General features: G+C 49.3%; 4 protein-coding genes across 10 annotated transcripts; all 4 read right to left on the bottom strand.

Moving 5' to 3' along the window:
• Positions 19,338-68,643, bottom strand: RACGAP1 (Rac GTPase activating protein 1). 5 transcript variants are annotated; one of them, XM_021091634.1, is made up of 17 exons: positions 68,590-68,643; positions 49,330-49,418; positions 41,336-41,538; positions 39,621-39,757; positions 38,606-38,675; positions 37,025-37,078; positions 36,241-36,321; positions 35,738-35,855; positions 35,299-35,429; positions 34,491-34,655; positions 32,021-32,116; positions 31,735-31,933; positions 22,687-22,792; positions 22,383-22,515; positions 22,119-22,254; positions 21,057-21,165; positions 19,338-20,496 (listed from the first exon to the last, which is right to left on the bottom strand). In XM_021091634.1, the coding sequence occupies exons 2-17, from the start codon at positions 49,412-49,414 to the stop codon at positions 20,421-20,423; spliced, it is 1,899 nt and encodes a 632-aa protein (XP_020947293.1). In that variant the 5' UTR covers positions 49,415-49,418; positions 68,590-68,643; the 3' UTR covers positions 19,338-20,420. The 5 variants fall into 5 exon arrangements, with proteins under 5 accessions (XP_020947293.1, XP_020947294.1, XP_020947292.1 ...); XM_021091635.1 differs by lacking the exon at positions 68,590-68,643 and adding an exon at positions 58,161-58,341; XM_021091633.1 differs by lacking the exon at positions 68,590-68,643 and adding an exon at positions 58,161-58,312 and having other exon boundaries at positions 49,330-49,414.
• Positions 70,844-74,877, bottom strand: AQP6 (aquaporin 6). 2 transcript variants are annotated; one of them, XM_021090894.1, is made up of 4 exons: positions 74,279-74,877; positions 73,336-73,467; positions 72,997-73,077; positions 70,844-72,367 (listed from the first exon to the last, which is right to left on the bottom strand). In XM_021090894.1, exons 1-4 carry the CDS (start codon positions 74,669-74,671, stop codon positions 72,155-72,157), a joined length of 819 nt encoding a protein of 272 aa, XP_020946553.1. In that variant the 5' UTR covers positions 74,672-74,877; the 3' UTR covers positions 70,844-72,154.
• AQP5 (aquaporin 5) lies at positions 83,349-86,430 on the bottom strand. Its single transcript, NM_001110424.1, has 4 exons — positions 86,067-86,430; positions 84,805-84,969; positions 84,399-84,482; positions 83,349-83,612 (listed from the first exon to the last, which is right to left on the bottom strand). Exons 1-4 carry the CDS (start codon positions 86,427-86,429, stop codon positions 83,427-83,429), a joined length of 798 nt encoding a protein of 265 aa, NP_001103894.1. The 5' UTR covers position 86,430; the 3' UTR covers positions 83,349-83,426.
• AQP2 (aquaporin 2) lies at positions 94,392-100,218 on the bottom strand. 2 transcript variants are annotated; one of them, NM_001128476.1, is given in 4 exon segments: positions 94,392-94,604; positions 95,264-95,344; positions 95,648-95,812; positions 99,110-99,471. In NM_001128476.1, coding segments are annotated over 4 exon segments (816 nt in total). In that variant the 5' UTR covers positions 99,470-99,471; the 3' UTR covers positions 94,392-94,394.

The raw sequence follows: 109,869 nt of genomic DNA, 5'->3' as shown, positions 1-109,869 counted from the left end.
CCTCAGCTTCCAGGCTTGGCCCTGCCATTCATTAGCCAGGGCAGGGCTCTTGACCTCTCTGAATTCAGTTTCCTCATCTGTAAGATGGGGATAATATTTATTTCACAGGAATTTCTGAAAATTGCATGAGCTAATGCCTATAAAGTGCTTAGCCCGTTAACTTGTACTTAGTAAGTCCTCAATAAGTAGTAACAATTACTATTAGCATTAGTGTTTGAAGCTAGTGGTAAGACCATCAGTGCAGCCAAATCGGGGCAAAATCTGACAGCGGTTCTCAGCCCAGGCTGCACGTTGGAGTCACCTGGGATGCTTTTTCAACTGCTGCTGCTGTGGCCCCACTATAGACCAATTAACTCAGAATCTCTGGGGGTGGGGCCAGATTTCCCAGCTTCTCAAGACCTTTACTATATAGCAGCCAGTCTTGAAAAAACTTGATCTTCAGAATCCATAGGTGTGGATCCAGGCTTCAGTTATGATTCCTTGTTTGGCAGCCTCCGGCTTAGAAGTTCTTTTTTTTTTTTTTTTTTTTTTTTGTCTTCTTAGGGCTGCATTTGTGGCATATGGAAGTCCCCAGGCTAGGGGTCTAATTGGAGCTGTTGCTGTTGGCCTACGCCAGAGCCACAGCAACACCAGATCCGATCCGCGTCTGTGACCTACACCACAGCTCAGGCAATGCCGGATCCTTCACCCACTGAGCGAGGCCAGGGATTGAACCTGCATCCTCATGGACGCTAGTCAGGTTCGCTCACCACTGAGCCATGGTGGGAACTCCTAGAAGTTCTTTCTTATGCACAACTTGAGTCCCTTATGCTATTATTTCTTCTTCATTAGAGGTGAGATGGACCCCGCACACACACCCGCCCCTGCACATTTCAGCAAACATCCCCTGAGGCTCTTCCTGTGTCCCGCCCCAGGACTGGCCCTGGAGACACGGGCCAAATTTTCTCAGTGTCAAAGGAGAGATGAATGAGTTGACAACTGACTCCAGTGCAAAAACCAAGGCTGAAACTGAGGGGTAGGCCAGCGTCAAGAGGCAGAGGGGCAAGTCATACTGATGGGTTTGTGTTGCAGGAATGAGGAAAAAGGTAAGGTGGCTTTGTAAGGTGACACTTGAGGGAGTTCCTGTTGTGCCTCAGCAGTAACAAACCTGAATAGTATCCATGAGGATGCAGGTTTGATCCCTGGCCCTGCGCAGTGGGTTAAGGATCTGATGTTGCCACGAGTTGAGATATAGGTCACAGATGTGGCTTGCACCCTGCATCGCTGTGGTTGCAGCGTAGGTCAGCAGCTGCGGCTCCGATTGGACCCCTAGCCTGGGAATTTCTGTATGCCATGGGAGCAGCGCTAAAAAGCAAGCAAACAAACAAACAAAAAAGACGCCTGAGCGATCGAGACAGTGATTGGTGTCACGCTGCTCCTTTCAGCTTCTCTGGGCCCACCTGCCTCTTTTCAGGACTTGGTAGATCCTAACTCTGCAGCCCCCACCCCAGATTCTTGTCCATACTTCCCCCCTCCTGGTTCCCCACGCTGTGCCTAGACCTCAGTGTGCCTTCCGCACTGCAGCTGAGAGAGAAATAGGCCTGGAGACATTCCTCCCCTCCCTCCGCTGCGTCAGGCATCAGGCTAGGGCCCACCCAGGGCTTTGGCATCATGCTGACCTGGGTTCAAATCCTACTTCTGTCACACCAGCTCTGTGGAGTCCTGGGGAAGTTACTTAACCTGTCTGAGCCTCACTTTCTCTGCAAACTGTAACATCTGGCTAATGCCCACAGTGTTGAAAAAAAATGCGTGCCTGGTGAACAGTAGGTGTTCCATCAGTAGTGGCAAGTATTATTTTCATCCCTGAAAGGCTGATGGGGCAAATTCCCCATGGACACTTTTCCTGCAGATGCCCCATCTGCTCTAGGTGCAGAAGCACCCTCCAGCCTCTCAGAGACATGGGGGAGAAGGGGGAGGGCAAAGGGGGGGCAAGGCCCCCCGGGACTTCCAGGCAGCTCTTCTCCGCTCCCCTGTGCGTGAAATCACACGCGCCCCAATCTGTCTGCATCCACTTCATCTGCCAGCTCAGCAAATGCAGAGACAATTAAGGAGTTAATTAGCAGGCGGGTGGAGAAGGGGCTGTGGACCTGAGGGGGATGGGCCCCAGCCACACACCCCTCCCCCACCCCTCCCCTTGGGATCCACCTTGCCCCTTGCCCCTCATCTTCTCCCCCTGCGTTCTCTTTTCTGGTCCAGACGTTCCTCTGATCTCCTCCCTCATTTCTCAGCTACCCTTACCCTACACCCCCAACCCTGTCCTGTCCCCTCTACCCTCCCCCCTCTCTCCAATCTCTCCCCTGCCCCATTCAGCTTTCCCTCCCTTCCCCACCCAAATCGTTGCTTTCTCCATCTTTTGGGGGCTCACCCTGTTCTCTTCTTCCCACTCTCCTCTCATTCTGGCCCTTCTTCACTCTCCACCCCTTCTCCCTCTCCCCTCATCACCCCTTCTTCTCCAAGATCAATGTGGGTCTCAGAAAATGTGCCTCATTCACTGGGCACCATTTATCTGCTTTAGGAATCAGGGGGTTCAAAGTTGCCTGCCAGGCTGGGTCCTTATCATTGCAGTCTGGAAGGGATCTCCTCTGGTCCTCACCCTCTCCCAGCACCTCTCACTCCCAGTGCTCTGGGTAGCTCAGTCTCTTTCCTGTACATCTTTGTACATTTGGGGGGACTCTTTCCCTCTACTGCTACTCTGACTTCTCTTGGGGTCTCGGCAGTTGGTCTGCACATCCAGCACCATGCCTGACTCTTCTTTTTCCCCCCTTCCTCCCTGGGGCCAGCCAGATGGCCACGTTTCTCCCATCACACATCCCATTTTGTGTGTCATCATGTCATTTGGGGAGACACGGCTTCAGAAGGGAGGGATGATTAAAGAGAAAACGGAGATTGAGAGACAGAAAAAGGCAGAGAGCAAGAGGAGGAGGGGAGAAACTGGGCCCTAGGCAGAGATTAAAAGGGCAGATGTGGGGAGGGAGGAGGAGGAGAAGGAGGGAGAACTGAGACCAAGAGAAATGGAGACATAGAGACTTGGAGGTAGGGAAGAGACCTCTAAAGTCCCTCACTGCTTTAAAATTCTGGGTCTTTGAGAAGAGCGAACAAAGGAGAATCTAAAGACCCACAGAGGGCCCGGGGTTTTCTTCTTCCTAGAAACTTCCCTGGTTTATCCCTTACCCTACCCTGACCTCTAGTTCCCTCCTGCTCAGCTGCCCCAGACTGTTTTGTGAGCTCTGGCTGCTCTGGGAGCAGGTGTGTCCTCTGTCCTCCTCTGACAACCCCTTCCCAAGGCAGGGTGCTTCCCCCAAGTGGCAGTGTCTATTTTGACCTCCAGAGGAGGGGAGGAGGAAGGGTTGTGGGCAGCGCCTGCTCCCCGCTTCCTGCCCCGCCTGGCCCCTCAGTGGACACTCAGCAGGTGCATTGGGTCTTGGGTACCTTGAAGGCAGGAACTGCATCACCAGCACTGGGATGCCAGGACCTAGCCCAAGTCTGCCCATTACAGCTGCTCAGTGGGGTTTAGTGCGTTGCATAAATGAGGAGCACCCTGGGGGGTCATGGCTGGCTCTGGGAGGCCCCTAGACTGGGGACACTTTCCTTCCTCTGCATCCCCTGCAAAGGATGCTGACCCAGCTGAGCAGAGTCCCTCCTTCTCCCCACTTGTCCCCTACTGGGGACCCCACTACAGCCCACACCTTCCCAGCAGACCTCCCCCCCCACACCTTAACCAGGCCCCTTTGGAAGGCGCAATCTCAGCGCCCAGGGCGGCCTCGGAGCCCGAGGAGGCAGTGCCGGTGAATAATTCATGGGGCTGGGAGGCCCTTATCTCCCAGTCCGGCCCCACCCGGGGCCCCAGCGCTGGGCCGCTGTCCCGCGGCTCCCCGCTTTATCTCGACGCCCAGCTTGTAATGCAGCCCGCCATATCACAGGCAGAAGGGGAGATTAATTTTCTGGTTTTGCATGGGCGGGAGGGGGAGGGGGCGCGGGGAGGTGCCGGGGCGCAGAAGCTGGGATCTTTCCGATTTCAGACTCCAGCGGCTTAATCCTCTCCCAGGCCTGCAGGAAGGGGAGGAAGAGGCTGTTGCAAGCCAAATTTCATCATCAGCGGCAGTCCCAACAGAGGGAGGAGGAGGCGAGGGGCAAACAGACGGCGGCGAAGCGGGCGCTGGCGCAGAGAGGGGAGCTGTTTGGAAACAGGGGAAAGGCGGCCCTCAGCCTGGGCTCACAGACGCTGGGCTTGTCAGGAGCAGGGACTCACGGTTGCGTGGCTGCACACGTGGGCACAGGGATGGGTACACTCGGGACCCCGGGGCCCATGGCCCTACCTCTTTGGGAAGTGGCTACAATCTTGGTGTTTGGCACACCTCACACAGGGCCTGGCACAGAGGAGTCTAAAAATGTGAACGGACTCCGGGGCTGACTGTGTCTGGGACAATGCTGATGAGCTGAGCAGACACAGCTCTGCATGTTCCTGGAATCTGGCTCTGCCATCTTTCCATCTGCCCCATGGGTCCTGGCACACCAAGACTGCTGGCTCCCTCCCTCTCCTGTGTCCCCATGGTTCACCTAGGCCAGTGAGGGTGGGGACATGGGCCTGGGGAACCTGCGGGTCCCTGCTGCTTCTGCTTAGATGACACAACTACTCAGAACTAGAGGAATGACCACCTGTTGGCCAAGCACCTATTACCCATCAGGACCTGGGCAGGACAGCCGTGTGATCCCCAAGATCAATCGGGAGTGAGTTGTGCCTTCAAGGAGCTGATGGCCCAACTGAGAAGACCAGATATGTAGGTAACTGACTCTGGTGCAATGGGATGTTTGCCAGGAAAGAACTACTAATAAAGTGCTCCAAGGAAAGAGAGAGTTGATGATCACCAGAAAAGCATCCTGGAGGAGGTAGCATTTGAAAGGGTTTTGAAGGATGGGTAGGAGTTTGAATTGGCTGTACCGGCATGGGAGGGAGGCATGGCATTTCAGTACAGAAGAGATGATGACAGGGACCGGGGTGAAGCAGAGATAATGATTTTTTTTTGCTTGTTTTTTCTCCTTGTATTGAGATCTAATTTACTTAATGCTTACTGTTTACAGCATAATGATTTGGCTCACACATACATCATGCATTCATTATCACGATAAGTGTAATGAGCCTCCATCACCTCATATACATACAGCATTAAAGAAATAGAAAACATTTTTCCTCGAGGTAAAAAAATCTTTGGATTTACTCTCTTAAATTCCTGATACATGGCAGTGTTAACTCGATTTATCATGTTGTACATTAAGCCCCTGGTACTTATCTTATGGTTTGATGTTTGTACTGCAAAGAGATAATGACTGTGTCTGTCTGGTGATGGGGGCGAATGGTGAGGGCCAAGGCTGGAAAGCAGGTAGAAGTAAGGACTTAGAGGTTCCTGACATCGTGTGGAGGAGCCTGCATTTGTCTGGGGTGACTGGGGAGCAATGAAGGGGTTTTGAGCAGGAGCTGGGATGATCCAAGTGGTGCTGGGGGGTGATCAAGACAGCCAACACTGGAGTTTCCCATTGTGGCTCAGCGGTAACAAAGCCGACTGGTATCCACGAGGATGCGGGTTTGATCTCTGGCCTCATTCAGTGGGTTAAGGATCTGGCGTTGCTGTGAGCTGTGGTACAGGTCACAGACGTGGCTTGGATCTGGCGTTACTGTGGCTGTGGCGTAGGTGAGTGGCTACAGCTCTGATTCAGCCCTAGCCTGGGAACCTCCATATGCTGCAGGTGTGGCCCTAAAAAGACAACCACAAAACAAAAGAGCCAACGTTATTGAGTGTTTGTGTGCTGGGCGTTGTTCTAAGTGCTGTGCAAAGAGTTCTCTCCTCATCCTCTTTGTAGGTAATAATATCATCCCATTGTACGGATGAGGAAATGAGGTCCCTGAGGTGTTGGCAATAGAATGGGAATTAATTGAAGATGGCAGAAATCACAGACGGAAAGTTCAGGATGATAAATTCTTTAACGTCTCAGGCATTTGGGGGCATGGAGAGGAATACTCACTATTTTTTCTACTTTGATGTCCAATTTACTAGTCTTTATATTCAATTTTTTTTTTAATGGTCACACCTACAGCATATAGAGGTTCTCAGGCTTGGGGCTGAACGGGAGCTGGAGCTGCAGCTGCTGGCCTACACCACAGCAAACACCAGATTTGAGCTGCATCTTCGACCCACGCTGCAGCTTGAGGCAACGCCAGATCCTGAACTCACTGAGCCAGGCCAGGTATTGAACCCACATCCTCACAGAGACAACGTCAGGTTCTTAACCCACCGAGCCACAATGGAAACTCCTAATCTTTATTCAATTATTAACATTCTCCTAAATGTTCTCACACTACTTATACAACCAATATGTCAAAAACTTATGAAGTTCACAGATTACATTTCCCCAGATATTGAAACATTGATTGCAAACGAAATCAATGAAACTCTTTATAAATCAGGTTTTCTAAAAGCTTTAAACATCTTTCGAAGCAGACAACACAAACAGTTTGACACCGATTGTCCCGAAAAGCCTATTACAAAAACGTGATCATGCATTTATACTTCTTTGTTCCATATTTGTAAGATTACTTGTCTTTATTCTCATGCCTTCGCCTTCCCGAGGTAGGATTTTCCCAGCTAAAACTAGAGACGCAAGTCTCTGGGCTGAGGCTGCAGATCGGGTTGACTGGAGACGATGTGGGACTGGGCACCAAGATTCTCCGAGACTCCCTTGGTCTTCTCCATCAGGAGCTCTCCTCTCTGCTCCAGGACCAATCACCGATTCGGAATTTGTGTGTGTGACCCTAATCTCTGCCCCCAAGTGCTTCTGGTTCTGACTGCCTTATCTTTCCGGTGCAGCCCACTGTGTTCTGAGTGGGGCCCGGTCTGGTTCAGTTAAGTCTAAAGCCCTTGGTCAATTGGTTCATTGGAACGGCATCCTTTCCTTCTCTCCGGCTGCTAAGACCTTTGCTATTGTCAGCTGGGCGCTGAAGCAAGGGTCTAAGACGGGGCATGAATGGCTTGAATTAGGGCAGTGGCAGTGAAAATAAAAAAGAAAGGACAGTTTTCTCCGAGACTCTATGAAGGCAAAACTGACTTCTATTAAATGGGAGAGAAAGATTTATCTCGGAATCAAATGAAAATACATGTGAAGGCCCTTTTGTACAGAATAGGCACCATTAAATCCCACTTGTTTTTGCTTTTGTTATTGTGTTACTGTTATGAGATGGCCAAGGACAGAGCCTTAGGGAGTTCGCCTGAGTTTAAGGGGTGAACAGGAGGAGGGGAGGCAGGGAAGGAGGCTGAAAGAGAACGGGAGTGGAGAAAGGTTGGTCAAAGAGAGGAACCAGGAGAGAGAAGTGTCACAGAGACCAAGAAATAGCAGGTAGGGAGTTCCCCCTGTGGTGCAGTGAATGAATCTGACCAGCATCCATTAGGATGTGGGGTCAGTCTCTGGCCTCCCTCAGTGGGTCGGGGATCCAGCGTTGCCATGACCTGTCGTGTAGGTTGCAGACATGACTTGGATCCTGCTGTGGCTGTCATGTAGGCCAGCAGCATGATTGGACCCCTAGCTTGGGAACCTCCATGTGCCACAGGTGTGGCCCTAAAAAGCAAAAAGAAATAGCAGGTAGTCAGAAGTAGCGTGAGATTGGAGGCAGAAGATGGAGGTGGGGGACTTGGGAAGATGGACTCCCCTGGGGGACCGAGAGCTGGAGACCAAGGACATGAGGGCTCCGGGTAGGATGGGATGGCGTGGATGCCTCTATCCAACTCGAAAGAACCACAGCCCAGCCCCCAAACCGGCAGCATATAGAGGTTCTCAGGCTTGGGGCTGAACGGGAGCTGGCCTGTCTCCCCAGGGCCCCTGACCACTCTCTTTTCCCTCCTCCCTTTGGATTGGTGGTAATTGCTCTCCATTTGGCGATTACTTAGCTCATTAATTGCCTAAAGGAGAGCATCAGCCTAGGGCGGGGGTGATTGGCAAAGAGACTAACGGGGAAGGAGGACCCTAGGGGAATAGACATGGGCCTGGACCTTGAATGGGACTGCAGTGGGTGGAGAAGAGTGGATCCTGTAGAACTGGCTCTAGTCAGCTGGGCTCTTCTGCTCAGATCTAGTTTGGAGGAACAAGTTTTCAACTCTATACAGGTAACAACACTCTCACGCTCACATATCCTGCCACCCCTGATCCAGTCGCATCCCCATCATCACTGCCACCACTCTCCAAGTCTGCTCCTCCACTATCACCCCCATAGCCATCATGGGAGGCAGCCTCTAAGGTGACTCCTAGTGACCCCAGCCTCCTCGTGTGTTCAGGCCCTGGTATAATCCTAAGCCCTCCGGTGTGGGCTACATTTGATGACTCACTTCTAGTGAATAGGACTCAGTGAAGGTGATGGGGTGCTATCTCAAGATGAGGCTCCAAGGAGTTCCTGTTGTGGCTCAGCAGTCACCAACCCAACTAGCAACCATGAGGATGTGGGTTCGATCCCTGGCCTTGCTCAGTGGGTTGGGGATCCAGTGTTGCCATGAGCTGTGGTGCAGGTCGCAGATGCAGCTCAGATCCCGCATTGCTATGGCTGTGGTGTAGGCTGGCAGCTGTAGCTCCAATTCGACCCCTAGCCTGGGAACTTCCATATGCCCAGGGGTGACCCTAAAAAGGCAAAAGCAAAAAGAAAAAAACAAGATTGGGCTCCAAAAACAGTGTGGCTTCCATCTTGGATATTTTCTCACTTGCACTGAGGAAAGCCAGCTGCCCTGTGGAGACGACCACGTGGCAAGGAACTAGGGAGGCCTCAGGCCAACAGCCGGCAAAATCCAAGAGCCCAAGAGGAACCGAAGCCTGCCAACAACCACGTGAGTGAGCTTGGAAGCAGATCCTCCTCTGGCGGAGATTACAGATGAGACTGCAACTCGTGCTGACACCTTGGTTATAGCCTCATGAGAGACTTTGAGCCAGAGGTACCCAGCTAAGCCATGCCCAGATTCCTGACCTGCAGAAACCATGAGATAATAAATGTGTGTCGTTTGAACGGTTAAGTTTTGAGGGTAATTTGTGATGCAGCAACACAATTAAAACAGCCACCATCACCGCTGTTATTGCCGTCACGGCATTATCTTCAAACTCACACCTCAATATCACCACCCCTGCTACCACCACCACCATGCTCTCAAACTCATCCCCATGACTGCCAGGACAGTTGACACCCCTCTCACCTTCTTCCCCACCTCTACCTTAAACTCAAATGTGAATTCTGTCGCAAGTGTTATCACTACAAGCATTACCTTCAGCTCTAATTTTTTTTTTTTTTGTCTTTTTAGGGTGGTACCTGCGACATATGGAGGTTCCCAGGCTAGGGGTCCAATCAGAGTTGTAGCCGCTGGCCTATACCACAGCCACAGCAACACCAGATCATGAGCCGCATCTTTGACCTATGTCACAGTTCACGGCAACACCGGATCCTTAACCCACTGAGCGAGCGAGACTAGGGATCGAACCTACATCCTCATAGATGCTAGTCACATTCGTTTCTGCCGAGCCATAACAGGAACTCCCAGACGTCTTTCTAACACCAATATGTACCAGGCTCTAGGCAACCCCAAGAGGACAAAGAGATATAGGAGGCAGATTCTTGGTGTCCTCAGAGAATCAGTTGGTAACTCTCTTGGAGAATCAGGATATAGTCACAAAAAGTGACTAGAAAGTCAAGGAAGTCTACACTTACTGCTACTTTGGGTGGTAGGAGAGTCTTCATGGAGGAGGAGGCCCCTAATCTAGGCTGCAAAGGATTGTGAGATCTGGGTAGGCGGGGAGCGGGGGGAGAGGCAGGAATCAACTTGATGGGTCAGGTGGAAAGTGAAGTCAGGAGATCTGGCCAGAGGGGAGGACCGTGCAGAGGATGTGGGGGGGTGGAAAGTGAGGTTGGAACCAGAAAAGAAGCCCGTGGAGGCGTTTGTGCAGGGCTGTATGCTTTCCAAAGCTCTCCCTGTGCTAAGTTGGTTAAGCAGAGCCATCCTCTTAAAAAAATCTGCCCAGTTTCCCAGCTCAGCCATGGGGAGCCAGGCCTGAGGCTGAAGTCTTTGAGCCTTCTGCTCCAGTGGGGGGCTGTGTAGGGTGATGGGATTCAGCCGACCTGAGTCACAACTCCTTCTAGCAGATAATAACAGGCAAGTTATTCAACCTCCGAGTTAATTATACCTGCCTCTGAGGTTGTTGTCTAGACCAGATAGCATGTAAAAAACTACCAACTCCAAACTCCCTGGAAATCAACTATATTCTAATAAAAAATTAAAATTAAAAAAACCATCTGCATGTGTTTCCAGGCAGCCTAGAAATAAAAGTTAAGGAGTTCTCGTCGTGGCTCAGCAGTTATCAAACCTGACTAGCCTCGCTCCGTGGGTTAAGGATGCGGCATTGCTGTGGCTCTGGCGTAGGCTGGCAGCTGCAGCTTCCATTTGACCCCTAGCCTGGGAACCTCCATATGCCACAGTGTGGCCGTAAAAAGACAGACAGACAGAAAGAAAGAAAGAAAGAAATGAAAGAAGGAAGGAAGGAAGGAAGGAAGGAAAGAAGGTTGGTTAGGTCCACCCCTTAGCCTCCCTGCCTCGAATCTTGTTCATTCACCTGGAGGCTGGGCAGCAGGTGTCTCTCCCAACCAGGCAGACCTCACACTGTACAAATCCAGGGAGCACCATTCACATGTGGATGGGCCTGAGGGTAGGAGGAGTTAGGGAAGAGACACTGCTGAAAATCTCCCCTCCAGAATGTTCTTCAGGACGCATTCAGGAGAGCTCAGCTCAGGCCCAAGTGACCCACCTTTCCCAGAGACAACCCTCGCAGGGCTCAGAGCCAGGATCTTAGGGCTGGAAGAAGCCATCTAGAACTTCTGGATGAAGCTCAGGCCCATGCTTTGGCCAGGGAACATGCCATGGATTCCAGGTAAACAAGACAATGCCATTCTCACCACTGTTTACAGCTTTCATATCACCACTGCCCTAGGTCATAGATAGGTCTTGTTATTTGCTTCACCCCAATTTATTTTTTTGCTTTTTAGGGCCACACCCATGGTATATGGAGGTTCCCAAGCTAGAGATCGAATCCGAGCTGCAGCTGCCAGCCTACATGACCGCTCACGGCAATGCCAGATCCTTAATCCACTGAGCGAGACCAGGGAACGAACCCGCGTCCTCATGGATCCTAGTGGGGATTGTTAACCGCTGAGCCATGACAGGAACTCCCCCATTTTATTTATTTTTATTTTTTATTCTTATTTTAAGGGTTGCACCTATAGCATATGGAAGTTCCCAGGCTAGGTATTGAATTGGAGCTGTACCTGCTGGCCTACACCACAGCAATGCCAGATCCGAACTGAGTCTGTGACCTAACCACAGCTCACAGCAACACCAGATCCTTAACGTACTGTGTGAGGCTAGAGATCAAACCTGAAACCTCATGGATGCTAGTTGGGTTCATTACTGCTAAGCCATGATGGGAACTCCAGTCCTATGTAGTATTCTTAACCTGCTGAGCCACAGTGGGAACTCCCCCACCCCCCACTTTATAGATGAATAAATGGGAACTCAGAGACATTAAGTGATGTTGCCCAAGACCAATGCAGCAAGGATGGCTGAGTGATCTCAGGATATCAAATCCTCTTGTTCTCCCTCCCAACCCCACACTGCCGCCAGGCTCAGAGATGCTCAGTGACTCGCATGAAGTCAGACACCGAAGGGGGATTAGAACCCAGACCTCCTCTCCAGCCCCTAGAGCAGTGTTCTTTCTGCTCCATCACTCTGCACCCAAAAGAAAAACTGCTGCAGGGAAACGAGTGTGGCAGTGGAAAGGGAGAGATGACAAGAGGGGAGAGGGGAGGGGGCTGGAACCTGGTGGGTGACTGCGGAGGATGGGGTCGATATGGAGATGGGAGGGTTGGGGCACCGGAGTCCCCGGTTGGCTGGGGCCAGGGCCAGCCCTCCCCATTCCGTCAGGCCTGGGGCTGCAGGCTGCCAGTGCTTCTTCCATCAAGACCCCCGGAGAGCCTGAAATCAAATATTCCTCCTCCCCTGTTCAAGCAGCCTTATTGCCATTGACAGCAAATGTATTGCTCTAATCTTTTCTCATTTCCCCAGGATGGGCTCCATTCTGACCTCCCTCCTAGCCTTGAAGGCTTCATGAGGCAGAAGGGAGGCACAGAGGTGGGAGTGGTGCAGGGGCTGGGCTGGAAGGGGGCAGCTGCGGTGATCCCAGAATTGCTATGCCTGATCCCTACAAGGCTCAAAGAGACTCAAAGATATGGAGATCTCCGCGGGGAACCCATGACTGAAGGTTCCTCCTCCGTGAGAGCAGATGGGAAAGGCTTGGTGGGCAATGAAGAAGCAGGTCCTGGAGTCCCAGGGAAACAGACAGCTGCAGAGCAGACAAGCCTGGGGTGTGTGTGTGTGTGTGTGTGTGTGTGTGTGTGTGTGTGCATTTGTGTGTGCATGCAAGTCTGTGTTGGAGCCAAAATTCTAAGCTCGGGAGATGGTTCTGTTGAGAGGGGGCAAGGCAGGGTGTGCCCACCCTCTCCAGAGTGGCCTGCTGCCCACTCTGCTGTCAGAGAAGCCTTGCCAGTGGAAAGCCCATGCTCCTCTGGCCGCCTCTCCTTCTGGTCTTCCCTGCTTAGATGAGCGCAGGCTGGGCAACCTCAGCAAAGCATCGTGGATGGGGCAGAGATGTAGGAAGGTGGGAGGGGCAGCACTTGAGAGACACTCAGCCTGGGGGGCTGGGCTGGTGCCGAGCCCAGGCAAAGGCCCAGCTGGGGGCCATGAGGAGGGAACAGCCAGTGTGGAGTTCAGCCAGGGGGGAGATATGAGGCAGGGTTCTGGCCCTGGGTCCTTCTTCATTTATAGTCTATCAAAAGCATGCTTGGGAGTTCCCAGTGTGGCTCAGTGGGTTAAGAACCCGACTAGTTCCATGAGGACACGGGTTCGATCCCTGGCCTCGCTGTGGTGTATGTAGGTTGCAGACGTGGCTTGAATCCTGCATGGCTACGGCCGTGGTGAAGGCTGGCAGCTGCGGCTCCAATTCGACCCCTAGCTTGGGAACTTCCATACGTTGTGGGAGCGGCTCTAAAAAGAAAAAAAAAAAAATCGAGCTTGTGTTTGTGTGTGTGTCTGTCCGTCCGTCCCACGGCAGGGTAGATTTCTTCTGTCCCATCACAGTGAGCACCTGCCTCTCCGTGTGCACCTTTCCAGGTGGAGCTGGAAAGTGTTCTGTACCCTGACCCCTGAGTGTGACAGGGCCTCGGCTGCTGGGGCAGGGGGTCTGCACAGCCAAGATCTGTAATCACTTCTCAGGGGGAAGCAGCTACACTGAGGAGCAGTCATATATTTAGCAAAAGCTGCTGAGGGGAGCATGGTTAGTGAAGGGGGTTTATGAGAGTGGGGACCCCAACGGCACTAATTAATAGGCTGCAGTTAATGGGCAGAAAGGGGAGGGATGAGCATTTTTCAGAGCTCTGATTAAGTCAGATAAGGGCCGGTTTTTGCCAGAGCTGGAGGAGGAGGCCAGAGACAAGAGGAACGGACCAACAACCCTCCTACACTCCCATGGACAGATGGAACAAGGCCCAGCCAGGCCAGGCCCAGCCCCAGGTCAGAGGAGAGACCAGGCCAGTGGCCAGGGATGGAGCATCAGCCTGGAGGTGCCTCTCTAGCTGCAGGGCTCCTCCTGAGACCCAGCTTTAGTGTCATCCCCTCTGAGGCTCTCCAAAGCCCCCAGCTCCTTGTCCTGAGCTCCCCCAGCGCTCTGCACCACCTCCATCCTGGCACTGCACACAACACCTCCATTGTTCTTTGAACACCTCTCTCTACCCGAGCAGGGAGAGGTCTTAAACAAAATTATATCTTTAGTCTCATCTCGGCAATCACTTCCTTTACTTGACCATCTATCCCTTATGATGTTGGTGCCCGTACCATGGCCTTTCCGTTTGCAGTGAGGAAAGACCTCTGGGCTTCTGGATTTGGTGAGCAAATTGGACCAAGGACTGTAATAAACATTCCCAACTCCCTGCGCAGGTTCCCTAACCCCTTGAATCTCCGTGTTAAAGCGCCCCCACCATTTCGGTACCGTACTGTGATTTCACAACTTCATCCGGATGCGCTATTATTTTGGTCATAGCCTCGCTGATCCACAATGGCTTCTTTTCTCCTTTCCCCGACCCCACGGGTCACATGGAGTGGTGCTGGGGGTCACGACTGGACCGGGACAGATTCTGAGCCTCTCCTACACGTTGCTATCTGTTTCTTTGTGCTGAGCCTTGCTGTCCCTATGCTGCAGCTTCCCTCAGACCTGGAGAAACTCCCTGTGTTCATCTCTCTCTGCTCACAGCTAAGCAGCACACCCCCTCGCCTCCACATCTGGTCTAGCCAACAGCCTAGCTCCCACCAACAGGTAATATTCCCAACCCAAATAGCATTGATGATAAGATGCACCACACTTTTATGAGCCCCTAAGAAAAACACTGCATTCTATGCCACTGATTATAAGCTATCCCAATTCTCAGAGATGTTAAAATGTATTTTTTCCAATTCTCAGAGATGTTAAAATGTATTTTTAAGTGCATCTCGCAATCAAGGCAATGCTTGTTTCTCCTTCAAATCTTGGCTCTTTCAATCAGATTGTGAAGAAAAGGGGACTGGAAGGCCAAAGTGGGGACCACAGTAGAGGGTCTCAAGTCTTCTCCATTCTCTAACGGGGCCGGACACCGCTGCCCTCGTATGCTCTGACTCCTCTGCACCCTGCATACCCAGGCTGCCCCTCCCATGGAGCACCTCTTCTCCTTCAGCGCCAGGAAAGAGATCGCCTCTTTTTCACAGAGACAAAACACCAACCCTGCCCAAGCTGTGCCCACCATTTTTGAGAAGATAATCACCTAGCACTCCAAAACCATTTATCCAACCTCTTCCCACCCTGCTGGGTTATCTTCCCGGAGCCTCCAGGCCAAGGCCATGGGAAGATGCCGAGATTAGTCATTTCCTCCTAATCGGACTAAGACAGCACCGTTAAGCTGCCGACTGCAGGCAGTTCCCGTTAAAGCCAAGCAGCTAGAAAGGGCTTAGCCCTTTAATGCCAGCAGCTGTATCTCCACAGCGTGGCTGCTCTGCTGAGGGGCTGGACTCTGTCCGGAAGCATCAAGCATTTAGCCCCAGTCAGTGTATATTAACCTAGGAGGAGAGAGCAGCCAGCTCCCTGGGAGGTGAGGAGGGGGTTCACTTAAGCACCCCCACCCCCCAGGCTTTGCTTTCCAATGAGGAAGGAACATTCCAGCCCCTTTGTATTTCTCGCTCTACTAAAACCTGGACAAACTCTATCATCTCACAGGCAGGAGCTTTCTCTGTAGCAGCAACGACTCCATTGTAGAAATTCACCTAAGGACAGATCCACTTGTTAGTTTTGAGAAGAACTTAGGCCACTAACCTCGGACTCATCCTCTTCTGAACTGATTTTTTTCTCTGAGGTCTAAAGTAGTCTTCTGATCCCAGGTGTACACACATGTGGGCACAACAGACGGGCTCCCTCTTCTTGGAGAGCCCTGGGCCGTGAGGTGGATGAGGGAGTTCGCAGCCCTCGGAAAGCCCTGGCACAGAGAGGGCTGCTGTACAGAGATCACTCCAAGACTTCTTACTCGAAGCCAGATGGTGAACATGAGACGGGGTGAGAGCTAATGCCACTCAGAGGGAAAGCCAATAAGCTAATCCGCTGACACGTCTCTAGAAGCGGGCTGATGGCTTTGGCTCAGAGACCTGCCTGTTCTTGGCTCTGAGCTTCAGAGCCCATGAGAGGCACATAGGTGGTCTGAGAACCAGTTTCCTCCAGGAATAAGCTTAAGCTCATCCTCCACCAGCTCATCCTCCTCCTTCCACACAGAGCAGCCCTGGTCCTCCATCCTACCAGACAACAGCCCCACTGTTAAGACCCTCTCCTGGAGTTCCCGTCGTGGTTCAGCGGTAATGAACCTGACTAGGATCCATGAGGATGGGGGTTCAATCCCTGGCCTCGCCAGGGATCTGGCGTTGCCATGAGCTGTGGTGTAGGTCACAGACACGGCTCGGATCCCATGTTGCTGTGGCTGTGGCTGTGGCCAGCAGCTGCAGCTCTGACTCAACCCCTAGCCTGGGAACTTTCATGTGCCGGGGGTGCGGCCCTAAAAAGACCAAAAAAAAAAAAAAAAAAAAGACATTCTCCTATCCCAATGCCTTTCCCAGCAGTCTGGGCCCTCCTGCTCTTTCTGGGCCATCTGTTGAGAACACATAGGCCAATCACATACAGCCCTGCGTAGAATCATTTGCGCACCTACTAATCTATTAACAGGTTCCACGATGCTGAAGAAGTCTAAAGTAGCAAGCACCACAGCTGACTGTCAGGCAGGAGCTGTCATCTCCAAATTCTAATCCCAGCTAAACTATAGTTTATGGGAATGTGAGCCAAATCACCTCTCTGAATTTGCCAGTTGGGATCCCATCCCCTATCCTGCCCATCGCACATGGGTGTGGTTAGATCAAACAAGATGATAAATGAAAGCACCCTCTTGTATATTGTAAATCACCATATTACATTTCCTAGAGGCTTTGTGTGGAATCCGTTCTTGATTCCATCTTCAATGACGACCAGGGAAAATATTAACTGGTGAAGGCCTTATTAGAAGTCTAAATATCTATTTACATGTGTATGAGCTGAACACACAGATGGTGTCCAACTGTGTGAGAGGAGAGAGTAGCGCTGTATAAAAACAGTGCAACTAAATGAAGCCGGGCAAGAGTTCTGGAGGGAGAAGGTAGACAAGAGGGAAAATTCCTGCTTCCAGCTCTGAGTCCCTGAAAAGTGGCCTCCTTTCCCATCCCACATGCCTGCAGAGGACAAGGCTCCCACACGCTGCAAGGTTATTCCTGCTGACGTCAAGCTGTCTTCGGCCTGACTTCGGGAATAGAAACTGTCAACAAACACGGACTCTGAAAACCAGAGTCTAATAAATTACACAAGTTAAGGACCTCCTGGCCTGAGGCCTTCACTTATTTACAAAATATACCAGCTACAGGGAGCAGATTATTTTTTTTTATTTTAATTACTGAATTCTTAGGTGAAGTGGCCACTCTCTAAACCCTGTTGATACTAAAACCACAATGACTAACACGCTCTGGCTCCGCATGCTTAAAAGCTTTTCGCACCAGTGGCTGAAGCTTGAGTCATGACCGAGATTATCATCAAAGCACACTGATGGAGAACCTTGTGTGTGAGCTGTGCCGACTTGAACACTGAACTCTGTGCCTGCCACCCTTGCTTCTCAGATCCGGACTGCCACAGCAGCTCTCACCCTGCTCCTGCTGAGAGCCTAAGAAAGGTGATGCATGATTAAGCAAACCGCTCAGTGATCCAGGCACAGCAGGGGGTCTCGCAACTGCCTTCTAATAGGAAGCCACATACACTGCATGTACATGCGTAAGTGCACGCAGCTGTCTATCTGCCTGAGGTGGGCAGAGACCCTACTGAAACAAAACAAAACCAGCAAGCCTGGGATCTCTGCTTCTTGTATGAATGCAGCACTCCTTGTCCCTTTGTGCTGCCCAATAACTTAAGCATGAATTTAAGAACCCAGGACCCCTTTCAATGCCACAGGGTCAGGTCATGGCCAAAAATGACTTTTTTTTTTGCCATGGTAAATCAATTGAGCACTCTCTAATCCTCTGATTGAAATGGAAGATGCCTTCTTGCCTTCCCAAATAACTCACCTTCTTAAGGATGAAAAATCATTGAATACCCAGTCATGGAGTTCCCGTTGTGGTGCAGTGGGATCGGAGGCATCTCTGAAGCACCAGGACGCAGGTTTAACCCCTGGCCTGGCACAGTGGGTTAAAGGATTCGGTGTTGCTGCAGCAGCGGTGTAGGCTGCAACGGTAGCTTGGATCTGACCCCTGGCTGGGGAACTCCCTATGCCAAAGGGCGGCCAAAAAAGAAAAAAAAAATACTCAGTAATAGACACAAATTGCTGCTGCTAAATCAAACGATGTAATGTTTGCCCAGTTAAATAAACATCAAACTTAGGAGTCTTACATAGATTGATGGAGGTAAATGGATTTAAAGATGTAAATATTCTGGCTATTAGTAAGGGGGATAGTAAAGTTACAATGCATTAAAGACGGAAAAAGAGGCAGCATCAGAAAGGGCTGGGAGTGGGGGGGGGGGTGACAGCCACACCAAAGCCCTGGACCCCCATCCACAGACCTCAGGTCAAAGGAGTGCAATTTAATTAAGAAAATACTAGAAAGTCAAGCTGTTCTACATGAAGTACTGTTAGAGAAGTTGAAGGTTGGTCGTATTTCCCTATGCTAATATCAAAATTATTTTCATGGTTAAGGTCTCTTGGCCTGGCCCAAAAACCGAGCAACTGACTGCCAACATTTGACACACGGGGCTATTTCCTTTTTCGTTAATGGGCCATCAGTTCCTGCATGGGGTCGTCTTGCCTTCACTCACATTATACAATCCATTTACTTCCTCTACATTAGTGACTTAAAACGCACCTTGGGGAAATACTACAGAACAGCAAATGTGGAGCCAGGCCAACACTAGGCTTACAGAGTTTTAAGAGAAGAGACAGCATCTAAGACGAAGGATAAAAAACCCCAAACCTAACAGGCGTGAGTGTATACAGGGGGCTAAGGGGAGACGGGACCCCGTCCTCTGTCAATTTGCTGAGGCAGATGGGTCCTGCTGCGAGAGCTGCCACCTCCTGGGAAAAAAGCCAGTAGGTTGCCTTCTCTCTCCACGGTTACATATTAAGCCTGCAACTGTTTACGTTCAATCTCAGATACATTCTGTTCACCAGCTTCAGAGTTCCAAGTGCAGGTGCCCTCAGTTAATCATCCCAGCTCTCTCCAGAGTCACTTCCAGCAGTGAAGGATGTTCCAGGCTGTCGGCCAGACAGAGTCGTTTGGGTTCCTTGGGATTTTTTCTTTCTTTCTTTTTTATCTGCACCATTCTGATCCCTAAAGACCTGTTAGAAAAGTTTGGGTTTTGTTTGAAGCAGTTTCTTCAAACAAGAGGATAAGAGTTAGGATAGTCTAGGACTTCAGTTTGGACAAAGAAAGAGACTGAATGAGAAATGAAGAAACCAACTCCTGGCGATGGTGAAGGGAGGGGAGAGGTGAGGAGGGGGAGGGAGAAATGGAGATGAATAAGACTCAGACACTTGGAGGAAAAATATTTTCTAAAAAAAAGGCACTGAAAGTCACTTTCCAGGACAAGAAAAACAACCTCACTTTTGTTTTGAAAAAACTATTTACTTTTTTCCAAATGTTATTCCAAACACAGTTTTACAGACAAGGGCCACTATGGGTTAGAAACATTCTATAGGAGAAAGCATTTTGATAGATACTGGAAATAATTTTAATAGAAGAAAAAGCTCATATTTATCTAGATGTGGCTATTCCACAGGAAGATTTCAGTATCCAAAGTGCAAAGGCAAAATGACTGTGGCTTTTCTTGCCACACAGACTATTGACAATCTTCCCTTATAGCCTACTCTTAATTGTTAGTTGGGTGCCAAACAGACAGTATCCTGACCTGGAGAAGTAGGGCTCCAATGGACAAGGGGGTGGGGGTATCAAGCCTCAGAATGAATTCAACTTTAAAGCAAACTGGCTTTGACTCCAACCAAACCCAAAGTTCAGCGTGAGGGCCCGTTGGAAATAAATACGAATTGCAGTATCACTTTTAAAAAGTTGTGCCACTTAATACTATTAAACCTAATCAATCCAAATTAAAGCTAAGCATACTCCCATTACTAGTTTGGTCCTCACTGGATCTCATTTTTAGCAAGGCCCCATGTTTATAGCGCAGTTCATAAAGGGAAAAGGGGAACTTTCAAGTTCTCAAAGGAGCCACCCTAAATGCTCTATTCAAACCCTTCTTCACCCTGCCCTCTCACCTCCCACCCTGAGACAAGGCAGTCTTACCAAAGAGGTAGGGCTTCTACCATTGTCTCATGGAAATTACACCAGAGAAAGGTCATGACTGAGAGCATTTGGCTTTCAGCCAAAGGGACCTGCCCCCAGCCCCCAAAAGAATCACAATGAACTTCATACTCCACTTCTACCTCTGTAGAGATCTTCTGTCTAAAAGCTCCCAACGGTGACAGCACAAGGTGTTGGTATTACATTACTTGAGGAGAAGGAGAAGGAGATATATATAGTTTTCATAAAACCCCCATGCACAATTAAACTTGATTAAAAGCCTGGAGAATGCTAAATGTAGTAATGAGTACAGGAGGCTGCAGAGCAGAGAGTACAGGTGCGTCCTTCCCTGCATTCAGTAAACGCTGGGAAGTAACAGGAGACATGACTTCACTTGAGCATTGGAGAAGCAAAAAAGTTTCCTTGCCGTCCTAGGTTGGTGGCAGACTTGCTTTTGCTCCCAAATCTAAAGAAAAAGAAAATAAACTGGGAAAGTGTTCTATAAAAAATGGTAAATAAACAACTATACCATTACTTGATATACTCAACCAAAGTAGGAAAACTTCGACAACTACTCGGTAAGCTGTAAGCTATTCTGCCACCTAAGATGACGGAGGGGGAACAGTAAAGACCTTCAGACCCTCTTTACAGAGGGGATCCTTATGGCTCCAGGTTTCCTTTTTTTTTTTTTTTTATCTTTTTGCCTCTTTCTTGAGCCGCTTCTGCGGCATATGAGAGCCACAGCAACGCGGGATCCCAGCCGCATCTGCAACCTACATCATAGCTCACGACAACGCCAGATCCTTAACCCACTGAGCAAGGCCAGGGATCGAACCCGCAACCTCATGGTTCCTAGTTGGATTCATTAACCACTGCACCATGACGGGAACTCCGCTCCAGGTTTCTTTTAAAGTCTAGCTGCTAGTTAATATCTACTTCAGTTTTTCTCTCAGTTTTCAGCATGATGGGAAAGACATCTAAGGAAGCAGTCATTTTTTATTTCCTGAGCAGACCAATTCCGCCTACCTGGGAGTGTTCTTGGTGAGGGTGGAGCGGACTCTCTGTGACAGGGAGCTGGATGAAGGAGTCTTGAGGAGCTGATGCTCAGGAGTAGTCACAGGCCCCAGTACACTCACTTCAAGCAAAGGTAAGACAATTTTAAAGGCGGGTTTGAAAAAGAAAGTGCCGTTGTAGGCAGCCAGTGCTAAGCTGAATATCCTATGAAGCACTTAGGAGCTAAGGTTAGAGACCTTGCAAAGCCCCAGATATCATTTTTCTTATCATTTTCTAACACACCAGTATATTTTTTTAACTATACAGTTCAATGAATAGCTGACATTCATTTTCTGATTTAGGCTACTCTCAAACACCACACTTCACAAATCCAACATCTATTTAATTTTTTCCTATGCTAGAAAAAACAATATGCTTTCTTAAAAAGAACCTGCAATAATTAAAGAACAAGTCTCCAAAGCCACTGAAGCTGGATAAAACCAGCCTCATACATTTTTGGTGGCAATATAACTGGCAAAAGCCTTTAAGAAATCAAGTTGGTAAAACATCAAGAAACATAAAAATGTTTAAAACCTTTAATCCAGTGATTCTCACTCCTGGGAATTTGTCATTAGGGAAAAAAAAGGAGTATGTATATATATATATGTATATCATTAACACACACAATGTTAATGACATCACTATATGTTATTACAAAAAATTGAAAAATAACAATACCTAATAGAATATTTAAGTAAATTACAGTTTTACAACCATCTAAAAATGATGAAGATCCTCTAGTAACAAAGAAAGTTCTCTCAATATGCTGAATGAAATAAGAACTAATTATACCTAAATCATTACGTATTTTTAAAATATCCATATGGGTAAAGAAAGACAGAGAATATGGAAAAGTGAAAAAAAATTAGATGATAAAACTGTACAAATTTTTCTTTAATGTTAGAATTCTCAAAATTAATTTAATTTTATTGAAGAATATACATTTCAAAGAGCTCTGATAAAGGCAAGGAGTGGGCACCTTGCCAAAAATCAGAGAGGGAGTCGGGCTCTTACGAAAGCATCACTTAGCCTTACCTTTAACATCTGGTGTCTGAGGTGTTGAAAAGGCATTTGAGTTCTCAATGACATGCATGGGGTCAATGTTCTCTTGTTCCACCATCATGAACTGACTCCAGTATTCCAGCGGTAGTGAAAGCAGGCGCTCTACCACCTAAAAGCCACCACCAAAGATGACCAAATATGTTAGCAAACTTCTAAGCTCAGGGTTCACCTCTCCCTGCTCTCTCCTATTATCATATTACCACGAGTTCGGGTATATATACATACGGGCTCGCCTACCTTGGGTTGACGCTTGATGTCCTGTAACATTATCACTGGATCTGGATTGGGCACAGCGTGGGCAACTATTGTAGGGCCAAAGACTTTAGCCAGATTGGCAACATCCATTTTAGTGTTTGGGCTCTGAGCCACTCTAAATAAGTAAAAGAGCATTAAATTAGAAGATTTGTTACCCTGCTTAAAAGCAGTCCAAAATGTAAGATCTACAGAAAAACAATTCACCCCCCTCCCTAACACTCAACCCCCATTCTCTTTCCCTTGGCAAATTCCCTGACTTCCAGAAACAAATTTCTGCTCCACTCACCTCTGCAAGTGAATCATGAGGAAAGCTAATGTGTCTCTGTTGGCCTGGGGCAGCTCACCAACAGCCTGGTACATAGCAGCTATGCTGTTATCCTCATCTGTGATTTCTGCAAATGAAAAGAAAGCACCAAGAGGCCTAGACTTCCTTCCCTTGACAGCGGGCTTTCAAGTTATCGACCACAAAGTCTCATCTACACTGTAAGCTTCTGAAACTTCTGATTAGGTTCATGACTGCATCAGACTCTAGATTCATTAACAAGCAGGATACTGGCCAGGAGCTCAATATTAGAAATCAGAACTTTTAAAAAACCAGGTTTTGCAGTTAGGGAAAGCAGCTGGAAACTCATGTTTCCTGGAAGGCAGACATACAACTGTAGAACCTACAGTTATCAAGAAGGTATTCGTTCACAAAACATGTTTAAGAACCTATTATGTGCCAGGCACTCAAGTGCTCGGGATGAAGCAGAACTAAACAAAAGAACTTGCCTCGTGATTCTGAGGGAGTCAGTTAAAAAGCAAATACCAGAGCTCCCCACCATGGCGCAGTGGGTTAAGAATCCAACTGCAGCGGCTCAGGTCACCATGGAGGTGCAGGTCCAATCCCCAGCCTGGCACAGTGGGCTAAAAGGATGGGTTAAAGGATCTGGCATTGCCTCAGCTGTGGCTCAGATTCAATCCCTGGCCCAGGAACTTCAAAACTTCCATATGCAGTGGGTGTAGCCATAAAGTTTAAAAAAAAAAAAAAATCAGGTAGTGATACATATAATAAATAATAAGCTAGAAATTAATGGAAGCTGCAGGAGTTCCCCTTGTGGCTCAGTAGGTTAAGAACCCGACTAGTATCCACAAGGATTCAGGTTTGATCCCTGGCCTCACCCAGTGGGTTAAGGATTCAGCATTGCTGTAAGCTGCGGTGTGGGTCACAGATGTAGCTTGGATCCCACATGGCTGTGGTTGTGGCACAGGCAGGTGGCTGTGGCTCCAATTCAGCCCCTAGCCTGGGAACTTCCATATGCTGCAGGTGCAGCTAAAAAGTAATGAAAGCTGTTATTTTAGAAAAGATGGTCAGTAAAGGTGTTTCTGAGGACAAAAAATACAAAAAGAAACTAAAAAAGACATAAAGGAACGAATCATGTAAATAAATATCACTCCAGGCTAAGACAACAAATGTAATGGCCCTGAGTTGGGAGTAAGCTTGATTACGTTCTAAGAACTGCAAGAATTCCAGTGTAACTGGAGAAGGAAAGAAGGGAAGAGTGTTGAAAGAAATGATGTTGTAGACGTATGTGGAGTCGTCTGGCATGTTAAGGAATAAGAATTTTATTCTGAGAGTAACGGGAAGGCACTGGAGGATACTGAGGACAGAAGGAACATTATCTAATTAAATTTTAAAAGGACCACTCTAGCCACTGAGTGAAGATTATACTACAGAGGGCAAGAGTAGAAACAGGAAAATCAGTAGGTTCTTTTATCACTCCACAGTAAGAGATGTTAACCGTGGGAGTTCCCGTCATGGCACAGTGGTTAACGAACACAACTAGGAACCATGAGGTTGCGGTTTCAATCCCTGGCCTCGCTCAGCAGATCAAGGATCCGGCGTTGCTGTGGCTGTGGTGTAGGCTGGCGGCTACAGCTCTGATTAGACCACTAGTCTGGGAACCTCTATATGCTGTGGGTGTGACCCTAAAAAGTCAAAAAAAAAAAAAAGATGTTAGGTGTCGTAGTAATACATAGTGGGTATAGAGGCAACATGTCTTAACATCATGAAAGCTATTTCTGACACAGCCAACAGTGTTTAACCATGAAAAGCTGAAATCTGGAACAAGACAAGGATGCCCACTGTCATCTCTCCTATTCAAAACAGTATTGGAAGTCCTAGCCACAGCAATAAGACAAGAACAAGAAATAAAAGGTATCCAAGATGGGAGAGAAGAGGTAAAATTGTCATTATATGCAGATGATATGATACTATATTTAGAAAACTCTAAGGATTCCACACAAAAACTACTAGAACTAGAGTTCCTGTTATGGCACAGCAGAAACGAATCTGACTAGGAACCACTGAGGTTGCGGGTTCGATCCCTGGCTTCACTCAGTGGGTTAAGGATCTGGTGTTGCCATAAGCTGCGGTGTAGATTGCAGAAGAGGCTTGGATCTTGTGTTGCTGTGGCTGTGGTGTAGGCCGGCAGCTATAGCTCCAATTCGACCCCTAGCCTGGGAATCTCCATGTGTCATGAGTGCGGCCCTAAAAAGCAAAACAAAACAAAAACCTACTAGAACTGGGAAACAATTCAGCAAGGTAACAGGATATAAGAATAACATACAGAAATCTGTTGCATTTTTTACACTAGCTGATGAAATATCAGAAAGGGAAAGTAAAAAACCAATTTCCCCCTTTTTTTGACTGCACCTGCAGCATATGGAAGTTCACAGGCCAGGGATCAAGTCTGAGCCACAGCTGAGACCTACACCACAGCTGCGGCAACACCAGATCTTTAACCCACTGTGCTGGGCTGGGGATCAAAACCACGTCTCCGCAGCAACCCAAGAAGCCACAACCAATCCTTAATCCACTATGCTACAGCGGGAACTCCCACCGGTCCCTTTTAAAATTGCATCCAATGAGTTCCTGTGGTGGATCAGTGATAACAAACCCAACTGATAACCATGAGGACAGAGGTTCCATGCCTGGCCTCACTCAGTGAGTTAAGGATTCAGCATTGCCAAGAGCTAAGGTGTAGGCTGCAGGCACGGCTCAGATCTGGTATTGCTATGGCAGTGGTGTAGGCCAGCAGCTGCAGCTCTGATTTGACCCCTAGCTTAGAAACTTCCATATGCTACAGGTGAGGCCTTAAAAAGACAAAATAAAATAAAATAAAATAAAAATAAATAAAATTGCATTAAAAAAAAACCCTTAGGAATAAACCTGACCAAGGAGGAGAAAGATTTATATGCTGAGAACTATGTAACACTGATTCCTTTATGTAACACTGATTCCTTTATCAGTGAAGATAATTCAAAGAAATGGAAAGATATCACATGCTCTTGGATTGGAGGAATTAGTATTGTTAAAATGGCCATACTACCCAAAGGAATCTACAGATTTAATACAATCCTTATCGTATTACCCGACAATTTTCATACAACTAGGACAAATAATCCTAAAATTTATACAGAACCATAAAAGAGCCCGAATTATCAAAGCAATCCTGAAGAAAAAGAACAAAACAGGAGGCATAACCCTCCCAGACTTCAGACAATACTGCAAAGGTACAGTAATCAAAACAACGTGGTACTAGCACAAAAACTGACATATGAATCAATGGAACAGAATAGAAAGTCCAGAAATAAACACACATACTTACAGTTAATTAATCTTTGACAAAAGAGATAAGAATATAAAATGGAGAAAAGGGGAGTGCCCATTGTGGCACAGCAGTAATGAATCAGACTAGTATCCATGAAGATGTGTGTTTGACCCTTGGCCCTGATCAGTGGGTAGAGGATCTGGCGTTGCTATGAACTATGGTATAGGCTGGCAGCTGTGGCTCCAATTCAAACCCTAGCCTGGGAACTTCTATATGCTGCACATGCGGGCCTAAAAAGCAAAAAATAAATTAAAAAAAAATAATAAAACGGAGAAAAGACAGTCTCTTCAGTAAGTGGTGTTGGGAAAGCTGGACACCCACATGTAAAGCAATGAAATTAGAACACACCCTCACACAATACACAAAAATAAACTAAAAATGGCTTAAAGACTTAAATATAAGACATGACCATAAAACTCCTAGAAGAGAACATAGCAAAACATTCTCTGACATAAATCATACCAACGTTTTCTTAGGTCAGTCTCCCAAGGCAATAGAAATAAAAGTAAAAATAAACAAATGGAACCTAATCGAGCTTACAAGTTTTTGCATAGCAAAGGAAACCATAAACAAAGCAAAAAGACAACCTGTGGGCTGGAAGGAAATATTTGCAAATGATGTGACTGACAAGGGCTTAATTTCTAAAAATATACGAACAACTCAACTCAGTAACATAAAAACAAACAATCCAATCAAAAATAGGCAAAAGATCAAAACTACAATGAAGTACCACCTCACACCTGTCAGAATGGCCACCGTTAAAGTCTACAAATAGCAAGTGCTGGGAAGATTATGGAGAAAAGAGAATTCTCCTGCACTATTGGTAGGAATGTAAATTGGTGCAGCCATATGGAAAAGCGTATGAAAGTTCCTCAAAAATACTAAAAATAGAGTTGCCATATGATTCAATAATCCCACACTTGGGCATTATATCTGGACAAAACTAATTTTGGATACATGAATCCTAATGTTCACAGAAGCACTATTTACAACAGCCAACACATGGAAACAACCTAAATGTCCATCGACAGATGAATGGATAATAAAAATGTGGTACATATATATATACAATGGAATACTATTCAGCCACTAAAAGAATGAAATAATGCCATCTGTAGCTACGTGGATGGACCTAGAGATTATCATACTAAGTGAAGTAAATCAGAGAGAAAAAGACAAATACCACATGATATCACTTATATGTGGAATCTAAAATATGACACAAATGGAAGTGCCCGTCATGGCGCAACAGAAACGAATCTGACTGGGAACCATGAGGTTGTGGATTCCACCTCTGGCCTCTCTCAAGGGGTTAAGGATCTGGCGTTGCCATGAGCTGTGGTGTAGGTCACAGACGTAGCTCAGATCCCAAGTTGCTGTGCCTGTGGCACAGGCCAGCAGTTGTAGCTCTGATTAGACCCCTAGCCTGGGAACCGCCATATGCCGCGAGTGCAGCCCTAAAAAGACCAAAATAAATAAATAAACAAATGTATTAAATATGAAACAAATGAACTTATGCACAAAACAGAAACAGAAAGTTCCTGTTGAGGTCCAGCAGTGACAAACCCAACTAGTAACCATAAGATGCAGGTTCAATCCCTGGCCTTGCTCAGTGGGTTAAGGACCTGGATTGCTGTGAGCTGTGGTGTAGGTCATAGACACGGCTTGGATACTGCATTGCTGTGGCTGTGGCACAGGCTGGCAGCTGCATCTCCAATTTGATCCCTAACCTGGGAACTTCCATATGCTGCACATGCAGCCCTAAAAAGCAAAAAAAAAACAAAACCCCAAAAACAAAAAATAAAACTAGAAACAGACTCACATACACAGAGAACAGACTTGTGGTTGCCAAGGGTGAGAGGGGTTGGGAAAGGGAGGGACAGACTGGGAGCCTGAGATTAGCAAATGCAAACTATTACATATAAAATGGATAGGAGTTCCCGTCGTGGCACAGTGGTTAATGAATCTGACTAGGAACCATGAGGTTGCAGGTTCAATCCCTGGCCTTGCTCAGTGGGTTAAGGATCCAGCGTTGCTGTGAGCTATGGTGTAGGTTGCAAATGCAGCTCGGATCCCACGTTGCTGTGGCTCTGGTGTGGGCCGGTGGCTACAGCTCTGGTTGGACCCCTAGCCTGGGATCCTCCATATGCTGTGGGAGCAGCTCAAGAAAAAGGCAAAAAGACCAAAAAAAAAAAAAAAAAGAAAAAGAAAAAAGAAAAAAAAGGCAAAAAGACAAAAAAAAATAAAATGGATAAACAATAAGGTCCCACACAGGAAACTATATTCAATATCTTGTGGTAAACCGTAATAGAAAATACTAGGATCAAAATGACTATACTACCCAAGGCAATCTACAGAGTCACTGCAATCCCTATCAAATCCCCGAGGACATTTTTCACAGAACTCAAACAAAATATTTTAAAATTTGTTTGGAAGCACAAAAGACCCAGAATAGCCAAAGACATCCTGAAAAAGAAAAACGGAGCTGGAGGAATCAGGCTCCCTGACTTCAGGCTATACTACAAAGCAACAGTCATCAAAACCATATGGTACTGGCACAAAGACAGACATAGATCGGTGGAACAGAATAGAAAGCCCAGAAATTAAACCCACGCACCTACGCTCAACTAATCTATGACAAAGGAGGCAAGAATGTACAATGGAGAAAAGACAGCCCCTTCAATGAGTGGTGATGGGAAAACTGGACAGCCACATAGAAAAGAATGAAATTAGAACACTCCCTAATACCATACACAAAAATAAACTCTAAATGGATTAAAGACCTAGATATAAGACCAGACACTGTAAAACTCTCAGAGGAAAACATATGCCAAACACTCTCTGACATAAACGATAGCAACATCTTCTCAGATCCACCTCTTACAGCAATGATGGTAAAAACAAAAATAAACAAATGGGACCTACTCAAACTTCAAAGTTTCTGCACAGCAAAGGAAACCCTAAACAACACAAAAAGACAACCCACACAATGGGAGAAAAATCTTTGCAAGTGAATCGACTGACATGGGATTGATCTCCAAAATTTACAAACACCTTCTGCAGCTCCATACCAAAAAAAACAACAAGCCTATTAAAAAATGGGCAGAAGATCTAAACAGACAGTTCTCCAAAGAAGACATACAGATGGCCAAGAAACACATGAAAAGATGTTCAACATCACTCATTATTAGAGAGATGCAAATCAAAACCACTCTGACGTCCCACCTTACACCAGCCAGAATGGCCATCATCCAAAAGTCTACAAACAAGAAGTGCTGGAGAGGGTGTGGAGAAAAAGGAACCCAACCCTAGTTGGTGGGATTGTGAATTGGTGCAACCACTGTGGAAAGCAGTATGGAGATTCCTCAGAAAACTAAACATAGAACTACCATTTGATCCAGCAATCCCACTCCTGGGCATCTACCCAGAGAAAACCACGACTCGCAAAGACACATTACTCCGATGTTCATTGCAGCGCTATTTGCAATAGCCAAGACATGGCAACCACCTAAATGTCCATCAACAGAGGAGTGGATCCAGAAGATGTGGTACATATATATATACACAATGGAATATTACTCAGCCATTAAAAGGAATGAAATAACGGCACTTGCAGCAACATGATGGACCTAGAAATTATCACGGTAAGTGAAGTCAGTCAGACAATGAGACATCAACATCAAATGCTTTCACTGACGTGGAATCTGAAAAAAGGACACACTGAACTTCTTTGCAGAACAGATACTGACTCACAGACTTTGAAAAACTTATGGTTTCCAAAGGAGACAGGTTGGGGGGTGGGGGATGTGCTGGGGGTGTGGGACGGAAATGCTATAAAACTGGGTTGTGATGATCATTGTACAACTATAAATGTAATAAATTCATTGAATAAAAAAAGAAAGAAAATAATATGAAAGTGATATATATGTATAACTGAATCACTTTGTTGTAAACCATAAACTAACACAACATTGTAAATCAACTATACTTCATTTAATGGCTGAGTAATATTCCATTGTGTATATATATATGTACCACATCTTCTGGATCCACTCCTCTGTTGATGGACATTTAGGTGGTTGCCATGTCTTGGCTATTGCAAATAGCGCTGCAATGAACATCGGAGTAATGTGTCTTTGCGAGTCGTGGTTTTCTCTGGGTAGATGCCCAGGAGTGGGATTGCTGGATCAAATGGTAGTTCTATGTTTAGTTTTCTGAGGAATCTCCATACTGCTTTCCACAGTGGTTGCACCAATTCACAATCCCACCAACTAGGGTTGGGTTCCTTTTTCTCCACACCCTCTCCAGCACTTCTTGTTTGTAGACTTTTGGATGATGGCCATTCTGGCTGGTGTAAGGTGGGACGTCAGAGTGGTTTTGATTTGCATCTCTCTAATAATGAGTGATGTTGAACATCTTTTCATGTGTTTCTTGGCCATCTGTATGTCTTCTTTGGAGAACTGTCTGTTTAGATCTTCTGCCCATTTTTTAATAGGCTTGTTGTTTTTTTTGGTATGGAGCTGCAGAAGGTGTTTGTAAATTTTGGAGATCAATCCCATGTCAGTCGATTCACTTGCAAAGATTTTTCTCCCATTGTGTGGGTTGTCTTTTTGTGTTGTTTAGGGTTTCCTTTGCTGTGCAGAAACTTTGAAGTTTGAGTAGGTCCCATTTGTTTATTTTTGTTTTTGTTGGCAATACTCTGATAGGTGGATCTGAGAAGACGTTAATCAACTATACTTCAAAAAAAATAAATTAAAAAAAAAAGAGTAGTAGCAATGGGAGCAACAATTTTTTTTTAGGGCCACACCCTCAACATATGGAGGTTCCCAGGCTAGAGGTTGAATTGGAGCTGCAGCTGCTGGCCTATAGCCACAGCAATGCCAGATCCAGCCGTTTCTGCAACCTACACCACAGCTTGCAGCAATGCCAGATCCTTAACCCACTGAGCGAGGCAGAGATTGAACCTGCATCCTCACAGATACTAGTCGGATTCATTTTCTACTGAGCCATGACAGGAACTCCCAAATTTTAAATGTAATAATTTGATATATATTTATAAGACCTTTGCTGACAATATTTGCCAATGGATTAAATATAGGGTTCGGTAACGGAATCAAAAATGTCTTCAAGTTCAAAGGGACAACATAAAACCTAACCAAAAAAAAAAAAAAAAGGCACCACCACCACCACAAAAAACCTGTTAGTACCCTACATAATTTTTTAAAAATTTTTTAATTTTTTGCTTTAACAATTTTTTTTTTCCATATGCACACCCGCACATATGGAAGTTTCCAGGCTAGAGGCTGAATGGGAGCTACAGCTGCTGGCCTATATCCCAGTCACAGCACTGGGGGATCCAAGCTGCATCTGTGACCTACACCACAGCTCATGGCAACACCGATCCCCAACCCACCAAGGGAGGCCAGGGATTGAACCCACATCATCATGGATACTAGTTGGATTCATTCCTACTGTGCCGCAATGGGAACTCGAGTACCCTACACAACTTAGAAAGGAAGAGTAAAGGCACGGGGAACATGGATATAGTTATTCCTCCATCAAAGTATTTGAGCATCTACTCTGTTTCAGGCACTGTACCAAGAAAAGCATAAAACAGGAAACAGAGTCAAAAATTCCTGCCCGCAAGGGACTCACATTTAAGTATGAAGATCTGCCCTTACCTGCTGCTTCCATAAAGGTCTTGTTTAGCCGAAAGGTCAGAAGGGGTTCTTTGAGATTTCGAAGGAAGTCTTTCAGGAGGCTACAGATAGCATGGATGTCATCCACTTTGCTGAGGAGGGGTACAGTTTTTACTCTTAGGAATTTTTCTTTCAGCTCTTTTACTGTCCGGTCACAGCCTGAGATCCGATACAGGCCTGTCTATTATCAAGATGACACTTTCAGTTAAAAACCTCTTAGTTACTGACACAAATAACAAATTCACCCTCTCCAAGGGTGGAGTCTTACCTCATTCAGCCCTCTTTGCTCAATCTCATTCACACAGTGGACAACAATGGCAGGGATCATTGGAGAAGTCTGGGAAACATAATCTGCCAGCATTCCCTGAAAAAGGAGTTTAAAATTATTATGTAAAAATAAAATAGGAAGAGTTCCCATCGTGGCACAGCAGAAATGAATCCAACTAGGAACCATGAGTTTGCAGGTTTAATTCCTGGCCTTGCTCAGTGGGTTAAGGATCTGGCATTGCCGTGAGCTGTGGTCTAGGTCACAGACTCGGCTTGGATCACATGTTGCTGTGGCTGTGGTGTAGGCTGGCAGCTGTAGCTCCGATTCGACACCCAGCCTGGAAACTCCCATATGCCTTGGGTACAGCCCTAAAAAACAAAAAGATAATAAAATAAAATAGAATAATTATTTATACCCCTTAGACTAACAGCAGAAGACCAATGGGTAGAGCCATCCCCAGATTAATACTCAGGCTGAGACCTCATGCTTACTTTTAAATTGCTCTTCCCAAAGCATATATTAGAACAGACTCTCAATTATTTCTCCTACCTCCACACCAGGACTGATTTATGATCACATATACCACACTTTTGCATGAACAAGTAATAAGACCACTAGCTACAACTCCCCCCTACTCCTCTTACAGCCAAGGGCATCAGAAACCAAACAATAATGAGATTATTACAGGTATGGAATTAATATAAACTAATTTATTACTCTTAAAAAGAAAAACTTCTCAGAGTTCCTGTTGTGGCTTAGCCGGTTAAGAACCCGACTAGTATCCACGTACTAGGTTCATTCCCTGGCCTCACTCAGTGGCTTAAGGATCGGGCGATGCCACAAGGTTCACTGCAGGTTGCACATGCAACTCAGATCTGGTGGCTGTGGCATAGGCCAGAGGCTGCAGCTCCAATTTGACCCCTAGCCTGGAAACTTCCATATGCCATAGTTGCAGGCCTAAAAAGAAGGGGGAAAAAAAAGGCAGGAGGGAAACAAACAAAAATTTTTTATACCGTAATTATTCTTAGTAAGAAAAATTATTTAACACAACTCACAACTGATCATAACACAAACCTATCTGTAGGAGAGAACTCCATGGTTCTATATTAGAATACAGAAATTCGTAAAAAATTATAGCATGAATAAGAACACTTAGGATTTAAGAAAAAGCATTTGATATGCTGGAGACTGGGCAGCAGAGTCATTTTGTTTTGATTCTTGCTAAGTTACTTGTAATGATAAATAATTTCTTTTTTTTTTTTTTTTTTTTTGTCTTTTTGTCTTTTTTGTTGTTGTTGTTATTGTTGCTATTTCTTGGGCCGCTCCCGCGGCATATGGAGGTTCCCAGGCTAGGGGTTGAATCGGAGCTGTAGTCACCGGCCTACGCCAGAGCCACAGCAACGCGGGATCCGAGCCGCGTCTGCAACCTACACCACAGCTCACAGCAACGCCGGATCGTTAACCCACTGAGCAAGGGCAGGGATCGAACCCGCAACCTCATGGTTCCTAGTCGGATTCGTTAACCACTGCGCCACGACGGGAACTCCTAAATAATTTCTTAATGACCTGAATCAAATTTTAGAAATAATCAATCTAATCTTAATAGCCTAGTATGGAATATCTCTAATACAAAAGAAAGAATAGTCAAAGATGAAATTATATGATGGCTGAGATTTGCTTCAAAACAACTCACTGAACAGGGTCAGGAGGAGGAGATGGGGGTATTAATAAATCAAGACTGGACATGAATTAGCAATTGTGGAAGTTGAATGATAGGAACCAGGGGGTAGTTATACTAATCTCTCTATTTTTGTATACAGTTGAAATTTTACAGAATTGGATGGGATGGGCAGGAGAATGAAGAGAACAAAAGGAAAGGAAGTGGAGGCAGAGGGCGAGGGAAGGGAGACAAGGAAGAAAAGAAGGAAAAGGAGGGAGAGAGAAAGGAGGAGGGAGGAAGAAAGAAAGAGGAATTTAATTTTAAAAGATTGCTTAACAAGAGTTCCCACATGGTGCAGTGGAAACGAATCCAACTAGGAACCATGAGGTTGCGGGTTTGATCCCTGGCCTCACTCAGTGGGTTAAGGATTTGGTGTTGTTGTTGCTGTGGTATAGGCCAGTGGCTACAGCTCCAATTAGACCCCTAGCCTGGGAACCTCCATATGCTGTGGGTTCGGCTCTAAAAAAGTAAATAAATAAATAAAAATAATAAACAAAATTTCTTTTTTTTTCTTGGCCATGCCCGTATCATCAGAAGTCACTAGGCCAGGGATGAAACCTGTGCCACAGCGGTAACCAGGGCCACGCAGTGACAATGCTGAATTCTTAACCCACTGAGCTATGAGAGAAGTCCCATCGTTTTCTAACTTCTATTCACTATTTGTTGGCATCACTAGCTTTAGAATAAAATGACCTAAATTTTGAAAAGCTAAAGAAGCCATAACACAAGGATGGCTCCCACAGATCATACCTCTCCGATCTTGACAGGTGTCCCTACCAAGGTAGGAATGCAGGGAAGGGGACAGCGGTCCCGACATTCTGGGTGAGAGACCACACGACAGTCTCGACACTTCAGAGACAGCTTGCCAAATTTTATTCGCTTTCCACATGGAACACAAGATTCGGGTTTAATAACCTGAGGATGAAACAGGGAGTGGTATGAATTAGAATCATCAACCTACATGTGCCAAACAACCTTCTAATCCCTTTCCACATATTTATTTGTGCAACTCTCACAATGATCCTAATAAAATACTTTGTTTTCTTTAAGCTAAGTAAATAGAGGCAAAAAGAGGCTAAGTAATTTACATAAGGGCATCCAGCTGGAAGGGATCACTATATAGCAGCAGAAAGAATCTGTTGACAAGGAGTCAGAAAACCCCTATGTTGACTTTGCCACTTACTGTCCTGTGGCTCAAACGAGTCAGTTAACTCCTCTGAGCCTCAGTCAGTTTGCTTGGGTTTTTATGAGGAAATCAAAGGGGACAAAGTAAAAACATGCTGTAGTCAAGCATTAAATGTAAATACTTATCACTAAAAAAGCACAAACAACTGCTTCTGAAAAGTTGCTTTCTTTTAATTTGATATTACTCACAGAGTGGAAAGATACACAACCCCCGTAACCAGTAGTTACCCCTGGAGAGAGAGGGATTGGAAGGAGGAAGGAAAACCCGCACTCGGTTTGTAACACTAACGTACTTAAACTTGTTACTGGTAACTATCACTTCTACAATTAAAAAACTAGATGTGCCCAAGAGTAGCAGCAATCCCCAATTTACCGTCTTGGAGACGAAATCATGCAGGCGCATCCCTCCGTTGCCTTGCGGAGTGCTGGAGCCGTCTGTCTCAGTTTTTGGCTCTGGCTGCCTGCTGCTCAAGGTGGAGTCACTGTTCCAAGGCTGTAAAGTACCTAGAAAACAGGCAACTCCAAACTTTGGGTCCTAAGTACTTTGTTCCTTCTGAATTCTAACCCCAATTTTAATGTAACCGGTAGATCACCAGTAATCTGTAACAACAACCAGAAGTGACTATAATGGCTAGGCCAGGCGAGCAAGCTCAAGGCAGAGCATGACACAACAGTGCTCTGGCCCTCAGTAAGCAGCAGTAAGAAACTACCCAAAACATCCAACTCTGCCTCATGAGGGGTCTAAGAAACCAATTCTCCCCAGGTTTTACTAGTTGTTTTACACAGACAATTCAGTCATAAACCCAGCGGACCTGTTTTCCTCCGGCTCCTGGTCCAATATGGCACGGTCTCAATAGTGGACACAGCTTCGATGGGCCCGCCATCATTGGGAACAGTCACTGTAGTTTTTGCAACTATGGATTCATTTCCCTGAAACAAAGGTAATAATGAGGGAAGAATGAATCTAACTTCCCCTCCACTAAACAGTGTTTGGGAACAGCTGAAAAATTCCTGAGTTTCAGCCAGGACCTTAAGTCCCCAGGTCCAAACACTCTTAAGTTGAAATCTCATACTTTCAAACAGAAATATAGGTCACAGGGGTACACATACAAGCAACTAAGAACCAAACATAAAGTGGACAGTTGTTAACTATTCTGTTCAAATTGGATAATACGGATTCTACGAGACAGAAAAACTTTCACTGAACGTCTCTCTCTAAGTAACACTGCAATACTGACTTGGGATTTTTAGTGCTTGAGGCCACTAATCTTTGACATATTCGAGACCACAATTTTCTTGGCCTCACTAGTCTTACCTGGTCTACTGTGGAGCCAATGGAACGAGTTTTCTTTACAGGTCCAGGGGGACCATCAATGAACTGTCGGCTACTAGAGCGCTAGAGATGGAGTAAAAACCAAGAATTTTAGTGCCAAATAGAAGATCTGAAGCATGAAAGACAAAACTATTCCATTAGACAACTTGGATGCAAGTCCTAGTTACCAAAGCTACAGTAAATAACAAACAATGTGCTCTCTCTCATTGTCTATTTCCATGTACAGCTTAAGTTGTACCAACACAAAAATGCCCTCAGTGCCTCCAGAAGAAGCAAGCAAGCTTTGGAAAAATTTAGATGACAGCACTAGAAAAAGGAGACTGTAATCCCATCTAAGAACATGAAGCCTGAAGAAACATACTGAGTCCCCTAAATAAGCACACACAGATAGATCTCTATATATCCCATTACACACATTTTATAGGAAACTTATATTAGAACACAAAAGTCTTGCATAAAAATTCATGTGACAACTTAAAACAAACTTAAATATATCTTTTTCCTCTCAATGAATGAACTGAAAGCAGCCCAGAGCAGTGAAACAGGACAGGATTCTACCCTGAGTTACTCCTTCAAGGAACATCTATATCACCCGGAAACATGGTTTCATTTCTAACATGTTTAACAATAGCTAGAGCGACATGCCAGGAATACAATACGATGCCAAAGGCACCATTTGGGGGGAAAACTCTTTTACTGCCACTTTGTTCAAACAAACAAACAAAAAAACCACCACTACCCCCAAACTAAACAAAACCATACATACCCTCTTTTCTCTCTTCTTCAGTTTAAAACTCTTTACCAAAGAAGAATCCCAATCCTGTTGACAATTACACTGTATTAATTTCTTTCTTTGGTTAGGCCTCCCCAAAACCCTGTGCAAATAAATTTACAAAGAATTTTAAAGGCCTCTTGAGTCAGAGTACCTAACTCACAATTCAGGGAGCGGGATGGGAGGGTCTCAAATGTTGAGGCTAGAGAGCAATAGTAAGTTAACATGCTTTCTTTCCAAAATTGAAGCTATTATAATAGAATCAGGAATCAATACCACAGAGGCAAGAAAAGGTTAAAGAATCAACTTCTGTCGTGATTATCTCCAGTGCCTGGTCCTTTATTTCTGATTATGTTGGTAATTAGTTTTAGAACTTACAGAATGTTAGACACTATACTGACGGTGTTAGATGTAATCCTTGCTCTTGAGGGATTGCTCTCATCTAATTAGATGTTCTGTACAATACGGCCACTTTAAAAGTTCTAGTTTAGGTTTTATGTCTCTCAATCATCTCTCTTCCTTGGGCCCTAAAAAAGGCATTAACATGGCCACTGAAGAATTATTTGTCTTTCACTGCGGTCTAGTTTCACCTCACTCATTTTAACCATTTGCATTCATTTTTAGTAGCGACCTATGACTGCCTCACTCCTGATAATCCCTGAAAAAAACAAAATCCAGAAACAGTTTTATATACCTTAGCTAAATAAATTTAACCTCTCCAATTCATGGTCAAGTAACTGAACTACTAGTTGTCTGATTTAGATTTGGTTACAATAGATATCATATCATAGGTCTAGCTCTAAAATCAGCTAATCACATATCCAGTTTTTTTACCTATCCCAGACTGTGTAGTTCCTTATTTCAAAAAGGTGATACTTAATATTTATATCATGGCAATTGTTTCCCTAGTCAAACACTGAATTTGGACAGAAAACTCCTAACTCATCGAATAAGTAGTTCTCGCTTGTTTCACTATCATCAGAAAACCAACTACCAATAAAATTCCTGATTTATGGTTTTATTTGCGAGCTCTTAGCCAGCAAACAGGAAAGATATACAAGCCAATAATCTGCCAGTCTCTGGAACATCAAAAATTGAATTATCAGGAGAAGACCTTTTATGCAGAAACACCATCAGTTAAGAGCATAAAAGCAGGGTAGCACTGTTCACCAGGTACCTGGAAACTTCTATCAGTCTTCTGGCTAAAGTTCCAGGGCACTGGTTTCCTTCTAATTGTGAAGTACGACCTTTTTTTTTAGCTAGTTGGGGTTTTAATAAGTCAAGATACAGTAATCAATTAGTACAAATTAGTACAGGCAGCTCACAGGTTAAATAAATTTAACCTCATGCCAAATCCTAAATTCTATATTCTTACTTCCAGAAATAAATATACAAGCCAATCTCTTATAACTTCTGTATATTTATATTTTTTCAATGCTAGCTAGTCAGTATCTATAACACACCAACTAATAAAATAATAATAAAAGAATTCCAGAAGAGAGGACAGGAGAGATATTCCTGAGGTAGCGGGGGTTAAGAAAAATAGGTAATTCTCAGAAACCAAGTGTTCATTACCAGTGATTCATCAGTCTTGTCAAAGCTGATATCTGATAAAATGGAACCAGATTCATCAATGGTTGACAGTCTAGATGAATGAAACAGTAGTATTAGACAAAAGACTGTGGAGAGTAAAATCCACCAACACCAAAACAAGTCGCACTGGTCAGGTAACAATGGCAATTTCACAGCAACGCCTTCCCCTGTGGAGGTAACTCGAAGCTCAAACCTAGCTCTGGTAGGTTGCTTTTTACGGTTTCCGTGGGGGAGTGTGCGCGAGCATGCATGAGTGCACTTGCAGCTCAGCTGCTATTTCAGCAAAGGCCTCATAACTGCAACTGAAAGTTACAGCCAGGGGTATGGGTGCTATTCCCTGCTGAGCCTGTACTACAGGCTACTGAAAATTCACAAGGCAGAAGAGTGAAGTTTAATTTGATACCAAATGTGGTTACTTTCTATAAAACAGTATTACCCAGCGTTAGCTTTTTAAGAAATTAAGCCTGTACAGCTTCTTAGTTATAAAGAGTCCCCATAAAACAACCAGGCAACAAAATAAATAGCTCTAAGAGTGTTGACCTTTCCCTACGTATTACATTAGGGATGTTAAAGTCAAAGCCTGGTTGAGACTCTTTTAAACAGCAATGCAGTGGAACCAAAATTATTGTCTGGTCTTGGCTCACAGAAGACCTTTCTAAACCAGAAGAGCTACAAGAGCTCTCTGGAGAGTAAACACTGGAAGTATTGCTGAACTGCCACTTCCACCTCTAGGTTTCTTAGCAATGTGCAAGATTAGTTATTGATGGGCAGTTTAGCACTAACATCAAATTTTACCCAGGATGAAACATTCTAAGAAAAGCCAAGAGAAAGAGGGAAGCCCCTGAGCCTTTATTTCCCACCCACCCTTCCTCCAAAGTCTTTTTCTTCTTGATTCAGCACACATTCCAGAAGCAGTATGCTTAAGACTTTAGATAACAAGAATTTCTGACAGCTGTGTTGCTTGTGATCAGATAACAACAGATGCAGGTTCCCCCACCTTTTGTTCCCAGCATTGCTGCTGGATGGTTGGCCTCTGTTGAGAAAAGCCAGAGCTGATTTTTGCTCCTCGCTTAGTTGGATGCTGCCAGATGTGTCACACATGAGCATCTCTCGAATCAGCTGAATCTGTCTTTCCTACAGATCAAAGCAGAGTAAAACATTCTAACTAACCAGGGGAGAAAGCTTCACCTCAAATTTATGGGACAGGCAGACCAGAAGACATTAAAATACAGCATTATGCAAATGAGCCTTCAGGAAGACTGCTACACCAATGGCATATTAATTCACATCAAGCCCAGATTGTGTCTCTGATTTCTGACTGGTAACATGAACTCCATCTAGAATAGTGGGGTTTCTGCGACAAGACTTTTGGATCAAACTGCTAATCCAAGAGAAGAGAGTATTGCAAAATCAGAGTCCCAAAATAGATTTCATACAGCAAAAGCACTTCAGTGTCATTTTTATCAGGACAATTATTGGCTTCTTCTACGGATCAAAGCTACCACCCACTTTTCTAAATGATGGAGCAAAATGCATTAGAATGGATACAAAGTTGTGCCACCCTGGAACCAGACAATTCAAGCTGACTGAGGCATCTAACAATGTACCAAGATGAATTCGTCCCTTCTCATAAAGGCTTCCCTGTGTAGCATGACCCACCCTGGTACATCAAAATGATAATGTATGTTCTAGTGTTCACACTGGTTGAATATATCCTTCACCCTAAATTAAGAGCAGTGACAAAGGAAAGACTTAAGAGTTGTCCTGCCTGTATCAATGATAAAGCACTAGCTACTGATAAAAGGTTGACAATGCTCTAGATAGTGCTTATCATCAACGAGAGACAACCAACAGCTTGGGACAGATCAAAAATGCTAAGATTTCCCTGCCTTTCCCCCTAATTTTTTTTTTTTTTTTTTAGGGCCACAGCCGCAGCATATGGAGGTTCCCAGGCTAGGGGTCTAATTTGAGCTGTAGCTGCCAGCCTACGCCAGAGCCACAGCAACGCGGGATCCAAGCTGCGTCTTTGACCTACACCACAGCTCACAGCCACGCCTGATCCTTAACCCATTGATCGAGGCCAGGGATCGAACCTGCAATGTCACAGTTCCTAGTCAAATTCATTACCTCTGTGCCACGACGGGAACTCCTCCCCCTAATTTTTAAATTTAAAAAAAAATAATTTTTTTTTTGTCTTTCTATCTTTTTAGGGCCACACCCACGGCATATGGAGGTTCCCAGGCTAGGGGTCTAATCGGAGCTGTAGCCTCCAGCCTACACCACAGCCACAGCAACGTGGGATCCAAACTGCATCTGAGACCTACACCACAGCTCAAGGCTACGCAGGATCCTTAACCCACTGAGCGAGGCCGGGGAACTACCCCCCCTAATTTTTTTTAAATTGAAGTAGAGTTGATTTACAACTTTGTGTTAGTTTTCCCTATAATTTTGATTCCTCAAATTCTCGTTTGAAATGTGTCTATTAAGTAAAAGTTTCAGATCTAAAGGAAAAAAATTTAAGTTTCAACCTATGAAGAATAGGATTCCTAGGCTATAATTTCAGCTCCAATCATGGACAGCCTATCAATGGACAGGCTGTTTTTAGTTCCTTAATGTAGAAGAAACTGGGTATATCTAGGCAAGTGGAAACTTTACGGCTAATGCTTCCCCCACCCCCCACTGTCACAGTCTGATGTAAAAAACAATACACACCAGCTTTTCGCAGTCAGCCTCAGCTCGCTGTCTCCGTTTGATCTCTACATCCACCTGATTGCGCGCGTGCTTCAGCTTAACATCCAGAGCACTGCGCTCGGTCTCTGCTTTCATCAAAAGATCCTTGTATTTGCCCAGCTCATGGTCTGTTCTCTGCCACTTTTTACGGAAATCTTCAAAGTCCTTTGCCAACTGGATAAATTCTAAGAAAAGGGGGAAACTTTAATAATTCAAGCACCAAACTGAGTATAAATGCTCTAATAAATGAGTCCTCTGGTTAGTTTTATTCCAAATACATAATTAAGGGACCAGCTGAACTATGGGCAAATCTAGCTGAAAATAACCAGGAGCAGATCCTGGATATATGTTCATCACTCTGGATAAGAGCTTTGTGGGGAGCAGTTCCTATTTCAATAGGCCACTAACTTTTGGCTTAGCCAGTGGCATCTGCTATGGAATAAGTAACTCATTAGTCACCTGTCTCCAGATGTAACACTAACAGTGAAAGCTCCTGAACAGAAGGCAATCAAAGGGGGATACCTTTGGGGCAGCTGTCACACACCAGGACAGTTACAGCTATAAAACAAAAAACAGCCTCCTTTAGAGTCACGCATTGCTGTGCCAGAGAGGCGTTAAAGAGCAAATTCAAATGTAACTGCTGTAATATGCTCCAGAAGATATAGATTAATATTATAGATGTCTAGGCCTGCAATTGCATTCAGCTATATAATTATACAAATATTGATTTGAAAGTAAAGAGCCAATTTGCTTTTGCTGTTTAACACAGCCCTGAAGGGCATGTAAACATTCCAGTTGGAAAGACACAGGAAGAGAAGATCATATTAGCTTTGGGTGAGTCACTGATAGCGGAATGTGCACTCTTTTCAAAAGTCTGCAAAGAGAGCATCACTTCCAAGGCAGCACCTCAAAGCATGATAACCCTGGTGGCATCTGTTCTTAGCACTTGCTGTTGGCAAAGACTATTCTACAGTGCCTTACTATTCTAGTTAACCTCAATCTACCTCCAAGCATCATTCTCCACCAGCATCATGGAGGAAGTTTCCAAGGTGTACATCTGCTGCTGGTCAAGCTAACCCAGTTTACGGCTGAAACTAGGTCAAATTCACACAAAGCCAGCAGATTCTTAGGTAATAAGGGCACTTTTTTTATTTGAATTTAACCTGAAAGCATAGAGATAATATAGTGCCTTTTTAAAGTAATTTTAATGATTGACTAAATTTCAAACTTACAAATTAGGACAATTCCAATGTGTAAACTAAGGCTTACACATAAGGATTTTACTAAACAATAGGTTTTTAGCAAAACAGGATATCATGACCTAGTTATCCTAGACAATGCAAATATCAAGGATCTCAAAAAATATACTATTACAATTCAAGTCTTCTTTTTTTTTTTTTTTTTTTTTTGGCTGCACACATGGCAAAGGAAGTTTCTGGGCCAGAGATCAAATCCAAGCCACAGCTGTGACCCACGCTACTGCGGCAACACTGGATCCTTAATTCACTGCACTTGGCAGGGCTGAGGACTGAATCTTCACTGCAGCAGGCAGAGACAACACTGGCCCCGTAACCTGCTTCACCATAGCAGGAACTCCTCAAATAGTTTTAAATGATATATTGGTTTGGTTAACAGTTTGGAACACATTACTAAGGGTTTTTTTCCCCCCCTTAATTTAAACAAAAAGAAAACAAACACATCCCTTTGCAAATTAAACGATTTCAAAACTATAGATTCACAAAGAAAAACATTAAAAACAAGAGCTGATTCTTAGTCATATTTACTCAAACAATTCCTCAAGCAGTGCACTTATTATTTTTGAACTTTTTTTTTTGTCTTTTTGTCTTTTCTAGGGCCGCATATATGGCACATGGAGGTCCCCAGGCTAGGGGTCAAGTCGGAGCTGTAGCCACCGGCCTATGCCAGAGCCACAGCAACCGGGATCCAAGCCATGTCTGCAACCTACACCACAGCTCATGGCAACGCCGGATCCTTAACCCACTGAGTAAGGGCAGGGATCGAACCCACAACTTCACAGTTCCTAGTCGGATTCGTTAACCACAGAACCACGACGGGAACTCCTATTTGTGAACTTTTTTGAGGTATGTAATATTTCTTAAAAAAAATTGATAAATAAAAGGAAACAAACTTTTCAACTACACAGTCTAAAAACTTTCTAGCTCCGCACTGTGGTCAATTAAATGTTTCTAAATATAGTGTTGCTTATACTTGCAAATATTTACAGAGTTAAAAAACAACTTTGAGAATAAAAAGATTTCCATTTGATCTAATTTTGCTGGTTTTATCTTTAGGATATTCCTTCTTGATAAGTCTTATTATATTGGGGTTTTGATTCCCATTCATTGTTAATTAGCATATGTTACAGATATAACTAAATTGGATGACAGAACTGAAACCAAATAAAGTATCAGTTCATTTCAAGGAAGGAGTTCCTGTTTTAATAATACAAATGATTAAATTACTAATTTAGTTTATGTTAGACCAAAACTAGATCATCTGCATATATGACGAAGATATTACTTTTATGTACAATTCTGTTATGAACTAATTGTGCTAGAATGGATCAAAAACCCACTTTAGACCACAGACCAGGAGAAATTTTCATGTTGGAGATCAATAAACACAAATGGCAATTTTTGGTCAGTGTGTGAATCACAATTCAATTTGGTACTGGCCTCTGTCATGTAATATACATTCAAAAGGTTTATTAAAATTGTCTCTTAAACAGTTATATTAAATTACAAAATGCATCTATCAAAAGGAGAAGGGAAATTTCCTTAGAACAAATTGAGAATAACCTCTGATCCATAAAAAAAAAAAAAAAAAAAATCAGGATTTAGTTCATAGTTTAGCAAAGAGATTAAAGCAGCTCCAGGAATCTTGTTTTTTTCAGCTCACTCCTTCTAGGGCCTTTGCATAGGCTCTTCCTTGTCTTTCTCACCACCCTCTAAGCTTAAGAGCAAGGACCCTATGTCTCTCTCACTTTATCCCCAGGTTCTTGCACTTTACCTAGCACACAGTAGGCATTTAAATATTCAATGAATGAATGAATGAAAATGGCTGTTCAGTCCATATTTAAACCCCACGCATCCAGGCCACCTTACCTAATCAACTTCTCATCACTACCTAATACCCTCTTTCTAGCTAAACTGGTTTGTCCTTGCCCCTAGGACAGACCTGTGTCACTTACGATCAGGCTATGCTCTTCAAATGGAATGCCCTACCTACTCTTTTTTTTAATAGCTATACCTGCGGCATATGGAAGTTTCCAGGTTAGGGGTCAAATGGGAGCTGCAGCTGCTGGTCTATGCCACAGCCACAGCCGCGCCAGATCCAAGCTGCGTCTGTGACCTACACCACAGTTCAGGATCCTTTTTTTTTTTTTTTTTTTTTTTGGTCTTTTTGCTATTTCTTTGGGCCGCTCCCTCGGCATATGGAGGTTCCCAGGCTAGGGGTCTCATCGGAGCTGTAGCCATCGGCCTACGCCAGAGCCACAGCAACGCGGGATCCGAGCCGCGTCTGCAACCTACACCACAGCTCACGGCAACGCCAGATCCTTAACCCACTGAGCAAGGGCAGGGACCGAACCCGCAACCTCATGGTTCCTAGTCGGATTCGTTAACCACTGCGCCACGACGGGAACTCCAGTTCAGGATCCTTAACGCAGCAAGCAAGGCCAGAGATTGAACCCACATCCTCATGGATACTAGTTGGACTCTTAACCCACTGAGCCACAAGGGGAACTCTCCTACTCTTCTTTATGTACTCATTTTTCTAGTCCCATTTGATCTATGAATCCTTTCCTTATCTGTTTGCTCCACATTTTTCTATACTTTCCCAAAACATATATTTCGAAACTTGTATTATCTTCTGTTTCACGGGACAGAATCCTGTCTCTGAAACTTAAATACCACAATCTTCTTGAAGACACACCACATACAACTTAGTTATCATCTACTGTACATAGCATAGCACCAACATAACATGGTGTTGGCACATAACAGGCACCTGATAAATATTAAGTAATATTTATTCCTAATTTATACACCAACATCAAAAAAGTTCAGGCAGGAGTTCTCTCATGGTGCAGTGGGTTAAAGATCTGGTGTTGTCACTGCAATAGCTTGGGTCACTGTTGTACTGCTGTGGTGTGGGTTTGATCCCTAGCCCAGGAATTTCCACATGCCGAGGACAAAGCCAAAAAAAGAAAAAAAGGGCAGGAAGCTCATGATAATAATAGAAGATAAAAATCATGTAGACTGGGGAAAACAAAGATAAAATATATAGGCTATTAAAGTCATTTTATTTGAATACAAACCTTCACTCTGATCTTTCTTTCACTAACTTTGGACTTAGCCTTAAAAAAAAAAAAACAACTATAACTATACAGAAAGGAGAAAAGGGAATGAAGTTACGATGATGGAAAAGTAAGAGTAAGGAATCAGGGAATTCCCTAGGCATGGGAGGAATTCCTAGGATCTCAGAAGAGGACAGAGACTGGAGTGGTCACAGAAAGGGGATTCTACAGTCTAGAAAACACTAAGACACTTTAGTTCCTCAAAAGCCAACGTTCCAAATTAGGGATCTGGAGAGGTAACAAAATGTACCTCTATTTTATCACAGAAATCAATGAGGGGATAGAAATTTGCTTATAAAATAAAGGTTCCTGGAGTTCCCGTTGTGGCTCAGCGGTTAACGAATCCGACTGGGAACCATGAGGTTGCGGGTTCAATCCCTGGCCTCACTCAGTGGGTTAAGGATACGGTGTTGCCATGAGCTGTGGTGTAGGTCACAGACGTGGCTCAGATCCTGCGTTGCTGTGGCTCTGGCGTAGGCCGGCGGCTGTAGCTCCGATTAGACCCCCAGCCTGGGAACCTCCATATGCCGTGGGAGCAGCCCTAGAAAAGGCAAAAAGACAAAAAATAAAAATAAAAATAATAAAATAAAATAAAATAAAGGTTCCTATAAAAGTATCTCTTTTTTTGCTATAATTACTTTCTAAGGTATTTTCACAACTAGTGTCTCATTTATCACCAAATTCTCATGGCAAAACTCCTATTTTTACAGATGGAGAAAAAGACACAGAAATAACAGTTAAAAGCCAGCACTAGTTAGTGAAACTCCAAACCTCAGATTCCTCCCTCTGCCCCTACATTCTATCAGCTGCCTCCTCCTAGAGGCACAATCTCTGCTACCCATTTCTCCTTATTTCCATCTTCACAATCACTACTCCAGTTAGGGATCTCATCGCCTCTTTCCTGAACTATGGCAACTATGTCCTTCCTAATCCATCTCCCGGCCCCCACCTCTGCCGGGGTAACCCTCCAAAAGCACAGCTCTGATTAAGTCACTCCCCCTTATTCTTTTTCTCCTCACACCCTGCACACTCTTGCCTTCACTCAGGTTGTTCCCCTGACCCTGAATGCCCTCTTCCATCTCTGTCTGTTGGGATTCTACTCTAAATCTTTTCTAAGGCTCAACTCAAACCCTACTTTTTTTCCATGAAGCCATTTAGTCATTCCTTTCCCTGAACATGTGCAAGAAGCTGTTATTTGCTGAGGGAACCAGAATTTTAAGATCTCTTATTCAAAAAAACCAAAAAAAAAAAAAAAAAAACAACCCAAAAACTCTTCTTCAATACTCTTCCCTACTAGACTCCAAAGCAATCCATCTTCTGAGATGATATGACCTCAAAGAGAAGCCTAATTAGTATTCCATCCTGGTTACTGAGTTGGTACCAGATGATAGGGTCATGCAACAGCTATTAGAGAGAGAAAATAGAATACTGTTTCAAAAGGCCTTTAAGTGCATGAGAGCTATTAAAAACATGAATCAAATTAAAGAAAATATTGAATGGCATAAGCAAGACACCATACTAAGTACTATGGAAATACATTTTAAAGTTTAAGACATAGTACATACATTACTTTTACACCAATGAGACTGAATTAACAGCAACACCTACTAAATTAAGCATTAATGGAAATTTGAAATAGGAAAGAATGGCAAAACCTCGAAGAAAAGCTGGTAAAGAGTAATTCCCTTAGATCACTTAAGTCAGTGCTATCAGCTCTACCTTTCTTTCTTATTAATCTGCTTCCCAGAAGACTATTCTATCACCACCTCCTCTTTTTCCCCAGCTCTCCATCCAACCTCAATCCTTTATTATCAAGCACCAAATATACAAAGTCTGTGAAAGCAGATAAACTGTCCCTCCTTCAAAAAGAAATCATGTCATTTTTCTCCTCTTCAACTGAAAATGTTTTACAGAACCGAAGGAAAACCCAGGCAACTATTACTATAAAGAAAAAAAGCAAAATCTTCTAATGGAAACCCAGTAGATTTTGCCCAATTTGTGAAAAGAAAATGAAATTGGAGGAGTTCCCGTCGTGGTGCAGTGGTTAACGAATCCGATTAGGAACCATGAGGTTGCGGTTCGGTCCCTGCCCTTGCTCAGTGGGTTAATGATCCGGCGTTGCCATGAGCCATGGTGTAGGTTGCAGACGTGGCTCGGATCCCGCGTTGCTGTGGCTCTGGTGTAGGCCAGCGGGTACAGCTCTGATTGGACCCCTAGCCTGGGGACCTCCATATGCTGCTAGAGTGGCCCAGGAAATAGCAAAAAAAAAAAAAAAAGACAAAAAAAAAAGAAAATGAAATTGGAAACTAATGCCAACTACTTAATGAAAAAATAATATTTTTGTGTGTGTGTCTCTTTTTTTAGGGCCACACCCACAGCACATGGAGGTTCCCAGGCTAGGAGTCAAATCGGAACTGTAGCCACTGACCTACACCACCGCCACAGCAATGACGAGATCTCTGAAAAAAGAGTTGATAATGAAAAAAGTCTAGGTAAAACCCACTTAAAAACTACAGGGAGTTCCCTGCTGGCCTAGTGGTTAAGGTTTAAGGGCCTAGAGTTGTCACCACTGTGGCTTAGGTTTGATCCCTGATACAATTCCTTTCACATGCCACGAGTGTAACAAAAAAAATAAACAAACAAAAAAATAAATTAATTAAATAAAAAAAAATTTTTTAAATGAGGAGTTCCCCTGTGGTGCAATGGGATCAGCAGCATCTCTGGAGCACTGGGGTGCAGGTTCAATTCCCCGCTCAGGACAGTGGGTTAAGGATCTGATGTTGTCACAGCTGTGGCATAGGTCACAACTGCAGCTCAGATCTGATCCCTGACCTGGGAACTCCACATGCCACAGGGCAATGTAAAAAAAAAAAAAAGGAGTTCCCTCTGTGGCAAAGTGGCACAGTGGAAATGAATCCCAATAGTATCCATGAGGACACAGGTTCGATCCCTGGCCTTACTCGGTGGGTTAAGGATTTGGTGTTGTTGTGAGCTGTAGTGTGGGTTACAGATACAGCTCGGACCCTGCGTTACTGTGCCTGTGGCGTAGGCTGGCAGCTACAGCACCGATTGGACCCCTAGCCTGGGAACCTCCATATGCTGTGGGTGCAGCCCAAAAGAAAGAAAGAAAGGAAGGAAGGAAGAAAGAAAGAAAATAAATACAGGGAAAAAAAAGTAACCATTTAGGGAGTTCCCGTCATGGCACAGTGGTAAATGAATCCAACTAGGAACCATGAGGTTGTGGGTTTGATCCCCGGCCTCCCTCAGTGGGTTAAGGATCCGGCATTGCCGTGAGCTGTGGGGTAGGTCGCAGTCGCAGCTTGGATCTGGCGTTGCTGTGGCTCAGCATAGGCTGGCAGCTAAGGCCCCAATTAGACCCCTAGCCTGGGAACCTCCATATACCGCAGGTACAGCCCTCAAAAGACAAAAAGACAAAAAAAAAAAAAAAAAGTAACCATTTAGAATAAGTGTCCATTAAGCTTTGACCATCATTTTCTTTTTAGGTAACTCAAATGAAAAACAATTTTAGGCTCTGCAGAAAACCCAAATCTGAAATCTGTTTTTTTCGCTTCACACAGGCCAGCTCAGAATGACTTACGGAGTTCATTTCCTTCACTGAGAATCTCCACCCGGCGTACAAGCTGCTCAAACAGATTCCGCAAATTCAGCATCGTAGTATCCATCTTTCTGCCAAGAAATCAAATATACATTAGGGGTCCTGCCATCTCCCTCAGACAAAAGATTCGGTAGCAATCCAGTACAGCCATCAGTGCCTAACATCTGGACTCTTCCATGTGTCGCTGCCATTGTAAGAATCTCATTATAAGCCAACGATGGATGTCTCGTATAATCCTTATTATAAAAACAAAGTTGGAATGTTAAAGACTCATTTGAAAATTACAAAATCATTTCTGTCCTCCGAATATAACACCCCTTCCTGCCTACTCTTTTCCTCCACACTGCAATCACTATGGAGCTGAGAAGAAAGCAATCAGGGACAAGAATGTCAGTTGATTACTAGGTGACCAACTACTTAGTCAATCCTCTTGACTAATATAACATTTTTGCCACTTTAATCCTTCTGCACTACATCCTTCAATGCAACTTAAAATGTTTATTTTTAATTTCGTTTTTAGTATCCCTGTCGCAAATGCCTTTTGAAACGCAGGACATGGTCAGCACATTTCCTACCAACAGCACAGATGATGTCACACAAGTGATTAAGTGGGGAAATCGCCAGCTCAGCAGCACAAGAATTATTTCTGTAATGCAGGGCTCTCTGCTGGACTGTGTGCAGGGACTATGCCTAATAAATTTATACTAAGTATAGGCAAAGGATTATGTTGTACCACATTCTGGCATCAAGGAGACAATACACCACCTTCACAGTTAGAAGGGCAAAGGAAAAAATCATTTGCTACTGTGTTCTGTATAGTGAATTTCAGGCTTCATATTTTCTTCCCTAAAGACTTGCTGATATTACATTAAAAATGGTGTCCTTACAGGGAGTTCTGGTCCAAATAGACTTTAACTGGCAACACCTTGAGGAACTAAGATCTTCATTTAAGAGTCGAGAAAGAAAGACATCAACAGGATTTATGAAAATTATCAAGGAAATGAAATTAAAAATCAAATTTCCTTTGAAAATTGAATGTCCTCAGAAATACCATTAAAGGATTATCCTTGTGTTCCTCCTAATCACCCCTTCTTCAACATTCTAGTCCAGGCCCTTTTTTCATGCATCTAAATAAAATTTTAAGAACTCTTTTACAAAGGTTTAGTGATTTTACAATGTTTGTAAGATTGTACCATAAGCTATGAGGGCAAGAAAAGAGAGGAAAAGCACAAAGGAATACATAAGCATAAAGGTATTTTCTATTATATGCTACAGAATTATTCATTTGTACTTGTATGATGATTGCTCTAATAGCAAAGAAGCTTTCAATTCCAAGCTTGGATGCAATATATACCTGAATCAGGGCCGGAAACCAAGATTTTCAAATGGCAATGTATCTGTTCCAAGCTACATAATCATAGCAAGCTGCTAAGCAACCAGACCAACAAATTTATTACAAAGCTCTTTCTCTAAACTAAGAACAAAACTGAAAGAATAGCATTAAAACTGGTAGGGAGTTCCCATTGTGGCTCAGTGGTAAAGAACCCAACCAGTATCCATGAGGACACAGGTTCAATCCCTGACCTCGCTCAGTGGGTTAATGATCCGGTGTTGCTGTGAGCTGTGGTGTAGGTGACAGACGCGGCTCGGATTCCGAGTTGCTGTGGCTGTGGCACAGGTCAGCTACAGCTCTGATTAGACCCCTAGCCTGGGAACCTCCCTATGCTGCGGGTGCACCTAGAAAAAAAAAAAAAAAGACAAAAAAAGAAAAAAATTCAGAGGGTTTTTGTGTGTCTTAAATGACAACACAACTTGATCCTTTGTCCCCTTTAAGAGAAAGGCTCCATTTTTTCAAGCTAATCTCTTCTTCTTTCCTATTTTCTTTGTGCATACCACTTCCTGGAGTGAGTGTTGTGGGAAGGTACTCTCTTAAAAACACAACCTGATTCCTGAAAAAACCCAGAGTACCAACCTGAGGACATCTCACCAAAGGGACTGTTATTTCATACAACTACATCAATCCACACGGTTCTCCCAACATGATGCTTAGTACCTAGGAGACAGGTATTTGACTGAACATATCAAACTCTGCCACTTCAGTCATTACACCTTTACAGACAACTCTCCCATTTCTCTCCACCCCTCGCCTCCCTCTCAACTCAATCCTGTAACTCTCAATTTGTTTGGGATGCCCTGGATGTTGAGCCTGATTTTAAGACATTGTCCTGTTCTTCCCTCACATATATCATCAACCACCCTACCCAATAACCTATCCTACTCCCTCTCCTACAGACCCTAGATTTTGATTTCCTTTTTTATCATTCTCCTCACTCAGTGCCAAACCACAGGATCACCTGAAGTTACTCCCTTTCCTACAAGTACAATCTCCAAACTCTGTGGATTCTTCTTACATGCGTTATACCCATCCCATCATCACTTACAGGTCATTTACCACTCACTTCAACTGACCTCCCCGGCCTCAGTCTTTCCACAGCTGCTTTGCTCGGTTGGCACTCATACATACACTCTGTACTCAATTTACCATGTTTCTATCCTAGACTGCAGAACTGAGAGGAGACACCTGACATTTGGCACTACTGTATCACACACACAAACACTCAATATTTTTAAGAAATATTTGATTAATCAGAGAACCCATGAATGACAACGCACACACTCATGGTTCTATTGTCGAAAGAATTTCCAACCTGAACATCCATGTTTAACATAGATGAAAACAAAGAAAACAGTTTTAAAAAGGAGGAGTTCCTGCTGTGGCTCAGCGGGTTATGGGCTGGACTAGTATCTGTGAGGATGCAGGTTGGATCCCTGGCCTCCATCAGTGGGTTAAGCATCCCGCATTGCCGTGAGCTGTGCTGTAGGTCGCAGACACAGCTTGGATGTGGCATTGCTATGGCTATGGCATAGGCTGGCAGCTGCAGCTCCAATTCGACCCCTAGCCTGGGAACTTCCATATCCCACGTGTGGCCCTGAAAAGCAAAAAAAAAAAAAAAAAAGGAAAAGGAGCAGAAGCCCTGGGATAAAGTTTTAGTTCTTCTATTTGCCCCACTGTATTCCTTTGGACAAGTCACTTAAATTCTGAGACACATCTATAAATGGGAACAATAATACTTATCCTATTTACCTCACAGAACATTATAAGGTAATGCAGGTAAAAGTTTCATAATGTATGAACTGAACCACTATAAGAATACAGGGTGTTACTCTAGAGGGTATGAGTTTTTTGTTTTGGTCTGATTGTTGTTATTTACATCCTAGAACAGTGATTACCAATCATATCTGAAACCGAGGTCAAAAAGAAAGGGGAACATAGCAAAATTTGATCTGGTCTAGGCTCTTAAACAAGTTCTTCTTCACAAGGCTCACAGCATCTGAGAAGAGGTGGTTTCCCTCTAACGTGGGTTTACTTTGGGAAATCCAAAAACAGTACTAGAAAACACAATCCTCTTCTCTCTATATGCTGAGAGGCCAATGGATTTTTTTTAACATGCTATAGAAGTGACTCTCAGGAATTATTTACGGATGACAAAAATATCTTTCTGCGTTAGTACTAACTCTGATAGCTCAGCCCAATTGTATCTTGAAAAGCTAAAATTTACTCATTCTATTCAATGTCAATTGAAAATGGTCTTAATTTTCCTGCTGGGTCACATTTTCGTGCTCATGAATACTTCTTTATTTTTCCCCTTTTATTATTTAGCTCCATAGCTAAGAGATACACTACTGTGAAAGGAAACAAAAACAAAGTCACATTGTAGTACATTGCTTTGCAGCTGTAAAACAGCTGTCACTTTTCGCCACAGAGGCGGCTGCATCCTTGTATGCAGCAAAGAAATCAGTCTGTGGAGCACTTTAAACAAAAAGGTGCTGGAGAATCTCAGCTGTTATTGATGAGAAGCCCCAGAGGTGGAGAAGTCACTACGTTACAGATTCCCAATCTGTGAGTATCCCGAAGGGAGCAATTTGGCATCACCAGGAAAGAGTCTCAGCTTGATGTGATTGCTTTGAGTCCCCAATTTAATTTCAATCACCCAGCCAAGAGAAGAGACATCATCCTTCAGAATAACAGACTATTACAGATCTTACTGCAGAGTATCCTGGGAAAAGTCTCTATCCTCTTCTTCCTTCCCCTACAAACAACATTATTAAGAGACCTATACATCAGGTTTTAGCTGCATCAAGGGTGTTAAATATTGTAAGACAAAGCAATGAGTTTTTCAGGGAAGAGTTTTAATGAAAAACATTCTCACAAACATTACTAAATCTGGAGATTCCCAAGAAATCAACAATCCAGGTTCTCTGCTGCCAAGAAAAAAACATCCCCTAAGAGTGTCTCAATACTACAAGATTCTTTCATATGAAAGCATTTCAGAATAATTTTTTTCCCCAAATGTCCAGCTTCTGTTTCACCGTATCAAAAGCCTCTATTCAACTGGCAGGCAGAAGGAATACCTTGAAACCAAATGTTCTTATGAGCAAATCAACTGCAGAAAGAGTAAACAGAACATCCTCAGTCCAACATGAACAAAGATTAAAATATGGAATGGAACAAGTTGAATTATTATTTTTAAGAATATTATTATGAATTTGTTACACTAAGTTCTCCTCTTATTTTTCTCCTGTGAATTCTATTCATTCTGAAGTGTTCCATTCTTTGAGGTCTAGTACAAGTCTTCCCAGTTCACTAAAGCATTCCCTAACCAATTTAGTCCAAAATTACCTCCTTATTATTATTATCTATAACATTTATTTGGCAGATTGAAAACAGTTTCATCCTGTTCATTTTCTATGTTCAAAAAAAATAATTAATGATTTTTAATGATGAAACTAAAATCTCACCACCCTAAACAACCATACGCCCCTCCTACCTAATCTTTGCCCACTATATACTCATTTCATAGAATTGCAATCATTGATTATTTACAATTTTGTTTTACTTTTTTCTTTTTTTTTTTTTTGCTATTTCTTTGGGCCGCTCCTGCGGCATATGGAGGTTCCCAGGCTAGGGGTCCAATCGGGAGCTGTAGCCACTGGCCTACGCCAGAGCCACAGCAAGGCAGGATCCCAGCCGCGTCTGCAACCTACACCACAGCTCACAGCAACACCGGATCTGCTGGATCGTTAACCCACTGAGCAAGGGCAGGGACCGAACCCGCAACCTCATGGTTCCTAGTCGGATTCGTTAACCACTGCGCCACGACAGGAACTCCCCTGTTTTACTTTTTTCTATCATGTTTCCATTAAGTTACAAAAAGCTGATGAACAATTATTTATTTAACCATTCTCTTCCTTGGACATTTAGGTCATTTTGTTTTTCTGTTACAGCTGCCTAGAATCTCTTACATGGGCACTCTCTCACCTCCTTCAGATAGTTATTCAAAGGTCATTGTCTCATACAGATAGCCAATGGGCACATGAAAAAAATGCTCAATATCACTAATATTGGAGAAATGCAAATCAAAACTACAATGAGGTACCAACTCATACTGGTCAGAATGGCCATCGTTAAAAAGTCAACAAATAAATGCTGGAGAGAGTGGAGAAAAGGGTACCCTCCTACATCGTTGTTGGGAATGTAAACTGGTGCAGCCACTAAGGAAAACAGTATGGTGGTTCCTTAAAAGCTAAATATTGAGTTGCCATATGATCCAGCAATCCCACCCCTGGGCATACTCCACAGAAACTATTATTTGAAAGGACACCTGCACCCCAATGTTCACTGCAGCGCTATTTACAAGAGTCAAGACATGGAGGCAATCTAAATGTTCATGAATGGATAAAGATGTGGTATCTACACACAATGGAATACTAATTATTATTATTTATTTCCTAAATAACTATTTTGGAAACAGAAACAGACGTAGGCATAGAAAACAAACGTATGGTTAACAAAGGGGAAAGGGGGTGGAGGAGGGATAAATGAGGAGTCTAATAATATAATATATGTATTTTTATATTTATATATTTAAAATATACTATATATAAAATAAATAAACAAGATCCTACTGTATAGCACAAGGAACTAGAGTCAATATCCAGTAATATACCATAAAGGAAAAGAATATGTATATACTTGTATAACTGAATCACTTTGCTGTACACCAGAAACTAATACAATGATTGCAACAATATAGTTGTAAATCAACTATACTTCAATTTTTTTTTTTTTAGGGTCCCACCCATGGAATATGGAGGTTCCCAGGCTAGGGGTTGAATCAGAGCTGTAGCCACCAGCCTATGCCACAGCAACACCAGATCCGAGCCACATTTGTGACCTACACCACAGCTCACAGCAATGCTGAATCCCTAATCCACTGAGTGAGGCCAGGGATCGAACCTGTGTCCTCGTTAACCACTGAGCCACACTGGGAACTCCTACACTTCAAATTTTTTTTAAAGTCATTGTCTCATTCTTAACCACTCTATTTTTTTGGCCACGCCCACAGCATCTGGAAATTCCCAGGCCATGGATTGAATCCACCCCACAGCAGGACCCAAGCCACTGCAGTGACCATGCCAGATGCTTAACCAGCTTCACCACAAGAGAACTCCTTAACTACTCTACTTTAAATTGCATCTTCCCCCCACCCCCAAACACTTCTCTGCTTTATTTTGCTCAAAAGCACTTATCTCCATCTACCATGCTTATATATTATTTTATTTTATTTATTTTTGTCTTTTGAGGGCCGCATCTAAGGCATATGGAGGTTCCCAGGCTAGGGGTCAAATCAGAGCTACAGCTGCCGGCCTACACCACAGCCACAGCAACGCCAGATCCGAGCCCACGTCTGAGACCTACACCACAGCTCACGGCAATGCCGGATCCTTAACCCACTGAGCAAGGCCAGGGAGCGAACCCACAACCTCATGATTCCTAGTCAGATTCGTTTCCGCTGCTCCATGACGGGAACTCCCATATTAATTTATTTTGTTTACTGTCTGTCTCCCCAATAGCTTAAGTTCCAGGAAGGCAGAGATTTTTGTCTTTTTTGTTCATTGCTGAGCCCCTGGTGACTAAAACAGTGCCTCACATTTGGCAAATGATTAATATTCACTGAATGAATAAACTGAGCATCACTGAAGAGAGCCTATTCCTTGTTCCTTAGAATAGATTTCCAAGGCTAAGATTACCAAATCAGAGGGTAAAGATGTTTTATGACTCCTGAGAAATAGTGCCAAAATACGTATGTTTTTTTTTTGCTTTTTAGGGCAGCACCTGAGGCATATGGAAGTTCATAGGCTAGGGGTCGAATCAAATGGGAGCTGCTGCTACCAGCCTAAGCCACAGCAACCAAGGTGCATTTGTGACCTAGGCCAGTTTGTGGCAACGCTGGATCCTTAACCCACTGAGTGAGGTCAGGGATCAAACCCAATCCTCATGGATACTAGTCAGTTTTGTACTCCTAGGCCAAAAATATTTTCTAAAAGGGCTGTGCTGGAGTTCCCATCGTGGCTCAGTGGTTAACAAATCCGACTAGCATACATGAGGACTCGGGTTCGATCCCTGGCCCTGCTCAGTGTGTTAAGGATCTGGCGTTGCCTTGAGCTGTGGTGTAGGTTGCAGATGCAGCTCAGATCCCAAGCTCCGATTCGACCCCCAGCCTGGGAACCTCCATATGCCATGGGTACGGCCCTAAAAGCCAAAAAAAAAAAAAAAAAAAAAAGACAAACAAATAAATAAATAATAAAAGGGCTGTACTAATGTACAGTACTCTCAACAATGTAAAGGCCTTCTAGAGTCATCATGATCCCTCCCTAAAGGCCAAGTAAGATTGTGTTGTACTTACATTTTGCACTTAATAAATACCTGTTGAATGATTAAGCTATAGGAAAGGCATCTTCTCTAAACACTTTCAATAACTCAAAGAGTTCATCCACCATATTAAAAAAGAATGATAAAAAAAATAAAATAAAATAAAAAAGAATGATGATGTTTCTTTTCTTTTTTTTTTTGTCTTTTTAGGGCCGCACCGTCATCTTACGAAGGTTCCCAGGCTAGGTGTCGAATTGGAGCTGTAGCCACTGGCCTAAGCCACAGCTACAGCAACTCCAGATCTGAGGGCATCTGCGACCTTCACCACAGCTCACAGCACGGCAGTATCCTTAACCCACTGAGCAAGGCCAGGGATGGAACCTGCGTCCTCATGGATACTAGTCGGATTCTTAACCTGCTGAGCCACGACGGGAACTCCCCATGACGTTTCTTTAAAAAAAAAAAAAAAAAAAAAAAAAACCTCTCTTCCCACCCACCCCATACACACCCTCTGCCGAAGAATGAAATCCAGAGAAAAGGAATGTATGCAAAAGGGTAAAGTAAGGCCTCGCTGTTACTAAGGCTGAGAATTAAGATAGGAAAAGCAAGCTGTCATTGCCTACCTAGATATACACGGCCCACTAGGGAAAGGGGCTCCGCCCCACGCCGCGCCAGTCTCTCAAACACCAGGGCTCTTATCCTCGAAAAAGTTTCGTTCTTCCGAAAAGAACTGGGGTGTCATCCCACCCACTCCCTAACTTCGTCCTTAGGTGAGAGCCACTTCTTTTAAGTGGCTCCTGCCCGGTCCAAGCCACCATCTCAAAAAGACGCCCTCACCTTTCCACAAAAACACTGCTCCAAGAAAGAAGCCCCCCACACCCACCCCCAGCCACTCCCGCTCAGGCCGCCCGGGCCCCCGGCCCGGGGAGAGCCCCAGCGGTAGGGCTGTAGGAGCCGGACTTCCCCCAAACCCCGCGGAGGCCACCGCTCACCACCCCCGACGCCCTCCCTCCCACCACAAACGCAGCACCAGACGCACCTCTTCTCACTAGCACCCACTTGGCCGGGTCCGCCTGGCCCCACCTGGGCTGCCTTCCACTTCCCTCGGCGCCTCACCCAACGGCAGAGCGGCACAGCGCCGCCAGCTCCGGTTTGAAATCCCGCACCAGCCAATCACAGAGAAATTTATTCCTCCCGCGCTGTTACCCCTTACGCTGCGACGCAGGCGTCAGGGCTAAAGGGAGGGGCGGGGACAAGCCTGGGCATGCGCATTCTGACAGAGCGAAGCCGAAGATAGCCATCTTGACTAAGGTCAAAAGTGTTGCGGTTTTTGTGGGGTTTTTTCCTCAAGAGCTCTTTCCTGAAGGCATTCAGGATGCCATGTTGACTAAGGGCAAGTGATACTTCTTGACTGCAAAGTATTTTTGGCCTTACTAAGGTTTTATTTATTTTTAAAGATATAGTTGACTTATAATGTGTTAATTTTTGCTGTAGAGCCAAGTGATTGAGTTATATATATATATATATATATACACACACACATATGTGTATATATATATATATATATACACACACATATATGTATGTGTATATATATATATACACACTCTTGTAAAAATATATTCTTTTCCAGAGTTCCCATCATGGCTCATAGAAGACGAATCTGACTAGTGTCCATAAGGACGTAGCCTTTGCCTTGCTCAGTGAGTTAAAGATCTAGCATTCCTGGAGTTCCCGTCGTGGTGCAATGGTGAACGAATCCGACTAGGAACCATGAGGTTGCGGGTTGGATCCCTGCCCTTGCTCAGTGGGTTAAAGATCCGGTTGCCGTGAGCTGTGTTGTAGGTTGCAGATGCGGCTGGGATCCCGCGTTGCTGTGGCTCTGGCATAGGCTGGCAGCTACAGCTCCAATTCGACCCCTAGCCTGGGAACCTCCATATGCCGCAGAGCGGCCAAAGAAATGGCAAAAAGACAAAAAAAAAAAAAAAAAAAAAAAAGATCTAGCATTCCTGTGAGCTGTGGTGTTGGTCTGAGAAGTGGCTCAGATCTGTTTCTGTGGATATGGCATAGGCCATCGGCTACAGCTCCAGTTCGACCCCCTAGCCTGGAAACTTCCATATGCCACAGGTGCAGCTGGAAAAGGACACACACACACAAATTCTTTTCCATCATACTTTATCACAGGCATTGAATATAGTTCTCTGGGCTATACAGTAGGATCTTGTGTATCCCCCTCCATGTATAATAGCTTACATCTGCTAACCCCAACCTCCCATGCCAACACCCTCTTCCAATCCCCTCCCTCTTGGTAACCGCAAAACCACAAATCTATTCTTGTCTGTGAACCTGTTTCTGTTTCCTAGATAGGTTCATTTGTGTCTTTTTTTTTTTTTTTTCTCTTTTAGGGCCACACCCACGGCATATGGAGGATCCCATCCTGGGGTCCAATGAGAGCTACAGCTGCAGGCCTACACCACAGCCACAGCAACACGGGATCTGAGCTGCGTCTTTGACCTACACCACACCTCACGGCAATGCCAGATCCTTAACCCATTGAGCAAGGTCAGGGATCAAACCCACAACCTCATGGTTCCTAGTCGGGATTCATTTCTGCTGCACCACGCCAGGAACTCCTACGTCATATTTTAGACTACCCCTATAAGTGATATCATATGGTATTTGTCTTTTTTTTTCTGCTTTACTTCACTTAGTATGATAATCTCTAGGTCCATCCATGTTGCTGCAAATGGCATTATTTCATTCTTTCTGAGTAGTATTCTACTGTATATATGGACCACATCTTCTTTATCCATTCATCTGTCAATGGACATTTAGGTTATTTCCATGTTTAGGCTATTGTGAATAGTACTGCTGTGGACATAGTGGTGCATGTATCTTTTTGTCTGGATATATGCCCAGGAGTGGGATTGCTGGGTCATATGGTAACTCTATCCTTAGCTTTCTGAGGAACCACCATACTGTTTTCCATAATGAGTGGCTGTACCAACTTACATTCCCACCAACAGTGTAGGAGGCTTCCCTTTTTCTCCATACTCTCTCCAGCATTTGTTATTTGTAGACCTGATAATAATTTCGCTTTACTATTTTCCCCAGGCAGGGAAATCGTGCTTTTGGAAAATAACTGAAGTGTTGCATCTCCAGGTTGAATAAGAAGAATTCCGAAAGGAGACAGAACAGCAACCACATTTACTGAGCTATACCACGCCTTCATTCATTCCTACATTCATTTAGGTTTTCATTTGACACACATTTATAAGGTGCACCAAATTTGTAACAAGGACTCTATTAGGAGTCAGAAAAATAAAGATGAGGGAGTTCCCTTCGTGGCGCAGTGGTTGACGAATCCGACTAGGAACCATGAGGTTGCGGGTTCGGTCCCTGCCCTTGCTCAGTGGGTTAACGATCCGGCGTTGCCGTGAGCTGTGGTGTAGGTCAAAGACGCGGCTCGGATCCCGCGTTGCTGTGGCTCTGGCGTAGGCCGGTGGCTACAGCTCCAATTCGACCCCTAGCCTGGGAACCTCCATATGCCGCAGAAGTGGCCCGAGAAATAGCAAAAAGACAAAAAAAAAAAAAAAAAAAGAAAAGAAAAGAAAAAGAAAGATGACATGATATCTGCTTTCTAGTAGCTGTTTGTTGGGAAAACAAAACTAAATGCAAAATGAAAGTGTTACTATTGCATTTAACAAATGTTCCCTTAGGAGTTCCCTGGTGGCTCAGTGGGTTAAAGATGTGGCGTTACTACTGTGGCGCAGGTTTGCTCCCTGGTCTGGGAACTTCAGGCCCAGCCAAAAATAAACATTCATTTAGAATTTGGCTTTCCTGCTTTCTTTTAATCCAAAGCTCCATTGAGAAATACATTTTACATTATAATCACATAGCACAGGACTCTACTTATCCTTACTACATGCAATATACACTGAACTATGTTTTTCTATTCTCTTACCATCACCGTAACTACCCCCACCATGTTGGTTGTCCCTACCTCATTGAATTTATTACTTCGTAATGATAGCTACCCACAATTTGAAAAAATAGTGTCTAATGCATGCAAGAAGCAGTGTGGTTTAGAGGAGAGATCACAGGTTTTATAATCAGAAAACGTGACTTCATTTAAACACTGTGGAGCACTTTTGTGTGCCAGCATACCACTGAACCAGCTGCAGCCTCACTTTTTAACCCTTTGGTACTTCACTTCCTCCAACTCTAAGACAGAAATCATAGTACCATCCTTGTCTCACAGATTTGCTCCCAGATCAAACAGGAGAGTGTGTGGAACCCTATCCAAGTTTACACTTTGTAAACTGTAATAGAGATTTTTGTAGCATTATTAGGAAAGAGATGGAGAAACACTAACCAGAGCACATGGAAGTTCCTGGGCCAGCAGTGGCAACAGCAGGTCCTTAACCCCCTAAGCCACCAGGGAACTCCTAACTGTACATATTCTATCCCATTTAATCCTTGCCACAATCCTTCAAGGTGAAGAACACTCATCATTGCATTGCCTGAACCTCCTTACACCTGTAATACAATTAAGCACATACAAGGACTGATTATGTGTAAAGTGCTTCAGAAGCACAGATGAGGAAGCAATTAATCCTATCAGGGGAGTGGGCGTGTTAGAAGCCTACAGAGACTTGTTATCTGAGCTGGGACTTGAAGTGTGAATAGGAACTTGCCAGATAGGAAGTGGAAAATTCCTGGCAAAGGGAAGGTCATGTGACCTCTCAGGAATGAGTCACGTGTATATATAATAAATATACAAGCAAAAGATGTATGAAAGTTTGGGGCTGTGAAAGAATATTTACCTCTACATGTAGATGACCAGGGGTGGGTGGGGGTGTTCGGTGGGTGTGATGCCTCTTGGGCAGCTTAGCCCTGAGGGGAGGAAGACGCTGGCAAAGAATGTCAGGACCAGACCAGGAAGGATGACAAGACAATGGGGCTTGGATTGACTTTGACTAGGTTTGCACTTTACACAGGTCAGAATGCTCAGATGGCGTGGAGGATTGTCTGGAGAGGGGAAAATCTGAAGGTAGAAAGATTTGCTTTATGGTCAGGGAGAGGATCCAGGGTGAATTAGGCCAGTGGCAGTGGGGATGGAAAAGAGGAGAGAGATGGGAAAGATACTCATGAGATGAATTTATTAATTGATTGGACCTAGGGGTTCAGGGGGGAGAAGGGGTTGTAAAAATGATTCAGTTTTCTCCCTCTCCCTTTCACTCCTTATCCAATTACTGAGCACAACTCTGAAGTATCTTTTTTTTTTTTTTTTTTTTTCCTTAGGGCTGCACCCATGGCATGTGGAAGTTCCCAGGCTAAGGGTTGAACTGGAGCTTTAGCTACTGGCCTACAACGCAGCCACAGCAACACCAGATCCGAGCTGCATCTGTGACCTACACCACAGCTCATGGCAATGCGGGATCCTCTAACCCACTGAGCGAGGCCAGGGATCAAACCCTCATCCTCATGGATCCTAGTCAGGTTCTTAACCCGCTGAGCCACACAGGAACCCCAAGACCAAAATCCTTAATAATTCTCCCCTAAGCTGGTCCTTGCTTGCCCTTAGAGCTGAACTTCCTGACCCTCTGGCAATTGCAGTTCCTCTTCCTCACCCCTACAGCCTCTTAACCTGGCTAAATTCTACTCACCCTTCTGGACAGCTGAGATGTTTTCGGCCTCGCTCAGGGAGGTCTCTGAGGCCAAGAGCCATGCCTTTGCTCTAAGCTTCCCTAGCATCCTCTTCCTCCCCTGTCACACATGTCAGTCCATTTCATCTTCCTGGTTCTTCCAGTCACCAGCTATATGGTCTTTCAGAAGTCATCTGTGCCTCTGCTCACTTGTCTGTACGTGGAAATCATAACAGCACCTAAGTCATAGAATTGCTGAGAGGAAGAAACGAGATGGCCTCATAAAGCACCTAGCACAGTTGCCGGCACACAGTACGTGCTCAGTAAATATTCCTGGCTTTCCCTATTAGATTACAGAGAACAGAGATGGTACTTCTCTCACTTAGGGCTATAATCTCACTTTTGCAGCTCCAATAAATAGCCATTTGAGCGAGGAGAGTTCAATAGGACGGTGGTAGCCTTCCAGCCCACCACCCAATCGCTGTGTCCCAAATGACAGATGGGGGTTGGAGACACTGTCCCCCCATCCCTCCCTCTACCCAAAGCACCACCACACGCCTGCCTCCCGTGTCCCACTCAACCCCCTTTCCCTGCTGCAACCAGCCCGGTGAGAAGAAAGCACCAGAAAGGTAAGGGGGTGTGTGTGTGGGGGGTCTTAATCCCCCTTTCTTCTGAAACTCTAGTTTCCCGAGTAGGAAGGCATCCTGGGGCTGCACCTGCAACGGGAAAAGCGTGAGAGCCAGTGCCAGAAAGTAAGGATTGATTTCCCGGCTCTGCCGCTTAGTAGAGGCGAGATCTTGGCCTGGTTATTTAATCTCCCGCGCTGGGAGAGCCCCGCGCACTGGGTGGTTCGGAGGTGCCAGCGAGGTAATGGCTGGAAAAGGGCCTCTGTCTGCCGGAACGCGCCGTCGGAGGACGCGTTAGCAGCATTACGCCCGCCCTGGCAGCCGCGCGAGACAGAGCCCTCGCCCGACCCGCTCTCCCCGCCGCCGGCGCCGCCGCTAATGGGATTTATGTTAATAGGCGGACGCGGGTGACCAGCAGAGCGCGCAGCCCCGCCGCCCCCGCGCCCCACCTCTCGCGCGACGGGCCGCCTGCCCAGAAGTCGCGACCCGGGAACCGGCACCGTCTGTCCCTGGCCAGGGGGAAGCCCGGCGGGAGACCGGGGGCCTGTGGCTGGTTGCTGCCTAGTCTTTGTCTTCATCCTCTCCCCTTCTCGGTTTCTAGCCTCCCATTTGCTCGGCGTCTCTGGAGGTCTTGCTCCGCACCTCGGTCAATTACACGAGGACGCCTGCAGCACGTCTGCGTTCCCCCGCACAGGGCTCTCTGCCCCGGGGTGCGGTGGGATACAAACGGCGCAGAGCGCGCAAGTGGGGATTGCGTTCTTGGGGTTCAAGGAGAGCAAGCCCCCTCCTGACTGGGACTCTGGGAGGAGGAGGCCTTTGAGTCGCGCTTTGAAGAATGGTTAGGCTCCCAGCGGGGAGGAGGAGTGGGAAATGAAGCAATCAGGAAGTGTTTAAGAGAAAATGGAGAAGTCAATCCAGTGTAGCTGAAGTACAAGGCTCTCGATGGGGGTGGGGGTGGGGGTTAAAGACTGGAGGGAATTTTGAGGTCATAGTATGAGAGATCTTGAATCTCAAGCCGAAGAAGTCAAGTTTAATTCTCCAGGCCCTAATGAGCCCTTGAAGGCTTTTGAGCAAAAGACGGGAGGGTACTCCCTCCTTTTCCCTAAGAGAAGCAGCAAAGCACGATGACAAAATGAAGGGGCTCTGAAAGTATACTAATCTTGGTTCAAGGTCCACTTCCATCACCTTATAACCTGCATGATTGGGCAACTTGATTTGTCCGTGGCTGCATTTCCCCGTCTATGAAATGGGATGATAATTAGAGTGTAAAGGGCTGTTGGGAGGATTAAATGAGAGAGTGGTTGCAAAACTCAGCACAGTGCCTGGCACATATTAAGTGCTCTATAAGTATTAGTTATTATTATTTTGGGTCTCCCCGTCTTCTCTGTTTCTTTCCTCTTTCTTTTGATGACCTCCCTCTCATTGAAAAAACAAACCCAAAACTCTTTCTAAAACTGCAGTTTCCCTGCCCCATGCCTAGGAATCACCCTCTCACAATGAATAAAGTGTTGAACAAAATCTAACTCTCATAGAACCACACCTGTGCCTCTCTCAGGTGCCCAGGTTCGCTCTGAGGAGCCTTGCTTGGGGGAGATGATGTAGTTTTTGAGGTCCTGAACTCATCTCCACCAGATTCCAGACTCTTCAAAAGCAGAGACGGAAGCTTGCTCACCCACATGTCCCCTCTAACATGCCTGATCTTTAAGTAGGTCCCTGTTGTACACCAGTGGTTCTTCAAACACCAGCACCAGAATCCCCTTAAGGGTTCTTGTTAAAGCACAAATTGCTGAGAGTTCCCCACAGGCTCAGTGGGTTAAGGATCAGGCAGTGTCACTGCTGTTTCTCCTGTCACTGCTGTGGTGTGGGTTCAATCCCTGGCCCCGAGGAAACTTCCGCATGCCACAGGTATAGCCAGAACAAAAAACAAACAAAAGACAAAAAACATGCATGCCAATTGCTGGGTCCCACCATTAGAGTTGCTTATCAGTAGGTCTTTTGTCGTGCCTGAGAATTTGCATTTCTAACACATTTTCAGTTGATATTGATGCTACTGATGTGGGTACCACACGTTAACCATTGCTCTAGAACAGCTGTGGCACCGCCACCTCCAAAAAAGTAAAGTCCCCTCACCATCCCCTTCCCAAGCCCAGCTGGTCATCATCATCCAAAATAAGGGTCCAAGGTCTAGAATCATGAAGAGTGAGACTCGGGGGTTTTTCCAAACGATCTTGGAGTTCCCATTGTGGCTCAGCAGTAACGAACCTGACTAGTATCCATAAGAATGTGAGTTTGATCCCTGGCCTTGCTCACTGGGTTAAGGATCTAGCATTGCCATGGGCTGTGGCATAGGTCGCAGACGAGGCTTGGATCTGGCGTTGCTGTGGCTGTGGCGTAGACTGCCAGTTACAGCTCCGATTCGACCCCTAGCCCACCCCCCAACCCCTCTGCCAAGAGTGCGGCCCTAAAAAGAAAAAAAAAAAAAAAAATAGAGGAGGAGATTATGATTGAAAAGTTCCTTTCCCCAGTCTTTGCTATTTACCCAGAAATTCCACACACATTTCGTAAGATTCTCCCAACAGTCCTGAAGGGCAGGAAAGCCATTATTCCCACAGGGAAGGGAAGGTTCAGGTGCTAGCTCCCTCCCATTTTACAGATGGGACAGCTGAGTCCCTGAGAAGTTAAAGGACTTGCCCAGAGTCTCTGCAGTTAAGATAAATAGGGGAAGGGCTGCTCCTCTCCAGTCACTCTCTGTCCCTTTGCCATCTCCTTCCCCTGGGTCCCTTTCACAGCTCCTCCAGGCCTGTCTTACCTGATTGAATGGAAGGAAGGCAGGGTGACCATCCTTCACCTCTTGGGGATGGTCCTGCTTTCCTGCCCCACCCCCCACCCCTCTGCCTGCAGCTTCCTTCCTATTTAGGCCCCTGTAGGACTAGCACTGACAGTCCCTGTAACAAATGTCTACCTTGAACTTAAATTCGGATGTAACCCCCTCACAAGCTGTGTGAATTTAAACAGATCTCTTCCCCTCTCTAGACCTGTATCCTCATCTGTGACAGAAGGAGTGGTTTAAACCCATGGTTCAGAGTTCCCATTGTGGCTCAGCCGTAACAAACCTGACTTGCATCCATGTGGACACAGATTAGATCCCTGGCCTCGCTCAGTGGGTTCAGGATCCGGCGTTGCCATGAGCTGTGGTGTAGGTCACAGACTTGGATTGGATCCTGCATTGCTGTGGCTGTGGTGCTGGCTGGCAGCTGTGGTTCCAATTCCATTCCTAATCTGGGAACTTCCATATGCTGCAGGTGCGGCCCTAAAAAGAAAAAAAAGAAAAAAAAATTCCATGGTTCCCAAACTGTAGAGGCCTTGGAGAGTGATTACAGGAGATTTAGCCCCTGACTCCATAAACGCTGTGAATAACTCATCTGTGTGTAACTGACTATCAGCGTGTAACTCTGCGATTGCTGGAGGATGAATAAAATACAATGTTTTAATGATGGCCTCCAGAATTCAGTCATTATGCATTTTCTCAATCAATAGACTTAAAAAAAAATACAACTACTCATGTCAGGATCTTGGAAATTTTTTTTGGAGTGAACACAGTTGGAAACTTTTGGTATAAATATCCTGTGAAATTCCTTTCAGCTGCCCCCCTACACAGGAGAAGGGGCTTTAGCCACCAGGAGGCGGTGCAGCCCCATGAGATGTGGAAACTGAGGCCGGCAGGCCAGAGGGCTGCTTCGTACTGGGAGAGGGTGGGGCCCAGGTTCCAGCCCAGGGTCTGGAGACTGGTTACACCTGAGGCTCTGTAAGGGAGAGGTGCTTCCAGAGCTGGCAGGTGGGGGGGAGGTAAGGGACCCAGAAAGCTCTGTGCATACCCTTGAGTAAATTCCCAGTTGGTTGGACCTTGAGCTCCATTTCCTGGCCTGCCCCATAGAGAAGCTGTCTTCAGGCGAGGGAAGGGACTTGGGAGGAAAAGGTACCAAACCAGGCACAGACGGACACCCCAAGTGAGCGCCGTTGGCACAAACCTTGGGAGTGTGGATGATCAGAGAGGCGGGGAATCCTTTCTGAAAGTAGAGTTGGGGGCGATGACAGAAGAGCGGGAAGGTCAGTTCAGAGACTAAAAAAGGAATAATTATGAGTTCCTGTCGTGATGCAGTGGAAACGAATCCGACTAGGAACCATGAGGTTGCGGGTTCGATCCCTGGCCTCGCTCAGTGGGTTAAGGATCTGGTGTTGCCGTGAGCTGTGGTGTAGGTCACAGATGTGGCCCAGATCTGGCGTTGCTGTGGCCGTGGCGTAGGCCAGCGCCAACATCTCTGATTTGACCCCTATCTTGGGAACCTTCATATGCCGCAGGCGCGGCTCTCAAAAGACCAAAAAGACCAAAAATAAAATAAATAAATAAAAATTTAAAAAAGGAATAATTAGGAGAAGACCTTTGCTAAGATGTGAGCCATAGAAAGCAGCAGCTCACAGCCAGAGGGACCACAGCAGAGACCAGCACCCTCCCTCCACTCTCACCCCTCACCCACCCCACCTCAGTCCTGCTGAACCCTGGGCAGGGTTCTGAGCCAGATCAGATTCTGTAGCCAGGAGTTTCTCCCTGGAAAGGGCCAGAGGTGCTTGAAGAGAGAAGTGGGTTCCTACATAATAAACCCACTTTTACTGGGTTTACCGCTACTGTTTGGCCAGATGCTTCATCTTGATTAGCCCTAACTTCTCCCCACCTCCATCCTGCCCTGTCTTCCCCCTGACGTTATAGGGCCTGGCGTTGGCTAAAGGTCGATGTCCTTCATGATAGAAGCTCTCATCTCGTGCTGTTCCAGGTCTTAGGGAACAGCACCGGGGGCCCGGAGGGGCTTCTGACGCAGCGGAGTCTCCCATCAAAACCCCAGTCGGCTTGTTCCAGTTCACTTGACCTCTTTATAGATTAGAGATCACAGATTTTGATCTATGCTTCCTCTTCAACCCTCAGCTCCATTGGCTGCTCCCCTTTTGTTTGCTTTCATATGAGATGCCAGACGCTCAAAGCCCTGCTTCTGTTTTCACCCCTGCATATCCACCCAGCCCTCTGAGCCTCACTGAATCTCTCCCAAACCAGCTCCCAGCCTGCTCCCTCCAGTGCTCCACCTGTTCCAGGGAAGTCTGTCCTTGTTCCTCTCTCTTGGGTTTGAGTCTTGGCTCCTCTTACCTTTGGGATCCTTCTCCCCGACACACTGTCTCTCTCCCTCCTTCACTCACGCTGAGCCTAGGGCGAGAGGAGGAAGTGACCCCTTCTTTAGCAAGAGCCTGGCTGTGTTTGAAAGTGAGCTGAGCTCACTGCCAAGGGCATGGCCGTCTACCTCAATGATGGTGAGAACCACCGCCCACAGAGATCTGAGGCTCAGGTTGGGGTTCCGAACACACGTGCCGTTTCCCAGATGAGGGGAGTGAGGCTTGGGATCCTCAAGTAACTCGCACAGATTCATGAAGTGCCTGAGCCTGTAGTTAAACTCTTACAACCCTTTTGACCCCTAGTCTATCTTTATGTGTCTTTTTTTTCTTTGAAAGCTTGGTGCACAGAATCCTTTAGGTCAAAGTGATTTTCTTCAGAAAGTGACAGTCGCTGCATTGTCTCGCTCCTCCTCTCCCCTCACTCCGAGGAGCCCAAATGTGTCCCAGAGCCTGGTCCCTCTGTGGGGTCCCTCCCTGCACAGAGCGGTCCCAAATTAGACCTGTCCTCTTTCCACCCCAGGAGGAGGCAGTGGGGGTGGGGAACGGAGAGAGGCGTCCTGCCAGCCAATGGGGAAGTGACAGCCTAGGCGCTGTGCTCGCATCATCTGCTCCTGCTAAGACAATCATCAACATAAAAGGCTAATTGTATTAATCACCAAGGCACCCGTCCCGGGCCCCCTCCCTTTTGGGAGAATTATGAATTGCAATTGCAGATGGCTTCGCTGATTGAAGGCAGTGCTCAGCGGGGAGAAGGGCCAGATCAGATTACACACTATTAATTAAAAACTTCCCCTGACAAAAGGGAGGAAGGGAGTGCACACCAGGGTCTGTCCTCCCCGTGCTCCCCCCTCCCCCGCCCCCATCCGGGCTGGGGGGTTGTGCTTGTGATTTGAAGCCCCCCCACTCCCCCACCCCCCCAGCTGGAACTGCTGAGATCTGGCTCCCGGAAGGCCAGCCCTTCCCACCTCCAAGCAGATGGCCGGCTGTCCTATAAAGGGCTCCAGAGAAGGAGAAGCTAACCTTTGGTTCCTCATTCCTGTGTCTAACTTTGGATGCTCTTGAGGTTCTAACCTAGTTCCTCACTTCTCATGGAGCTGGTTGGTCTCCCCTTGCTCTAGTCTATTCTGACAGAGCACAGCTTTAAGGAACGATCGGTGAAAAGAGCCCCCAGCTTTCTGCTCAGGCAGTCACCCGGAAGTTCCTGGGACAGAGGTTACACAGTCTGCTCCGGAGGAGCGGCGGAGGCTTAAGGGTGGCTGTGCACCCTCTTCCCAGCTTCCCACAACCAGCAAGCACAGGCTTCTCGGTGGCTGTCATCTTGGCTCATTTGGAGCTGTGACTCCTGAGTTCTCCTCTTGATCAATTACCGCCTCCCCTCCCTCTCCAGCTGCCCAGCCTCCGTCATTCATTCATCAAACTTTTATTGAGCACCCACTGCGTGCTCGGCTCCAGGGATGCGGAGATAATTTGTCTAGGCACTTAAGAGCCTACTGCAGGAGCTCCATCCCCCTGCCCTCTTCAACCTTCTAGTTCCGGCTTCCTTCCTTCCTCTGGCTGCAGCTTGTATAAGCCCCCCTGGAGTTCTATTTTGGAAAATTCTAAGCTAGGAGCTGGGGAGATCCTGGGGGGCTGTGGTGCGGAGCTGGGTGACCTTTAGTAAGTCCTTCTCTCAAACACACACGCACACAGCTGTCTCTGCTCATAAAAAAGCAGAGGAAGCCCTGGGCTCAGAGATTGTGAAGATAGATGAGTGGGGCCCAGCTTGGAGAGATGCGAGTAGTACCCTGTACTGACAATATTACAGAACACGGCTGCTGTGGCTACGAGCACTTGGGACTCAGCCACTGTGCTGTCACAGGCTGGGGCCCTGTCCCCCTGTTCTTGGGAGACGTTGGCAGCCCCTCCCCTATCCCCAACCCCTTTGGAGGTTGCATCTTTTTATGCATTTGGCGGCTGTATCTCAGGATACCGTAGTGATGGGCACCATAGAGATAAGAACTGACTCTTACTGGCTTGTCTCTTCATTCCAGGATCCTTCCCCAACCCCTGCCCTAAAGTTCCCAGGTCAGTAGGCCCAGAAGAGAAGGAGGCAGCTCCCGCCCCCGCCCTGGTAAATGGAGCAGATGAAATGAGAAAAACCTACTTTCTTTTCTCTCCCTCTTAATCATCTCCCTCTCCCTTCTACCCCCCTCCCTCCCATTACCAGCAGCAATTGTATTCAAACCCAATAATTACAGTAACAGCAAGAATCATCATCATTTATTGGGTGCCTTTTTCCAGCATTTTAACTTCCCCAAACATTTTCCAATCGCCTGTTGTAACATCAATCTCCAGGGGAAGGCTGTGCCCATTTTACAGCCGGGGAAAACTGAGATCCAGACAGGACCCCAAGTCACAGGCAGAGGAGATTTACAGCAGCTGGTAAATGTTAACAAACCAAGTGAGACTCCCACATCCTCCAGAGGCACCGAAGTGAAATCTTGATTTCCTGGGTCATTCCTGAGTTCCTAGGAATGAACTTGGGACTTACGCAACACTCTTTGGGATCCTAGCAGGGCTGAGAATGAGGCTAGGGGTGGCGTCTTTAGGCCCAGGTCACAGAGGGAGGGCTGGGATGGAACCTGCCCCCTTTCAAGATCGCTCCTGTGCATGGGGGTGTGGCATGGGAAGCAGGCGAACACCTGGGGGAGCCCGCCCCCGGGGAAAGGCCTGTCTGGCCTGGACCTCCTTTGCCTGTATATCCTGCCCCTCCACCCACCCTGAAGAGGGTCCTTCTGTGGCAGTTCTTCCTGAGGGAGGGGCTCTCTGCTGAGGATTTGGAGGAGTAAGGAGTGAACACCTATTGGGAGGGTAATCTCTGGCCTCAGGAATCCCCCAAACCACATCCAAGAGCAGAAGCACCCCTCCAAGGAGCTCTGAAGCTGTTCCAGGGCCTGATTTTTCCTGAGAAGACTGGCCCCTTCTCCCCAAGGGTGGGGTGAGAGGCTGGGGTTCCCTGACATCCCCATAGCCCTCAATCTCTAAGCAGAGTGGCTGTCCAGGCTCAAATTCCCTTTTCTTCAAGACAAGGGGGTCTGGGGGCCCAGGACCACCCCCCTGCCATGGGGCCCAGACAGATGAGATAAGGGAGGGCAATCACGATTCCCCTGCCTCCCTCTGTTCTGACTCATTAAAAGAGATGTAGGAGGAGTTCCCTTGTGGCTCGGTGGGTTAAGGATCTGGCATTGTCACTGAGGCAGCTCGGGTCACTGCTGTGGGGTGAGTTTGATCCCTGGCCTGGGAACTTCCACATGCTGTGGCTGCGGCCAAAAAGAAAAAATATATATGGAGGAGGAGGGAACAGAGCAGATTGGATTCCCAGATCCCGTCTAGAAATGGAATGCCAGGGATTCCCCCTGCCCACCCTGCTAGGACAAGGGGCCAAGCCTCCCTACCCCACCTTGCAAGTCCCCCGCCCCCCAGGAAAACCTGAAGTCTGGTTACACAAGCATGCTGCCCACTTTCAGGGCACATTTCAGAAGCTCGAGGGCAGGGGCCAAGTTCTAGGCCACCTGACACACACTCTCCATTTCCATGTCCCCTGAACTGGCCTGGGATCCTTCCTTCTGGGGCTCCTCCCCTTCCACTTTCTCCACCTCCGCAGTGCCAGTGAGGATGGCCAGTCGCTGGGCCAGGGTCTTGGTGTCAGGGAACAGGATAAAGTTGTAGATCAGCGAAGCCAGGACAGCCCCCGTCAGGGGTCCCACCCAGAAGATCTGAGGAGGCAGAAGTGGGCATCCTGCTCATGAACCGTTCAGACCACAGGGCAGCTTTGAGACCCCACCTGCTTGACTTGGTCTCCCAGGACCCCTGGAGCTATCTACAAGGTGGTGAACTTGAGAAGCAGGAGTCCTGCCCCACCCCACGCCACCCTGAGTTCCCACAGGTGAAGGGACCTTGCCTCCCACCGGGCTGGGCCAGGCTCCCCGCCACCTCTGCCTCCCTCCTCTGGCCTCCGCCTTTCCAGCCTGGAACCCTGGCCAGTGCTGTTCCTGTCCCTGCTGGCGTGTGTGTCTATTTCTGTTTGTCTTTTTCTTTATCCAAGTTTGGAAATTGGTCCAGCTGGAGGAAGTGAATGAGGAAACAGCCAGGACTTGAGGCCTGGACCCAGGCTGCAGCTCCTGCCCCAGGCCTATTTCTTAGCAATCCACAGGGTACCCTGGAGTTTTGAAGCTGAAAAGAAAGGCCCTCGTCTTCTGAGCTCAGGGAAACCTCCGATGGAGGTCAGGGTGGTCTGTAGCAGGGGAACTTGTCCCCTCAAGTGACTGTGGCCTCCCTGCTGAAGAAAGCCCCTATTGCCACTGGGGCCGTCTCCCTTCGGCTAGCTGCCGCCAGAGGGTCTCACCCAGTGGACCTCGAACTTCCCAACGATGATGGCAGGACCAAAGGAGCGGGCTGGGTTCATGGAGCAGCCGGTGAAGTAGATCTGAGACGCAAGTGCGGGTCAGGGTGTGAGGAGGCCAAAGGCAGGCCGGGAAGGACAGCCCCCTCCGCCCCAGCTCAGAGCCCCACCCCAGGCTTGGCCCCTGCAGCACCCTCCCCTGGGCCTGGAGTGAGGGGTGCAGCTTTGCCCCCAAGGCATGAGGGGCTCAGGGAGGGACACTTCCTGGCCTTCGGGGTCCCGGCAGCCTCCCCAGGGAGGGACCCGTGGGTGCATGTGCAGGGCGTCCCCTTTGCCCCTTACCCCAATGAGGTGGCCCACTGCCACAGAGGCCCCAATGGTGGCCGCTGGGGAGCCTGTCGCCTGACGGCTGTCGGTGGAGGCGAACACACAGAGCACGAGCTGCAGGGTCAGGACCAGCTCCACTGCCACCGCCTGGCCGATCGAGACACTGTTCCTGACCTGTGCGAGGGGCTTAGGCTGGAGCCAGCAGGCTCTGCCCGGGGCTGGTGGCCCTCTGGGCCTCATTTCCTCGCTGTAGGGGGCAGGACACCACAGCACCGCCCGCCCCAGGACTCAAGAAGCTAAAGGGCAGGGGAGAGCTGTGCGGTGTGGGTCCGGTCCGCCGGACACAGACACTAGCTCCCCGCAGAAGGGAGTGGTACCCCTCCCGCTGCTACTCGGCTTGGTTGGGGCCAGCGGTTGGGGGCGGGCGGCGAGGCGGTGCTGGGGGCTGGTGGGAAAGGGAGGCTGAGAAGCTGAGATGCGCGATGCACGTTTGCAGGCTGCCTGGGAGGGACCGTGGGCAGGACCGGAAGGTGGGGACTTGGGGAAGTAGGAGGAACACAGCTGATTAGAAGAATGTGGAGGAGTGAGACAGGCCTCGGGGTGCTGCGGAGGGAGGGACACGGGGAAACAGAGGAGTGGGGGACGTGGGGTGGACCTGGGGAGAGGAAGGGCGTGCAGGGTCCCCCACCTCTCCCCGGCTACTCTGATCCTTAAATGCCTGGCCCGTCTCTGACTTCTGCCCCTTAGTGTGGCTTCTGCCTGCTTCCCCAATCCCCGCACCAGGATCCCACGTCTGCTCTGCCTGCATCAAGGCCACAGTCATTCCTTGGGGCCCAAGGCCCAGCCCAGAACAGGTGTGGAGCTCGTGCTCTGTGGCCTCCCTGTCCCCTCTCCTCTGGCCCAGCCCTCCCCCCTTTCCACCTGTAGGAACCTGCCTCCTCCCCCTCGCTGCACCTACCACGTTGACCCCGAGGGTCTCTCGGATGTCCTCAGGTATGACCCCGTAAAGAAGAGCAGCCCCCACTGTGGCCCCCGCCAGCTGGGCAGCCACATAGGCCACAGCGCGGGGCAGGGAGATCTGGGAGCCCACGAGGTAGGCCAGCGTCACAGCAGGGTTGACGTGGGCCCCACTGGCCTTCCAGGTGACCTGGACGATCATGGCCGTGGCCAGGTTGAAGGTGATGGCAATTTGCAGCACAGAGGGAAGGGCCAGGGGCCATCTGAGAGCTGAGCCCACGCCGAAGAACACGTACAGCCCCGTGGCCAGGAACTCGGCAAACAGAGCTTTGCTGACAGTCATCCAGAGCCGGCACACCAGCGTCTTGGCCAAGCTGCGCCTGCCCAACTCCATTGTGTCCAGGTCCTGGGGCCTTGGCGGTCGTTTCCTTTGTTCCCAGGGCCTCCCCTTCTCTTGCCTCTGATCTCCCTGTCTCCTCTGGTCTCCTGTATCTGGGCAGCTCGGGCCTTGGCCTGCAGCTCCCTCCCTGTGCTGTCAGCAGAGGACTGTGCTGGTCAGACCTGCAGGCAGTGGGCTGACAAGGTTATATGTGTCTGCATGGGTGGGGGGTGCGGGAGTGACCCGAGGGGTGGCGCTCACATGCCCGCTCCACCCTCAGCTCACCTGACAGCCAGAGGAGGGGGGGACGTCCCCAGGCACCCAGCCGGAACGTCCCAGGAGTTTTCCAAGCTGGACAGACCTAACTCTGCTGCAGGCAGAAGCCCAGCCTGAGAGCTGCAGGTGTGGGAGTGGTGCTGGGCCTGGGATTCCGAGGTGCTCCCATCTTCATGTCAGCTTAGCACAAGATCACTCGGATCCCCAAGTCCAAGGCCTGCTTCCGAGGGCCCTATGCATTCTCCGTGGCTCCCATTCTCCTAGCCCCCTCTGCCTTCAGGCTTGGCCTCCAAATGGGCTCACGCTATTCCGTGCCTCATAAGCCCAGATGGGAGTCAAGCTCTCTCATCCATTCCCACTGAACCCGTACTCACTGAAAGCAGGTGTGAACAGAAGCAACTTGGATATGATTTGAACCTGGGGGGCTGCAGAGGGGGCAGATGAAAGGGGGTTTATTCCACAGCTAGTCGGTGATACCCATGGCAGGGGGTGCCTCTGCTGCTGGCAGCAGGGAGTTTCCACCAGCCCTTCACCACTTCTGCCTCTTTATGCCTCCCCTGCCATCATCCCCACTCCGGCCCTGCGGCAACACAGTCTTTCTCACATCCTAAGCTCTGCCCTTTAACTCCCAGCAGCCTATCAAGGTCTTTTCTCAAACAGAATATTCTCTCCCTAAGAAGAACCTGCCGAGCTGTTAAGATAATACAATCTTCACCTCTTAACCACACCTGGGTGCCCAGGCCTTGGGCCGGGCTGTAGCTCCCTGCCCCATGGCTGTGCCCTGGTGTCCTCTGGCTTCTGAACTCGACCTGTCTCAGGATGAGATCCTCATCCCTCCCCGTGCCCTGAGCCCAGGGCTCCCATTGTCCTCAGATTGCCCAGTGGCACCTGGGGAGCATCGTTGACCTCACCCTCTGGCTCCTGTCCAGTTAGGGCGTCAAGTCCTACTGATTTTGAATCCTCAATATTTCGTGACTGTGCCTTCTTCTCACCCCCCGCTGCCCTGCAGCCTTTAACCATCCTCTCTGTTTCTCCCTTGCTCGGCTCCAATCAATTATCCACACTGCAGCCCCAGTGATCTTTCGAAATGCAAATCTGATCCTGCTGCTCCTGCTAAAATCCCTTCAAAGCCTCCGGTCCCCTCTGTGAGCTCTGTGCCTGACCTACAAGGTCCTCTGGGATCCTACTCCTCCTTCCTCACCTCTCCCCACTTCTTGCCTTGGCCTTTACCCTCTGGCCTCACCAAATGGCCAGTGGTTCTGGAACATTCCATGCTGGTCTCCCCTTGGAGAGCCCATCCCAATTCTTTGCTTAGGTGCATCCTAATCTATTCACAAGGCTCAGATTTGATGTCACCTCTCCCTTTCCTGGGTGAGGCCCCCTCTGTGGGCTCCCACCGCACCTGGCCATATTGGTATATCGCAGTCACCATCGGGTGTTGTCAAGGTGTTAGCATATCTCTCCAGTGAGGCGGTGAGCCCCTTAGGGGCCAGGAACCAAGTTTTGTTCATCCCTACATATAACCTCTTGCACAGGGATTAGCTCAAGCCTATAGTAGATGCTCAATGAATATCTGGGGTTTTTTTGGCTTTTTTGGTTTGTTTTGCTTTTTAGGGCTGCACCTGTGGTTTATGGAAATTCCCAGGCTCGGAGTCGAATTGGAGCTACAGTTGCTGGCCTACGCCACATCCACAGCAACTTGGGATCCAAGCCGCATCTGCAACCTACACCACAGCTCATGGCCATGTCGGATCCTTAACCCACTGAGCAAGGCCAGGGATCGAACCCGCATCCTCTTGGATCCTAGTTGCGGTCGTTAACTGCTGAGCCACGAAGAGAACTCCCTCAGTGAATATTTGTTGAATGAATGAATAAGGGAATAAAAGCTTCTTGACCTCTTGGAGGCAGGTGACTTTCATGTGCTTCATTTCAGCCAGCTCTTCTCACAGCCTCAGCCCTGTCCTCCCCTGGGGCTGGGCCTCCTGAAACTTTTTTTTTTTTTTTTGTCTTCTTGCCTTTTCTAGGGCCGCTCCCACGGCATATGGAGGTTCCCAGGCTAGGGGTCCAATTGGAGCCGCAGCCGCCGGCCTACACCAGGGCCACAGCAGCACGGGATCCGAGCCATGTCTGCAACCTACACCACAGTTCACGACAACGCCGGATCCTTACCCCACTTAGGCCAGGGATCGAACCAGCAACCCCATGGTTCCTAGTCGGATTCATTAACCACTGAGCCATGACGAGAACTCCAAGGCCTCCTGAAATATTCAAGCGAAACATCTCACCTCCAACCACAGGCTCTGTCCACACCCTCCCATCTCAGTCCCAGTCACATCCCTCCCCGATTCTCTTCCCCATCCCCTTTCTGTTCGTTCAGCCATCCTGGTTTAACTCTACCCTCTCCAGCCAGATCCCCTGGCATCTCACTTCAGTGCCCATTGTCCCAGCTCCCTGTCCTCTGCACCCCGCCCCCTACCCCCGCATCCCTCCATCCTCATCCTCCTCCACACCCCCTGCTCCCATCTGCGCTGCGGGGCACTGCTGGAGAAACTCGCCCAGCCGTGCAGACTGCTGCCATGACAAGTCCATGGTCTCTGGCCTCAGCAGGGGGTCGAAGCTCTGCTCAGCCATCCTTCCACCATCCCCAGGCGCCTCTCGCCCCGTTCTTCTAAGCCCTTCTTCAAATCTTCCCCACTCTCTTCAAATCCCCAATCTGCTCGGGCTTTCTTCCAGACGATCGACTTGCCCTCTGTCCCACCTAGAAAGTGAAACCAGCAAGCAAGCCTTCTTCTCATCTCCCCCTGCCCCCATCGCCAGCAGCTGCCCTCTGCTGTCACCTGCTTCCCTGCTACCCTGAAGAAGAGGAAGCCCTTCTCCTGCGTCTGGGTCTGGGGGCCCTTCCTGTGCTCTTGGCTCCTTTTGAGTGATTGGAGCCCACTCTTGGCCATTCTCAGCCTCATCTATGGTTTTCAAGTCTCCCCCTCCTGGCTTCTTTCTAACATGCCTGGTAACCACAGAGCAGTGGAGAGACCCTGCATTTGGAAAGCTTTTCCTCTTTTTTTTTTTTTTTTTTGTCTTTTTGCCTTTTCTAGGGCCGCTCCTGCGGCATATGGAAGTTCCCAGGCTAGGGGTCTAATCAGAGCTGTAGCCACATGCCTACACCAGAGCCACAGCAACGTGGGATCCAAGCCTCGTCTGCGACCTACACCACAGCTCATGGCAACGCTGGATCCTCAACCCATTGAGCGAAGCCAGGGATCGAACCCGCAACCTCATGGTTCCTAGTCAGATTCGATAATCACTGTACCAGGACGGGAACTCCTGGAATGCCTTTCCTCTTAGCCTCTCTTTTGAGACTTTGCTCAAGTTCAATTCCTCTGTGAAGCCTGCCCTGATTTCCCCCTCTAGCAGAGTCAGGGCAAGGTTCATAGAGAAGCTAGGCTTGGGCAAAGCCAGTGGCTACTTCTGGCTTTGACCTGCTCCAGGCGTCCACTGTTCCAGTGCAAACACCCAGGCTTCCCAGCATGAAGGAGTCTTTCAATAAATGCTCAAGATTGAAGGATTGTGGCTGTGGGGGCAGTTTGAGTGACAGTCCTCCCTGGCACAGGTGGGGGTTCCCTGCCTCGGAGCTGCCCCAGGGGGCCTCAAGGGCACCTCTCCCCTTCCCTCACCTCAGAAAGGGTCATAGAGGGCCTGGGCATAGACACTCACCCTATATCTTTCCTAGTCTGTTTCTGCACCTGCACACAAGTCACCAAGCAGCAGTAATGCTATCTGTTGAGAACCTTCGATAAGACAAGAAAGTGGGAGTTCTCATCGTGGCTCAGTGGTTAACAAACCCGACTAGGAACCATGAGGTTGCAGGTTCAATCCCTGGCCCCACTCAGTGGGTTAAGGATCCTGCGTTGCCATGAGCCATGAGCTGTGGTGTAGGTTGCAGATGCGGCTCAGATCTGGTGTTGCTGTGGCTGTGGTGTAGGCTGGCGGCTACAGTTCCGATTGGACCCCTAGCCTGGGAACCTCCATATGCCACGGGTGCAGCCCTGAAAAGACAAAAAAAAAAAAAAAAAAAAAAAAAAGAAAGACAAGAAAGTGAAAATATCTGAACACTGTCATGGGAGTTCCTATTGTGGCTCAGGGGTTAACGAACCCAAATAGTATCCATGAGGATGTGGGTTCCATCCCTGGCCTCATTCAGTGGGTTAAGGATCTGGCATGGCCATCAACTGTGGTATAGATTGCAGATGAGGCTTGGATCCAATGTGGCTGTGGCTGTGGCTATGGCATAGACTGACAGCTATAGCTCTGATTCGACCCCTGCCTGGGAACCTCCATATGGCATGCGTGGGACCCTAAAAAGACAAAATAAAACTGCATGCTGACCAGTGCTTAACTCCCATGACCTCAGATTCCCCACCTGGAAAGTGGAGACAGTAATTGCCACCTCCCCAGGAGTCGTTAGGGTGAATGGGCTAATGCCTAGAGAAGTGTCTCCCAGTCAGAAAATGTCAGTTATTAGGGTTGTCACCTCCCCCTCTTCTCCAGCGGGACAGCTCTGAGGGCTGCGCTGGGACGGGAAGGGTCCAGGACAGGCAACGCCTGGGGCCCCTGATCTGGGCCCTGGAGGTGGAGAGCCTTACAGGCGGTGGTGGCCCTAGTCTCCAGCCGGCCTAGAGCAGAGCTTCCTGGGACCCTGCTTGGCCTGGAGCAAGGTCCTTTGTCCCCTGAGGACATGTGGACATGGGCCAGGACTCGCTCCAGCTCCACCCAGCTTGTCCTCAGACTCAGCCAGTCCTGGGCCCTAAAGGCACACTTTGATGGTCACTCATGCTCCAGGAGCTTTTGTCAAGCCCCACACTTGGCTGCCTCCTGCTGCCTGTCAGGTGCCTGTGGGCTCTAAATCTCCCAGGGGCGCGCACACACACACACACACACAAGGGGCATTGTGAGCTCTGACAGAGGTCCTCTCTTAGGGCTTGAGGAGGGTAGGGGAGCAAGAAGGAGGAGGAGGAGGGGACTGGGGGAGAAAAGGAGGGACATTAAAAATGAAACAGAAAGGGAAGGATTCAAGGGAGTTTCACTTGCCTCCCCTCACCCATTCCCCAAAAGTGTGGCAAGAGGAAGTTGAGGCTCAGAGGGGGCTGAGAGCTTGAGCCTCCCAGGCTCCCCTCCTCCTGCGCATGCATCTATACAGCCAACCCTCCACCTAGTCTCTGCCCTTAGCCCTAGTCCTCCTCCATCTCTCCATTGTGTCACCATGTCCACCTTCCTACCTGGTGACAACTGGCAGTCCCTGGACAGAGGGGGAGGGAGGCGTCTTTTACAGGAGAATCAAGGCACTTCTGGGTGCTGTCTTCAGGTGGAGCAGAGGGTTGGAGGGGTGACAGCACATGTGTGCTTGGCTATGACACACACCTGCATCTCCCTGAGAACACGTGGGGTCAGGCACCCAGGTCTGGTTCCGAGCGGCCCTGTGAGAGAGAATGGGGACGGGTGGTGTGGCTCTGCACACACGCGGAGTGAGCAGTCTGTGCTGAGAAGACTCAGTCCCCTGGGTACAACCGAAGGTCGGTGAGGACCGGGGTCAGCGCGGGCGGGCTCCTGGGCGCGCAGGTCTTTGTGAGCCCCCTAGCCGAACTGCGCCCGGAGGATCCGACACTACGGAGCGCAGCGCCCTCTGCTGGCCAAACAGCCCGGCCCGCGGCACCTAGTCAGCTCCAGGCCCTTGGCCGACTCTCGCCTTTGAGAGGGCCTGCAGGTTCCCCCGACTGGGTGTCCCGCCCGGCCCGGAAGGTCTATCCCCCGCTGGGCTCACCGCTCACCTCATCATGCTCCCCTTGGAGCTTGTCCGAGAAAGGGACCAAGTTGCCCGGCTGGATGGAGAGGCCAGCCTCCCAGTCAGGGCTGGGCCTCCCCTGGGCCTTGGGTGGAAGCGCGAAGAGGCCTGATAGTCTCATCCACAGGTGATGGAGGAGGACGCTGAGGCTCAGCTGGGGCTGGGAGAGCCCATCCTCCCAGCAGCCCCTCCTCTGCCCGTCCATCTAGACAGCCAACGCTCTGTCTACTGTCTTTAGCCCCTAGTCCTCCTCCGTCTCTCCATCAGGTTACCTTGTCCACTTTCCCCCCTGGTGAAACTGGCAGCCCCTGGGCTGAGGGGAAAGGAGTAGGGGTGGGGGTGGGGAGGGGGAGGGAATCCCCTCTCTTCTGCACCAAATTGCGGGGGCTGGGGGGTGGATTGGGGGGTATCTGCTTCCTGGTGGCACAGGGGACCTAGGCCTGAAAGACTCCCCAGGTGTCCTCCCCCGCCCCCAAACCTCCACAACTTCTCCGGCTGGAGCCCAGAACTGGGACTTGGCGGGGGTGGGGGGGGGGGGAAGGAACCGCGGTAGCGGTGGATTCAGTGGTCGAGGTCCCCCCCTGCTGGTCGGAGCTGGCACTTGCGCCGGGCTCTTGGGTAAGGGCAGGGGTGGCGGCAGCAGGTGGAGAACCCGAGAGGGGACCTCCTTCACCGGGACCTGAGGTTCTCAAATCTGTGGCCCTTTGGTATTAACTGTAAGCTTACAGGCAGGCAGGACAGGGCAGGGCCAGCGGCAGCCCCCATTCAAAGCTTCCAGACTCAAGTTAGGAGAGGGGCTCAGGCTTCTGCCCAGCCCTGCCCCCAGCCCCTGGGACGGACCCTTGTCAGCCACTGTCTGCCCTTGCAGTCCATCTTCTGGCCCTACCTCGTGTAAGGCAAAACTGAAGACCATGGGGAGAGAAGCGGCAGCTCAGGTTCAAACACTCTCAGGAGAGCAGAGGTGCAGAACTGGGGTGTGGCTGGGGGCTCAGCTGTGGGTGTGCTGGTTTCCCCTCACACTAGCCTATCAATCAAGCACTTGCTCTGAAGTGCTGGTCCTGTTTGCACAAGCGTTTCCCTCCCATCCATCATCTCATTTTATCGTCACAACCATCCATGAAGTGGGTACCAGTACCCCATTTTACAGATGAGGTAATGAAAATTCAGAGAGTTTTTTTTTTTTTTCCACTTTATAGGGCCGCACCCTCGGCATATGGAGGTTCCTAGGCTAGGGGTCGAATTGGAGCTGCAGCTGCCAGCCTACACCACAGCCACAGCAACACGGGATCCGAGCCCCATCTGCGACCTACACCCCAGCTCACGGCAACGCCAGAACCTGAACCCACTGAGCGAGGCCAGGGGATCCTCATGGATCGCAGTCAGGTTCATTTCTGCTGAGCCACGACAGGAAGTCCTCCAGGGAAGCATTTTTTTATCCTCATTTTATAGCTTTAGAGATGGAGACTCGTGAGTTTAAAGAGGTCTCCTAAGGAGTGTCAGTGGCAAGGGGACAAGAGCAGGTGAGGACAGAGCCACAGGCCCAGAGGGAGACATGGGAGTGCTGGCCTGCAGAGACAGGCCAGGGGGGACCCAGAAGAGAGGTGGGCCGGGAATGGCTTCTGGGTAGGAGTAGGGGCAGGGGGTTTCTTTCTCTGAGTGTAGGCTCCCAACATGGCACTTTTTTGGAACAGGGAAGGGCAGGGGGCAGGGGGCTGGGTGCCTCCTCTCTGGTGATCGACTTGGCTGTCACCCCCTTGGCATCTCAAGGGGCTGCCTCCACCCTGCCTGGCACACCCTGGCACTTGTGCCAGGCCCTCCTCAAGTGGCAGGGACTTGACATAGCTGAGAAGGGAGGGCCAAGCAGCCGGAGGATTTGGGGAGGACCCCTCTGGCTCTGCTCCCGCTGCCCCCTCCCGACCTCTCGCTCAGTTTCTCCAGTTGGTCTTCCTCTCCTCCCAAGCCCATCTCTCCAACTCTCTGGCCTCAGCTTCCCCATCTTTCCATAGAGACTGTGGGACTGTGGAGGCGGGGGCGGGAGGTGGGGGGGGGATGATGAAGAGGGGAGGTGATGAGCCAGAGTGTCCCAAGGAGATGCTTCAGGGGAGAGACGAGGCGGGACATGAATGTCAGTAGTTTATTGGGAAGCCCCTGCCCCAAACACCAGTGGCCCTACCCCATGCATCCTTGAGCAGAAATAAATAAGGCAGCATTTAATACACCAGCCTGCCCCCCTCCTAAGGACCTCTGGGGAGGGTTAGCCCCTGCCATCCCAGGGGTTGGCCCCCCCTGGCTCTGGAGGAGGGGCTGGGGAGTGGGAGGGGATGCAGATGGCAGGCCACCCCTTCCCGGCCTGGCCCCGGGGCAGCCTGCAGACCTGTCCCTGTGTTCACAGCCCCTGAGGCCTGCCCTCACTGCAGCTGCCTGCCCTGTGCCAGAGAGACCCCCTCCCCACCAGAGCTCCGCCCCTGGCCCCCACCCCAAGAGTCCCAACCTGTGTTCCTTCTCCCAGCTCTAACTGTACAGCCTGGGTGGGGGGGCCAGCGCCTCCTCCCCAGCCCAGAGGACCCAGCCGTTGGGGAAGGAGGCTTCGCTGTCATCTGTTTTCCTTCTTCCCCCTGCGGTTCAGGGGCTGAGAGGCTGGCCCCCGGGGGATGCTGGTCAGTGGGCCGTCAGCTCCATGGTCTTCTTCCGCTCCTCCCGCTGCTCCTCCCAATCCTCCTCGGACTCATAGGTGCCCTTCACGACGGCCACTCGCTCGCTGAGGCTCAGGGAGTTGGGGAAGAGCAGGTAGAAGTAGAGGATGGCAGCCACGGCGGCCCCCACGATGGGCCCCACCCAGAAGACCTGGAGGGGACCGGGCCGTGTCAGTGCGCTGAGCCCCTGGCCTCGGAGGCGTGGTGCTCTCAGAGGCGGTGGACGTACAGGCTTGCAGCCCTCCCGGAGGAAAGACTTCTTCCCATTTCAGGGACAGATACACTGACACCCCAAGGCCCCAAGGACAGGGACACAGACCACAGACACCCAGATCCTCAAAGGAGACAGACAGACCCACAGAGGGGCAGGGCCCTGCCAATCCCACCCGAAAGAGAAGCAAATGAACCTTCCGAGGGAACAGAGATGGAGAGAGCCTCAGAGAGATGTCCAGAACTCCTGTCCCTTGTGCACAGGGACAGAGGTGACTCTGCAGAGAGAGACCACGAGTGCTCAAAGGAGGGGACAGACAGATTGTCCAGGGGGACAGACCTACAGGAAAGAAGATTCTCCCCACCCTGTCAACAGGGACAGAGAAATAAATCATCGGAGGAGACAGACACAGAGCTTCCCCTCCCCCACACCCAAGAAGGCTGGAAACAAAGTTCTCCGAGATCCTTTTCCCTCCTCTAGAGGGACACACACACACAGTACCCCCCATCCCCCAGCCAGGGTCCCCTGTCATCTAAATCCACCCCTGCCCCTGTTCGGGCTGCATCCCGTCCCCTACTGTATCCCTTTTTTCTCTCAAGCCACCGCTCCAGGGCCTACCCCCAAGCTCCGGGCCCACAGCATCCGGAAAGTCCTGTTAGCTGTTGGCTGCCAAGCTGGGTTTACAAGCCCTCCTTGCCAGGGAGCCAGGGGAAGGCCCAGACTCACCCAGTGCGAGGGGCTGAATCGATTCATGACGACTGCGGGGCCGAAAGAGCGGGCTGGGTTCATGGAGCAGCCGGTGAAGTAGATCTGGGCAGAGAGAGGGAGGCAGTGAGGAAGGCTTGGACTCTCCCAGGGTCCCCCGAAAGCTCAGGGGCTCAGCCCAGGTCTCTAACTGCCTCCCACTTCCTAGGCTCGTGCCTTTCCCTCCATGGGCCCCTACGGACCCCTGGTCTCCTCTTTGTCCTCGGCTTGGGCTCGATTTCCCGCTCCCACTCCCAACTCCCATCTTTCCCCCAGCTAGAGAAGGGTTGCGGGATTCAGAGCACAACAGCCCCACTCCAGGCCGCAACTCTTTGGTCAGGAGAGCCCCAATTTTTGCCCTGAGGGGCCAGGTGGCAGCACTGCTCACCCCCACAAGGTGGCCCAGTGTGACAGACAGGCCAATGGACAGGGCTGGGGAGCCCACAGGACTGGTGCGGCGGGAGTCAGTGGAAGAGAAGATGCAGAGCGCCAGCTGGAAGGTCAGAATCATTTCCACCACCACGGCCTGGCCCGGAGTCGTGTTGTTGTTGAGCTGCAAGGGGAGGGTGCATTAGGAACCCTGCCTTCTTTGGCTCTGTGGCCAGAGGTTTGGGGGCAGGGGATGGGGCTCCAAGGACACCTAGAGCCCGAGCACCTGAAAGCCAAGCCCTGTCACATCAGGGAGGTCCTTTGCAGAAGAGACTACATGCTCTGCAGTGTGGGCAAAGCTTGGAGTGCAGGCCTGTGGCCAGGGGGCAAGTGTGAGTGGAGCTATTCCTGGACATGGGCCTGTCACTGGTTCTGCCCTGTCCCCAACCCCCACAAGCTGGCATTTACCCTCCCTCCTGTGGGCAACTGCCCAGTTTGCCTACTGCACCCCCCCTGAGCCCGCCTCCCGCCCGTGCCTGACCCGCTGCCTGTGCCAACCTCAAACCCGTCTCTCCGGTGGGGCTGAGTCACAGCTTGACAATGGCCAAGAAAATCCTCCTCTGTGTTTGATTAATGAACCCAGTTTGCATGGGACAGGAGGGCTGGATCCGGGGCTGCCAGAGGGGGAGGTGGCTGGGGGCCAGGAGCAGGAACCAATATTCACCAAAGACCATATGCACTGGCATCCCATTAGGGAGGGCACAAGCATTGTTTCTAAGGGTAAGCCCACAACTCCTGTTGTGGTGGGTTATGGCCCTTCTCGAGTAATGAGAACAAGAAAAAGGACAGCCGGAGAGGCTAGGGGTCACCGGAGCTGGGATCACAACCCAGGTCTCTCTGATGGTTCCATGAGACCACTCCGCCGAGGAGCGGACAGGAGCAGTGAGGTGCCCAAAAGGACAGAAGAACACAGAGGTAAGACAGGAGAAGAGACAGAAGTTCTGGGTAAGAAAAGAGGGGCAGGAGGCCCCAGGAGAAAGGTGGGGATGGGGCAGCATGAGGGGAGCAGGCAGCAGAGGTGGGTATGAACCAGAGGAGTGGGCTGAGAGGCATGTATCCTGCCCGGAGGCTCATCTTCCTCCTCTTGGAAGGCTGCGGCCCTCCTGGCAATGGTGGGCGCTGGCCTACTTTGTGGCACCCATTCTGGAGATGGAGTTTGAAGACCGGGTCCGGGAGCCCACCCCATGGTCCCTGCCCTACCCCAGCCCGGTGGGCACTCACCGAGTTGACGGCCAGATTGCCCCGGGCATTGCCAGGTGCCAGCCCATACAGGATGCCTGCTCCGGCAATGGCGCCCACCAGCTGGGCCACCACGTAGAAGACAGCCCGGAGCAGGGAGATCTGGTTGCCCACTAGGAGGGCCAGCGTGATGGCAGGGTTGATGTGGCCACCGCTCACCGGCCCCAGGGCCTGGGCCAGGGTGCCAATGGCCAGGCCGAAGGCTAGCGCGATCTGCAGGATGGTGGGCAGCGCCGAGGGCCACTTGAGGGCCGAGGCGAGGCCGAAGAAGACGAAGATGAGGGTGGCCAGGAACTCGGCGAACACGGCCTTGAGGAAGGCCAGAGAGCACACCTCCTTCTTCATGGTCGCGCGGCAGGGACCGCGGCTGCGGGAGACGCCCGTCGGGGGGCGGCGGCGCTGGGCGCAGGGGGCTGGCTCCCCGGTGCGGCGTGCTCTCCGACGCCCACGACGCGGCTAGCGGCCTGGCACGGGCCCGGCGGGGGCGCGCTATATAGAGGGCGGGCGCCCGGCGGCGGGGCGGGCGCGGGGGGGCAGTGGGCGGCTCCGGCGGCGCCCGGGGGCCAGCGCGGCGCGCAGGGAGGGAACTTCGCGGCCGCCGCGAGCTCGCCGCTGCCCCGGGCCCCGCGCGCCCCCAGGCCGGGGCAACAGCCCGCCCGCTCGGTCCACCTGACCCGGCCGGAGGTGTAGACCGGCCCGGCGGCCTGGAACCCGCGCATGGTGCGCTCCGAGCGGCTCCCGCGCTCTCCTCCGCGCTGTCTGTCCCGGGCTCCCCGGGAGACTCCGCCGGGTCCCGGGTTTGTCGTCCTACCGACCTCCGGGCGTCTGCCTCCGCGGGGCCTTTATCCCCAGCCGTGGTCTTCGCCTTTTCTTTTCTTCGGGCCCTGGATCCAGCTCCTCCTTTTCCTCCTGCAACCCGGGCATTCTGACCCGGCCTCAGCCCCGGCCGGGCTGGAATGATGCGCTTCCCCGAGGACAGCGCCGCCGTCACTCAGCTCCCTGCAGGCCGGCGGCGGGGGCGGGCGGCCGGGCAGGGCCGTGCGGGGCGGTCCGGCCGTCGTGGGCCTCTCCCCGGCTCGGGCCGGGCAGGCCTCCGGTTTGGAAGCGAGGGCGTTTGGGGAAAAGTGGGCACCGTGCCAGCCTGCCCGGGACTCGGCAATCCTCGACGCCCAGGAGCCCAGGAGCTTGGTAGTCTTGGCAGGAGGCGGCGGGACCCCAAGAGGCGCCCTCCCCTCCTCTGCCGCTGTCCCAGCTGCTTCGGGAGCACAGCTCTCTTGGGGATCCCAGCGAGTCCCCGAAGGAAGTGGGGGCCGTGAATTCACTTTGTCCCTTGGGCTGGAGGGGGCAGGACCGGGTTGGATTTTGTCTGGGGACAAGGAAGAGGCTTTGGGACTTGGGGGTTGGCGTGGGGGGGGGCAAGCGGGCCCCTGGCCTCCCGTGCCCCGTCTTGGTCTTGTCCGCAGTCTCCCTGCGGGAGCCCCCCACTCGGGATCTCAGGATTTCCTTCTCCTCCTCCTGCTCCTTAGTCTCCTTGTCCTTCGGAGCCTCACTCCATCTTGATTTCTCTCCCTCTTGAACTGCCTCTCCTCTTTCTCCTTCAGCATCTCTCTCCAGACCCTGCCTGCCTATCTTTTTTTCAGTCTTTTTTTGGTCTCTCCCTTCAGTCTCCAGGGGCTTCTCCCTCTGTGGCTCTCTTCCTCTTTCTGTCTCTGTCTCTCTCTCGTCTTTCTCTGTCTCTTAGGCTCCCCTCTGACCCCATGCTCCCTGTCTTTTCAATGTCTCTGTTGTTTTTCTACTTCCTTTTACAGCCTTAACCTTACTCTCTGTCTCAATCTCTCTACTCATCTCTCAGTTTCTATATCCTCTCTTTCATCTTTCCGCATCTCTTTTACTCTCTGTGACTTTGTTTCTATCCGTCTCTCCATCATTTTCCATGTCTGTCTGACTCACATGTCGTTTTTCTCAGTTCCCCCAAAGTGAGGTCCTCTCGCTCCTGGACTGGGGGACACTTTCTTCCAGTCCCACCCACCCCTCCATTCTTGCCCCTTCCCTCTGAGCACCCAGCAATTCTCCACCCATCCCTCCCCCTCCTTCCTCTTGGCATGTGGGGAATGAGGCTGAAGGGCAAGGGCTTGGATGAAGGTCAGGGACCCATCCCCAGGCTCCCAGGAGTGGAGCTGCACTAAAGACCCCACTACCACTACCATGACGTGTCCTTGGGAAACACTTAGCACCGTTCCTGGCACAGGGTAGGTTCAGTAAAATTTCCTCAAGCTGTGACTGTGATTTTATTTTATTTTTGTCTTTTTAGGGCTGCATCTGCAACATATGGAAGTTCCCAGGCTAGGGGTAGAACTGGACCTACAGCTGCAGGCCTGTGCCAGTGCCACAACACCATTAGATCTGAGCTGCGTTTTTGACCTATATGACAGCTCATGGCCCTGGATCCTTTAACTCACTGAGGGAGACCAGGGGTTGAACCCGCGTCCTCATGGATACTAGTCGGGTTCATTACAGTTGAGCCACAATGGGAACTCCTGTGACTGTAATTTTAAAAGCCCCCTGAGGTCTCTGTGTGGAGGGAAGCAGGAGGGTGCAGCACAGGGAGAGAACAGGTGCACCTCTGTCAGGCTCGGGGTGGGGGGGGACTGAGGGGAGGGGCCCAGAGGAAAGCCAAGGACCTGGAGGTGCGGCTCTGGGCTCCGTGGCAGCCAAGAGGCCAAAGAAAACAGGGGCAGAAGAAACCTCACTATTGTTCCTGCTCTGCCCCAGGTTTCCTGGAACAGCTCTCCTCCAGGTCTCTCCTCTTAAAGCAGGAGGTCTGTCTGTCCCTTCTGCCATGGGTTCTGGGGCCCTGCCCCTGGCAGAGCATGGCAGCTGTATTCAGGGTCTTCATGTGGGCTTGGGGCTCAGGGGTCAAATGCAGGCCTGGTACAGACGACAACAGTGACCCTGATGCCCCCAGAAGCCTTTGGGGGCCCAGCCTTTTCACTGCTGAACTTGCCTCGGGTCTGCACCCTTCTATCTTCTCTGTCTGCCTCTCCTTGGGCAGGCACCATTGTCGTGAATCCACAGATCTCATACTCCATTGTCTCAGAGTGGGAAGGACTTGGCAGTGCCACCAGGGGAAGGAAGCTCCTACCTGAGGATCTGAGCCGCATCCTTTTTTTTTTTTTTTTTTTTTGTCTTTTTGCCATTTTTTGGGCTGCTCCTGCAGCATATGGAGGTTCCCAGGCTAGGGGTCGAATCGGAGCTGTAGCCACCAGCCTATGCCAGAGCCACAGCGATGCGGGATCCAAGCTGTGTCTGCAACCCACACCACAGCTCACGGCAACACCAGATCCTTAACCCACTGAGCAAGGGCAGGGATCGAACCCACAACCTCATGGTTCTTAGTCAGATTCATTAACCCCTGAGCACGACGGGAACTCTACGAGCCCCATCCTTTATGGCTAACACATGGCTTTGGCCTCACAGTGTGATTTAATCCAGAGCTCCCCGTGGGGAAAATCAGAGTCAGAGGTTTTGCCTTACCTGGGGTCACACAGTGACCTGAGATGGGACCCACAGGGTTGTCAGGAATGGCCTAGTGTGGCTGAAGAAAAGAGACCCTACCTGTCCAGGTTGCTCAGGTGGCAGGTGGTTACGTTTCCTAGGCCTGTGCTTGATTTTTTTGAGGTCCTTCTGCCTCGCTCGAACCATCAGGGTCACTCTGTCCCCAAGTGATCACAAGAGCACCTATATGCTGGGATTGTCTTTGCCCTGAGCTCTTGGACCATGCCCTGCCAGCCCCAGAGGGATCCTTCCCCGGAGCCTCTCTGGGCTGGAAGGCGGCTCTTCCCATGGGTGGCAGGGAGAGGTAGAAGCTCTCGGGGTGGGGTGGGGGCTCCCTCCTCTCCTGAAATTGGCCTCCTTGATTCCCTGGGAGCAGTTTTGGGCTGGGGGTAGATACGGTAGAGTACTTGGCAGCAGGTGATGCTCCCGAGACTCCACATACCCCAGCTTAGAGGAAGAGTCATTCATTCACTGACTGATTCATTCATTCATTCATTCATTCCACAAAGACTTATTGAGCACTTCCTATGTACCAGGCACTGTTCTAGGCACTGAGGATACATCTGTTAGCCAGCAGACAATGTCCCTGTCTTGTGGAGCTCATATTCCAGTGACAGGAGACAGACAATCAACGATGGATATGTGGAAATTACGTAGTATGATGGACTCTGGTTAAGTGCTATGGGAAATTGCAATATGTTGAGGGGGACTGATGCTTTGCAATGGTAAGTGGGTGTCGGTGAGGTCCTATTGAGAAGGTGGGATCTGAGCAGCCTTGAGGAGGAGAGGGAAGGAACCGTGTACGTATCTGGGGACGAAGATGCCAGGCAGAGGGAGCAGCCCGGGTTGCTGGAGCAGAGAGAGCAAGGGAGGGCAGAGAGGTGGTGGAGATGGCAGACCTTGTAACATCACCGGAAGGACCGCAGGCTCCACTGGAGAGAATGACGGAGTCACCGAGCGGGGGCGGGTGTGGGCTGACAAAAGTTTTAATGTGAAGCCTCTGTTGCTATGTTGAGATGGGAGGGGTAGGAATGGGGGCAGGGAGCTGGCGGCTTGGCCCTGTGCCCGGGGCCGGGGGAGGGGATGGGAACTGAAGGTGAGGGGGTCGGGATGCTGGATCCTTTGGCAGGTCGAACTGACAGGATTCCCTGATGGACTCAGGGGTGGGTGTGAGAACGAGGTGTCAGAGATGACAAGCCTTTTGGCATGAGCAGCTGGAAAGATGGGGTTGCCAGCAGTTGGGATGGGGAGGACTGTGGGAGAGGCAGGTCTGGAGAGAAGAGCGGGAGGCTGGCTTTGGACATGGTGAGTGTCAGGGGTTGTCCCAGCCCCTGGACTCTCTGCCCTGACTTCCCAACCTGGCACTACAGCCAGCATGAGGGGACCAAAAGGGGCTGTCCTTCGCCCTCTCTGGAGACCACACACCCAGCCTGTGTCTTGGCGCCCTCCCTGCAGTGCCACCTGGGTCACAGAGCCCGGCATGGCCATTTTGGCCAGGTTGACAGTGGGAATTGGCTACCGCAGGCCTCCTAGTTGAGCTTATTCGGAATGGACACCCACCCCGCCGCCCCACTCCTAGCAGCTCTGGGGGACTCCTGACACACCACAGACCCCAGGCTTCTGGCACCTGGGATGTGTGGGCCAATTCTATATTGTGAAACAAGTAGCATTTATTGGCAAATGAGAATTGATTGAGCGTTTACTACATGCAGAGCACTGTGCTAGGTAAGGCAGAGGAGGGAGGCTAGAGAGGCAGGAAGCTATGCAAGAAGCAGAAGGAGCCCTGCCCTCAGAGGGCTCACAGTCTAGCTGGGAGGCACTGCCTAGATGCAGAATCCCAGCTTAAAGACACACAACAATATCGATGCGACGTGTGCAGGTGCAGAGTCATCCGGCACAAAGTGGGAGCGCGGGCATGGTGGCAGCGGGGACCTGGAGGTCTGCCCACCCGCCTCCATGCTTCCCTGCCTCTGTCTGGTTTGGGGGGTATTTGACCTCCACCCTCTTCCAGACCAGGTGCTCCTCAAGGGCAGAAGCCAGCCTGTGCTCCTTGACGTTTTCTCCCTACCCGGCTGTAGCACTCCCCAAGGCCACCACAAGACAGTGGGCTGGGCTGGGCTGGATGGGCCAGGTCGGGTGCTCTGCTTTCTGCCAGTGGCTCCCAGGAGGGGCCCAGGACTGGCCTCACCCCAGACCCGGCTTCTGAGTGGAAAGATTATGGGATTTGGAAAAAGAAGGCCCTAGGTCGAGTCTCAGCTCCACTATGCACAGCTGTGTGACTTTAGCCCGTCTCTGAGCCTCAGACTCAGCTTCAAATGGGAAGGTATTTGAAGGATGGTATTTGCTCAGTGTCTTTCCTGGGGTTGGGAGATAATCACAGGCGATGATAAGGGAATGCTTTGGAAAAAGTAAAATCCAGTCTGGCTGCAGGCTGTTGTCCTTCCCTAACCTGCCCGAAGTTTTAGGAGGATTAGATGAGCTAATGCATGTAAAGCATCCAGCACAGAAACTGGGGCACAAGAGAAGCTTCATAGGTGTCCGTTCCCCTCCACCCCCATCACTTGAATCCTGCTTTGACCTCTGACCTTTAGGGACCCCAATCTAGGCAATCGGGGCTGGAAGTGATGGGGATCTCACATTTAGTCTGGCGGGAGATGCAGTCTTGGAAGTGGAACAGACATAGACGTTCCTGGCAACCTCTCGAGGGATCTTCTGGGAAGATGTGACGAGGGGATGAAGTACCAGAGACACATCCAGGCTTGGCTCACAGCTCAGTGCCTTTGAACTTCCAGAGCAGGGACATTCAGCTGCCAGGAATACAGCCCCAGAGGTCCCTTTGGTCTCTGACTGGACCCCTCCCCTGGGAGTGAGGCCAGGTGACTGTCATCAGCAGTCGAGCATCTGCAGAACCATCTCCAGAGCGCCGATGGCCCAGGGCAGGCCTTTTCTAACCCAAAGGGAGGTTTGGTCACGGAAGACAGAAAAGGGCACAGATGAGGAAGTGGGCTCAGAGGTGTGTTCCTCCTACGCAGTCTATCTCGGAAGGGAGTGGAGGGCCCAAAGGAGCTGGAAACTCTGGTGCACAGTGGTGCTTGGTGCAGTGTGGGACAGACACGGAGACAAGCCTTGACATCATGGAGGCAACAGAGCATGGACAAGGGCTCAAGGTGTGTTAAGACCAGCATGGGGCCAGCCCCAAACCCATCTCCTCCTCACAGCTTGGGGCCCCAGAGCTCTCCTTTGTTTTGGCCACCAAATAAAGGAGGCCAAGGGTCAGGTCCCTTCTGCATTCTCCCCCTCTCCCCCGGAAGTAGAAATAATGAAATGATTCCAATAATGCGTAATGATGATATGAGGAGTTACAGTTCACACAGCATCTTTACATGCATCATCTCACTTAATCCCAGTTAATCTTATTTGAGAACCATTGCATTGGCCTGGAAATTTAGAAGCCCAGCTCTAGAAACAGAACTGCCTCTACCTGGACAAGTCATTGCCCTTCCTGAGTCCTGAGAGTGCTAGGCTACTCTCTCCATAATAATATCCTCTGGTGGGAGCACTGGAGCTGCTGGGGGTGTGCGGGAGGGAGGGGAGGAGGAGCTGCTGCCTGGGGAGGTGGGCTGGCAGTAGGATGGGTGATGGAGGGGTGTTGGCTGGTGCCTGTGGTTTCCTGCCTGAGCGCCTTGCCCAGCCGGCCATAGGTGTGTGCTGGGCGAGAGGGCTCACTTGCGAAACTGAGTGTCTCCTTTCAAGAAGTGTCTAGTTGCAAATCTCCCCCTCTTTGCAGACAAAGGCCAGAGGCCCACAAAGGGCTTTTGTTTTCTCTGCCACAGTGGGAGGCTAATCTCTGGGTCTGGAGCCCCCCCTGGAGATGGGGGTCGCATGTACACTTGTGCTGCCTGCCCACATATGCCCCGCTTCCTCCTTGGGTGAGGTCCTCTCTAAGGAAGGAGGTCCTTAGCCACTCAACTCTCCTTTTTCCTGGAGGCTACTTTGGGGGAGCTGCTTTCTGGATGATACTCGTTGCCTCTAGCAATGGGTCCTGGCCAAGTCTGAGGACCCAGTGCTACAGCTTGGGAGCATTTTCCAGAAGGAGAGCATAGGGGCTGGAAATCAATGCCTTCCCACCAACCCCCTCAAAGTAGCCTCCAGACCCTCCTCTTCCCTTCCCTTGAGGAGCACACCTAGAGCTCCCAGGGAGGACTGTCAGCAAGACTCATCCACTGCAGAGGAAGTGGATTTATTGCAGGTGGGAGAGGGAGGGGCAAGAGGGAAGCAAGAGGTGGCCAACCATTGCACCCTTGCATCACCACAGGGCACACCTGCTCACACTCAGGAGCAAGAACCTCCCTGCACTTGGGGACAAAAAGGCACGGGGTGGGGGTGGCGCCGGGCCGAACTAGCAAACCCTGATGCACCCAGACCCTGTCCCCTCCAAGGTGGGGGGTGTATGCACCTCCCCCGACCTAGCCCCCCATACCCTGCGCAGGCTCTCTAGAGCTTCCTTTGCCCTCTCCCCAGCTCAAGTCCCAGCTCCCGGCAAGGGCCCAGAGGGTGGGCTACTACTCCCCGCCCTGTAGCCTCAGGGCAGGGGATCTTCCGGGCTCACCGCTACCCGCGCAGCTCTGGCCGCGGCACGTTCCGGAAGCAGCTACTCTGCCCTGGGGGCCAACTTCGGACCTGGGGAGAGGAGGTCCGGCGCGGGTGGCGGCGGTCACCCGAGCTCCCCCGAGCCCCCGCCCGGGTCTGGCGCGCTCAGGCCTTGCTGCCCCGCGGCAGGCTCTGCGGGGAATGCAGCTCCACCGACTGCCGCCGCCGCACCTCGCGCTCCTCCCAGTCGGTGTCCGGCTCCAGCCCCTTCAGCACCGCCAGGCGCTCCGACAGGCTCTTGGAGGACGGGAAGAGGACGTAGTTGTAGAGGAGGGAGGCCAGGATGGCGCCGACCAGGGGTCCGATCCAGAAGACCTGGGGGAGAGCGAGAGGGCGGCTGGCGGGTGGCCCGGGACGTGCTCCTCCCCCACCTCGTGCTGGAAGGGGCGCCTCACGTGGGGAAGGTGATCAAAGGCGCATCCATGTAATTAATAGCGGCCAGCGAGCTGTTGGGAAAACTTGGGAGTTGGGGGCTCAGGGCGCGAATTCGGAGCCGATTGCCTGGGTGAACTTGGGCAAGTTTCTTACCCTCTCTGTGCCTCAGTTTCTTCACTGTAATAATTAATACCTACCTCCTAGGGTTGTTGTGAAAACTAAATGAGTCAATGTTTGCAATTCACTTGGAATAAGACCTGGCATATGTTAAGTACGAGATAAGTGCTAAATAAAAGAAATACATTACCCAGTATAAACATTACCATTGATCGAGATCTAAGGCACTGCGTCATCTGTTTTATACCGGTAACCTCAGCCTTTCCGAAAAGCTGAAGCCATTAACTGCTCTTATCTGACTTAAAGATGTGGAAACGGAGCCTTTGGCGTCAGACCTGAAGGGCGGACCCAACCCCCCCCCCCCAACCCCAGGCCCCAGGAGGAGGACTGTGGAGGGCTGGCCCATCCCACCCCCCTCTCTTCCAGCCCTTGCACAGATGGGTTTCTCGGGGAGGGGGAGGCAGGGAGGTTTCAGCCATTACCCAGTGGTCATCAAACTTGCCGATGACAACAGCTGGAGCCAGCGAGCGGGCAGGATTCATGGAGCAGCCAGTGTAGTGGATCTGCAGTGGGTGGAAGGGGTCAGGAAGGGCAGGGTGGTGAGGACAGGCAGGGAGTCTGTGTCCCCCTTTGCAGTGCTTGACCTCCGCCTCCAGGGAACCCACATGATGGACAATGAAATTCGTGTTCAGCTGAAGCTGGAGTGGTATCTGCCCCTTGGTGGTATCTGGGAGTCATACCTCTGGGGTGTGTTCATGTGGCTGTCCCCCTTGGGAGTTCTGTATATCTGTCTCTACAGTGGTCTGTGGGTCTGTTTCTTTGGGGAAAGGTCTGTGCGTCTGCTGGAACCAGTGGCTGGGACCTACCCCGAGAAGGTGGCCCAGGGCCACAGAGAAACCAATGGAGAGGGCGGGGGTGCCCAGGTTGTCCCCACGGCGCTCATCGGTGGAGGCGAAGATGCAGAGCACCAGCTGCAGGGTCAGGAAAAGCTCCACAGTAACTGCCTGGCCAGCGGTTGAGTTGTTGCTGAGCTGGGGACAGAGAACAAGTGGAGGGGACACGGTGAGGATGCTCCCCACACTGGCGCCATTTCCCCCTCCCCCACCCCTGCAGTCAAGGCTCCCATAGGCTTCTGGGCTGCGATCCAGAACACCTGGGTCCACCAGCCACCTTGGCCTAAACTACGGATGCCTTCTTCCTGGGCCATGGCCCAAAGGCAGGGGGATGGACCCTATGATTGCTCGTGGTCCCCCAGACCAAAGGTAGGGAAACTGACTTCATATCCCATTAGATTTGGGAGCTGGGCTTATGTGCCTCCAAGGTGAGAGGAAAAGGATGCTGAGATCCAGAATTTCTGTTTCCCAAAGAACAAGGAGGGAAAAAGTTTTGATTGCAGCAGGAAGTTTTAGGCCAGGTAATAGGAAGAACTTCCTCTCTATTTAAGCCGTAACCTATGGTGTAACGAGAGGCCTGTGGTCTTTCTGTCTCTGGTCAAAGGGCTCCCAGGGACCGGATCTAGGGACCTGGCTCTGGGGATGGTGCTGGTGTTTCCCCCCTGCCCTGGCCCCCAAATCCAGTCTACAACTCTTTCCTCTAAACTTTGTATGTTCCCCTTGACTTTACCTGTTCCACACTGCACTTCAGGCCTCAATTTTGCCCTGTGGATTTGCTCCTGCCCATCCTGTGGAGGTTGGGGTGGGGGTGCTGAAGCCCTTGTTCTGTGATGTCTCCATGCCCATGTGGGGTGCTCATGGTCCCAGCAGACCTTGCCTTGGGTAATGGGAGAACTCGGGGCTGAGCAAAGAGGTGGTTTCATAACTGGGCCACACCCAGTACTGGATTTCTCTCTGAGTTTTGTCATCCTGTGCCCTACGCCCTGTCCTCTGGGTCTGGGCACTGCATCGAGTAGAGCTGTGACAGCTCTGAGCTCCCACGCTCCTTCTCCAGGCCCTAAACCCCCACCCCTAGCCATCAGTCTGGTACTTTTGGGTCTCTCTAGAGTCTAACCTCAACCCACCCTGTCTTCCAATGTCGGCACCTAGAGCGAAGAGCTTTGAAGGCACCTTGGAGCCTCTGACTTGCTGTGGGACCCTATTTATTTCAGCCTCAGTTTGTCTTTCTGTAAAATGGGGGTAAGAGAATGGGCCCTGGAGGACGGTGTGAGGACTGGAAATGGCGAGGGTAGAGCTAAGCCCCATCCCCTCTGATGAACAATTGCCCCCGGGGGAGAGAGTGCAGGCAGACATGGGTTTGGGGTCAGACAGCGCTGGGTCTGTCTCCAAGTGCTGACTCTGGTGCTGTGATTTGAGTCAATTGAATGTTGAACCTCAATTTACCCCTCAGGGTGGAGCATCACAGAATTCACCTTATAGTGCTGATCCAAGAATGAGATGAAATCTGGCCTGGCCCAGAGCAAGTATGCATCAGTGGTAACTTTCTGGTGGACAGACTGGCTTTTCCAGTGACCTCAGAGGATGCCTGGCACAGCCATGGGGGTCATCTAGCCCTGGTTAGCCTCAGGACAAGTCCGCCCCACTGCTGCCCCATTCCAGCCGGGAAGATTCTCCCCTGCTTCTCAAGATGGTTAATGCTGAGCAGTATCTTGGGGGAGCGTTCCCGATCCTTTCCTTCTGAGATGACAGAGGAGCAGGACTGAAGGTCCCCATGGCCCCTTAGCACACCCATCACCCTGCTCTAAGAGGAGATTCCCCAGCCACTCATTCTGAGACTTTCTTGGTCATGCTCTCAGGACGTTCCCCTTTCAGTCTTACTGGACCTCGTCTTGCTGCACACTGAATTAACTTCATTCTCAATGGAAATGGTCACTCTTCTCAGTCTGTCCACCGTTGTGGCCACTCTAGCCTTTTCTCGGCCCTCAGCCTCATCATATTTTCGGTGTGGAAGAAGAGAGAAGTCCCCCAGTTGCGACATCCCTGGCCCTTCCATGAGGAAGGCCACCTGTGCAGAGAGGAGGGTTGGCCACAGAGACTGTCCAGGATTCTTCAGAGACGTCGCCGTTCTTATCTGGGGGCCCGGGGATAGAGAAGGCTAAGAAATGCAGGAGATGGAGGCAGGAAAATGTGACTTACTGACCTGGCTTGGGATGGGGGAGGTGGAGCAAGAGCCATCAGAGGCTCAGTCCTTGCAATGACCTAGGAGAGGGGGAGGGGCTGCAGTATGACTCTCAGCTCCCAAAGGAACTGCCCTGCCCGAGGAGCCACTGTTCTTAAAATCAGCAGTTAGCTCCTGGCCTCTGGGGACCGTCTCCAAGTTCTGAAGAGAACTTGCCCCTTCATCTTTCCCCTGGGTTCTGGTGTTTTCTCTGCCATCGACCCGCTAGAGAACTTTGAGCCCATCACTTCCCTTCTCTAAGCCTCGGCTTCCTTGCTTGCAAAACAGGACTTAGATGGTGGCTCGGAGAGAGGAACTTGGTCGGATGAAAAGATCATGGGTTTTGCAGTCAAGCCTGGGTTGGAAGGCTGGCTCTGGTCTGTCTCCTTGCTGAGCCTCAGCTTCCATGTCCTTAAGAAATGTGCTTCTTATCCCTCCCCCGCAGGGCTGTTGTGAGGTATCAATATGTGGCTTGTGAGGAGCCCCTGCCAAGGAGCCTGCATGCAGTAGATGCTGAAGAAATGTTGGGTCCTTCTTCTCTTAAGAAGATGCTGGGGACTCACCCTGTGCGGTTCCCCCCAGCTTGGAAAGCACAGATGTTTTGGGACCCTGCCCTGTACTGAGTTCTAGCGTAGCCCTCACTGGGAGGCAGGCGCCGATCAACAGAAAGCTTGATATTCCTCTTCCTCCATGGGGCTCAGGGCAGAAGGTGCCAGCATCCATGTGCTGACATTACTGCTGCTTCTTCCTTTTTTTTTTTTTTTTTTTTTTTGCCATTTCTAGGGCAACCCCCGTGGCCTATGGAGGTTCCCAGGCTAGGGGTCTAATCAGAGCTGTAGCCACTGGCCTACGCCAGAGCCACAGCAACACCAGATCCGAGCCACATCTTCAACTTACATCATAGCTCACGGCAATGCCAGATCCTTAACCCACTGAGCAAGGCCAGGGATCGAACCCGGAACCTCATGGTTCCTAGTCAGATTCGTTAACCACTGAGCCACGACGGGAACTCCAACTGCTCCTTCTTCCTGACTCTCCTGTGGCAGCCATGTGTCTGGCTCCAGCATTTCTGCCCCCCAACCCCATGCCCACCTGCCTTGCCTCTGTCTCTCGCCTCATTTAGACCCTCACCCCTGTGTGGTCCCTCCCATCTCATCCTTCACAAGGGACTCCCCAGGCTCTGCCCTTGAGAAAGGGAAGAAGTTCTGGCTACTCACCGCGTTGACGGCCAGGTCCCCTCGGATGTCTGGCGGTGTGATCTCATGGAGCAGAGCCGCCCCGGCCACGGCCCCCAGCAGCTGGGCAGCCACGTAGAAGGCAGCTCGGAGAAAGGAGACATGGCAGCCCACCAGGCAGGCTACAGTCACGGCAGGGTTGATGTGGGCCCCGCTGATGTGGCCCAGAGCCTGCACCAGGGTGCCGATCGCCAGGCCGAAGGCCATGGCAATCTGCAGCACAGAAGGCAAGGCCTGTGGCCAGTTGAGGGCCGAGCCGAGGCCGAAGAAGACAAAGAGGAGTGTGGCCAGGAACTCTGCAAACACCGCCCGGGAGAAGGCTATGGAGCGGAGTTCCCACATGCTGGGGAGCCTGCTGTGGCTGGCCCCGGGGTCTCCGCCTGCGGCTGTCTCTCCGTCTCTTGCTCTTTCTCTCGGGGTCTCTGGGGAGGCTGGCTGTGGGCATTTATAGGGTCCCTCCATTCTGGACTTGGGCACGTGAGTTGGAGGTGGAGTTTGGGCCAAGACCCCTTCTTCCCTATGGCTGCCTCCTGCCCCCCATGCCCCACCCGCCCACAGCATGCCTATCGCCCCATCTTGGACTTCACAGCTGACTAATGTTCCCCATTAATGAGCACCAGATAAGGGCTGACGTCCCCTAGTTTTCCGCATTTGTTCCCTAGGTTGCCCCAGGGCTTCCCCTGCCCCTGCAGTCCTGTGGGGATTCTGCAGGGGATTGTGCCAATCCTGTCTCTCTGATTCCAAACTGTTGGCCAAGGCAGGGTCAACAGCTTCCCAAACCGACCCTGAGAGAGGGTGTTAGTGCTACTACCCCTTCTAGTCCTTGGGAAATTCTTCCTGCTGTCTGACCTCCAATGATTCCTTCTTGCAGGGGATGGAAAACAAGGGGTTGGCTGTGACAGGAACCTTCCAAGGCGTTAAGGTTTTGTGTCTTTTCGGTGCTCGCCTTCTTGCAGTCAATCTTCCAGAAGACATTAACCTTCCCCTGCCCCTTGGAACCCCAGCCAAATAGCAGCTCCCACGGCCTGGAAGCAGGGGGTGGTTTCAGTGGCGTTTGGGACCCTGGCCTTGGGTGATGAAGTCCACCTGGAGTCAACTGAGGAAGCTGTGGGCTTCCATTCCATGGAGCATCTCTGTAATTTAAAAAGGGGAGAACAAATTGACATGGAATTGGGTTTGGTTGAAATGAACTAAAGTGCTCGCGGCTGTGCCTGGTTCACAGTCAGCTGTCAATTAATATCACCTGTCATTAATAACATTATTTATACTCGGGTGGGGGGAGCCTATGACTCTTCAAACTTACCCACCCATCAGGGTCCCAGAAGCTGTGACAGGCCCTAGGTACCCCCTGGAGCTTGGAGTCACCCAGGCCACTGGTGGGGGTGGGGGCATTTCTGTGGGGCAGTGAGCTGTGCAGGCGCAGGGAGGCTGTAATAAGCGGCTCTCTGGCCTTGGTGCCCACTCAGCCCAGCATCTGGGCAGTGCCACCTCCTGCCCTCAATGCCGCTCTGGCCTGGGCTCTAGGAGACTTTTAGGTCTGGGGGTCCTCTAGCCCCACTCCATCACTCTAATCCCTCCAGCCCTGTTTCCCCTCCTAGGGACCCAAAGGCAGAGTCAGGCTCAGAGTGTGATCGGAAGGACCGGCTTCTGGACACTGCTCTACGTCCTGTCCAGCTTGTCCCCAGGCAAGTCATAGGCCCAGGAGCAGAAATCTGGGAGCAACTGGAGACTTCAGAGAAGAGCCCCTTGTGTTGCTGTGTGCCCTTGGATGGGCCACACACCTGTTCTGGTCCTTCCTCTTTGGTCAAAGTGTTCATGATCTTGAGAGAGAGAGAGAGAGGGACCCAAGGACCAGTGATGCTGGGCAGGACTTCCCCTAACCGAGTCAAGTGAAAATGTCTTACCTCCCGATAAACCCAGAAGAGGTGTCATGACGTCTCTGTAGCCCATTAACCTCCAACCCCAATGTGTCATTCGGTCACACGCTCATCCATTCAGAACCCAGTGGGATCTTAGAGGTCATCTAGCCTACGGATCTCATCTTACAGATTACAGCACGAAATCCAGAGAGATTGCGACTTGCTCACGTTCTGGTCTGGGCCCAGTCTGGAAGGAAGGCAGGGCACCACCCATGACTGGGCCCCTACTGGTGCTGTGCTTTCCCTCTGAGCTGGGGTGGAAGGTGTTCCTGAGAAGCGGGGAAGCTTTCAGTGTGATCCCTGCTGGATGTGGGGCTTCCCCAGGGGAGCATTTTCTTTTTTTTTCCAGTCTTTTTTCTTTAGGACCGCACCTGCAGCATGTGGAAGTTCCCAGGCTAGGGGTCCAGTTGGAGCTGCAGCTGCTGGCCTGCACCACGGCCAGATCTGAGCTGCATCTGTGACCTACACCACAGCTCACAGCATCGCCGCTGGATCCTTAACCCACTGAGCAATGCCAGGGATTGAACCCGCAACCTCATGGATATTAGTTGGGTTCTTAACTCGGGTTCTTAACCTGCTGAGCCACAGTGGGAACTCCAAGGGCAGCGTTTTGTTTACAGTGACCACGACAATGTGCCTTATGAGGAACAAGGTGCCATCAGTTGTGTAGTGTGTTACTAATTAGAGTGTGACAAAAATGCTTGCTTGGAGAAGGATGGTGGTGGTGGTTGCTCAACAGCGCGAATGGACCGGATACTGCTGATCTGTGTGCTTACAAATGGTTAAGACGAGAAACTTTATGTTAAAGATAATTTCAAAAAGTCGGTGAAGGAAAACAACCCCTCAAACATTTTCTTCTCCATTTTTGTTTTGTACATGTGGAAAGGAGTCCTTGAAATTTATGTAGATGTCAGCTTTTAGTCAAAAATCACTCGTGTCCATGTAAAAAAGGAAATTATAAGCAAAACAAATTGGCTAAAATTGTTCCCAAATTCCCTCACATTCAGAGTTTGACTTGCCTAAATCCCATTTTGATTCTGAGTCTTGAGTCCTTGATATTTTTTCTACACAGTATCACCCTCTGCGCCGTGAGGAATGTAGTAAAATACATCATTTTTACAAGATCGTCCACTGCATTTCCAGCCTCCGATACTCCTTTGTAAGCTTTCCTGCAGGTGTTTTCTTGCTTCCTATGTGACCAGGAGGCCTTTTGTCCTTTCTTTTCTCAGCAGTGAAATATAACAATTTCATCTTACTTGTGAGACTCTTGCTTTCTTAGGTTCCATAAAAAACTTACCTGTTGTTTTACGAGAAAATACAGATTTGTGGTCATTCTTCAACAACGATTTGCTTCCCTAATGTCAAATTCTTGCCATGCTGCTCTGTTTCCATGTCCTTCTGTATACACAATAACTTTGTTTAACTGCTAAACCAGAGTGTAACCTTTCTGAAGACATTTTCAGTAGCAATTAGACTGAACAGATTTAGGAATGAGAAGGCAGAAACTCACCTGACCAAGTTTAAGTACAAGCAGTGACAACCATTCCCAGCTGCTTTAAGACACTGCAATTAAGACATTAAAATGGGGTGGTAGGGGGGAATGGTACACCTTAGAACTGATGAAATATGGTAGTGCTTTTTTGTCTTTTTGCCTTTTCTGCGGTCGCTCCTGCGGCATATGGAGGTTCCCAGGCTAGGGATCCAATCGGAGCTGTAGCCACTGGCCTGTACCAGAGCCATGGCAGCACGGGATCCGAGCCGCATCTGCGACCTACACCACAGCTCACGGCAAAGCTGGATCCCTAACCCACTGATTGAGGCCAGGGATCGAACCCTCATGGTTCCTAGTCAGATTCGTTAATCACTGAGCCACGACTCTGAAATATAGCAGTTCTAATATTAAACATGTATTTCGTGCTTACTCTCTCATCCACTGCTCTTAGAAGACACCCCTACAGATCTTAACTCTGAGTCCTCATAGAATTCTTATGAGCTAAAATTATCATCTCATTTTTTACATATTTATTTTTTTGGCCACACTCACAGCATGTGGAAATTTCCAGGCTAGGGATCGAACCTGAGACACAACAGCCACCCGAGCCACTGCAGCGACAATGATGGATTCTTAACCCACTGCTCCACAAAGGACCTCCTCATCTCATTTTTTAAAGATGAGGAAAATGAGACAGAGAGGTTAGGTAACTTTCCTAAGGTCACACAGCTAGTAAATGGGGAGGCAGAATTAGAATCCCAGGAGCCTGGCTTCAAGAGGACTTTTCTGATTGTGGGTAGGGGACCTCACCCCCACCCTGTGAAATAATCAAGACGGGAAAGAAGTGAGAAAGACGGCTAGGAGACTCTGAATAATTAGGAAGTGGGGATTTGTGTATTATTTGACGCTGGCTTGAAGGAGGAGCTGAGACTCTGGAAGAGGAGAGGTAGGAGGACCGTGTCTGTGGGGGAGCTGGGCCAGGGCCAGTGGCCCACATGGGAGCACCGTGATGGAATTCAGGGCCAGTGCTGTCTGACAGATGATGTGAGGTGTGTTACCTGCTCTCAACAGAGCTGCAAATGACCTCCATCCTCCCCACAAGGTCAGTAAAAGTGGGTCACACACCGCAGCCTGTGAGGCTGGAACTTTGGAGACTGAGGGAGACCTGCCGTCGAGTGAAGTGAGACAGAGTGAGAAGGGCGTCCTGGGCCGGGAGACTGGGGCTCCGGCCCCCTCGGGAAGCTGGAGAAGTATTACTAGGTGTCAGATCTGCACGGCTCTGGACCTGGGTGAGAGCATTTGGATCTCTAGGCAGGGCTGCCATAAAACACAGGATGCCCAGCAACATTTGCATTTCTGAGAAATAACAAATTGTTTAGCATAAGTATATTCCAAGAAAGATATGAGACATACTTTATTGAAAAATTGCTCAACAGGAGGAGTTCCTGTTGTGGCTCAGAAGATTGATTTAAGATCCTGATATAGTTTCTGTGAGGATGCGGGTTCGATCCCTGGCCTTGCTCATTGGGTTAAGGATTTGGCAAGCCGGTATAGGTCACAGATGTGGCTTGGATCTGGTGTTGCTGTGGCTGTGGTATAGGCTTGCAGCTGTAGCTCTAATTCAACTCCTAGCCCAGGAACTTCCATATGCTGCAGGTGCAGCCATAAAAAAAAGAAAAGAAAAAAAGAAAAATTGTTCATTATCTGAAACTGAAGTTTAAGTGTATGTCCTGTTTTTTTGGTTTGTTTATTTTTGGTTTTTTGTTTTTTTAGGGCCACACCTGCTGCATATGGAAGTTCCCAGGCTAGGGGTTGAATCGGAGCCACAGCAACACAGGATCCAAACCTCATCTGTGACCTACACCACAGCTCACAGCAATGCCAGATCCTTAACCCACTGAGCAAGGCCGGGGATCGAACCTGCGTCCTCATGGATCCTAGTTGTGTTGGTTAACTGCTAAGCCATGAGGGGAACTCTCTGAGTGTCCTGTATTTTTATTTGCTAAATCTGAAAAGCCTATTCTATGTGAAAGCAAAGAGGGAACTATGAGGATTGAAGGCCTGGGGACATTTGGGTATCAAACTCAAGTCTCACAGGGACTTTTGGGGGTGAGTCTTATTAGCTTCATTTAACACAGGAGGAAACTGAGGCACAGAGAAGCTATAAAAGTTGCTTAAGATCCCAAGGATGGGAAGTAGCTGAGACAAGCTATGAATACAGGTCTATCTGATTCAGAAGTTCAGGCTTTTGCCCCTGCGATTGGCTGATGTGATTGGCTGACTTCATCCTCAAAGGCATGGCAGTCCTGACACCTGAGGCCCACATGGAGCCAGGAAGGTCACAGGTCCAGGCTCCTGGGAAGAATCAAAGACAGCTTCCGGCTGTCTCCCTCTTGCCCACAGGCTGGGCCCAGGGATAAAGCAGAAAGAATCTCACCTGACCTTCCACAGCTCCCACTGCCCACAGGACAAGGCCAGACCAGCCCTTTCACTTTGGGGCCCTGATGCGTGTTGTTCCCTCTGCCGGGAACATGTGTCACCATGGCCAACTTTTCTCCAAACTCCAGGCCAGATCCTCCTTTTTCTTTTTTCTTTTTTTGGTCTTTTGTCTTTTTAGTGCCACATCCACAGCATATGGAGGTTCCCAGGGTAGAGGTCCAATCGGAGCTATAGCTGCCGGCCTACAATAGCCACAGCAACTCAGGAGCCAAGCCATGTCTGTGTACACCACAACTCATGGCGACGTTGGATCCTTAACCCACTGAGCGAGACCAGGAATCGAACCGATAACCTCATGGTTCCTAGTCGGATTCGTTTCCACTGCGCCACAACAGGAACTCCCTTTCAAACCTTTTTAATGGAGACATTTAACATCCTCATCCATAAACATCTCAATAGATAGAAAAAGAGCACTAAAACTAATAATTCAAAAAGCAACATTTCCAAAATGTGATGTTTTAAATTCCTCCATTCTATTGCCCTAAAAAGCTAATTTAGGTCACAGATGCTAAACTGATTTCATGACCCACTAATGGGTCACAGTTTGAAATACACTGTTTTTCTTTTTTGTTTTGGCTGCCCTGAGGCCTATGGAGTTCCCCAGCCAGGGATCAGATCCAAGGAGCTGCAGCTGTGACCTGTGCTGCAGTTGGGGCAGCGCTAGATCCTTTAACCCACTGTGCTGGGCCGGGGATCGAACCTGTGTCCTGGCACTTCGGAGCCAGCACTGATCCCATTGTATCCAGGGCAGGGAGGCGGGAGATGGGGGACTCTGAAAAATACCACTTTTGATCCTGGCTTAAAAATCACTTTGTCTCTAGGGAAGTCTTCGTGTAGCCCCAATAACACACCATCCCAAGGCCATCAGCCAATGATGTGCCTTGCCCTTTCGTATCACTCAGAAGTGAGTCATTATCTGTTCAGCATCTGGCTCCTCCTCTGGACTGTGAACTCCCAGAAGGCAGGCACCATATCTGGGTTTGCTTGCCTTGCAACCACCAGGCCTGGCACATTACAGATGCCCTATAAATGTTTGTCAAGTCAATAAACAAGCAAAGCTGCCAGCCCTCATCCCCTCAAGCCCAGCTGCACCCTGCCCTGCATCCTTTAAGTTACAGCCACATGGCCCTCCTCGGGGTCCTGATCAGGAGAGAAGTTGATTCCTAGAGCTTGGGTGGAGAGAGGAGCACGCATGTGCATTGGTGGGGTGAGGCAAGGTCAGGAGCAAGCTTGTTCTTATTTGAGAAGGATTAGGTATGCGTATAGGGCTCGAGGCAGGGAGATTTTTCTGATAACCCTGCCTCGTGAGGTAGTGAGTTCCGGGCGCTTGGAGGAGTCCAGTGAAGTCTGTGCAAACACTGCGGAAGCTGTGGCAGGAGCTGGTGCACCAGGGGAGTGTTAGACAAGCTGAATGATGCAGTTGCACACAGCTCGGCAGCAAGGAGAAGGTGGCTTGCAGGATAATAAAGGCTCTTTAGGCTCGTGGCTGGGAGCCCCTGTGGGAGCCAGCAGGAGGGGGAGAGCAGCCGGGAAGACATACTACTCCTCCCGTGACTGAACACTTCCTGGTCCCTGGATCCCTCCCTGGTCACCTCTGGGGGAGGCTGGCCAGGCTAGAGGCCCCAAAGACCCCAGGGTAACTTGACAGCCCCCTTCCCCCTGGGGGGCGGGGGTCCTCCCCGCAGGGCGGGCAGGCAGAGGAGGAAGTAGTTGCTGGCTGGCCCAGGGGGGCTGGTGTCTCTGCTCTACAGGGAGAGACAAGTGCTGCGCATGCCAGGGTCAGGCCGTGCCAGGGTCATTACGAGAAGGGAGTGGTAACCCAGCTGAAAGGGTTGTGGGCAGTGCCCCATGACCTTGCTCACAAGGGTCACCAAAACCTGTTTGACTGCCCACTCAGAGCAGCTGGAGCTGGGCTGCCCTGGCTCCACGGGGCCTGCCTCCAGTATCCGCGGTGCCAGCGACTGGTTGACCTGCAGGATGCTGTTCAGGCTCTGCGCAGAATCCCTCTCATCCCCAGCATGCCATCCCGCCTGCCGTCCCGTGTCACACCCCCCTGTGTCCCTCCCAGGCCTCAGCCCCGTCAGCCTCATACCTCTCCTCAAGGCCTGCCCTGCCCATCTGATGTGCGGGGCACGAAGCTGGGCTTACGCTTCTTCTGCCACCGAGCAGTCTTCTCAGCTATGCGGGGAGCAGGCACCAACCCTACTGTGCCAATCAGAGTAGGAAGGCTCAAGGACAACCTTGAGTGGCTGTCACTTCCTCTGCCCCCCGCCCCCGCAGCGCCCTGCTTCATGGATCACGCCATCCTGCATGATGTGTCCAAGCTCTGAAGACAGGAACTGTGAGTTCATCTTTGGAGTCACAACAATTCATATGTGATTGGCATGGAGTGGATGCTCTGAAAAGCTCTTGTAGGAGTTCCCGTCGTGGCTCGGTGGAAACGAATCCAACTAGCATTCATGAGAACTCAGGTTCGATCCCTGGCCTCACTCAGTGGGTGAAGGATCTGGCGTTGCCATGAGCTGTGGTGTAGGTCGCAGATGTAGCTTGGATCTGGCGTTGGTGTGGCTGTGGTGTTGGCTGGCAGCTATAGCTCCGATTGGACCCCTAGCCTGGGAATCTCCATATGCCGTGGATCTGGCCCTATAAAACAAAAAAAAAAAAAAAAAAAAAAAAGAGAGAGAGAGAGAGAGAAAGAAAAAAAAGTTTGTAGAATGAACTATTTGCCCAAAGTTAGACAGCTAGGAAATAGCTAAGCCATAATTCAAACTCAGATCTCCCTGGATCCCAACCCAGTCGCACACCCTTCACCCTCCTCCAGGAAGCCTTCCCTGACTTAGTCATGGCAGTTTCCCCACCCTCTCCCCAAATCCTGGGTATTTGGTTGTGTTCCTATCCCCCTCCTCCCCTGCCCTCTCTGAAGGCAGGTTCCCGAGATAGTGTCTCATCCTGGCTCTGGTCCCCCCAGCTCTGCCCTCAGCACTCAGGAGGAACCCTGCAACTGCAGGGTGCCCAGCCTGGAGGTAGAAGGCCCAGGAGAGGAAGGCCTCAGCCAAACCAATGGTGTCTTCCACCCGTGGGCCCTGCCACCTGCCTAGTGACACCTGCTTCTCCAGCCACAATTCTGTCTGGTACTGGGCCTGCCAGCTTCTCACGAGAGCCAGCCCAGGCCTTGGTATTCTCCTGGGTTGGGTCCAGGTGGGGCATCTAATCCTCTGCTCATTTTGCTGCAATTCAATATCAACCTCCAATTTGCACGCTCTGCTGCCAGCCTTCCCTCCTCCCTCCAGCCTCCGCTGGGGGAAGGGAGACGTGAGTACTCTCCGTGACGCTTTGGAGGGACCCTCGGGAGTCCCTCTGGCTGACCACATTCCCAGGCCGGCTCAGGGCTGAGCATTGGCCTGGGATGGAAGGAATGCTGTCCCCACCTAGGGAGCAAGGTCTGGATGTCCAGAGGCCGGGGTGGATTCAGGTTCCACCTCTTAGGCTGCCTGGCTGTGGAATCCAGAGCCACACAGGCTCTTCAATCTTCCAGGTGAATAAACGTAAAAGCACCTTCACATGGCGTTTCTTCAAAAATAGCAGCTGAGGCGTCCCTGCCGTGGCTCAGCAGTAAAGGACCCGACTAGTATCTATGAGAATATGGGTCCGATCCCTGGCCTTGCTCAGTGGGGTAAGGATCCTGCCTTGCCATGAGCTGTGGTGCAGGTCACAGACAAGGCTCAGATCCCACTTCACTGTGGCTGTGGCATAGGATGGCAGCTGTAGCTCCAATTCAACCCCTAGCCTGGGAGCCTCCATATACCGCAGGTGCGGCCCTAAAAAAAATAAATAAATAGCAGCCATGGTTTCCCCAGGGGCCAAGGGCCTATGGCTCTGGGGAATCTCTTCCTCTCTTAACCATCTACCTAAGGCCGTCACATCGGCCCATCCTCTCGGGTTGTACCTAATGCATGTCTGCGTTCATGGGATTCCAGGGCACTTGAAGCAGCTCATTGTATTTATTTATTCATGCAACAAATAGTTAATGAGCACCAACCATGTGCCAAGTACCATTTTAGGCTCTGAGATACGTTGGGGGAAAAAAACAGACACAGATCCCTGGCCTGGCAGCAAGGACTGCAGAGGTAGTTTATTAGATGGCACCTCTCTGCCTGTTCTCCACTTTAAGCAGCCTGGAAAGAGATGAAAAGAAGTTATCAGTATTAGAAAACAACAGTGTTTACTCTTCCATGTCACTTTCACTCCTCTCTTACCCACCACAGCTTGAATTTAAACCATGTCCAACAAATGCAATAAAAAGTGTGTGCTGTACCTCAAAAAGTGAATACAGTTACCCTATGACCTGGCAGTTCCCTTCCAGGGTAGAGACTCGAAAGAACTGAAGTCAGGGAAGTTCCTTTTTTGGCTCAGCGGTAACAGGCTCTACTAGGATCCATGAGGATGCAGGTTCGATCCCTGGCCTTGCTCAGTGGGTTAAGGATCTGGTGTTGCTGTGAGCTGTGGTGTAGGTCACAGATGCTGCTTGGACCCCACGTTGCTGTGGCTGTGGTGTAGGCCAGGCAGCTGTGGCTCCGATTGGACCCCTAGCCTGGGAATTTCCATATGCCACGGGTGCGGCCCTAGAAAGCAAAAAAAGAAAAGAAAGAAAGAACGAACTGAGGTCAGGTGTTCAAACAAAAACTTGTACACACACGTTCATGGCCACGTGATCCACAATAGCCAAAAGATGGGGACAACCCAAACGGTGATCAGGATGCGAATAGATAAATAAAATGCACTACGTCTGTACAATGGAATATGATTCAGCCATATAGCACAGAATGGAGCAT

The sequence above is a fragment of the Sus scrofa genome, chromosome 5 (assembly GCF_000003025.6).
Source record: "Sus scrofa isolate TJ Tabasco breed Duroc chromosome 5, Sscrofa11.1, whole genome shotgun sequence".
Taxonomy (NCBI): Eukaryota; Metazoa; Chordata; class Mammalia; order Artiodactyla; family Suidae; genus Sus; species Sus scrofa.
This window is presented reverse-complemented; position numbering and strand designations above follow the sequence as displayed.

What these genes read in the sequence shown, in the direction of transcription:
- AQP6 (XM_021090894.1), bottom strand. Translation starts at nt 74,671, where the DNA reads ATGGAGTTGGGCAGGCGCAGCTTGGCCAAGACGCTGGTGTGCCGGCTC. An exon ending in AGACCCTCGGGGTCAACGTG is followed by an intron (nt 73,468 to 74,278) that starts GTAGGTGCAGCG and finishes TCGATCGGCCAG; the next exon opens with GCGGTGGCAGTGGAGCTGGT. An exon ending in CAGTGGGCCACCTCATTGGG is followed by an intron (nt 73,078 to 73,335) that starts GTAAGGGGCAAA and finishes CTTGCGTCTCAG; the next exon opens with ATCTACTTCACCGGCTGCTC.
- RACGAP1 (XM_021091634.1), bottom strand. Translation starts at nt 49,414, where the DNA reads ATGGATACTACGATGCTGAATTTGCGGAATCTGTTTGAGCAGCTTGTA. An exon ending in AGGCTGACTGCGAAAAGCTG is followed by an intron (nt 39,758 to 41,335) that starts GTGTGTATTGTT and finishes TTTGATCTGTAG; the next exon opens with GAAAGACAGATTCAGCTGAT. An exon ending in CTCACCAAGAACACTCCCAG is followed by an intron (nt 20,497 to 21,056) that starts GTAGGCGGAATT and finishes CTTTTTCTTTAG; the next exon opens with ATTTGGGAGCAAAAGCAAGT.
- AQP2 (XM_021090895.1), bottom strand. Translation starts at nt 99,688, where the DNA reads ATGCTGTGGGCGGGTGGGGCATGGGGGGCAGGAGGCAGCCATAGGGAA. An exon ending in GGGACCTGGCCGTCAACGCG is followed by an intron (nt 97,806 to 99,109) that starts GTGAGTAGCCAG and finishes CCGGGCCCCCAG; the next exon opens with ATAAGAACGGCGACGTCTCT. An exon ending in TCAGTGTGCAGCAAGACGAG is followed by an intron (nt 95,813 to 97,557) that starts GTCCAGTAAGAC and finishes CTCTGTCCCCAG; the next exon opens with CTCAGCAACAACTCAACCGC.
- AQP5 (NM_001110424.1), bottom strand. Translation starts at nt 86,429, where the DNA reads ATGAAGAAGGAGGTGTGCTCTCTGGCCTTCCTCAAGGCCGTGTTCGCC. An exon ending in GCAATCTGGCCGTCAACTCG is followed by an intron (nt 84,970 to 86,066) that starts GTGAGTGCCCAC and finishes CTCCCCTTGCAG; the next exon opens with CTCAACAACAACACGACTCC. An exon ending in CACTGGGCCACCTTGTGGGG is followed by an intron (nt 84,483 to 84,804) that starts GTGAGCAGTGCT and finishes CTCTCTGCCCAG; the next exon opens with ATCTACTTCACCGGCTGCTC.